At 43.7% G+C, this 126,081-nt stretch overlaps 5 protein-coding genes across 9 annotated transcripts; 1 reads left to right on the plus strand and 4 right to left on the minus strand.

Moving 5' to 3' along the window:
* Positions 1–5,909: 5,909 nt before the first annotated feature.
* Positions 5,910–35,383, minus strand: marc1 (mitochondrial amidoxime reducing component 1). 3 transcript variants are annotated; one of them, XM_041854457.2, is made up of 7 exons: positions 35,053–35,383; positions 23,935–24,105; positions 21,354–21,519; positions 12,464–12,604; positions 10,292–10,353; positions 8,958–9,029; positions 5,910–6,167 (listed from the first exon to the last, which is right to left on the minus strand). In XM_041854457.2, exons 1-7 carry the CDS (start codon positions 35,301–35,303, stop codon positions 6,041–6,043), a joined length of 990 nt encoding a protein of 329 aa, XP_041710391.1. In that variant the 5' UTR covers positions 35,304–35,383; the 3' UTR covers positions 5,910–6,040. The 3 variants fall into 3 exon arrangements, 1 of the variants encoding a protein (XP_041710391.1); XR_005996124.2 differs by lacking the exon at positions 5,910–6,167 and having other exon boundaries at positions 8,955–9,029; positions 9,948–10,353; XR_005996125.2 differs by lacking the exons at positions 5,910–6,167; positions 8,958–9,029 and adding an exon at positions 9,300–9,947 and having other exon boundaries at positions 9,991–10,353.
* Positions 35,384–51,083: 15,700 nt separating this feature from the next.
* Positions 51,084–57,180, minus strand: kcnk3b (potassium channel, subfamily K, member 3b). 2 transcript variants are annotated; one of them, XM_041854458.2, is made up of 3 exons: positions 56,734–57,180; positions 56,562–56,649; positions 51,084–54,110 (listed from the first exon to the last, which is right to left on the minus strand). In XM_041854458.2, the coding sequence occupies exons 2-3, from the start codon at positions 56,605–56,607 to the stop codon at positions 53,185–53,187; spliced, it is 972 nt and encodes a 323-aa protein (XP_041710392.1). In that variant the 5' UTR covers positions 56,608–56,649; positions 56,734–57,180; the 3' UTR covers positions 51,084–53,184. The 2 variants fall into 2 exon arrangements, with proteins under 2 accessions (XP_041710392.1, XP_041710393.1); XM_041854459.1 differs by lacking the exons at positions 56,562–56,649; positions 56,734–57,180 and adding an exon at positions 55,136–55,880.
* Positions 57,181–59,096: 1,916 nt separating this feature from the next.
* On the minus strand, positions 59,097–92,788 carry LOC121544524 (ezrin-like). The gene is made up of 14 exons (XM_041854460.1): positions 92,389–92,788; positions 86,163–86,246; positions 85,488–85,583; positions 83,632–83,754; positions 83,386–83,537; positions 82,878–82,961; positions 80,854–81,000; positions 69,908–70,004; positions 69,505–69,668; positions 68,161–68,291; positions 64,687–64,847; positions 61,852–61,944; positions 61,400–61,648; positions 59,097–59,334 (listed from the first exon to the last, which is right to left on the minus strand). Exons 1-14 carry the CDS (start codon positions 92,398–92,400, stop codon positions 59,170–59,172), a joined length of 1,758 nt encoding a protein of 585 aa, XP_041710394.1. The 5' UTR covers positions 92,401–92,788; the 3' UTR covers positions 59,097–59,169.
* A 1,496-nt stretch (positions 92,789–94,284) lies between these two features.
* On the minus strand, positions 94,285–99,844 carry nenf (neudesin neurotrophic factor). 2 transcript variants are annotated; one of them, XM_041854140.2, is made up of 4 exons: positions 99,767–99,844; positions 98,344–98,404; positions 96,144–96,247; positions 94,285–94,820 (listed from the first exon to the last, which is right to left on the minus strand). In XM_041854140.2, the coding sequence occupies exons 2-4, from the start codon at positions 98,384–98,386 to the stop codon at positions 94,644–94,646; spliced, it is 324 nt and encodes a 107-aa protein (XP_041710074.1). In that variant the 5' UTR covers positions 98,387–98,404; positions 99,767–99,844; the 3' UTR covers positions 94,285–94,643. The 2 variants fall into 2 exon arrangements, with proteins under 2 accessions (XP_041710074.1, XP_041710073.1); XM_041854139.2 differs by lacking the exon at positions 99,767–99,844 and adding an exon at positions 98,706–99,337.
* A 4,357-nt stretch (positions 99,845–104,201) lies between these two features.
* pacc1 (proton activated chloride channel 1) lies at positions 104,202–119,044 on the plus strand. Its single transcript, XM_041854461.2, has 8 exons — positions 104,202–104,427; positions 104,777–104,885; positions 105,120–105,329; positions 105,662–105,816; positions 106,183–106,325; positions 117,355–117,496; positions 117,754–117,864; positions 118,042–119,044. Exons 1-8 carry the CDS (start codon positions 104,392–104,394, stop codon positions 118,219–118,221), a joined length of 1,086 nt encoding a protein of 361 aa, XP_041710395.1. The 5' UTR covers positions 104,202–104,391; the 3' UTR covers positions 118,222–119,044.
* The last annotated feature ends 7,037 nt before the right edge of the window (positions 119,045–126,081 follow it).

Raw genomic sequence — 126,081 nt, forward strand, 5'->3', positions numbered from 1 at the left:
GGCTTTCCTGGATATAGCCACTATATGGTGATCACTGCATCCAATGGGTACAGATACATCTTTAGAACAAAGTTCTACAGTATTAGTAAAAATGTGATCAATACATGTGGATGATCTTGTTCCTGTAGTGTTTGTAAACACCCTGGTAGGTTGATTAATAACCTGAACCAGATTACAGGCACTGGTTACAGTAAGAAGCTTCCACTTGAGCGGACATCTTGATGAAAACCGGTCAATTTTCAGGTCCCCAAGAAAGTAGACCTCTCTGTTTACATCACATACACTATCAAGCATTTCACACATTGTTTAGATAGTCTGCTAGCACTTGGTGGCCTATAGCAACACCCCAAAAAGAAATGGCTTTAGATGTGCCAAGTGAACCTGCAACCACAACACTTCAATAACACTTGACATAAGATCTTCTCTAAGCATTACAGGGATATGGCTCTGAATATACACAGCAACACCTCCCCCATAAGCATTCCTGTCTTAAATGGCCATGTACTCTTATAATCTCCACCCAGCACAGCCAGAAGAGGACTGGCCACCCCTCAGAGCCTGGTTCCACTCCAGATTTCTTCCTAGGTTCCTGCCTTTCTAGGGAGTTTTTCCTAGCCACCGTGCTTCTACATCTGTATTGCTTGCTGTTTGGGGTTTTAGGCTGGGTTTCTGTAAAGCACTTTGTGACATCTGCTGATGTAAAAAGGGCTTTATAAATACATTTATTTTATTTTAGATATTCCAGATCGGGTGAACAAAAGGACTTGAGTTCCTGTATGTTACCACAATCACACCATGAGTTTTTAATCATGAAACAAAACCCCCCGCCTTTCTTTTCCCAGAGAGTTCTTTATTGTTGTCCGCGCTGGCTGAATGGACGGGGACAATATATCCAGAGAGAGCCATGATTCTGTAAAACAGAGTATGTTACAGTCCCTGATGTCTCTCTGGAAGGAGATCGTTGCCCTGAGCTCGTCTACTTTATTGTCCAGGGACTGAACATTAGCCAGTAATATACTCGGAAGCGGTGGATGGTAGGCACTTTGGTGCAGCCCCCGGGATGAATAGAGCTGCCTCGGGACGTTCAAACTGTGATGCGTGATTTGAAGGAGTTAATAAGTACATGGACAGGCCTAAATATATTGGCATTGAACGCAGAAGACCACCTTGATCATACAGTGTGTTGTGTATTTGTATATACTTGTAATTTTCTAGCACTTGCACAAATCTTGCAGCATCGAGCTTGATCCACTATATCTCCATGTAATTATGGAGAATAGCAACAGATTTGGTAGTACAGAAAAAAATCTAGGATGTATTAACATCTGAATACATTCTCAATGTCATCAGCAATATAGTGATGTTAAATTACTGACACCTTATCCAGAATCATCCAGGTACTCTGAAATTATAGAATTGATTGTGTTTCTTATACACATATGTGAATTAAAAATAAAAAAATTAGAAAATATATATTTTTAAATGGTAAAGTGGTTGTCCCACTGGCTATCATAAGGTGAATGCACCAATTTGTAAGTCGCTCTGGATAAGAGCGTCTGCTAAATGACGTAAATGTAATGTAAATGTATGTTATACTGATCACACTATAAGGCTCTATGTGTGTCACACCCTGGCTCTGGGGACTCTATATGTTGAGCCAGGGTGTGTAGATTCTATGTGTCCTAGTTCTGTGTTTTAGTTCTATGTGTTATATTTCTATGTTGGCCAGATTGGTTCCCAATCAGAGGCAACGAGTGTCAGCTGTTGCTGGTTGTCTCTGATTGGGAACCATATTTAAACAGTCTGTTTTCCCATAGTGTTTGTGGGATCTTGTTCCAGTTGGTTTGTTCCTTTTGGTCTGTACCGTAGGACTGCACGTATCGTTTGTTGTTTTGTTCGAGTGTTTACTCTCTTTAAATAAATATGTTTGCCTGCAACGCTGCGCCTTGGTCTACTCCGTCTAACGATCGTGACAATGTGATACTGATCACAATATCAGGCGCAGGAGGGTAAATCACTGAATACAGAGTTTATTCCGTAATCCAGCGTAACCAGTCCAGTGTGCAAAACGTCTGCTCTATATCCGCGTCCATCGCCCATACTACCGGCGCCACAATGCAGGAGGCTAGGAGTATAGGGGTGTTGTCTCTGGGCCTCTCCTCTGTGTCATACAGCCGTGACAATGCGTCTGCCTTCACGTTCTTCGTACCCGGGATGTATGATAGTGTGAAATCAAACCGGGTGAAGAATAGGGCCCACCTGGCCCGGCGAGGATTCAGCCTCCTCGCTGCCCGGATGTTACGGTGGTCCGTCCAGACGAGGAAAGGGTGTTTCGCCCCTTCGAGCCAATGCCTCCACACGGTCAGCGCTCGGACCACAGCCAACAGCTCCCGATCACCAACGTCGTAGTTCTGCTCCGCCCGGCTGAGCTTCTTAGAGAAGAAGGCACAGGGGCGGAGCTTGGGTGGCGTGCCCGAGGGTTGAGATAGGTAGGGATAGGAGTTGTCCTCGGACGCATCCACCTCCACTACGAACGGTAGTGATGGATCGTGGTGGGCCAGTACCGGGGCTCAGGTTACTGAAGGCCCTGTCAGCCTCAGCAGACCAGCGGAGCTGGGACGGCCCACCCGTCAACAGAGATGTAATGGGAGCTGCGACCTTGCCAAAGCCCCGGATAAACCTTCGATAGTAGTTGGCGAAGCCAAGAAAGCGCTGCACCTCCTTAACCGTGGTTGGAGTTGGCCAATTACGCACGGCTGAAATGCGATCTCCCTCCATCTCCACACCTGAGGTGGTAATCGGTATCCGAGGAAGGAGACGGACTGCTGGAAAAACAGACACTTCTCTGCCTTGATATAAAGGTCATTTTCCAACAGTCGGGCCAGCACTTTGCTCGGCACGCGTAGTGGAATACACCAGAATGTCATCGATGTAGACCACTACACCGCGACCAAGCATGTCCCGAAACACCTCGTTCACAAAGGACTGGAAGACGGATGGAGCATTCATCAAACCGTAAGGCATCACCAGGTATTCGTAATGCCCCGGGGGTTGTGCTGAATGCTGTCTTCCACTCGTCCCCCTCTCGGACACGCACCAGGTTGTACGCACTCCGGAGATCTAATTTGGTGAAGAAGCGCGCCCCCATGCATTGACTCGATCACTGACGGAAGGAGGGGGAGAGGATAACTAAATCGTATCGTCTTCTTGTTCAGTGATCGATAATCAATGCAAGGGCGCAGACCGCCGTCTTTCTTCTTCACAAAAAAGAAACTTGAGGAGGCGGGTGAAGTGGAGGGACGTATTTACCCCTGGTGCAGGGACTCGTTGACGTATGTTTCCATAGCCTCCGTTTCAGCCTGCGACAGGGGATACACATGACTCCTGGAAGGCACAGCGTCTAACCGGAGGTTTATAGCGCAATCCCCCGCCCGATGAGGTGGTAACTTGGTCACCTGTGTTTTGGAAAACGCGTGTGCCAAATCGAGGAATTCGGGGGGGAATGCGCACGGTGGAGGTACTGTCTGGACTTTCCACCGTGGTTGCACCAACGGAAACACTGTGGCCCAAGGAGGCTCCTCTCCCAGACTCTGCTGTGGCCCAAGGAGGCCTCCTCTCCCAGACTCTGCTGTGGCCCAAGGAGGCTCCTCTCCCAGACCCTGCTGTGGCCCAAGGAGGCTCCTCTCCCAGACCCTGCTGTGGCCCAAGGAGGCTCCTCTCCCAGACTCTGCTGTGGCCCAAGGAGGCTCCTCTCCCAGACTCTGCTGTGGCCCAAGGAGGCCTCCTCTCCCAGACTCTGCTGTGGCCCAAGGAGGCTCCTCTCCCAGACTCTGCTGTGGCCCAAGGAGGCTCCTCTCCCAGACCCTGCTGTGGCCCAAGGAGGCTCCTCTCCCAGACTCTGCTGTGGCCCAAGGAGGCTCCTCTCCCAGACTCTGCTGTGGCCCAAGGAGGCTCCTCTCCCAGACCCAATTGTGCGCCGCCCCATGGGGTCTCCCGGTCGCGGCCGGCTACGACAGAGCCTGGATTCGAACCAGGATCTCTAGTGGCACAGCCTTAGACCACTGCGCCACTCGCAGTGGTCTTAAAAGAGCTGATGTGAAAAAATATATAATGTGATTAATCAAAATAACAACTAGTGGAAACAATATGAGAATTGGGCCCAGAGGGTGTGTTTTGATCAGGCTACACACACCAAATGGAAGAAAACATACCTCAAGGCTGTTGAAGAATGCTGCAAAACCATCACTGAATGTAGCAAAACTTTTAATGAACTGAACGCACCATGGCAGACTTGCCCTCTCAGCACTAGCAGTGTTTGATTGGTTGTTTTCCTTTCCACGATAAATGTTACAAAAATCTTTAGCTTTTCAAGCTCATACAGAACACACATTAAAACCAACTCCAAATGTTCTCAATCATAAAAGGTGATTTTCACAAATTCCTCTTTTTCATATCAACATTCATATCATCTGATCATATACAGTTGAAGTCGGAAGATTACGTACACTTAGGTTGGAGTCATTAAAACTCGTTTTTCAACCACTCCACAAATTTCTTGTTAACAAACTATAGTTTTGGCAAGTCGGTTAGGACATCTACTTTGTGCATGACACAAGTAATTTTTCCAACAATTGTTTACAGACAGATTATTTCACTTATAATTCACTGTATCACATTTCCAGTGGGTCAGAAGTTTACGTACACTAAGTTGACTGTGCCTTTAAACAGCTTGGAAAATTCCAGAAAATGATGTCATGGCTTTAGAAGCTTCTGATAGGCTAATTGACATCATTTGAGTCAATTGGAGGTGTACCTGTGGATGTATTTCAAGGCCTACCTTCAAACTCAGTGCCTCTTTGCTTGACATCATGGGAAAATCAAAAGAAATCAGCCAATAACTCAGAAAAAAAATGAGTAGACCTCCACAAGTCTGGTTCATCCTTGGGAGCAATTTCCAAATGCCTGAAGGTACCACGTTCATCTGTACAAACAATAGTACGCAAGTATAAACACCATGGGACCACGCAGCCGTCATACCGCTCAGGAAGAAGACACGTTCTGTCTCCTAGAGATGAATGTACTTTGGTGTGAAAAGTGCAAATCAATCCCAGAACAACAGCAAAGGACCTTGTGAAGATGCTGGAGGAAACAGGTACAAAAGTATCTATATCCACAGTAAAACAAGTCCAATATCGACATAACCTGAAAGGCCACTCAGCAAAGAAGAAGCCACTGCTCCAAAACCGCCATTAAAAAGCCAGACTACGGTTTGCAACTGCACATGGGGACAAAGATCGTACTTTTTGGAGAAATGTCCTCTGGTCTGATGAAACAGAACTGTTTGGCCATAATGACCATTGTTTTGTTTGGAGGAAAAAGGGGGTTCTTGCAAGCCAAAGAACACCATCCCAACCGTGAAGCACGGGGGTGGCAGCATCATGCTGTGGGGGTGCTTTGCTGCAGGAGGGACTGGTGCACTTCACAAAATAGATGGCATCACGAGGAAGGAAAATTATGTGGATATATTGAAGCAAAATCTCAAGACATCAGTCAGGAAGTTAAAGCTTGGTCTCAAATGGGTCTTCCAAATGGACAATGACCCCAAGCATACTTCCAAAGTTGTGGCAAAATGGCTTAAGGACAACAAAGTCAAGGTATTGGAGTGGCCATCGCAAAGCCCTGACCTCAATCCTATAGAACATTTGTGGGCAGAACTGAAAAAGCGTGTGCGAGCAAGGAGGCCTACAAACCTGACTCAGTTACACCAGCTCTGTCAGGAGGAATGAGCCAAAATTCACCCAACTTATTGTGGGAAGCTTGTGGAAGGCTACCCGAAACGTTTGACCCAAGTTAAACAATTGAAAGGCAATGCTACCAAATACTAATTGAGTGTATGTAAACTTCTGACCCACTGGGAATGTGATGAAAGAAATAAAAGCTGAAATAAATCATTCTCTCTACTATTATTCTGACATTTCACATTCTGTTATTTTGTGACTTTCCAATCATCTATGCCACTATGACTAGTCCTCCACCCATCTCAGTGGCCGGTCTTGTACACCACATCTCCAACCTGGAGGATCCCTGTCTTGCTGACGATGTACATCTGTCCAAACAGTGGAGCTGCCTTATAGATGTTCTTCTGGGATGGGTCACACATTCGATAGCTGGAAAGCAAAGACGCCGGAGGAGTTAATAACTTTCTATTAGCTAGTTCTAGTTGTTCTATATCATAGAACTGTAGCTCAGCTACAGATAGATAGAAGCCCTGTGCAGACAGACAGTATGAGATAGAAGCCCTGTGCAGACAGACAGTATGAGATAGAAGCCCTGTGCAGACAGACAGTAGGAGACAGAAGCCCTGTGCAGACAGACAGTAGGAGACAGAAGCCCTGTGCAGACAGACAGTAGGAGACAGAAGCCCTGTGCAGACAGACAGTAGGAGACAGAAGCCCTGTGCAGACAGACAGTAGGAGATAGAAGCCCTGTGCAGACAGACAGTAGGAGACAGAAGCCCTGTGCAGACAGACAGTAGGAGTAGAAGCCCTGTGCAGACAGACAGTAGGAGTAGAAGCCCTGTGCAGACAGACAGTAGGAGATAGAAGCCCTGTGCAGACAGACAGTAGGAGTAGAAGCCCTGTGCAGACAGACAGTAGGAGATAGAAGCCCTGTGCAGACAGACAGTAGGAGACAGAAGCCCTGTGCAGACAGACAGTAGGAGACAGAAGCCCTGTGCAGACAGACAGTAGGAGACAGAAGCCCTGTGCAGACAGACAGTAGGAGTAGAAGCCCTGTGCAGACAGACAGTAGGAGACAGAAGCCCTGTGCAGACAGACAGTAGGAGATAGAAGCCCTGTGCAGACAGACAGTAGGAGAGAGAAGCCCTGTGCAGACATACAGTAGGAGATAGAAGCCCTGTGCAGACAGACAGTAGGAGACAGAAGCCCTGTGCAGACAGACAGTAGGAGACAGTAGGAGACAGAAGCCCTGTGCAGACAGACAGTAGGAGACAGAAGCCCTGTGCAGACAGACAGTAGGAGACAGCAGCCCTGTGCAGACAGACAGTAGGAGACAGAAGCCCTGTGCAGACAGACAGTAGGAGAGAGAAGCCCTGTGCAGACAGACAGTAGGAGTAGAAGCCCTGTGCAGACAGACAGTAGGAGATAGAAGCCCTGTGCAGACAGACAGTAGGAGATAGAAGCCCTGTGCAGACAGACAGTAAGAGTAGAAGCCTTGTGAAGACAGACAGTAGGAGACAGAAGCCCTGCTCAGTAATATCCACATTGGCTTCTTAGCCACATAGTACTTTATCATAGATGGCAGTTTAAGAGAATCAAATTTTGTAATGCATTGTGGGCAAATTGTGACTGACTGATCTTCAAATAATAATGAGTAGATATTTATGATGCAAAGTGATTTGTAGATCAGTCAGTAAGCAGTTACTTGCACTATCAAGCTGCAATATCGAACAAGCCCAATGACAGATAGTCTTTCTATCATAGACTTATATCCTACACTGAACAAAAATATAAACGCAACAAAGATTTTACTGAGTTCCAGTTCATATAACAAAATCAGTCCATTGAAATAAATTCATTAGGCCCTGATCTATGGATATCACATGACTGGGAATACAGATATGCATCTGTTGGTCACATATACCTTTTTTATAAAGGTAGGGGCGTTGATCAGAAAACCAGTCAGTATCTGGTGTGACCACCATTTGCCTCATGCAGCGCGACACATCTCCTTCACATAGAGTTGATCAGGCTGTTGATTGTGGCCTTTGGAATGTTCTCCCTCTCCTCTTCAGTGGCTGTGCGAAGTTGCTGGATATTGGCGTGAATTGGAACACGCTGTCGATCCAGAGCATCCCAAACATGCTCAATGGGTGACATGTCTGGTGAGTATGAAGGCCATGGAAGAACTGGGACATTTTCAGCTTCCAGGAATTGTGTACAGATCCTAGCGACATTATCATGCTGAAACATGAGGTGATGGCGGCGAATGAATGGCATGACAGTGGGTCTCAGGATCTCGTCACAGTACCTCTGTACATTCAAACTGCCATCGATAAAATGCAATTGTCTTTGTTGTCCGTAGCTTATGCCTGCCCATACCATAACCCCACCGCCACCATGGGGCACTCTGTTCACAACGTTGACATCAGCAAATTGCTCGCCCACACGTCTGCCATCTGCCCGGTACAGTTGAAATCGGGAATCATCCGTGAAGAGCACACTTCTCCAGCGTGCCAGTGGCCATCGAAGGTGACCATTTGCCCACTGAAGTCGGTTACAACGCCGACCTGCAGTCAGGTCAAGACCCTGGTGAGGACGACGAGCACGCAGGTGAGCTTCCCTGAGACGGTTTCTGACAGTTTGCTCTGAAATTCTTCGGTTGTGCAAACCCACCGTTTCATCAGCTGTCCGGGTGGCTAGTCTTAGACGATCCCACAGGTGAAGAAGCCAGATGTGGAGGTCCTGGGCTGGCGTGGTGGTTGTGAGGCCAGTTGGACATACTGCCAAATCCTCTAAAACGACATTGGAGGTGGCTTATGGTAGAGAAATTAACATTAAATTCTCTGGCATTCCTGCAGTCAGCATGCCAATTGCACGCTCCCTCAAAACTTGACATCTGTGGCATTGTGTTGTGTGAAAAAACAGCACATTTTAGAATGGCCTTTTATTGTCCCCAGCACAAGGTGCACCTGTGTAATGATCATGCTGTTTAATCAGCTTCTTGACATGCCACACCTGTCAGGTGGATGGATTATCTTGGCAAAGGAGAAATATTCACTAACAGGGATGTAAACAAATTTGTGCACAAAAGTTGAGAGAAATAAGCTTTTGGTGCGTGTGGAACATTTCGGGGATCTTTTATTTCAGCTCATGAAACACTTTACATGTTGCGTTTATATTTTTGTTCAGAATATATAGAGCAAGCTACTCTGTTACCTTTTGAGTGTATCCAGTGGCTGTTTCCTGGTGATGACTCCTGTTTCAGGGTCAACCGTGGTGGAGATGCATCTGATAATGATGACAAATAAGGATGATATCCTCTACTTAACACCTTAACAGTAGTTTAATATAATATAGTGACCCTGTGTTTATATAGTTGTATATAATATAGTGACCCTGTGTTTATATAGTTGTATATAATATAGTGACCCTGTGGTTATATAGTTGTATATAATCTAGTGACCCTGTGTTTATATAGTTGTATATAATCTAGTGACCCTGTGTTTATATAGTATATAAAAAAACTATATAAACACAGGGTCACTATATTATATACAACTATATAAACACGGGGTCACTATATTATATACAACTATATAACCACAGGGTCACTAGATTATATACAACTATATAAACACAGGGTCACTATATTATATACAACTATATAAACACAGGGTCACTAGATTATATACAACTATATAAACACAGGGTCACTAGATTATATACAACTATATAAACACAGGGTCACTATATTATATACAACTATATAAACACGGGGTCACTATATTATATACAACTATATAACCACAGGGTCACTAGATTATATACAACTATATAAACACAGGGTCACTATATTATATACAACTATATAAACACAGGGTCACTAGATTATATACAACTATATAAACACAGGGTCACTAGATTATATACAACTATATAACCACAGGGTCACTAGATTATATACAACTATATAACCACAGGGTCACTAGATTATATACAACTATATAACCACAGGGTCACTATATTATATACAACTATATAACCACAGGGTCGCTATATTATATACAACTATATAACCACAGGGTCACTAGATTATATACAACTATATAACCACAGGGTCGCGACAATAGTAAACCTTGCTAGTTCCCGTAGCAACTGGAGGAAGCTTGTGGTGATGATAATGATCAGTAGTTAAGACCACATTACCTTCCACACGCCATCACACGGTGCAGCCGTACAACCACATTACCTTCCACACGCCATCACACGGTGCAGCCGTACAACCACATTACCTTCCACACGCCATCACACGGTGCAGCCGTACAACCACATTACCTTCCACACGCCATCACACGGTGCAGCCGTACAACCACATTACCTTCCACACGCCATCACACGGTGCAGCCGTACAACCACATTACCTTCCACACGCCATCACACGGTGCAGCCGTACAACCACATTACCTTCCACACGCCATCACACGGTGCAGCCGTACAACCACATTACCTTCCACACGCCATCACACGGTGCAGCCGTACAACCACATTACCTTCCACACGCCATCACACGGTGCAGCCGTACATTGCCAATCTGGATATCTTCCCAAGAATCCTGACCAAGAGAAAGATCAAGTTAACGTATTGTATTATGGGAATAGGATTAGTATCCTCAACCCCGAACACACTGGAACAAAATTATGACTAAGTGCAATTACAAGAGTCCACTTTTAGCCTCACTTTTAGCCTCACTTCAGGACAAGTATCCGAAGACAAGGATATACCCATATAATTACATATAGAATTGAATAGGAACTCTGGATATACCAATATAACCTATGTCCTCAATTACAGAATAAACGAGACTTCACAAAAACTATATACAGTGCCTTCGGAAAGTATTCAGACCCCTTGACTTTTTCCACATTTTGTTACGTTACAGCCTTATTCTAAAAATGCATTACATTTTTTAAAAACCTCAGAAATCTACACACAATACCCCATAATGACAAAGTGATAACAGGTTTTTAGAAATGTTTGCAAATGTATAAGATCTTAAAATCAGAAATACCTTATTTACATAGGTATTCAGACCATTTGCTATGAGACTCGAAATTGCGCTCAGGTGCATCCTGTTTCCATTGATCATACTTGAGATGTTTCTACAACTTGATTGGTCATGATTTGGAAAGGCACACACCTGTCTATATAAGGTCCCACAGTTGACAGTGCATGTCAGAGCAAAAACCAAGCCATGAGGTCGAAGGAATTGTCCGTAGAGCTCTGAGACAGAATTGTGTTGAGGCACAGATCTGGGGAAAGGTACCAAAAAATGTCTGCAGCATTGAAGGTCCCCAAGAACACAGTGGCCTCCATCATTCTTAAAACGAAGAAGTTTGGAACCACCAAGACTCTTCCTAGAGTTGGCCACCCAGACAAACTGGGAGAATGGGAGAACCTTCCAGAAGGACAACCATCTCTGCAGCACTCCACCAATCAGGCCTTTATGGTAGAGTGGCCAGACGGAAACCACTCCTCAGAAAAAGGCTCATGACAGCCCGCTTGGTCTGATGAAACCAAGATTGAACTCTTTGGCCTGAATGTCAAGTGTCACGTCTGGAGGAAACCTGGTACCATCCCTATGGTGAAGCATGGTGGTGGCAGCATCATGCTGTGGGGGATGTTTTTCAGCGGCAGGGACTGGGAGACTAGTCAGGATCGAGGCCAAGATGAACGGAGCAAAGTACAGAGAGATTCTTAATGAAAACCTGCTCCAGAGCGCTCAGGACCTCAGACTGAGGTGAAGGTTCACCTTCCAACAGGACAACGACCCTAAGCACACAGCCAAAACAACGCAGGAGTGGCTTCGGGACAAGTCTCCGAATGTCCTTGAGTGGCCCAGCCAGAACCCGGACTTGAACCCGATCGAACATCTCTGGAGAGACCTGAAAATAGCTGTGCAGCAACGCTCCCCATCCAACCTGACAGAGCTTGAGAGGATCTGCAGAGAGGAATGGGAGAAACTCCCCAAATACAGCTGTGCCAAGCTTGTAGCGTCATACCCAAGAAAACTCGAGGATGTAATCGCTGCCAAAGGTGCTTCAACAATGTACAGAGTAAAGGGTCTGAATACTTATGTAAATGCGATATTTTTATTTTTTATACATTAGCAAAAATGTCTAAAAACCTGTTTTTGCTTAGTCATTATGGGGTATTGTGTGTAGATTGATGAGGAAAAAAACAATTTTAATCCATTTTAGAATAAGGCTGTAACCTACCAAGATGTGGAAAAAGTCAAAGGGTCTGAATACTTTCCGAATGGACTGTATCTGATGTTGTTTGATGTATACATGTTGATGTGTGTTGATGTTGTTTGATGTATACATGTTGATGTATGTTGATGTTGTTTGATGTATACATGTTGATGTATGTTGATGTTGTTTGATGTATACATGTTGATGTATGTTGATGTTGTTTGATGTATACATGTTGATGTATGTTGATGTTGTTTGATGTATACATGTTGATGTATGTTGATGTTGTTTGATGTGTGTTGATGTTGTTTGATGTATACATGTTGATGTGTGTTGATGTTGTTTGATGTGTGTTGATGTATGTTGATGTTGTTTGATGTGTGTTGATGTATACATGTTGATGTTGTTTGATGTATACATGTTGATGTGTGTTGATGCGTGTTGATAAAGTTGAAAACAACAAAACCGTACCTCATCAAAAGCGTCACAACCGCTGACAACGATGCTGGGTCGGAACCGTGCCACAGTGACCTCCTTCTCCAGCCTACTGCTCAAGTCCTTCACAGAGGCTTCAGACAGCAGCATGACAGGACCAATGTCAGGGTAGACCACCTAGACAGCAACATGACAGGACCAATGTCAGGGTAGACCACCTAGACAGCAATATGACAGGACCAATGTCAGGGTAGACCACCTAGACAGCAACATGACAGGACCAATGTCAGGGTAGACCACCTAGACAGCAACATGACAGGACCAATGTCAGGGTAGACCACCTAGACAGCAACATGACAGGACCAATGTCAGGGTAGACCACCTAGACAGCAACATGACAGGACCAATGTCAGGGTAGACCACCTAGACAGCAACATGACAGGACCAATGTCAGGGTAGACCACCTAGACAGCAACATGACAGGACCAATGTCAGGGTAGACCATCTAGACAGCAACATGACAGGACCAATGTCAGGGTAGACCACCTAGACAGCAACATGACAGGACCAATGTCAGGGTAGACCACCTAGACAGCAACATGACAGGACCAATGTCAGGGTAGACCACCTAGACAGCAACATGACAGGACCAATGTCAGGGTAGACCACCTAGACAGCAACATGACAGGACCAATGTCAGGGTAGACCACCTAGATAGCAACATGACAGGACCAATGTCAGGGTAGACCACCTAGACAGCAATATGACAGGACCAATGTCAGGGTAGACCACCTAGACAGCAACATGACAGGACCAATGTCAGGGTAGACCACCTAGACAGCAACATGACAGGACCAATGTCAGGGTAGACCACCTAGACAGCAACATGACAGGACCAATGTCAGGGTAGACCACCTAGACAGTGTAGTGTCTGAAGGTCTATTGATTTTGCTGATGTTTGCAAATGGTGTAATATATTAACTTTACTCTGCTTTGCTGAAGCATTTGGAAAAGCATTGCTACATAGGTTTCTTGGAATAGAGGACATTTGGAGATATGTGAAAGCCGGGGATTGGTTTATTAAAATCACGCCATATTATGTTACATAGGATATAAATACCAGGTTCTGAACAAAGGGAGGGGGAGAGACAACATATGGGATCAACAGATTGGCCGTTTCTCTCCAGATATACAGTGGGGAAAAAAAGTATTTAGTCAGCCACCAATTGTGCAAGTTCTCCCACTTAAAAAGATGAGAGAGGCCTGTAATTTTCCTCATAGGTACACGTCAACTATGACAGACAAAATGAGAAAAAAAATTCCAGAAAATCACATTGTAGGATTTTTAATGAATTTATTTGCAAATTATGGTGGAAAATAAGTATTTGGTCAATAACAAAAGTTTCTCAATACTTTGTTATATACCCTTTGTTGGCAATGACACAGGTCAAACGTTTTCTGTAAGTCTTCACAAGGTTTTCACACACTGTTGCTGGTATTTTGGCCCATTCCTCCATGCAGATCTCCTCTAGAGCAGTGATGTTTTGGGGCTGTCGCTGGGCAACACAGACTTTCAACTCCCTCCAAAGATTTTCTATGGGGTTGAGATCTGGAGGCCACTCCAGGACCTTGAAATGCTTCTTACGAAGCCACTCATTCGTTGCCCGGGCGGTGTGTTTGGGATCATTGTCATGCTGAAAGACCCAGCCACGTTTCATCTTCAATGCCCTTGCTGATGGAAGGAGGTTTTCACTCAAAATCTCACGATACATGGCCCCATTCATTCTTTCATTTACACGGATCAGTCGTCCTGGTCCCTTTGCAGAAAAAACAGCCCCAAAGCATGATGTTTCCACCCCCATGCATCACAGTAGGTATGGATGCAACTCAGCATTCTTTGTCCTCCAAACACGACGAGTTGAGTTTTTACCAAAAAGTTATATTTTGGTTTCATCTGACCATATGACATTCTCCCAATCATCTTCTGGATCATCAAAATGCACTCTAGCAAACTTCAGATGGGCCTGGACATGTCCTGGCTTAAGCAGGGGGACACGTCTGCACTGCAGGATTTGAGTCCCTGGCGGCGTAGTGTGTTACTGATGGTAGGCTTTGTTATTTTGGTCCCAGCTCTCTGCAGGTCATTCACTAGGTCCCCCCGTGTGGTTCTGGGATTTTTGCTCACCGTTCTTGTGATCATTTTGACCCCACGGGGTGAGATCTTGCGTGGCGCCCCAGATCGAGGGAGATTATCAGTGGTCTTGTATGTCTTCCATTTCCTAATAATTGCTCCCACAGTTGATTTATTCAAACCAAGCTGCTTACCTATTGCAGATTCAGTCTTCCCAGCCTGGTGCAGGTCTACAATTTTGTTTCTGGTGTTCTTTGACAGCTCTTTGGTCTTGGCCATAGTGGAGTTTGTAGTGTGACTGTTTGAGGTTGTGGACAGGTGTCTTTTATACTGATAACAAGTTCAAACAGGTGCCATTAATACAGGTAACGAGTGGAGGACAGAGGAGCCTCTTAAAGAAGAAGTTACAGGTCTGTGAGAGCCAGAAATCTTGCTTGTTTGTAGGTGACCAAATACTTATTTTCCACCATCATTTGCAATTAAATTCATTAAAAATCCTACAATGTGATTTTCTGGATTTTTTTTCCTCAATTTGTCTGTCATAGTTGACGTGTACCTATGATGAAAATTACAGGCCTCTCTCATCTTTTTAAGTGGGAGAACTTGCACAATTGGTGGCTGACTAAATACTTTTTTTCCCCACTGTAACTGCAGATATCTGTAAATTAATACTGTGAACTTTGATACAATAAATCTTTATAATCAAAGAACAGTGTAAGCGGACTTCTTATCATCACAGCATAATTAGCAACGTTGACTTGGACACCACAACAGCAGCATGACAGGACCAATGTCAGGGTAGACCACCTAGACAGCAACATGACAGGACCAATGTCAGGGTAGACCACCTAGACAGCAACATGACAGGACCAATGTCAGGGTAGACCACCTAGACAGCAACATGACAGGACCAATGTCAGGGTAGACCACCTAGACAGCAACATGACAGGACCAATGTCAGGGTAGACCACCTAGACAGCAACATGACAGGACCAATGTCAGGGTAGACCACCTAGACAGCAACATGACAGGACCAATGTCAGGGTAGACCACCTAGACAGCAACATGACAGAACCAATGTCAGGGTAGACCACCTAGACAGCAACATGACAGGACCAATGTCAGGGTAGACCACCTAGGGATGTGGTGGAGGTAAGTTGGATAAGCTCTCATGATGAGATAGCCCTGCATAAGACTTAAAATGCAGTGTCACCCTTGACCTGAAAGGGAATTTCCTCTTGGCCTAATGGTTACGTGGTTGGTTTCCTGACTGGGAGACCAGGGTTCAGATCCTACCTGTTACGGGCACAGATTTGCACAGCAACAACAATTACGACATGCTGCTCTTTGTGTTGTTGAACCCAGAGTCACATGGAGTGAAAACCTCCTGAAATCTGTCATTTGGCACACCATTTTTTTTTCCAAGATCAGAAAAAAATAATAACCCATCTCTTAAATAATTCACATTGGAACATATCAACTTCAAGTGCTAAAGGTAGTAGCATGCAATTATTTTAAAAAATGTAAACAAACAAACACAAAGGCTACTCTTTACTGGTACTGTGTATGTTTATACAGTGGGGAGAACAAGTATTTGATACACTGCCGATTTTGCAGGTTTTCCTACTTACAAAGCATGTAGAGGTCTGTAATTTTTATCATAGGGACACTTCAACTGTGAGAGACGGAATCTAAAACAAAAATCCAGAAAATCACATTGTATGATTTTTAAGTAATTCATTTGCATTTTATTGCATGACATAAGTATTTGATCACCTACCAACCAGTAAGAATTCAGTCTCTCACAGACCTGTTATTTTTTCTTTAAGAAGCCCTCCTGTTCTCCACTCATTACCTGTATTAACTGCACCTGTTTGAACTCGTTACCTGTATAAAAGACACCTGTCCACACACTCAATCAAACAGACTCCAACCTCTCCACAATGGCCAAGACCAGAGAGCTGTGTAAGGACATCAGGGATAAAATTGTAGACCTGCACAAGGCTTGGATGGGCTACAGGACAATAGGCAAGCAGCTTGGTGAGAAGGCAACAACTGTTGGCGCAATTATTAGAAAATGGAAGAAGTTCAAGATGACGGTCAATCACCCTCGGTCTGGGGCTCCATGCAAGATCTCACCTCGTGGGGCATCAATGATCATGAGGAAGGTGAGGGATCAGCCCAGAACTACACAGCAGGACCTGGTCAATGACCTGAAGAGAGCTCGGACCACAGTCTCAAAGAAAACCATTAGTAACACACTACGCCGTCATGGATTAAAATCCTGCAGTGCACGCAAGGTCCCCCTGCTCAAGCCAGCGCATGTCCAGGCCCGTCTGAAGTTTGCCAATGACCATCTGGATGATCCAGAGGAGGAATGGGAGAAGGTCATGTGGTCTGATGAGACAAAAATATAGCTTTTTGGTCTAAACTCCACTCGCCGTGTTTGGAGGAAGAAGAAGGATGAGTACAACCCCAAGAACACCATCCCAACCGTGAAGCATGGAGGTGGAAACATCATTCTTTGGGGATGCTTTTCTGCAAAGGGGACAGGACGACTGCATCGTATTGAGGGGAGGATGGATGGGGCCATGTATCGCGAGATCTTGGCCAACAACCTCCTTCCCTCAGTAAGAGCATTGAAGATGGGTCGTGGCTGGGTCTTCCAGCATGACAACGACCCGAAACACACAGCCAGGGCAACTAAGGAGTGGCTCCGTAAGAAGCATCTCAAGGTCCTGGAGTGGCCTAGCCAGTCTCCAGACCTGAACACAATAGAACATCTTAGGAGGGAGCTGAAAGTCCGTATTGCCCAGCGACAGCCCCGAAACCTGAAGGATCTGGAGAAGGTCTGTATGCAGGAGTGGGCCAAAATCCCTGCTGCAGTGTGTGCAAACCTGGTCAAGACCTACAGGAAACGTATGATCTCTGTAATTGCAAACAAAGGTTTCTGTACCAAATATTAAGTTCTGCTTTTCTGATGTATCAAATACTTATGTCATGCAATAAAATGCCAATTAATTACTTAAAAATCATACAATGTGATTTTCTGGATTTTTGTTTTAGATTCCGTCTCTCACAGTTTAAGTGTACCTATGATAAAAATTACAGACCTCTACATGCTTTGTAAGTAGGAAAACCTGCAAAATCGGCAGTGTATCAAATACTTGTTCTCCCCACTGTATATGTATATATACAAATGTATATATATATATATACACACAGTGGCTTGCGAAAGTATTCACCCCCCTTGGAATTTTCCTATTTTGTTGCCTTACAACCTGGAATTAAAATAAAAAAATTTGGGGGGTTGTATCATTTGATTTACACAACATGCCTACCACTTTGAAGATGCAATATATTTTTTATTGTGAAACAAACAAGAAATAAGACAAAAACAGCAAACTTGGGCGTGCATAACTATTCACCCCCATAGAGTCAATACTTTGTAGAGCCACCTTTTGCAGCAATTACAGCTGCAAGTCTCTTGGGGTATGTCTCTATAAGCTTGGCACATCTAGCCACTGGGATTTTTGCCCATTCTTCAAGGCAAAACTGCTCCAGCTCCTTCAAGTTGGATGGCTTCCACTGGTGTACAGCAATCTTTAAGTCATACCACAGATTCTCAATTGGATTGAGGTCTGGGCTTTGTCTAGGCCGTTCCAAGACATTTAAATGTTTCCCCTTAAACCACTCGAGGGTTGCTTTAGCAGTATACTTAGGGTAATTGTCCTGCTGGAAGGTGAACCTCCGTCCCAGTCTCAAATCTCTGGAAGACTGAAACAGATTTCCCTCAAGAATTTCCCTGTATTTAGCGCCATCCATCATTCCTTCAATTTTGACCAGTTACCCAGTCCCTGCCGATGAAAAACATCCCCACAGCATGATGCTGCCACCACCATGCTTCACTGTGGGGATGGTGTTCTCGGGGTGATGAGAGGTGTTGGGTTTGCGCCAGACATAGCGTTTTCCTTGATGGCCAAAAAGCTCAATTTTTGTCTCATCTGACCAGAGTACCTTCTTCCATATGTTTGGGGAGTCTCCCACATGCCTTTTGGCGAACACCAGACGTGTTTGCTTATTTTTTTCTTTAAGCAATGGCTTTTTTCTGGCCACTCTTCCGTAAAGCCCAGCTCTGTGGAGTGTACGGCTTAAAGTGGTCTTATGGACAGATACTCCAATCTCCGCTGTGGAGCTTTGCAGCTCCTTCAGGATTATCTTTGGTCTCTTTGTTGCCTCTTTGATTAATGCCGTCCTTGCCTGGTCCGTGAGTTTTGGTGGGCGGCCGTCTCTTGGCAGGTTTGTTGTGGTGCCATATTCTTTCAATTTTTTTCAAAGTTTCTGATATTTGTTTTATAACCCAACCCTGACCTGTACTTCTCCACAACTTTGTCCCTGACCTGTTTGGAGAGCTCCTAGGTCTTCATGGTGCCGCTTGCTTGGTGGTGCCCCTTGCTTAGTGTCGTTGCAGACTCTGGGGCCTTTCAGAACAGGTGTATATATACTGAGATCATGTGACAGATCATGTCACTTAGATTGCAAACAGGTGGACTTTATTGAACTAATTATGTGACTTCTGAAGGTAATTGGTTGCACCAGATCTTATTTAGGGGCTTCATAGCAAAGGGGTTGAATACATATGCACGCACCACTTTTCCGTTATTAAATTTTTTGAAACATGTTATTTTTTTCATTTCACTTCACCAATTTGGACTATTTTGTGTATGTCCATTACATGAAATCCAAATAAAAATCAATTTAAATTACAGGTTGTAATGCAGCAAAATAGGAAAAACGCCAAGGGGGATGAATACTTTTGCAAGGCACTGTATATATACAGTACCAGTCAAAAGTTTGGACACACCTACTCATTCTACATTGTAGAATAAGAGTGTGCAAAGCTGTCATCAAGGCAAAGAGTGGCAATTTGAAGAATCTCAAATTTAAAATATATTTTGATTTGTTTAAACACTTTTTTGGTTACTACATGATTCCATATGTGTTATTTCATAGTTTTGATGTCTTCACTATTATTCTACAATGTAGAAAAGAGTAAAAATAAATAAAAACCGAATGAGTTGGTGTTCTAAAACTTTTGACCGGTAGTGTGTAGGTAGGGGTATAGTTACTAGGCAACAGGATAGATAATAAGCAGTAGTTGCAGCAGCGTATGTGATGAGTCAAAAAAGTTAGTACAAATGCAGATAGTCAGGGTAGATATTTGGTTAACTATTCAGTCTTATGCCTTGGGGGTAGAAGCTGTTCAGGGTCCTGTTGGTTCCATACTTGGTGCATCGGTACCGCTTGCCGTGCGGTAGCAGAGAGAACACTCTATGGCTTAGGTGGCTGGAGTCTTTGACAATTTTTTTGGGCTTTCCTCAGACACCGCCTGGTATATTGGTCCTGGAAGGCAGGGAGCTCGGCCCCAGTGATGTACTGGGCCGTACGCACCACCCTCTGCAGCGCAATGAGGTCGGATGCCAAGCAGTTGCCATTCAAAGCGATGATGCAGCCAGTAAAGATGCTCTCAATGGTGCAGCTGTAAAACTTTGAGGATCTGAGGGCCCATGCCAAATCTTTTCAGCCTCCAGAGGGTGCCTTCTTCATGACTGTGTTGGAGTGTATGTTAATTCCTTAGTGATGTGGACACGCAGTCGTGGGTGAACAGGGAGTAGAGGAGGGGACTAAGCACGCACCTATGAGGTTCCCATATTGAGGGTCAGCGTGGCAGATGTGTTGTTGCCTACCCTCACCACCTGGGGGCGGCCCGTCAGAAAGTCCAGGATCCAGTTTCAGAGTGAGATGTTCAGGTCCTTAGCTTAGTGATGAGGCTTTGAGGGCACTATGGTGTTGAACGCTGAGCTGTTGTCAATTAACAGCATTCTCACATAGGTGTTCCTTTTGTCCAGGTGGGAAAGGGCATTGTGGAGTGCAATAGAGATTGCGTCATCTGTGGATCTGTTGGAGCGGTATATGAATTGGAGTCGGTCCTGGGTGTCTGGGAGGATTGATTGTGTAGATGTGAGCCATGACCAGCCTTTCAAAGCATTTCATGGCTACATATGTGAGTGCTACGGGGCGATAGCCATTTAGACAGGTTACCTTGGCGTTCTTGGGCACGGGGACTATGGTGGTCTGCTTGAAACATGAAGGTATTACAGACTCAGACAGGGAGAGGTTGAAAATGTCAGTGAAGACACTTGCCAGCTGGTCAGCGCATACTCGGAGTACGCGTCCTGGTAATCCGTCTGACCCTGCGGCCTTGTGAATGTTGACCTGCTTTAAAAGGTTTTACTCACATCGGCTACAGAGAGCGAGAGTACACAGTCGTCCGGAACAGCTGGTGCTCTCATGCATGATTCAGTGTTGCTTGCATCAAAGCGAGCATAGAAGGAATTTAGCTTGTCTGGTAGGCTCGCGTCACTTTGCAGCTCGCGGCTGGGTTTCCCTTTGTAATCCGTGATAGTTTGCAAGCCCTGCCACATCCGACGAGCATCAGAGCCGGTATAGTATTGATCTTAGTCCCGTATTGAAGTCCCACCGAGGTCAGAAGTCCTCTTTTAAAAAAGGGAGGAAATGCAGGTGTGGATTAAGCACAACCTTACTATGTTTATCGAACCCACCAACTAAGTCATAAGGTGATAACTAGGTGATAAGAGGACCACAATGGAAATAAACCTGTGTTTTTATCCTTGATCATTTTTAATGTACGCAATTTTCTCTCTGGCTGAAGCAGCCTTCTACTTTGAATGATCGAATATATTAAATCTATCCACCAACTGAACATGCTGTTACCTTTTCATTGCGAGGAAAGAGAGGCTCCGTATCCGCTGCTCTCCTGGGCGTCATGTGGGGTTCAAAGTGCACCAGGCGAAAGGTTTTACCTGCCGCCAGGTAGCGGGTCAGCCAGCTAGATGCCTCATCTCCACAGTCCCTTCCCTGGATGTCTGTGCTGAACACTCTGGGGCACAGACAGCAGAGTTAGACACTTTCCGCTTCCCAAATGGCAGCCTATTCCCCATTTAGAAGACTACTTTTGACCAAGGACCATAGCAAAATAAGTGCACTATCTAGGGAATGAGGTGCCATTTGGGACGGGGCCACTATGTGGATTGTATTAGACACTGTCTGTACGCAAGGCACTGTTGTAAAGAACTACACATTTGTTAAGACAGTTAAAGCAAAAAGACTGAATATAGGTATCATGCCAGTATATTTTTTAATCTCTCCGTCTCTCAGTTTCAAACCTCTCTTTCCAGTGTGGTGACTGCCAGTGTGGTGACTGGAGGATAAATGATCTAATTAACCTCAACAGGTTCCAGTGTGGTGACTGCCAGTGTGGTGACTGGAGGATAAATGATCTAATTAACCTCAACAGGTTCCAGTGTGGTGACTGCCAGTGTGGTGACTGGAGGGTAAATGATCTAATTAACCTCAACAGGTTCCAGTGTGGTGACTGCCAGTGTGGTGACTGGAGGGTAAATGATCTAATTAACCTCAACAGGTTCCAGTGTGGTGACTGGAGGATAAATGATCTAATTAACCTCAACAGGTTCCAGTGTGGTGACTGGAGGGTAAATGATCTAATTAACCTCAACAGGTTCCAGTGTGGTGACTGGAGGATAAATGATCTAATTAACCTCAACAGGTTCCAGTGTGGTGACTGGAGGATAAATGATCTAATTAACCTCAACAGGTTCCAGTGTGGTGACTGGAGGGTAAATGACACATTGACAGAAGTGGAAAGGAGAGAACGTAGGGAAATGGGTTCTGGAGGTGATGTCATCATGTAGAATGGATTTTAGGAGGCTCCAGGAGTGATTTTGTCCATTTCCAGCACTGTCTATCAACCAACCTGCAAATGATGGGGTTTTTGTATTTATTTGGATCCCCATTAGTTCCTGCCAAGGCAGCAGCTACTCTTCCTGGGGTTTATTATGGATCCCCGTTAGTTCCTGCCAAGGCAGCAGCTACTCTTCCTGGGGTTTATTATGGATCCCCATTAGTTCCTGCCAAGGCAGCAGCTACTCTTCCTGGGGTTTATTATGGATCCCCATTAGTTCCTGCCAAGGCAGCAGCTACTCTTCCTGGGGTTTATTATGGATCCCCATTAGTTCCTGCCAAGGCAGCAGCTACTCTTCCTGGGGTTTATTATGGATCCCCATTAGTTCCTGCCAAGGCAGCAGCTACTCTTCCTGGGGTTTATTATGGATCCCCATTAGTTCCTGCCAAGGCAGCAGCTACTCTTCCTGGGGTCCAGCAAAATGAAGGCAGTTATATACAATTTTAAAAACATGAGAATTAGGGCTGACCCCATTTAGTCGACTGGTCGATTGTTTGGTCGATGGGCTGCTGGTCGACCGACATTTCTTTAGTCAAGCAGTAGCAAAAAAATTAATATAAATATCATGGTGTACAAGACACCTGTCTGTTTGGCTCCTGTCTGAGTGGACTGATCCATTGTGGAGGCCTGTCTGATTGGCTCCTGTCTGAGTGGACTGATGCATTGTGGAGGCCTGTCTGATTGGCTCCTGTCTGAGTGGACTGATGCATTGTGGAGGTCTGTCTCATTGGCTCCTGTCTGAGTGGACTGATCCATTGTGGAGGCCTGTCTGATTTTAAATCTGATTCTACTGCTTGCATCAGTTACTTGATGTGGAATAGAGTTCCATGTAGTCATGGCTCTATGTAGTACTGTGCATCTCCCATAGTCTGTTCTGGACTTGGGGATTGTGAAGAGACGCCTGGTGGCATGTCTTGTGGTGTATGTATGGGTGTCTGAGCTGTGTGCTAGTAGTTTAAAACAGACAGCTCGGTGCATTCAACATGTCAACACTTCTCACAAATACAAGTAGTGATGAAGTCAGTCTCTGACATGCTCTACGTGTGCATTTAAGGGCCAGCCGTGCTGCCCTGTTCTGGGCCAATTGTAGTTTTCCTAAGTCCCTCTTTGTGGTACCTGACCACATGACTGAACAGTAGTCCAGGTGTGACAAAACTAGGGCCAGCGCTTTATTATGGACAGACTTCTCCCCATCCTAGCTACTGTTGTATCAATATGTTTTGACCATGACAGTTTACAATCCAGGGTTAATCTAAGCAGTTTAGTCTCCTCAACTTGTTCAATTTCCACATTTATTCATTACAAGTTTTAGTTTTAGGTTTAGGGTTTAGTGAATGATTTGTCCCAAAATACAATGCTTTTAGTTTTTTGGGGGAAATATTTAGAACTAACTTATTCCTTGCCACCCCATTCTGAAACTGCCTACAGCTCTTTGTTAAGTGTTGCAGTGATTTCACTCGCTGTGGTAGCTGACGTGTACAGTGTTGAGTCATCCGCGTACGTAGACACACAAGCTGCAGCTGCTCCTCACACCTGCAGTTGATGACAGGGTTGTTGGGCTGCATTAAGGGGAACCGGAGCTCCTCCATGCCTGGTCCGTTCAGACGCGTCCGACCCCCCTCACTGGTCAGAGAGACCAGAACAAGGCGGGGCTCCTGTCTGCCCGTCACGAAATGACCATCCTCAGTGATCACCAGCCAGTGTCTGCAGCAAAACAAAGCATTTTTTAGTCATTTAGCGGACACTCTTTATCTAGAGTGACTTACAGTTAGTTAGTTGGTTAGTTAGTGCATTCATCTTACAGTACGACAGGCACAATGCAGCGCAGCGCAGCGTTCTCCACTAGCGCCTTGAACGGCGGCATTTTAATTTACAGGACATTTGAGAAATTGAACCGGACCCATATGCATTGGGTGCTTTACATGATTAGGGCTTCAACCCACAGTGCTCAGAATGACAGTAATCACATTTACAGTGGGGAGAACAAGTATTTGATACACTGCCGATTTTGCAGGTTTTTTTTATACAGGTAACGAGTTCAAACAGGTGCAGTTTAATACAGGTAATGAGTGGAGAACAGGAGGGCTTCTTAAAGAAAAACTAACAGGTTTGTGAGAGCCGGAATTCTTACTGGTTGGTAGGTGATCAAATACTTATGTCATGCAATAAAATGCAAATTAATTACTTAAAAATCATACAATGTGATTTTCTGGATTTTTGTTTTAGATTCCGTCTCTCACAGTTGAAGTGTACCTATGATAAAAATTACAGACCTCTACTTGCTTTGTAAGTAGGAAAACCTGCAAAATCGGTAGTGTATCAAGTACTTGTTCTCCCCACTGTAGATTATGGTAATTCATTTTAACAGAACGTGCAAGTTTGAAGATGTTATAATAACTGTCCCCGGTGCCTCCCGAGTGGCGCAGCGGTCTAAGGCACTGCATCGCAGTGCTTGAGGCGTCACTACAGACCCGGGTTCAATCCTGGGCTGTGTCGCAGTCGGCCGCGACCGGGAGACCCATGAGGCGCCGCACAATTGGTCGTCCAGGTTAGGGGAGGGTTTGGCCGGCCGGGATGTCATTGTCCCATCGTGCTCTAGCGACTCCTTGTGGCGGTCGCCAGCCCTACAGCGTTTCCTCCGACACATTGGTGCGGCTTCCGGGTTAAACGAGCGGTGTGTCAAGAAGCAGTGAGGCTTGGCAGAGTTCGTGTTTCGGAGGACGCATGGCTCTCGACCTTCGCCTCTCCCGAGTCCGTACGGGAGTTGCAGCGGGACGGGACAAGACTGTAACTACCAATTGGGGAGAAAAAGGGGTAAAAAAATTAATAACTGTCCACATTTACTTCCTCAGCCAACAAGACGAGTGACGAACAGCAAAATCACTAACCTATGCATTTTCACCATAACAATTCACCTTTATAATACAGCATTCCATGCATCATCACACTTGCAGACTTATGTAAAATAGCCTTCTAGTCATAATGTGATGAGTAGATTGGATAGTCATAATGTAGGCTAATAATAACTGAATTCACTGTTCGCAAAAAAAATACCATTCAATGCATGGCTGAGTGTGTATGGTGTAGGCCTGGGTTATCAGATTTATTCTGTCTTTTCACGGGAAAAACACATTTCATGCAATTCTACAACACTTTATATGACTGGAGACATTAGCAGAATATGTTTTAATACAACAAATTACAGGGTAGCCTACTCTGCTGACGCTGTCAAACAGACCAATAAAAACGACGTCGTCCATATACACTGAACAAAAAACATAAACGCAACATGTAAAGTGTTGGTCTCGTGTTTCATGAGCTGAAATAAAAAGATCCCAGAAATGTTTCATACGCACAAAAAAAGCGTATTTCTCTCAAATTTTGTGCACAAATTTGTTTACATCCCTTTTAGTGAGCATTTCTCCTTTGCCAAAATAATTGATCCACCTGACAGTTGTGGCATATCAAGAAGCTTGTGGCCTGCCTTCCCACCACAGGGCGGAGACATGAGCATCTGTCATTATATTCAGATCTCTGGTGTAAATGTGAAGGTGCAGAACAAAACCTTGATTCTTGCGATACAGGCTTTTGGAATATCGCGCAAAAACATTAATTTGAATGAATTCGATATACAGTGCATTCGGACCCAAGTATTCAGACCCTTTTCCACATTTTGTTACGTTACAGCCTTATTCTGTCATGTTGCTGTCTAGGTGGTCTACCCTGACATTGGTCCTGTCATGTTGCTGTCTAGGTGGTCTACCCTGACATTGGTCCTGTCATGTTGCTGTCTAGGTGGTCTACCCTGACATTGGTCCTGTCATGTTGCTGTCTAGGTGGTCTACCCTGACATTGGTCCTGTCATGTTGCTGTCTAGGTGGTCTACCCTGACATAGGCTAATTGACAATATTTGAGTCAATTGGAGGTGTACCTGTGGATGTATTTCAAGGCCTACCTTCAAACTCAGTGCCTCTTTGCTTGACATCATGGGAAAATCAAAAGAAATCAGCCAATAACTCAGAAAAAAAATGAGTCTGGTTCATCCTTGGGAGTAATTTCCAAACGCCTGAAGGTACCACGTTCATCTGTACAAACAATAGTACGCAAGTATAAACACCATGGGACCACGCAGCCGTCATACCGCTCAGGAAGGAGACGCGTTCTGTCTCCTAGAGATGAACGTACTTTGGTGCGAAAAGTGCAAATCAATCCCAGAACAACAGCAAAGGACCTTGTGAAGAAAAAGGTACAAAAGTATCTATATCCACAGTAAAACAAGTCCTATATCGACATAACCTGAAATGCCGCTCAGCAAGGAAGAAGCCACTGCTCCAAAACGGCCATAAAAAAGCCACACTACGGTTTGCAACTGCACATGGGGACAAAGATCGTACTTTTTGGAGAAATGTCCTCTGGTCTGATGAAACAAAAATAGAACTGTTTGGCCATAATGACCATCGTTATGTTTGGAGGAAAAAAGGGGGTTCTTGCAAACCGAAGAACACCATCCCAACCGTGAAGCACGGGGGTGGCAGCATCATGCTGTGGGGGTGCTTTGCTGTAGGAGGGACTGGTGCATTTCACAAAATAGATGGCATCATGAGGAAGGAAAATGATGTGGATATATTGAAGCAACATCTCAAGACATCAGTCAGGAAGTTAAAGCTTGGTCTCAAATGGGTCTTCCAAATGGACAATGACCCCAAGCATACTTCCAAAGTTGTGGCAAAATGGCTTAAGGACAACAAAGTCAAGGTATTGAAGTGGCCATCACAAAGCCCTGACCTCAATCCTATAGAAAAGTTGTGGGGCAGAACTGAAAAAGCGGTGTGCGAGCAAGGAGGCCTACAAACCTGACTCAGTTACACCAGCTCTGTCAGGAGGAATGGGCCAAAATTCACCCAACTTATTGTGGGAAGCTTGTGGAAGGCTACCCGAAACGTTTGACCCAAATTAAACAATTTAAAGGCAATGCTACCAAATACTAATTGAGTGTATGTAAACTTCTGACCCACTGGGAATGTGATGAAAGAAATAAAAGCTGAAATAAATAATTCTCTCTACTATTTTTCTGACATTTCACATTCTTAAAGTAAAGTGGTGATCCTAACTGACCTAAGACAGGGCATTTTTACTAGGATTAAATGTCAGGAATTGTGAAAAACTGAGTTTAAATGTATTTGGCTAAGGTGAATGTAAACTTCCGACTTCAACTGTATATACTTCCATACTTCCATTGTTTAAACTGGTACCAGGGATCTTTAGATGAGTCTTGTGAGGCTTGTGGGCATCATGTTCATCAGAGTCCCATCTTTCAATAGAGTGGTATCAATAATAGTTTGTAGGCCAAACCGTTCGGACGCTACAGACGTTGTTGTGAGAAGACCGATTTTCGGGATGTCTCCTGGTCTGACAAACACCGCTCTAGCTCTGTCACCTTCCACTGCAGATGCGGAAGGGCGATATCGGTGGACGCATCCAATGCAAAAAATAAAACATATCTCTAACTTAAAACAGAGGGATTTTGATTGGGATTTTGGTATTATGTTAATTTGATTGTAGGCCAAGGGTTAATTCAAATGCTCGCCTTGCAAGCGGCTTGGTAGAGTTTGCAACTACTCTAAAGCTGTGTTCACATTGGCAGTTTGAAGTGATTCAAATCCTTTTATTTTATTTTTTTATATTCGATTAGAATCTTTTCTTTTTTTCTGCACTGAACAGCCAAAAAGCACATGGAATTGGATATTTCAAGCCACATGGTGGTTGGAAGTTAGATACAAAATCTGATTCCTGGCCATGTGATGTATCTGATTTATTCACTGATTTATTTATTCACTGAATCACTGATTTATTTGCCCTCAAGTGATTTTTAGACTGTTATTTGGCTAATCTTGTTGCTTGCTAGCTACTCTGTTGACAGTTTGACAAGAAAACATGTGGTAGCCAACTAGCTTGTTAATTTTTTACAAACAAATTAGTGAATGTGCTAGAAAGCTAAACAGCTACCAAGCTAGCTAGTTGACCGCTGTGGCTAGCCAAAAACGACTTGTTCTGAAAGTTGAATAATAATTTTATCCTTTGAGGCTTTAAAAGTGTCCTTCCACTATGATTTTGAGAATTCAAAGCAACTGGGAAACGTCCATGGCAGGCATTGTTGTCACCTCAGCTTGCTACATGACTTCCGAGTGATAGGAAAGCACGAGCGCCACCAATCAGCCTAAACCACTGCACACAGCCGTCGTTACTATGACAACTAGCCATGTCAGCAAATGACTGCTGTCTGAACACACACAAATCCGATTTGGTCACTTGCAATTGGACAGTTAGTATTCCAAAACGGATTAGAAAAACAAAAACAAAACGAGAGTCACTCACTTTAGCGTCCCTGTCTGATAAGACCCTAGCCTCTTCGCTCCGGGAGACCTGTACACAGATCTCCCGTTGCTGAAGGCGACATCCCGTACCCAGAAAAACATATTCATCAGCCCTCTGGTTGACCTATAGACGGGTTAGTTGATTAGCAACAAAAAAACGAGGCGTGCGCAACTATGGGGCAAAACAGACAGGGGTTGGTTTAGAATGTTGACAACGTGTAAGCTATATCTCGTGTCCAATGTTTATTGAAAACATAAATACTTTTGCATATACACTATATATACAAAAGTACGTGGGCACCCCTTCAAATTAGTGGATTCGGCTATTTCAGCCACACCCATTGCTGACAGCCATACAATCTCCATAGACAAACATTGGCAGTAGAATGGCCTTACTGAAGAGCTCAGTGACATTCAACGTGGCACCGTCATAGGATGCCACCTTTCCAACAAGTCAGTTCATCAAAATTCTGCCCTGCTAGAGCTGTCCTGGTCAACTGTAAGTGCTGTTATTGTGAAGTGGAAACGTCTAGGAGCAACAACGGCTCAGCCGTGAAGTGGTAGGCCACACAAAATCAGAGAACAGGACTGCCGAGTGCTTAAGCGTGTAAGAATTGTCTATCCTTGGTTGCAACACTCACTACCGAGTTCCAAACTGCCTCTGGAAGCAACGTCAGCACAAGAACTGTTCGTCGGGAGCTTCATGAAATGGGTTTCCATGGCCGAGCAGCCGCACACAAGCCTAAGATCACCATGCGCAATGCCAAGCGTCGGCTGGAGTGGTGTAAAGCTCGCCGCCATTGGACTCTGGAGCAGTGGAAATGCGTTCTCTGGAGTGATGAATCACGCTTCACCATCTGGCAATCCGACGGACGAATCTGTGTTTGGCGGATGCCAGGAGAACATTACCTGCCCCAGTGCATAGTGCCAACTGTAAAGTTTGGTGGAGGAGGAATAATGGTCTGGGGCTGTTTTTCATGGTTTCGGGCAATACAATGTGTGGACTATGGTAAAAATAAACATTTACATTTTCCGAAGCTCACTCCCTAGTCCCCATACTCTGTTGCCATGCGAGGTTACCGTGTGAACCCAGATAGCGGCACAACTTTTGGGAGATACGGTGTGAATTTGGTCAACTCTAGAAAAGTTGGATATAAAAAAATATTTTCACACATTGTATAGCCCCGGAACTACTGTTAAGGCATTCCAGATTATAGACTTGCCTTTGGTGACAGGAAACGTTTCTGGGAAACAGGTCAACCAGAGGGCTGGTAAATATGTTGTTTTCGGAGTATGGGATGTCACCTTCAGCGACAGGAGATCAATGTGTAAAATTACAGGTCTCCCGAAGCGAAGAGGTTAGCAAGCCCCGACATCCCAGGAAAGGAAACCTTTTTAAATCCTTTGGTTTACTTGTCCCGATGTGATCACATGGACATATAACCACATTGCATGATTTATGAATGACGAAAGGATATAGGAGATCGACTTTATTCAGTCAGTTTCGATACCTTTTATAAACTAGTCAACACTTGCTGTTCAGTTGTCAATCAACGCACAGTGAATAGCCTACTGTGTGCCACGACTCCACTTGTTTGGCTTTTGTGATACACTCAAAAATAAAATAAATGAATGTGTCCGAAAACAATCATGAGTCTAAGTCTTAGACTCATGGGAAATTCGTGAGCATCATCCTCCTCCCCCTCCTCCATGGAAAGACATTTGACTGTGTTGGATTCTAGCTTGAAATATACTTCTTCGTGTTACCATCCTAGAACTTATTGATTACTTTACATGTATAAGGAATGTATATGCTGGGGTCAATGAAGGCTAGATGGGGACTTGGTGTATGGAACGTTACTGAGTGAGATAAATGGGAAGTGCAGAAATATTCTGTTCCATGTTTCTGAGGAAGGCGAATGGCAATAGTTAGTCTCTGATAAGGCAGGCCAGCTGCGGGACTAGGGAGGAGCCAGGAATTCATCTCAAGGTCAAGTCAACAGATGACGTTTGAGAAGAAACCTCTGGGAGGGGGGGGCCAGAGGGGCCCATCACAACGATCGTCCTCCTATCTCACACACATACACTTCCACGTCCACCAAGGTTCTAGCATCAGGCAGGGCCATGACTACACCAGTGAGAGGAACCAATTAAGTTCCTGCCTAGCAACAGAGATGTATTGGCTATCTATCTGTGTAAGGAGTTGACCCCGCCTAGTAGGAGGTTATAAATATATGTGCTTGTGTAATCATGCCTTGTCTTTGCAGCTGTATGACCCAGTGGGTGAATAAACTTGGTTTGAGCGTTTTACTCTGTTTGTTCAGAACCTAACAACTGCAACCAGAGATCTGTAATGACAGATGATCATGTCTCCACCCTAACAATGGGAGTCGTTGTCCCGAGGGCGTGAAGGCAGGGACAAGCTTAGGTCCAAAGCGCATTGGGCTTATTTTGGACAGATTTTGTAATTGGCTTAGCCTCTTCCTCTCTGCTGGGTTTCCCTGTCATTGCTTGCTTTGCAACTGATATGACCTATGACCTATGCTATCTATAGATCGCTAGAAGATGCATTTCCTTCATTCTAGCAGGAGAGGGCTAGATGGACTGGCGAGTTGAAACTTCTAAATGAAAAGTAGCCAAGTTAATATGAAGTGGAAAATGCAGCAGGCGTTAATGGAAAACACCACTCAAGTAGACCGTCAAGTATATTATGACCCGAGAGCACACGTGACCACTGCATGGTGAGAAAACTGCATCACTAAACGAAGTAATGGAGGACAGAGCGAGAGCGCTCACCAAACCCAACATGCTACCCATGGCTACTATAATAAAGCTGAAATACACTGTGAGCATGACTCAGGGAAAGGGTAACTAGTGAGGCTAACTTAGCAATGACGTTTCCATTTCGCCGATGCGCTCTTATCCAGAGAGACCGCATTCATTTTTAAGCTTTTTATTTCTTCCTCATACTGGTCCCCCCGTGGGAATCGAAACCCGCAACCCTGGCGTTGCAAGCGCCACGCTCTACCAACTGAGCCACACGGGACAACGCACATAATTATCTTACAAAGTTCTATACAAACACCCACAAAACTTTATCCCCCTGACAGCGTGTAATATACATCAGGTATATAATACTCTCTTCTTATATGCACGCATTAACTACAGCTAAACAAAGACAGTGTAACTTGTCTTCTAAAGAGAACTCAAAACTTTTCACTTGTCTTCAACCACTGGCTGGAGGCGGGAACGAGCGAATGAAAGAGAATGTCTCTGATTGGTCAGAAACACATGGCCATTGCCTGAGGAGTGTGTCAGGCTTTCTAAATAAAAAAGGGACAAACCTAGGGGTGCACAGTGTCGCCATGTTCGTGATTTTCCTGTTCGTGGTTTTCCAGCAAGTTGGCCTAAATTGAAAACAATGTCACGGGTGAAAATGTATTGGTCCGGTTGCGGGTCTTTGGGCTATTTCTCTATATATTTCACTGTGACCTGCTTGACTGTCAGGCAGTGAGGCAGGCTGTTGCTGAGTGAGTGAGTTGGGGCAGGGCCGGAGGGGTGTGCGTATGCACTGCAGCTATTGGCTGAGTCATGTGTGTGTGAGAGAGAGAGAGAGAGAGAGAGAGAGAGAGAGAGAGAGAGAGAGAGAGAGAGAGAGAGAGAGAGAGAGAGAGAGAGAGAGAGAGAGAGAGAGAGAGAGAGAGAGAGAGAGAGAGAGAGAGAGAGAGAGAGAGAGAGAGAGAGAGAGAGAGAGAGAGAGAGAGAGAGAGAGAGAGAGAGAGAGAGAGAGAGAGAGAGAGAGAGAGAGAGAGAGAGAGAGAGAGAGAGAGAGAGAGAGAGAGAGAGAGAGAGAGAGAGAGAGAGAGAGAGAGAGAGAGAGAGAGAGAGAGAGAGAGAGAGAGAGAGAGAGAGAGAGAGAGAGAGAGAGAGAGAGAGAGAGAGAGAGAGAGAGAGAGAGAGAGAGAGAGAGAGAGAGAGAGAGAGAGAGAGAGAGAGAGAGAGAGAGAGAGAGAGAGAGAGAAGCATGTGGACGTTGTGACAACTTTTTACCAGTTGTAGGTAGGTTGTTTAGATTGTCGTTACGGAGACAACTACGGTATGTCCCCTGTAGCTCAGCTTGCAACGCCAGGGTTGTGGGTTCGTTTCCCACGGGGGGCCAGTATGAAAATGTATGCACTCGCTAACTGTAAGTCGCTCTGGATAAACAATCATAAACCCAGATTTGAGTCTGTAGTCTATGCCTATTGAAATGACAAGTCAATCTCGCAAACGGGCCGTTTATAACGGTTTGTAGTCTTAACATCTGGCACATAATAACAGCACAATTGCCAGAAAATAGCCTAACATTATTTTTGTATGTTCATCTAAGCGTTTCTTGCTCTGTGATTTCGAGATCCTCTGTCCAACTTTCATCACGCAAATTCTCCTGTCGGATGTATCTATAATTAGGCACATGCGAGACCTGAATGCTGATTGGCTGAAAGCTGTGGTACTTAAGTATATTTTAGCAATTACATTTACTTTTGATACTTAAATATATTTATAACCACATACTTTTAGACTTTTTACTCAAGTAGTATTTTAATGGGTGACTTTCACTTTTACTTGAGTCATTTTCTACGAAGGTATTTTTACTTTTACTCAAGTATGACAATTGGGTACTTTTTCCACCACTGGTATATGGCCAATATACCACGGCTAACGGCTGTATCCATGCTTAAGAACAGCCCTTAGCTGTGGTATATTGGCCATATACCATCCCCCTTGTGCCTTTTGGGCGGGTTTTGAGTGGTCACATTTTTTAAAATTTTAGCTTGACCTGGCAACCCTGGGGGTGCACATACCATAACTGACTGTGTGACCGTTTTTACAACCACCACAACCTTCCTGACAAGTTTGAATGATGACACTTGGGGCCTCCTGATTCAAAAACGGACGAACTTGCAATTTGTTGTTGTCCTGAACATGCAATTTGTTCAACATGATAATCACCAATGATAATAAACGCTGGATTGCTGATGCTCTATGTATTGGCCAATGAGAGGCTTTGAAGCCACTGGTCGGCCATATTGGCACTTCCCAGTAGAAGCAGTTCTCCATAGGAATTAATGGAATTCTACAGTATAAATTAAATGTTTCAAGGAGAAGATTACATGTATTTAAGGGCAGGGGGCTGGTGTCGTAGTAAATATATAATGTTATAGCTTGGTCTGACTAAAATCTTGTGCATGACCCATCTTGTGTTGGGCCTTTGTATTTAATACAATGCACAAAAGACTTCTATCTTGTCAGCCTTATCAGCAGGTGGCTATGGACAACACCCACGCCATAGGTCTCTCAGTTCTTCCAACTCACGAGTTCTTGCTCTGAGGACACACACACACATACACACACATCATCACTGATAAACACACACACACACACACACACACACACACACACACACACCACTGACACACACACACACACACACATCATCACTGATAAACACACACACACACACACACACACACACACACACACACACACACACCCACATGATAAACACACACACACACACACACACCACTGTTAAACACACACAAACACACACACACACAAAAACCCCCTTCTCTTAGGCTGAACATCTGAAGACAGAGAACCCGACTCAGAGCCAATGCAACAGTGACACTAGCCTGGAGGTGACCTCGCCCAACTCATCAGGACCAATCAGAAGATCAAAACGACTAGATTCAACCTACTTCATTTTATTGTATAAAATGTCAGCACACAATGTTTAGGGGCTCTCTCTCAGATATCTCCCTACGAGATTGACGAACGGGTCCGTGCACGCTATTTACAGATATCTTTACCTCTGAATAAACTGCCTTATATTATACAATTATCCACCTTGTCCGAGAGTCTCTACTTGGTCTCCGTTCTCCAGTAAACTTGTGATCATCAACACTGGGCACAGCATATCTGTTATATTGCTGGCATTGTTCGCTCTCTTTTCATGTCCTGACAGTGAGTGAGTCACCGTGATTGTTTTACCAGATGCTACGGTCAGACTGTGGAGTCAATAAACAGTCCGAGAACTGCAGTGACCATTCTCTCATTTCTGATCTATGTGGTCATTTCAGTGGGTAAAAGTAGTACTGACACCTATATAGAAATCATTAACCTTTTTTTTTTACACGAATCAACATTTGGCACCAATTCAAGCGGTGTGTCGGCCAACATTTGCCTAAACACAATTACATTCATTTATAGTTATGAAAATAAAATGCTACTGACCGATCTTGTAGTTCGCCGTACTTCAAACCAATCTGTTGACATTCTGCAAGGGCCACGGACACGGCTTTCCCCGACTTCAGCGGGTGAATGAGCAGCTGTGACACGATTCCCACACGGGTAACTTTCTCCGGCTTGAGGAAATACCTATACCCCAGCCCTAGTCCGACAACAGTAAGACCAGCACCCCCAGCCAACAGCAGGGCTTTCTTATTCTCCGTGAACGCATGAATAAACACTTCTTTAAAGTACATCTTTAATTTCCAAAGGCTCAAAGATGGACATTGAACCAGAGATTGTTGATCGATTGTCTCTTATTGACCTTGTCATTGAAGTGACGTCAGATATAAAGGACTAGTTCCTGGGTCCTGAATTTTATATAAGGACCATTGAAGGTGCTGAAGTTGGTAGACTATCGGGTTGTTATTATAACATTATTTCCAGGCCTATTTGTACACAAGTATTCGACATATACACAGTGGTGTAAAGTACTAAAGTAAAAAAATACTTTAAAGTACTACGTAACTAGTCTTTTGGGTTTATCTGTATTTTACTTTACTATTTATGTTTTTGACAACTTTCACTTTTACTTCACTACATTCCTAAAGAAAATAGTGTGCTTTTACTCCATACATTTTCCCTGACACCCAAAAGTAATCGCAGTGGTGGAAAAAGTATAAAATGATCATACTTTAGTAAAAGTAAAGATACCTTAATAGAGAATAACTCCAGTAAAAGTGAAAGTTACCCGGAAAAATACTACTTGAGTAAAAGTCTAAAAGTATTTGTTTTTTAAATATACTTAAGTATAATTTTATTTTCTTTAGGAATGTAGTGAAGTAAAAGTAAAAGTTGTCAAAAATATAAATAGTAAAGAAAAGTACAGATACCCCAAAAACCTACTTAAGTAGTACTTTAAAGTATTTTTACTGAAGTACTTTACACCCCTGAGTACTCGTTACATTTTGAATGCTTAGCAGGACAGGAAAGTGGTCAAATTCACACGCTTACCAAGAGAACATCCCTGGTCCTCCCTGCTGCCTCTGATCTGGGGGACTCACTAAACACACATGCTTCATTTGTAAATGCTGTCTGAGCATTGGAGTGTGCCCCTGGCTATCCGTAAATTTAAAAAAAACTAGAAAATGGCACCATCTGGATTGCTTAATATAAAGAATTTACAATTATTTGTACTTTTACTTTTGATACTTAAGTATATTTTAGCAATTACATTTACTTTTCATACTTAAATATATTTATAGCCAAATACTTTTAGACTTTTACTCAAGTAGTATTTTACTGGGTGACTTTCACTTTTACTTGAGTCATTTTCTGTTAAGGTATCTTTATTTTTACTAAAGTATGATAATTGGTTACTTTTTCCACCACTGCATATACAATGTATTTATACTTTAATACAAGCAGCAAAAAAATTCCTAATATGGTCAAGGCAGTGATGACTAGAAGACTTCCCGTGGTGATGTAATGTCATCTCTGACCTTCCAGGTGAAACTATTTCTGTCTTTGACATGAATACCGAAGTCTGTGTCCAAGCAGAAAACACCAGATGCTCTCTTCATAGGGAGGCAGTACAGGGATTTGTTGAATGGATCCTCCTTCTGTTGCTGTTTTGGTCAGGTGTTCATCCCAAATGGCACCCTATTCCATAGGACACTGCTTTTGACCAGAGCCCAATGGAAGCCTACGGGCCCTGGTCAAAATAGGTGCACTATATAGGGAATAGGGTGCCATTTGGGACCGCAACACTGATCTAATGGCTGAAGGCAGAGTGTAGGGCACACAGCCAGCTCTCTCTGCTTGGCGTGATGTTGAGATGGCAAGCAAACCTGATTACCAGGAAAAACCTAAACTGGTCAGTACTGTAACTCTGATTGTACCCATGTACTGTAACTCTGATTGTACCCATGTACTGTAACTCTGATTGTATCCATGTACTGTAACTCTGATTGTACCCATGTAGTGTAACTCTGATTGTACCCATGTACTGTAACTCTGATTGTACCCATGTACTGTAACTCTGATTGTACCCATGTACTGTAACTCTGATTGTATCCATGTACTGTAACTCTGATTGTACCCATGTACTGTAACTCTGATTGTACCCATGTACTGTAACTCTGATTGTACCCATGTACTGTAACTCTGATTGTACCCATGTACTGTAACTCTGATTGTACCCATGCACTGTAACTCTGATTGTATCCATGTAGTGTAACTCTGATTGTATCCATGTACTGTAACTCTGATTGTACCCATGTACTGTAACTCTGATTGTACCCATGTAGTGTAACTCTGATTGTACCCATGTAGTGTAACTCTGATTGTACCCATGTAGTGTAACTCTGATTGTATCCATGTACTGTAACTCTGATTGTACCCATGTACTGTAACTCTGATTGTACCCATGTACTGTAACTCTGATTGTACCCATGTAGTGTAACTCTGATTGTATCCATGTACTGTAACTCTGATTGTACCCATGTACTGTAACTCTGATTGTACCCATGTACTGTAACTCTGATTGTATACATGTACTGTAACTCTGATTGTACCCATGTAGTGTAACTCTGATTGTATCCATGTAGTGTAACTCTGATTGTACCCATGTAGTGTAACTCTGATTGTACCCATGTAGTGTAACTCTGATTGTATCCATGTACTGTAACTCTGATTGTACCCATGTACTGTAACTCTGATTGTACCCATGTACTGTAACTCTGATTGTACCCATGTAGTGTAACTCTGATTGTATCCATGTACTGTAACTCTGATTGTACCCATGTACTGTAACTCTGATTGTACCCATGTACTGTAACTCTGATTGTATACATGTACTGTAACTCTGATTGTACCCATGTAGTGTAACTCTGATTGTATCCATGTACTGTAACTCTGATTGTACCCATGTACTGTAACTCTGATTGTACCCATGTACTGTAACTCTGATTGTACCCATGTATTGTAACTCTGATTGTACCCATGTACTGTAACTCTGATTGTATCCATGTACTGTAACTCTGATTGTACCCATGTACTGTAACTCTGATTGTATCCATGTACTGTAACTAGTACAAAATACTTGACATTTCCTTGACATTACTAGTTCAGATAAAGCTCTATTTAAACGCTTCATACCATTTAAAGCACATAACATACCAGAATACCACAACACATACACTGTATTTCCAATGTTGTTTTAGTTCTGATTAGGGTTGCAAAATTACAAAAAAAATTACAAAATTTTTCAGTAATTCTGGTTGCAGGATTCCCTACAATTCAGGGAATTTTCCAACCAAGATTTCCAGAAAGATACTGTTAGTTGTGATGCGGTACATTGCCACCTCAGAAAGTATTTGTTCTTGTTGTGTGAATCTGTGCCCGTCACAGGTAGGATCTGAACCCTGGTGTCCCAGTCGGGAAACCAACCACGTAACCATTAGGCCAAGAGGAAATTCTCTTTCAGGTCAAGGGTGACACTGCATTTTAAGTCTTATGCAGGGCTATCTCATCATGAGAGCTTATCCAACTTACCTCCACCACATCCCTAGGTGGTCTACCCTGACATTGGTCCTGTCATGTTGCTATCTAGGTGGTCTACCCTGACATTGGTCCTGTCATGTTGCTGTCTAGGTGGTCTACCCTGACATTGGTCCTGTCATGTTGCTGTCTAGGTGGTCTACCCTGACATTGGTCCTGTCATGTTGCTGTCTAGGTGGTCTACCCTGACATTGGTCCTGTCATGTTGCTGTCTAGGTGGTCTACCCTGACATTGGTCCTGTCATGTTGCTGTCTAGGTGGTCTACCCTGACATTGGTCCTGTCATGTTGCTGTCTAGGTGGTCTACCCTGACATTGGTCCTGTCATGTTGCTGTCTAGGTGGTCTACCCTGACATTGGTCCTGTCATGTTGCTGTCTAGGTGGTCTACCCTGACATTGGTCCTGTCATGTTGCTGTCTAGGTGGTCTACCCTGACATTGGTCCTGTCATGTTGCTGTCTAGGTGGTCTACCCTGACATTGGTCCTGTCATGTTGCTGTCTAGGTGGTCTACCCTGACATTGGTCCTGTCATGTTGCTGTCTAGGTGGTCTACCCTGACATTGGTCCTGTCATGTTGCTGTCTAGGTGGTCTACCCTGACATTGGTCCTGTCATGTTGCTGTCTAGGTGGTCTACCCTGACATTGGTCCTGTCATGTTGCTGTCTAGGTGGTCTACCCTGACATTGGTCCTGTCATGTTGCTGTCTAGGTGGTCTACCCTGACATTGGTCCTGTCATGTTGCTGTCTAGGTGGTCTACCCTGACATTGGTCCTGTCATGTTGCTGTCTAGGTGGTCTACCCTGACATTGGTTCTGTCATGTTGCTGTCTAGGTGGTCTACCCTGACATTGGTCCTGTCATGTTGCTGTCTAGGTGGTCTACCCTGACATTGGTCCTGTCATGTTGCTGTCTAGGTGGTCTACCCTGACATTGGTCCTGTCATGTTGCTGTCTAGGTGGTCTACCCTGACATTGGTCCTGTCATGTTGCTGTCTAGGTGGTCTACCCTGACATTGGTCCTGTCATGTTGCTGTCTAGGTGGTCTACCCTGACATTGGTCCTGTCATGTTGCTGTCTAGGTGGTCTACCCTGACATTGGTTCTGTCATGTTGCTGTCTAGGTGGTCTACCCTGACATTGGTTCTGTCATGTTGCTGTCTAGGTGGTCTACCCTGACATTGGTCCTGTCATGTTGCTGTCTAGGTGGTCTACCCTGACATTGGTCCTGTCATGTTGCTGTCTAGGTGGTCTACCCTGACATTGGTCCTGTCATGTTGCTGTCTAGGTGGTCTACCCTGACATTGGTCCTGTCATGTTGCTGTCTAGGTGGTCTACCCTGACATTGGTCCTGTCATGTTGCTGTCTAGGTGGTCTACCCTGACATTTGTCCTGTCATGTTGCTGTCTAGGTGGTCTACCCTGACATTGGTCCTGTCATGTTGCTGTCTAGGTGGTCTACCCTGACATTGGTCCTGTCATGTTGCTATCTAGGTGGTCTACCCTGACATTGGTCCTGTCATGTTGCTGTCTAGGTGGTCTACCCTGACATTGGTCCTGTCATGTTGCTGTCTAGGTGGTCTACCCTGACATTGGTCCTGTCATGCTGCTGTCTAGGTGGTCTACCTGACATTGGTCCTGTCATGTTGCTGTCTAGGTGGTCTACCCTGACATTGGTCCTGTCATGTTGCTGTCTAGGTGGTCTACCCTGACATTGGTCCTGTCATGTTGCTGTCTAGGTGGTCTACCCTGACATTGGTCCTGTCATGCTGCTGTCTAGGTGGTCTACCCTGACATTGGTCCTGTCATGTTGCTGTCTAGGTGGTCTACCCTGACATTGGTCCTGTCATGTTGCTGTCTAGGTGGTCTACCCTGACATTGGTCCTGTCATGTTGCTGTCTAGGTGGTCTACCCTGACATTGGTCCTGTCATGTTGCTGTCTAGGTGGTCTACCCTGACATTGGTCCTGTCATGTTGCTATCTAGGTGGTCTACCCTGACATTGGTCCTGTCATGTTGCTGTCTAGGTGGTCTACCCTGACATTGGTCCTGTCATGTTGCTGTCTAGGTGGTCTACCCTGACATTGGTCCTGTCATGTTGCTGTCTAGGTGGTCTACCCTGACATTGGTCCTGTCATGTTGCTGTCTAGGTGGTCTACCCTGACATTGGTCCTGTCATGTTGCTGTCTAGGTGGTCTACCCTGACATTGGTTCTGTCATGTTGCTGTCTAGGTGGTCTACCCTGACATTGGTCCTGTCATGTTGCTGTCTAGGTGGTCTACCCTGACATTGGTCCTGTCATGTTGCTGTCTAGGTGGTCTACCCTGACATTGGTCCTGTCATGTTGCTATCTAGGTGGTCTACCCTGACATTGGTCCTGTCATGTTGCTGTCTAGGTGGTCTACCCTGACATTGGTCCTGTCATGTTGCTGTCTAGGTGGTCTACCCTGACATTGGTCCTGTCATGTTGCTGTCTAGGTGGTCTACCCTGACATTGGTCCTGTCATGTTGCTGTCTAGGTGGTCTACCCTGACATTGGTCCTGTCATGTTGCTGTCTAGGTGGTCTACCCTGACATTGGTCCTGTCATGTTGCTGTCTAGGTGGTCTACCCTGACATTGGTCCTGTCATGTTGCTGTCTAGGTGATCTACCCTGACATTGGTCCTGTCATGTTGCTGTCTAGGTGGTCTACCCTGACATTGGTCCTGTCATGTTGCTGTCTAGGTGGTCTACCCTGACATTGGTCCTGTCATGTTGCTGTCTAGGTGGTCTACCCTGACATTGGTCCTGTCATGTTGCTGTCTAGGTGGTCTACCCTGACATTGGTCCTGTCATGTTGCTGTCTAGGTGGTCTACCCTGACATTGGTCCTGTCATGTTGCTGTCTAGGTGGTCTACCCTGACATTGGTCCTGTCATGTTGCTGTCTAGGTGGTCTAACCTGACATTGGTCCTGTCATGTTGCTGTCTAGGTGGTCTACCCTGACATTGGTCCTGTCATGTTGCTGTCTAGGTGGTCTAACCTGACATTGGTTCTGTCATGTTGCTATCTAGGTGGTCTACCCTGACATTGGTCCTGTCATGTTGCTATCTAGGTGGTCTACCCTGACATTGGTCCTGTCATGTTGCTGTCTAGGTGGTCTACCCTGACATTGGTTCTGTCATGTTGCTATCTAGGTGGTCTACCCTGACATTGGTTCTGTCATGTTGCTATCTAGGTGGTCTACCCTGACATTGGTCCTGTCATGTTGCTATCTAGGTGGTCTACCCTGACATTGGTCCTGTCATATTGCTGTCTAGGTGGTCTACCCTGACATTGGTCCTGTCATGTTGCTGTCTAGGTGGTCTACCCTGACATTGGTCCTGTCATGTTGCTGTCTAGGTGGTCTAACCTGACATTGGTCCTGTCATGTTGCTATCTAGGTGGTCTACCCTGACATTGGTCCTGTCATGTTGCTGTCTAGGTGGTCTACCCTGACATTGGTCCTGTCATGTTGCTATCTAGGTGGTCTACCCTGACATTGGTCCTGTCATGTTGCTGTCTAGGTGGTCTACCCTGACATTGGTCCTGTCATGTTGCTGTCTAGGTGGTCTACCCTGACATTGGTCCTGTCATGTTGCTGTCTAGGTGGTCTACCCTGACATTGGTCCTGTCATGTTGCTGTCTAGGTGGTCTACCCTGACATTGGTCCTGTCATGTTGCTGTCTAGGTGGTCTACCCTGACATTGGTCCTGTCATGTTGCTGTCTAGGTGGTCTACCCTGACATTGGTCCTGTCATGTTGCTGTCTAGGTGGTCTACCCTGACATTGGTCCTGTCATGTTGCTGTCTAGGTGGTGTACCCTGACATTGGTCCTGTCATGTTGCTGTCTAGGTGGTCTACCCTGACATTGGTCCTGTCATGTTGCTATCTAGGTGGTCTACCCTGACATTGGTCCTGTCATGTTGCTGTCTAGGTGGTCTACCCTGACATTGGTCCTGTCATGTTGCTGTCTAGGTGGTCTACCCTGACATTGGTCCTGTCATGTTGCTGTCTAGGTGGTCTACCCTGACATTGGTCCTGTCATGTTGCTGTCTAGGTGGTCTACCCTGACATTGGTCCTGTCATGTTGCTGTCTAGGTGGTCTACCCTGACATTGGTCCTGTCATGTTGCTGTCTAGGTGGTCTACCCTGACATTGGTCCTGTCATGTTGCTGTCTAGGTGGTCTACCCTGACATTGGTCCTGTCATGTTGCTGTCTAGGTGGTCTTCCCTGACATTGGTCCTGTCATGTTGCTGTCTAGGTGGTCTACCCTGACATTGGTCCTGTCATGTTGCTGTCTAGGTGGTCTACCCTGACATTGGTCCTGTCATGTTGCTGTCTAGGTGGTCTACCCTGACATTGGTCCTGTCATGTTGCTGTCTAGGTGGTCTACCCTGACATTGGTCCTGTCATGTTGCTGTCTAGGTGGTCTACCCTGACATTGGTCCTGTCATGTTGCTGTCTAGGTGGTCTACCCTGACATTGGTCCTGTCATGTTGCTGTCTAGGTGGTCTACCCTGACATTGGTCCTGTCATGTTGCTGTCTAGGTGGTCTACCCTGACATTGGTCCTGTCATGTTGCTGTCTAGGTGGTCTACCCTGACATTGGTCCTGTCATGTTGCTGTCTAGGTGGTCTACCCTGACATTGGTTCTGTCATGTTGCTGTCTAGGTGGTCTACCCTGACATTGGTTCTGTCATGTTGCTGTCTAGGTGGTCTACCCTGACATTGGTCCTGTCATGTTGCTGTCTAGGTGGTCTACCCTGACATTGGTCCTGTCATGTTGCTGTCTAGGTGGTCTACCCTGACATTGGTCCTGTCATGTTGCTGTCTAGGTGGTCTACCCTGACATTGGTCCTGTCATGTTGCTGTCTAGGTGGTCTACCCTGACATTGGTCCTGTCATGTTGCTGTCTAGGTGGTCTACCCTGACATTGGTTCTGTCATGTTGCTGTCTAGGTGGTCTACCCTGACATTGGTTCTGTCATGTTGCTGTCTAGGTGGTCTACCCTGACATTGGTCCTGTCATGTTGCTGTCTAGGTGGTCTACCCTGACATTGGTCCTGTCATGTTGCTGTCTAGGTGGTCTACCCTGACATTGGTCCTGTCATGTTGCTGTCTAGGTGGTCTACCCTGACATTGGTCCTGTCATGTTGCTGTCTAGGTGGTCTACCCTGACATTGGTCCTGTCATGTTGCTGTCTAGGTGGTCTACCCTGACATTGGTCCTGTCATGTTGCTGTCTAGGTGGTCTACCCTGACATTGGTCCTGTCATGTTGCTGTCTAGGTGGTCTACCCTGACATTGGTCCTGTCATGTTGCTATCTAGGTGGTCTACCCTGACATTGGTCCTGTCATGTTGCTGTCTAGGTGGTCTACCCTGACATTGGTCCTGTCATGTTGCTGTCTAGGTGGTCTACCCTGACATTGGTCCTGTCATGCTGCTGTCTAGGTGGTCTACCCTGACATTGGTCCTGTCATGTTGCTGTCTAGGTGGTCTACCCTGACATTGGTCCTGTCATGTTGCTGTCTAGGTGGTCTACCCTGACATTGGTCCTGTCATGTTGCTGTCTAGGTGGTCTACCCTGACATTGGTCCTGTCATGCTGCTGTCTAGGTGGTCTACCCTGACATTGGTCCTGTCATGTTGCTGTCTAGGTGGTCTACCCTGACATTGGTCCTGTCATGTTGCTGTCTAGGTGGTCTACCCTGACATTGGTCCTGTCATGTTGCTGTCTAGGTGGTCTACCCTGACATTGGTCCTGTCATGTTGCTGTCTAGGTGGTCTACCCTGACATTGGTCCTGTCATGTTGCTATCTAGGTGGTCTACCCTGACATTGGTCCTGTCATGTTGCTGTCTAGGTGGTCTACCCTGACATTGGTCCTGTCATGTTGCTGTCTAGGTGGTCTACCCTGACATTGGTCCTGTCATGTTGCTGTCTAGGTGGTCTACCCTGACATTGGTCCTGTCATGTTGCTGTCTAGGTGGTCTACCCTGACATTGGTCCTGTCATGTTGCTGTCTAGGTGGTCTACCCTGACATTGGTTCTGTCATGTTGCTGTCTAGGTGGTCTACCCTGACATTGGTCCTGTCATGTTGCTGTCTAGGTGGTCTACCCTGACATTGGTCCTGTCATGTTGCTGTCTAGGTGGTCTACCCTGACATTGGTCCTGTCATGTTGCTATCTAGGTGGTCTACCCTGACATTGGTCCTGTCATGTTGCTGTCTAGGTGGTCTACCCTGACATTGGTCCTGTCATGTTGCTGTCTAGGTGGTCTACCCTGACATTGGTCCTGTCATGTTGCTGTCTAGGTGGTCTACCCTGACATTGGTCCTGTCATGTTGCTGTCTAGGTGGTCTACCCTGACATTGGTCCTGTCATGTTGCTGTCTAGGTGGTCTACCCTGACATTGGTCCTGTCATGTTGCTGTCTAGGTGGTCTACCCTGACATTGGTCCTGTCATGTTGCTGTCTAGGTGATCTACCCTGACATTGGTCCTGTCATGTTGCTGTCTAGGTGGTCTACCCTGACATTGGTCCTGTCATGTTGCTGTCTAGGTGGTCTACCCTGACATTGGTCCTGTCATGTTGCTGTCTAGGTGGTCTACCCTGACATTGGTCCTGTCATGTTGCTGTCTAGGTGGTCTACCCTGACATTGGTCCTGTCATGTTGCTGTCTAGGTGGTCTACCCTGACATTGGTCCTGTCATGTTGCTGTCTAGGTGGTCTACCCTGACATTGGTCCTGTCATGTTGCTGTCTAGGTGGTCTAACCTGACATTGGTCCTGTCATGTTGCTGTCTAGGTGGTCTACCCTGACATTGGTCCTGTCATGTTGCTGTCTAGGTGGTCTAACCTGACATTGGTTCTGTCATGTTGCTATCTAGGTGGTCTACCCTGACATTGGTCCTGTCATGTTGCTATCTAGGTGGTCTACCCTGACATTGGTCCTGTCATGTTGCTGTCTAGGTGGTCTACCCTGACATTGGTTCTGTCATGTTGCTATCTAGGTGGTCTACCCTGACATTGGTTCTGTCATGTTGCTATCTAGGTGGTCTACCCTGACATTGGTCCTGTCATGTTGCTATCTAGGTGGTCTACCCTGACATTGGTCCTGTCATATTGCTGTCTAGGTGGTCTACCCTGACATTGGTCCTGTCATGTTGCTGTCTAGGTGGTCTACCCTGACATTGGTCCTGTCATGTTGCTGTCTAGGTGGTCTAACCTGACATTGGTCCTGTCATGTTGCTATCTAGGTGGTCTACCCTGACATTGGTCCTGTCATGTTGCTGTCTAGGTGGTCTACCCCTGACATTGGTCCTGTCATGTTGCTATCTAGGTGGTCTACCCTGACATTGGTCCTGTCATGTTGCTGTCTAGGTGGTCTACCCTGACATTGGTCCTGTCATGTTGCTGTCTAGGTGGTCTACCCTGACATTGGTCCTGTCATGTTGCTGTCTAGGTGGTCTACCCTGACATTGGTCCTGTCATGTTGCTGTCTAGGTGGTCTACCCTGACATTGGTCCTGTCATGTTGCTGTCTAGGTGGTCTACCCTGACATTGGTCCTGTCATGTTGCTGTCTAGGTGGTCTACCCTGACATTGGTCCTGTCATGTTGCTGTCTAGGTGGTCTACCCTGACATTGGTCCTGTCATGTTGCTGTCTAGGTGGTGTACCCTGACATTGGTCCTGTCATGTTGCTGTCTAGGTGGTCTACCCTGACATTGGTCCTGTCATGTTGCTATCTAGGTGGTCTACCCTGACATTGGTCCTGTCATGTTGCTGTCTAGGTGGTCTACCCTGACATTGGTCCTGTCATGTTGCTGTCTAGGTGGTCTACCCTGACATTGGTCCTGTCATGTTGCTGTCTAGGTGGTCTACCCTGACATTGGTCCTGTCATGTTGCTGTCTAGGTGGTCTACCCTGACATTGGTCCTGTCATGTTGCTGTCTAGGTGGTCTACCCTGACATTGGTCCTGTCATGTTGCTGTCTAGGTGGTCTAACCTGACATTGGTTCTGTCATGTTGCTATCTAGGTGGTCTACCCTGACATTGGTCCTGTCATGTTGCTATCTAGGTGGTCTACCCTGACATTGGTCCTGTCATGTTGCTGTCTAGGTGGTCTACCCTGACATTGGTTCTGTCATGTTGCTATCTAGGTGGTCTACCCTGACATTGGTTCTGTCATGTTGCTATCTAGGTGGTCTACCCTGACATTGGTCCTGTCATGTTGCTATCTAGGTGGTCTACCCTGACATTGGTCCTGTCATGTTGCTGTCTAGGTGGTCTACCCTGACATTGGTCCTGTCATGTTGCTGTCTAGGTGGTCTACCCTGACATTGGTCCTGTCATGTTGCTGTCTAGGTGGTCTAACCTGACATTGGTCCTGTCATGTTGCTATCTAGGTGGTCTACCCTGACATTGGTCCTGTCATGTTGCTGTCTAGGTGGTCTACCCTGACATTGGTCCTGTCATGTTGCTATCTAGGTGGTCTACCCTGACATTGGTCCTGTCATGTTGCTGTCTAGGTGGTCTACCCTGACATTGGTCCTGTCATGTTGCTGTCTAGGTGGTCTACCCTGACATTGGTCCTGTCATGTTGCTGTCTAGGTGGTCTACCCTGACATTGGTCCTGTCATGTTGCTGTCTAGGTGGTCTACCCTGACATTGGTCCTGTCATGTTGCTGTCTAGGTGGTCTACCCTGACATTGGTCCTGTCATGTTGCTGTCTAGGTGGTCTACCCTGACATTGGTCCTGTCATGTTGCTGTCTAGGTGGTCTACCCTGACATTGGTCCTGTCATGTTGCTGTCTAGGTGGTGTACCCTGACATTGGTCCTGTCATGTTGCTGTCTAGGTGGTCTACCCTGACATTGGTCCTGTCATGTTGCTGTCTAGGTGGTGTACCCTGACATTAGTCCTGTCATGTTGCTGTCTAGGTGGTCTACCCTGACATTGGTCCTGTCATGTTGCTGTCTAGGTGGTCTACCCTGACATTGGTCCTGTCATGTTGCTGTCTAGGTGGTCTACCCTGACATTGGTCCTGTCATGTTGCTGTCTAGGTGGTCTACCCTGACATTGGTCCTGTCATGTTGCTGTCTAGGTGGTCTACCCTGACATTGGTCCTGTCATGTTGCTGTCTAGGTGGTCTACCCTGACATTGGTCCTGTCATGTTGCTGTCTAGGTGGTCTAACCTGACATTGGTCCTGTCATGTTGCTGTCTAGGTGGTCTAACCTGACATTGGTCCTGTCATGTTGCTATCTAGGTGGTCTACCCTGACATTGGTCCTGTCATGTTGCTGTCTAGGTGGTCTACCCTGACATTGGTCCTGTCATGTTGCTGTTTAGGTGGTCTACCCTGACATTGGTCCTGTCATGTTGCTGTCTAGGTGGTCTACCCTGACATTGGTCCTGTCATGTTGCTGTCTAGGTGGTCTACCCTGACATTGGTCCTGTCATGTTGCTGTCTAGGTGGTCTACCCTGACATTGGTCCTGTCATGTTGCTGTCTAGGTGGTCTACCCTGACATTGGTCCTGTCATGTTGCTGTCTAGGTGGTCTACCCTGACATTGGTCCTGTCATGTTGCTGTCTAGGTGGTCTACCCTGACATTGGTCCTGTCATGTTGCTGTCTAGGTGGTCTACCCTGACATTGGTCCTGTCATGTTGCTGTCTAGGTGGTCTACCCTGACATTGGTCCTGTCATGTTGCTGTCTAGGTGGTCTACCCTGACATTGGTCCTGTCATGTTGCTGTCTAGGTGGTCTACCCTGACATTGGTCCTGTCATGTTGCTGTCTAGGTGGTCTACCCTGACATTGGTCCTGTCATGTTGCTGTCTAGGTGGTCTACCCTGACATTGGTCCTGTCATGTTGCTGTCTAGGTGGTCTACCCTGACATTGGTTCGGAATTGGATGGATGGACCATTGACGGTTGTTGGTAGACTATCAGGTTGGTTCATGATCTTTTCCTGCTGAATTGATATGCATGTCTGTTGGATATGGACAGGCAGTTCAGTTTTTATTTGTAATATATTTGCTAAAACTTCTAAAAACCTGTTTTTGCTTTGTCATTATGGGGTATTGTGTATAGATTGATAAGGGGAAAAAACGATTTAATCCATTTTAGAATAAGGCTGTAACGTAACAAAATGTGGAAAAAGTCAAGGGGTCTGAATACTTTCCGAATGCACTGTAAACTCTTACAATCAGCAAAAAAAAGACTGTCCTAATATGGTCAAGGCAGAAGACTTCCTGTGATGATGTAATGACCTTCCCAGTAAAACTATTTCTGTCTTTGACATGAATACCGAAGTCTGTGTCCAAGCAGAAAACAGCAGATGCTCTCTTCATAGGGAGGCAGTACAGGGATTTGTTGAATGGATCCTCCTTCTGTTGCTGTTTTGGTCAGGTGTTCATCCCAAATGGCACCCCTATTCCATAGGACACTGCTTTTGACCAGAGCCCAATGGACGCCTACGGGCCCTAGTCAAAATAGGTGCACTATATAGGGAATAGGGTGCCATTTGGGACCGCAACACTGATCTAATGGCTGAAGGCAGAGTGTAGGGCACACAGCCAGCTCTCTCTGCTTGGCGTGATGTTGAGATGGCAAGCAAACCTGATTACCAGGAAAAACCTAAACTGGTCAGTACTGTAACTCTGATTGTACCCATGTACTGTAACTCTGATTGTACCCATGTACTGTAACTCTGATTGTACCCATGTACTGTAACTCTGATTGTACCCATGTACTGTAACTCTGATTGTACCCATGTACTGTAACTCTGATTGTATACATGTACTGTAACTCTGATTGTACCCATGTAGTGTAACTCTGATTGTATCCGTGTACTGTAACTCTGATTGTACCCATGTACTGTAACTCTGATTGTACCCATGTACTGTAACTCTGATTGTACCCATGTACTGTAACTCTGATTGTACCCATGTAGTGTAACTCTGATTGTACCCATGTACTGTAACTCTGATTGTACCCATGTACTGTAACTCTGATTGTATACATGTACTGTAACTCTGATTGTACCCATGTAGTGTAACTCTGATTGTACCCATGTACTGTAACTAGTACAAAATACTTAACATTTCCTTTACGTTACGAGTTCAGATAAAATACTATTTAAACGCCAGAATACCACAACACACACACTGTATGTCCAATCTTATTTTAGTTCTGATTAGAATAGCAAAATCTTCCAACTAAGATTCCTTGGAAAACCTGGACATTTTGGGAAAGTTACTGGAATTTTGCAACGCTAGTTGTGATGCAGTACATTGGCACAGGTTGATGACAGCATGATGACACCTCAGAGGGTGGTGCAGTAGGGATGATCTGTTGTACGGTAGCTGGAAAAAACAGAGCTGGACCTGGCCTGTCATCAGAGGTCCTGTGGTGAAACCACCTGTCTTGGCGCAGGACCTGTCACTGCTGTTGTTTCACATGATGCTGTTGTTTCTCGTGCATTTCTTTACATTCAGACCTGGTTTGTACTAATCTCTTGTCGACAGATTATGTAGTTTGCGGGATAGTTTAGGTTCTGGGTTGTCAAGATTAGGCTTGCACAAATCTGGTCAAATAAGCTTAAATTGGTGGTACTTGGTGAATGATCATTGAGATAAGCTAAAGTTGCTGGTACTTGGTGAATGATCATTGAGATAAGCTAAAGTTATTGGTACTTGGTGAATGATCATTGAGATAAGCTAAAGTTGCTGGTACTTGGTGAATGATCATTGAGAGAAGCTAAAGTTGCTGGTACTTGGTGAATGATCATTGAGATACGCTAAAGTTGCTGGTACTTGGTGAATGATCATTGAGATAAGCTAAAGTTGCTGGTACTTGGTGAATGATCATTGAGATAAGCTAAAGTTGCTGGTACTTGGTGAATGATCATTGAGATAAGCTAAAGTTGCTGGTACTTGGTGAATGATCATTGAGATAAGCTAAAGTTGCTGGTACTTGGTGAATGATCATTGAGATAAGCTAAAGTTGCTGGTACTTGGTGAATGATCATTGAGATACGATACGCTAAAGTTGCTGGTACTTGGTGAATGATCATTGAGATAAGCTAAAGTTGCTGGTACTTGGTGAATGATCATTGAGATAAGCTAAAGTTTCTGGTACTTGGTGAATGATCATTGAGATAAGCTAAAGTTGCTGGTACTTGGTGAATGATCATTGAGATAAGCTAAAGTTGCTGGTACTTGGTGAATGATCATTGAGATACGCTAAAGTTGCTGGTACTTGGTGAATGATCATTGAGATAAGCTAAAGTTGCTGGTACTTGGTGAATGATCATTGAGATAAGCTAAAGTTGCTGGTACTTGGTGAATGATCACTGAGATAAGCTAAAGTGAGGAGAAAAGGATGCAGAAAGTAACAACATAAACTGAAGTTATTTACATCTCTAATACTTGGAGAGTTCAAAGAAACATCATTTTTTCTTTAAATTGAAATGTATTAGATTATCAGAAATAAATGATTGCCACAGTGATAATCATTCATAGTGGCCGAGCAGAATTATACAGGAAATGTACAGTACATGATTGCAATATCATTAACAATAGATTAAATTCATTCAATTTCTGCACTACAACAGAGTAAACGTACAGTACATAGAACGGTCTATTGCTTGTCAGTTTGCTTAATGCTCTTCAGTGGACCACAGTGTTTATTGTGTACTAGATCGTATGGGTTGGAGTGTTTATTGTGTACTAGATCGTGTGGGTTGAAGTGTTTATTGTGTACTAGATCGTATGGGTTTAAGTGTTTATTGTGTACTAGAACGTATGGGTTGAAGTGTTTATTGTGTACTAGATCGTATGGGTTGAAAAGTGTTTATTGTGTACTAGATCAAATGGGTTGAAAAGTGTTTATTGTGTACTAGATCATATGGGTTGAAAAGTGTTTATTGTGTACTAGATCATATGGGTTGAAAAGTGTTTATTGTGTACTAGATCATATGGGTTGAAATGTTTATTGTGTACTAGATCTTATGGGTTGAAGTGTTTATTGTGTACTAGATCGTATGGGTTGAAGTGTTTATTGTGTACTAGATCGTATGGGTTGAAGTGTTTATTGTGTACTAGATCGTATGGGTTGAAGTGTTTATTGTGTACTAGATCGTATGGGTTGAAGTGATTATTGTGTACTAGATCGTATGGGTTGAAGTGTTTATTGTGTACTAGATCGTATGGGTTGAAGTGTTTATTGTGTACTAGATCGTATGGGTTGAAGTGTTTATTGTGTACTAGATCGTATGGGTTGAAAAGTGTTTATTGTGTACTAGATCATATGGGTTGAAAAGGGTTTATTGTGTACTAGATCATATGGGTTGAAAAGTGTTTATTGTGTACTAGATCATATGGGTTGAAATGTTTATTGTGTACTAGATCTTATGGGTTGAAATGTTTATTGTGTACTAGATCGTATGGGTTGAAGTGTTTATTGTGTACTAGATCGTATGGGTTGAAGTGTTTATTGTGTACTAGATCGTATGGGTTGAAATGTTTATTGTGTACTAGATCATATGGGTTGGAGTGTTTATTGTGTACTAGATCATATGGGTTGAAATGTTTATTGTGTACTAGATCGTATGGGTTGAAAAGTGTTTATTGTGTACTAGATCGTATGGGTTGAAAAGTGTTTATTGCTTGTCAGTGGACCACAGTGTAACTGACATCAGTGTGCTGCTAACAGCTTCGCTTCCTCCACTGTCCCTGTCTCTTTTCTGGGCTCGGACCTGTGGTGCTTGACAACGTACCAACCAGTTGTCCTATAGAAAAGGATCCGATTCGATAGCAGCATTGGTGACATTTCAAGCTGGCTGTGGAGCGAACTTAGCTTACGGAACGTTCTTACCTCAGTTACAACAGCTTAGTGTCTGTTTCTGTCAGTGCAAGAGGACTGCTGTGATTTTTACCTAAATAGCCTGAGATTAAAAAGATGGCTGGTCTTTAATCATAACATACCACTTAGCAGACACTTCTATCCAGTCCTTACAGTGAGAGCATACATTTTTAGTATGTGTATGTGATCTTCGCAGGAGTTGAACCGACAACTGAGCCACACCAGAACCGTGATCTTGTAAAACATAACAGAATGAGTCCTATGAGTCCAGAACTAAAAGCCAGTGTCAGTTCATGCCGAGCTGGACATCAGTGCAGGATATTGATCACAGTGTCTATGGAGATGCACCACAGTAGACTACTACTGGGACGTTCATTAGGGCACACTGTTGCAATAGGTTTTGCAACGTAAAACGCAAACAAGCATTTCTTATTGTACAAGTTCAAGGTAGTCCATCCCAGTTTCTAGGCTGATTTTCTTCTGTTTGGTGCTTAAATTAATATGGCCTGATCACTGAGTCTCGACCAGGGGATCTTCAAACCCCAGCCTGGAGGTCCGGAGTCCTGCTGGTTTTCTGTTCTACCTGATAATTAATTGCACCCACCTGGCGTCAAAGGTCTAAATCATTCCCTAATTAGAGGAGGAACAATTAAAAATCAGCAGTGGCACTGGCTTCGATGTCCAGATTTGAATTGGTCTGGTCTAGACGGAGCTGCGTCTCTTGGCGAAAGCCCTGAACGGGGTGAGAAAGTTTAAACCAGCAGCTATGGAACTGATGCTGGTGCACTGGTGAGGGCTGCAGACACATCCTGTATCACCTGTCTCGCAGTAGTGAGGGGACAGCACGTCACAATGAGGCGAGAGCATGGTGCAGCGCTCTATGTAGTGGTCAGAGAAGCCCAGGTCCTGGTTGATCATCATGGGGATGGATCCCTGCAGATTCTCCCTGCTGCGGTACCACAGACATGAACACACTGTCTGGAAGCCCAGCACCTCGCTGTACACATCCTTCAGGCCTCGCTTGGTGCTGCCGGCGGTAGCGGCCAGGGGAGTAGCGGAGGAAATGGAGACAGAAACAGCAGGCGGACCGCCGTCTGCGTTCCTCTTACCCCCCGTGGAGAGGAGGGCCTTCTGCTCGGCGTCCCGCCGCTCGTCCTCCGTGTTCATCATCAGGAACCTCAACACCACCAGGTTGAGGAAGGCTCCAATCACGGTGAGTCCAGTCAGGATGTATACGAAGCAGAAGGCCACATAACGTGGGTCGTTCTGCAGGGCGTGATCCTTCTGCAGCGCCACGTAGTCCCCGAACCCGATGGTGGTCAGGGTGATGAAACAGTAGTAGTAGGCGTGGAAGAAGCTCCAGCCCTCGTAGTGGGAGAAGGCCGCCGCCCCGACACACAGCGTGGACATGCAGGAAAAGAAGCCGATGGTCACCATGTTGGCCATGGACACCTCGGTGTGGCGCAGGCCCAGACACTGCTTGGTCCGGTGGAGGAGGAAGCGGACCAGGGTGTTGATGCGTTCTCCCATGCTCTGGAACATGACAAGGGTGAGGGGGATCCCCAGGAGGGCGTAGAACATGCAGAACACCTTCCCTGAGTCTGTGCTGGGGGCAGCATGGCCGTACCCTGGGAGAGGAGAGGAGAGGAGAGAGGAAAGGAGAAGAGGAGAGAGGGAGAGGAGAGGAGAGGAGAGGAGAGGAGAGGAGAGGAGAGGAGAGGAGAGGAGAGGAGAGGAGAGGAGAGGAGAGGAGAGGAGAGGAGAGGAGAGGAGAGGAGAGGAGAGGGAGAGGAGAGGAGAGGAGAGGAGAGGAGAGAGGAGAGGAGAGAGGAAAGGAGAAGAGGAGAGAGGAGAGGAGGAGAGAGGGAGAGGAGAGGAGAGGTGGAGAGAGGGAGAGGGAGAGGACAGGAGAGGAGGAGAGGACAGGAGAGGACAGGAGAGGACAGGAGAGGAGAGGAGAGGAGAGGAGAGGAGAGGAGAGGAGAGGAGAGGAGAGGAGAGGAGAGGAGAGGGAGAGGAGAGGGAGAGAGGAGAGGAGAGGAGAGAGGAGGAGAGAGGGAGAGGAGAGGAGAGGAAAGGAGAGGGAGAGGAGAGGAGAGGAGAGGAGAGGAGAGGAGAGGAGAGGAGAGGAGAGGAGAGGAGAGGAGAGGGAGAGGAGAGGAGAGGAGGAGAGGTGTATTAGAACATGCAGAACACCTTCCCTGAGTCCGAGCTGGGGGCAGCATGGCTCTACGCTGATCGGACACATCAGGTAGACAGGTAGAGGTCAATCATGACATCCTACATACGTCCCAAATGGCACCCTATTCCCTATATAGTGCACTACTTTAGACCTGACTCTGGTAGTACTGCACTATATAGGGAACAGGGTGCCATTTATGACGCCAACCAACTGTAAGCCACTATCATTGGGCCTTTTTCTGTTCTACCACTATTTATCATCAGAATGAGGGTACTGCTACCTGCATGAAGAATTATACACACACACACACATGCACACAAACACGCACACACACGCACACGCACGCACACGCACACACACACACACATACTAATCTCTAAAAATGTGTGTAAGGTAGAAATAAGCGGGTCTACTTTTTCTCAAATTAACTTGACCAAATAGAACCCCTGAACAGACACTAGCATAGCTTACCTATTGTAGTTATCACAGTGATAGCGAAATAAAAAGATCCGGCGAATTTCCACTGCACCCCGGCTTTGTGCGGTTTCAGTTGCAACATCACGACTTCAAGCTCGTCAAAGTTCACTTTGGTCAAGTTGTATTTGCGTATTAACTCCAATTTCCTCTCGTCCAGCTTTCTCTTTTGGCTTTTCTCCTGTTTAGATTCCAAGGTATCGAAGACGGCTGCCCCGACCAGCAGGTAGGTAAAGATGCTCATGATGAGAGCAAGGGTCCGTACGTTCTGCTTCTTCATGATGACTGGAGAGTTAGTTCCCTCTGAGACAGACAGCTCGTCTTATAAACATCTACTAGGTTTTAATTGAATCATGCCCTTTGTAACTCTCCTCATCCTAACGGACTCTGTGGTTATAGAAAACCTTCACGACCGGAGGTTCCAGTTGATTGAGAGCTGGGGAGCTGTGCTTTCAGCTCAACTCCGCGGGATATCTGTCCTTTCAGTACAACTCCCACGGCGGAGCGGGATATCTGTCCTTTCAGTACAACTCCCACGGCGGAACGGGATATCTGTTCTTTCAGCACCACCCCAAAGGCTCAATGGGATATCTCGCCCTATTTGGTCAACTCGTCAGGAGCATATGGATGTAGCTCTGGTCCCGGGTGTTACTGCGCGCAGAGCTGACGTGGATGGATGCTGCAACGTGGACAGTAGCTATAACATCAATTCAACAGCAATCTGTCTTTCCACTGACCAGGACCAGATATATTTTCTATATAGTCTGTCTTTCCACTGACCAGGACCAGATATATTCTCTATATAATCTGCCTTTCCACTGAACGGGGCCAGATATATTCTCTATATAATCTGGGCCATTGAAAATACACACGTTTATTTATTTATAGTCACACTTTACAATGTCTCCCTAGCCTATTTAATGTTAACTGGTAGTTACAATTAGGCTACACGGTTAGTATCCTACAGTTGTTACACCTGTTTGTGGGATGCACAATTGCAAGCATTTTGAGATGTATATATGTACATATAAAGACATTGATAGTGGTCCTCTGTAGCTCAGCTGGTAGAGCACGGCACTTGTAACGCCAAGGTAGTGGGTTCCATCCCCGGGACCACCCATACGTAAAAATTTATGCGCACATGACTGTACATCGCTTTGGATAAAAGCGTCTGCTAAATGGCATATTATTATTATTATATATCTGAGATTTCAGATATCTGAATGATCAGGTTCGTGTAGGCTATAGGCAGACTTAGCCTCGGGAACGATCTAGCGCATGTATACCCGTAGCAGCGCCACCTTTCATTCTGAAAACATAGCTCATCAGATTTGAAGTTAACTAAACAATTCATATTGTTATTTAATAAGAGTGTAATATCTTTCAATCTGTATGAATTTACAGAAGCTTATATCATTTTTACCTTTCAACAAGTAGTTGTAAGCGGTTTTCAAATCAGATTTGTTCATGTGTGCTTTTATCCATCCCGAGGCTCTGTGTTGTCCCTGCGTCTGTTTAAACAGAAAAGGTGTCCACGCTTCATAAATTGTCCAGCAACGTAATTTGCTAACCCTCTTGCCCCCCCTTGTAAATACCTGTTATCCTTTAACACAAGCAGCCACATCCTTTCCATGACAATTCACTGTTTAGCACCTGACTGTCCTTCAGCTCAGGTCAAATGAAGTATTGTTGTCCAGTTCATGAATAGGCTCTACCTCAAGAACAAACACGAAGAAATCAAACAAACTTGATTTATGTTTTTTAATTGTACAGTGTGAGGCCAAGACAATGTGTTCTTCTTCCGAGCACATGATGGGCACAAGACATCATAAATCATCATCATTACAATCTTTATAGTCAATTGATTATCTTAAATATACAGCTGCATCCCAGGCGAAATGCTGTTTAATGGACAAAATTTAATAAATAATACTACCGGCGTCCCCTTTTCCCTATTAAGTGCTCGGGTTCTGGTCTAAAGTAGTGCACTACATAGGGAATAGGGTGTCATTCTCTGGTCTAAAGTAGTGCACTACATAGGGAATAGGGTGTCATTCTCTGGTCTAAAGTAGTGCACTACATAGGGAATAGGGTGCCATTCTCTGGTCTAAAGTAGTGCACTATATAGGGAATAGGGTGCCATTCTCTGGTCTAAAGTAGTGCACTATATAGGGAATAGGGTGCCATTCTCTGGTCTAAAGTAGTGCACTATATAGGGAATAGGGTGCCATTCTCTGGTCTATAGTAGTGCACTACATAGGGAATAGGGTGCCATTCTCTGGTCTAAAGTAGTGCACTATATAGGGGAATAGGGTGCCATTCTCTGGTCTAAAGTAGTGCACTATATAGGGAATAGGGTGTCATTCTCTGGTCTAAAGTAGTGCACTATATAGGGAATAGGGTGCCATTCTCTGGTCTAAAGTAGTGCACTATATAGGGAATAGGGTGCCATTCTCTGGTCTAAAGTAGTGCACTATATAGGGAATAGGGTGTCATTCTCTGGTCTAAAGTAGTGCACTATATAGGGAATAGGGTGCCATTCTCTGGTCTAAAGTAGTGCACTATATAGGGAATAGGGTGCCATTCTCTGGTCTAAAGTAGTGCACTATATAGGGAATAGGGTGCCATTCTCTGGTCTAAAGTAGTGCACTATATAGGGAATAGGGTGCCATTCTCTGGTCTAAAGTAGTGCACTATATAGGGAATAGGGGGCCATTCTCTGGTCTAAAGTAGTGCACTATATAGGGAATAGGGTGCCATTCTCTGGTCTAAAGTAGTGCACTATATAGGGAATAGGGTGCCATTCTCTGGTCTAAAGTAGTGCACTATATAGGGAATAGGGTGCCATTCTCTGGTCTAAAGTAGTGCACTATATAGGGAATAGGGTGCCATCTGGGACACTATATTTTCCATGAGATGTCAAAGGAAGGAGGGACCCTCTGATCAACACAGCCTACTGAGTCATTTCTCAGTTAAGTCATTGCGTAATCACATATGATTGGTAATCAATATATTTATAACGTGCGTTCAATCATTCTTCTTTTGGTACCTGTAGATCGAGACAGGGTCTGCAAGACACCCGATTACTTAATAAGCTTCCATAGCTTTTCAAAATAGAAAATAGATAAAATGAACAGTATGGTGGTTCATTATCATCTGGAAATAATGACTCGCTCCCTTTCCCTCGCCCACCTGAATCCTTTGAAGAGACTAAATTATGTGTCATAAAATTAGGAAGCATTCATTTACTCTTTGAGAATTCCTTCTCATCAAAGCTTGGATTTAAAAAAAACACTAGATACTACTTTGTTTCATGATCAACTATTTTAAAGGGCAACAATATCATTGATCTAAAAAAAAACAACTAAGTTTTTCGTTTTTTTGAATGTTATAAACATGATCTCTATCAGTCAGTCTGAGACTGTGACTTTCCTCAATGAGATTACAGTTGGGTTGGAGTTGGAGATGTTTGGGTACTGGCTAAACAGCGAGCGGCGTTACTTCTAGCAAAGCTTCCTATGGACCAACAAGGAAGGTTTTTTTGTTTCATGTTTTCTCAAGGACCATCTCAATATATCTCTCTCTTTCTCTCTCTCTCTCTCTCTCTCTCTCTCTCTCTCTCTCTCTCTCTCTCTCTCTCTCTCTCTCTCTCTGTCTGTCTGTCTGTCTGTCTGTCTGTCTGTCTGTCTGTCTGTCTGTCTCTCTGTCTCTCTGTCTCTCTCTCTCTCTCTCTCTCTCTCTCTCTCTCTCTCTCTCTCTCTCTCTCTCTCTCTCTCTCTCTCTCTCTCTCTCTCCCCCTCTCCCCCCTCTTCTCTCTCTCTCTCTCTCTCTCTCTCTCTCTCCTCCCCCTCTCCCACCTTCTCTCTCTCTCTGTCTCTCTGTCTCTCTCTCTCTCTCTCTCTCTCTCTCTCTGTCTCTCTCTCTCTCTCTCTCTCTCTCTCTCTCTCTCTCTCTCTCTCTCTCTCTCTCTCTCTCTCTCTCTCTCTCTCTCTCTCTCTCTCTCTCTCTGTCTCTCTGTGTGTGTGTGTGGTCTACAAGGCTTCAAACTCGTCCACTCTCTGCTTGGTGTTGCCCATACGGATCTGCCGCAGGGTCTTGTACTTGTCTCGGCCAGCGCGGACGTTCTCCGTGTGTAGCAGGTCGTTCTGGGTCTTCATGGTGTCGTCTCTGGTCTGGGCCAGCTCAGCACTCAGGGACTACAGACAGACAGACAGACAGACAAGGTTAATAATGTCTCTGCTCTGGGCCAGCTCAGCACTCAGGGACTACAAGACCATGGTGCTTGCCTACGGAGCTGTGAGGGGAACGGCACCTCCGTACCTTCAGGCTCCCATTCAGTCCCTACACCCAAACGAGGGCATTGCGTTCATCCACCTCTGGCCTGCTGGCTCCCCTTCCTCTGCGGAAGCATAGTTCCCGCTCAGCCCAGTCAAAACTGTTCGCTGCTCTGGCACCCCAATGGTGGAACAAGCTCCCTCACGACGCCAGGACAGCGGAGTCACTCACCACCTTCCGGAGACATTTGAAACCCCACCTCTTTAAGGAATACCTGGGATAGGATAAAGTAATCCTTCTACCCCCCCCCCTTACCCCAACCCACCACCCCCCACCAAAAAATAATAATAATTATTGTAAAGTGGTTATCCCACTGGCTATAAGGTGAATGTACCTATTTGTAAGTCGCTCTGGATAAGAGCGTCTGCTAAATGACGTAAATGTAAATTTATAACGCTTGCTATTTCCTCATAGAACATGATGTCATCTCCCTGAGGAGGATGAGCTGGCCAATCAGCGGTCTACCTGCATGAATATTTTTAATGACCGGTATATGCCCACACCATACTGTTGTTGGGTTACGCCCACACCATTCCAACATAGAAACGCTGCTTTTTAACATACTTAGTTAACATTTTTTGTAAGGAAAACTATTTCACTCATATCGTAAGTAATTAGGTAATATTTTATAGAAATCTGGAAACACTGGGCAGTTACTTTAAAAGCCAGATTTAGACATAGGCTGCATCCCAAATGGCCACAGCCCACAGGACCCCAGAGACCACAGCCTACAGGGCTCCAGAGACTACAGCCTACAGGGCCCCAGAGACCACAGCCCACAGGACCCCAGAGACCACAGCCCACAGGACCCCAGAGACCACAGCCCACAGGGCCCCAGAGACCACATGAGCCCAGAGACCACAGCCCACAGGGCTCCAGAGACCACAGCCTACAGGGCCCCAGAGACCACAGGACCCCAGAGACCACAGCCCACAGGACCCCAGAGACCACAGCCCACAGGGCTCCAGAGACCACAGCCTACAGGGCCCCAGAGACCACATGACCCCAGAGACCACAGCCCACAGGGCCCCAGAGACCACAGCCCACAGGACCCCAGAGACCACAGCCCACAGCCCACAGGACCCCAGAGACCACAGCCCACAGGACCCCAGAGACCACAGCCCACAGGGCTCCAGAGACCACAGTCCACAGGGCCCCAGAGACGACAGCCCACAGGACCCCAGAGACTTCAGCCCACAGGGCCCCAGAGACCACAGCCCACAGGGCCCCAGAGACCTCAGTCCACAGGGCCCCAGAGACGACAGCCTACAGGGCCCCAGAGACCACAGGACCCCAGAGACCACAGCCCACAGGACCCCAGAGACCACAGCCCACAGGACCCCAGAGACAACAGCCCACAGGGCTCCAGAGACCACAGCCTACAGGGCCCCAGAGACCACAGCCCACAGGACCCCAGAGACCACAGCCCACAGGGCCCCAGAGACCACATGACCCCAGAGACCACAGCCCACAGGGCTCCAGAGACCACAGCCTACAGGGCCCCAGAGACCACAGGACCCCAGAGACCACAGCCCACAGGACCCCAGAGACCACAGCCCACAGGGCTCCAGAGACCACAGCCTACAGGGCCCCAGAGACCACATGACCCCAGAGACCACAGCCCACAGGGCCCCAGAGACCACAGCCCACAGGACCCCAGAGACCACAGCCCACAGGACCCCAGAGACCACAGCCCACAGGGCTCCAGAGACCACAGCCTACAGGGTCCCAGAGACCACATGACCCCAGAGACCACAGCCCACAGGACCCCAGAGACCACAGCCCACAGGACCCCAGAGACCACAGCCCACAGGACCCCAGAGACGACAGCCTACAGGGCCCCAGAGACCACAGGACCCCAGAGACCACAGCCCACAGGACCCCAGAGACCACAGCCCACAGAGCCCCAGATGGACTGAGACTCACCATTAGTTGTTCCTGGATGCGTCTGTTCTTCTCGGCCTCGGTGACGCGCTCCTCCTCCACCCATTGGTCGTTAACGTCCTGCTGCTGCAGCTCAGCGCTATAGGTGCTGTTCTCCTCACTTTCATCCTGGTCGCTGTGGCTGCTGTGGCTGCTGTCAGGTGAGGGAGGGGCCGGGATGGCAGCGGGGGCGGCCATTACCAGGTGAAGCTCCTCCCTAGTCTTCAGAAGATCCTCCTGCACCTCCTTAGCCTGGCAGGACAGAGAGAGAGAGAGACAAAGGTTCAAATCAATCAGTAATTCAATCAATTGAATTGATTCATGAAGCCCATTTTACATCAACAGTTGTCACTGGCTGGCAAGGATCACTATGGTTTGGCTTTCACATTCAGTTGATCCCTCAGAGATGAGGTGTATGAGGACATTGTGATGGTGCCCAAGGGAAGGAGACTCACCCTGTTCTGCCATGTTTCGGCCTCTTCCTCCTGGATCCTCTTGGCCTCCTCCAACAGGGCGATCTTAGCAGTGTACTCTGCCAACTCTGCAGCCTAAAGAGAGAAAGAGAGAGAGAGAGAGAGAGAGAGAGAGAGAGAGAGAGAGAGAGAGAGAGAGAGAGAGAGAGAGAGAGAGAGAGAGAGAGAGAGAGAGAGAGAGAGAGAGAGAGAGAGAGAGAGAGAGAGAGAGAGAGAGAGAAAATGTGTCAGATCTTAGCAGTGTATTGCGCCACCTTTGCAGAGAGATATTTATATATATATATATATATATATATATATATATATATATATATATATATATATGCGTCAACAGCAACCTTGGGAAAAATCCTCTGCGTTATTATTAACAGCAGACTCGTACATTTCCTCAGTGAAAACAATGTACTGAGCAAATGTCAAATTGGCTTTTTACCTAAATACCGTACGACAGACCACGTATTCACCCTGCACACCCTAATTGACAAACAAACAAACCAAATCAAAGGCAAAGTCTTCTCATGCTTTGTTGATTTCAAAAAAGCTTTTGACTCAATTTGGCATGAGGGTCTGCTATACAAATTGATGGAAAGTGGGGTTGGGGGAAAAACATACGACGTTGTAAAATCCATGTACACAAACAACAAGTGTGTGGTTAGAATTTGCAAAAAACACACACATTTATTTCTACAGGGCCGTGGGGTAAGACAGGGATGCAGCTTAAGCCCCACCCTCTTCAACATATACATCAACGAATTGGCGAGGGCACTAGAACAGTCTGCAGCACCCGGCCTCACCCTACTAGAATCTGAAGTCAAATTTCTACTGCTTGCTGATGATCTGGTGCTTCTGTCCCCAACCAAGAAGGGCCTACAGCAGCACCTAGATCTTCTGCACAGATTCTGTCAGACCTGGGCCCTGACAGTAAATCTCAGTAAGACAAAAATAATGGTGGACCACAAATACAAATTCCATCTAGATACCGTTGCCCTAGAGCACACAAAAACGATGCATACCTCGGCCTAAACATCAGCGCCACAGGTAACTTCCACAAAGCTGTGAACGATCTGAGAGACAAGGCAAAAAGGGCCTTCTATGCCATCAGAAGGAACATAAAATTCGACATACCAATTAGGATCTGGCTAAAAATACTTGAATCAGTTATAGAACCCATTGCCCTTTATGGTTGTGAGGTCTGGGGTCCGCTCACCAACCAAGAATTCACAATATGGGACAAACATCAAATTGAGACTCTGCATGCAGAATTCTGCAAAAATATCCCCTGTGTACAATGTAAAACACCAAATAATGCATGCAGAGCTGAATTAGGCCGATACCCGCTAATTATCAAAATCCAGAAAAGAGCCGTTACATTCTACAAACACCTAAAAGGAAGCGATTCTCAAACCTTCCATAACAAAGCCATCACCTACAGAGAGATGAACCTGGAGAAGAGTCCCCTAAGCAAGCTGGTCCTGGGGCTCTGTTCACAAACACAAACAGACCCCACAGAGCCCCAGGACAGCAAGACAATTAGACCCAACCAAATCATGAGAAAACAAAAAGATAATTACTTGACACATTGGAAAGAATTTACAAAAATACTGAGCAAACTAGAATGCTATTTGGCCCTAAACAGAGAGTACACAGTGGCAGAATACCTGACCACTGTGACTGACCCAAAATTAAGGAAATATTTGACTATGTACAGACTCATTGAGCATAGCCTTGCTATTGAGAAAGTAGGCAGACCTGGCTCTCAAGAGAAGACAGGCTATGTGCACACTGCCCACAAAATGAGGTGGAAACTGAGCTGCACTTCCTAACCTCCTGTCAAATGTATGACCACATTAGAGACACATATTTCCCTCAGATTACACAGACCCACAAAGAATTAGAAAACAAATCCAATTTTGATAAACCCTTATCTATTTTGTGACATATCACAGCAGCAAGATTTATGACCTGTTGCCACAAAAAAAGGGCAACCAGTGAAGAACAAACACCATTGTAAATACATATTTATGTTTATTTATTTTTCCATTTGTACTTTAACTATTTGCACATTGTTACAACACTGTATATAGACATAATATGACATTTGAAATGTCTTTATTTTTTTGGAACTTCTGAGTGTAATGTTTACTGTTAATATTTATTGTTTATTTCACTTTTGTTTATTATCTATTTAAACATGTAAACATATGTTTCCCATGCCAATAAAGACCTTTGAATTGAAATTGAATTGAGCGAGAGAGAGAGAGAAAGAGAGAGAGAGAGAAAGAGAGAGAAAGAGAGAGAGAAAGAGAGAGAGAGAGACAGACAGAGAAAGAGAAAGCGAGAGAGAGAGAGAGAGAGAGAGAGAGACAGAGAGAGAGAGAGAGAGAGAGAGACAGAGAGAGAGAGAGAGAGAGAGAGAGAGAGAGAGAGAGAGAGAGAGAGAGAGAGAGAGAGAGAGAGAGAGAGAGAGAGAGAGAGAGAGAGAGAGAGAGAGAGAGAAAGAGGAAGAATGTGTCAGATCTTAACAGTGTATTCTGCCAGCTCTGCAGCCTAGAGAGTCAAAGAAGAAGAAGAAGAAGAAGAAGAAGAAGAAGAAGAAGAAGAAGAAGAAGAAGAAGAAGAAGAAGAAGAGGAAGCGGAAGATGAAGGCTGAGAACAGGTGGGTCTGGGCAGGGTGATGTCGTTGATGTTTGTATGTGTGTGTTCAAGGAACCGGGAATCAATTACTTTGGGAATCGACTCCCAGCCCTAATTTACATTAAGACCAGAACAATCAAGCAGTTATAGAGAAGTCCTCTTGACTCATCCCACTGTACTTACCAGCTGTTCCTGATTTTCTAGCTGAATCTTGGCCTCCCTGGCCAGCTCCTCTTTGGCCAGGAGAGCAGTCTGCCTCTCAGCCTCCAGCCTGGCTGCATCCTTCTCCACCCTCCTCCTCTCCTCTTCCAGACGGATAGCTCTCTCCAGCTGCTCCTGCAGTTCTGTTACAGACAGACAGACAGACAGACAGAATATTCAAATACATATACTGTATCTACCTCAAATACCTTATTATTATCTATCCAGATGCCTAGTCACTTTACCCTGCCTTCATGTACATATCTACCTCAAATACCTTATTATTATCTATCCAGATGCCTAGTCACTTTACCCTGCCTTCATGTACATATCTACCTCAAATACCTTATTATTATCTATCCTGATGCCTAGTCACTTTACCCTGCCTTCATGTACATATCTACCTCAAATTCCTCGTACCTCTGCACATTGATCTGGTTCTGGTACTCCCTGTATATAGCTCCACATTGATCTGGTTCTGGTACTCCCTGTATATAGCTCCACATTGATCTGGTACTGGTACTCCCTGTATATAGCTCCACATTGATCTGGTACTGGTACTTCCTGTATATAGCTCCACATTGATCTGGTACTCCCTGTATATAGCTCCACATTGATATGGTACTGGTACTTCCTGTATATAGCTCCACACTGATCTGGTACTTCCTGTATATAGCTCCACATTGATCTGGTTCTGGTACTTCCTGTATATAGCTCCACATTGATCTGGTACTGGTACTCCCTGTATATAGCTCCACATTGATCTGATACTGGTACTCCCTGTATATAGCTCCACATTGATCTGGTACTGCCTGTATATAGCTCCACATTGATCTGGTACTGGTACTCCCTGTATATAGCTCCACATTGATCTGGTACTGGTACTCCCTGTATATAGCTCCACATTGATCTGGTACTGGTACTCCCTGTATATAGCTCCACATTGATCTGGTACTGGTACTCCCTGTATATAGCTCCACATTGATCTGGTACTGGTACTCCCTGTATATAGCTCCACATTGATCTGGTACTGGTACTCCCTGTATATAGCTGCACATTGATCTGGTACTGGTACTTCCTGTATATAGCTCCACATTGATCTAGTACTGGTACTCCCTGTATATAGCTCCACATTGATCTGGTACTCCCTGTATATAGCTCCACATTGATCTGGTACTGGTACTCCCTGTATATAGCTCCACATTGATCTGGTACTGGTACTCCCTGTATATAGCTCCACATTGATCTGGTACTGGTACTCCCTGTATATAGCTCCACATTGATCTGGTACTGGTACTCCCTGTATATAGCTCCACATTGATCTGGTACTGGTACTTCCTGTATATAGCTCCACATTGATCTGGTACTCCCTGTATATAGCTCCACATTGATCTGGTACTGGTACTTCCTGTATATAGCTCCACACTGATCTGGTACTTCCTGTATATAGCTCCACATTGATCTGGTTCTGGTACTTCCTGTATATAGCTCCACACTGAACCGGTTCTGGTACTCCCTGTATATAGCTCCACACTGATCTGGTACTTCCTGTATATAGCTCCACATTGATCTGGTTCTGGTACTTCCTGTATATAGCTCCACATTGATCTGGTACTGGTACTCCCTGTATATAGCTCCACACTGATCTGGTTCTGGTACTTCCTGTATATAGCTCCACATTGATCTGGTTCTGGTACTTCCTGTATATAGCTCCACACTGATCTGGTACTTCCTGTATATAGCTCCACATTGATCTGGTTCTGGTACTTCCTGTATATAGCTCCACATTGAACTGGTTCTGGTACTCCCTGTATATAGCTCCACACTGATCTGGTACTTCCTGTATATAGCTCCACATTGATCTGGTACTGGTACTCCCTGTATATAGCTCCACATTGATCTGGTACTGGTACTCCCTGTATATAGCTCCATATTGATCTGGTTCTGGTACTTCCTGTATATAGCTCCACACTGATCTGGTACTTCCTGTATATAGCTCCACTTTGATCTGGTACTGGTACTCCCTGTATATAGCTCCATATTGATCTGGTACTGGTAGTCCCTGTATATAGCTCCACATTGATCTGGTACTGGTACTCCCTGTATATAGCTCCACATTGATCTGGTACTGGTACTCCCTGTATATAGCTCCACATTGATCTGGTACTGGTACTTCCTGTATATAGCTCCACACTGATCTGGTACTTCCTGTATATAGCTCCACATTGATCTGGTTCTGGTACTTCCTGTATATAGCTCCACACTGAACTGGTTCTGGTACTCCCTGTATATAGCTCCACACTGATCTGGTACTTCCTGTATATAGCTCCACATTGATCTGGTTCTGGTACTTCCTGTATATAGCTCCACATTGATCTGGTACTTCCTGTATATAGCTCCACATTGATCTGGTACTTCCTGTATATAGCTCCACATTGATCTGGTACTTCCTGTATATAGCTCCACATTGATCTGGTACTTCCTGTATATAGCTTCATTCTTGTGTATTTTATTCCTCTTGTGTTACAATTGTTATTATAATTAGTTTAACTCTGCGTCGTTGGGAAGGGCTCGTAAGCAAGCATTTCACGGTAAAGTCTACACCCGTTGTATTCGGCGCATGTGATTTGATTTGGCATTGTATAGTCTGGGGGCAGCAGCAGCAGCACTGGCACTAGACCAGCCCAGACGACGCTCTACAGGCAGGCTGTCAGTAGGGGACACAGATACTCCGGTCCAGGGGTGGTCTTCTGTGGCTCAACTGGTAAAAGAGTGGCACTAGCAACACCAAAGGTTGTAGGTTCAATTCCCACTGGGATTATATAGCGAATAGTGTGTACTCACTTTATCCAGGGCAAGTGTAGGGGGATCAAGGAAAGCTATACTCCTAGTTAAAAGGGTATCTTGATTCTTTCTCTGTAATCAAAGATCTGACTAGATAATACATGAGTTTCAACTTCACTCGGCCTGATAAAGAGCAAGGCTATGTCCCAATTATCTCTCATTTATCCCAAGGTGTTCACTTCCCCTCTGATTTGATATTTGGTCTAAGGAATATGGTGGAAACTCCCACTAGTCCGTGCCTCCACCAATCCAATGACTTTATATGAGTGGAAAGTAGTGAATGACTGGAGGAAGGAGATACTATTGGCATGCAGCCCAGGTCTGAAGGGAAGCAAGTCAACAGTAGATGGCAGTATCTCTACAGACAGTCAAGTCTATGAATGATTAGACTATGAAGGATGGGGGTCTGTGGCGCGCCCTGCTTTCCTATGAATGATTAGACTATGAAGGATGGGGGTCTGTGGCGCGCCCTGCTTTCCTATGAATGATTAGACTATGAAGGATGGGGGTCTGTGGCGCGCCCTGCTTTCCTATGAATGATTAGACTATGAAGGATGGGGGTCTGTGGCGCACCCTGCTTTCCTTACCCATATTACATTTCTATATCCTTACCTTTCTCTGCCTTCTTGGTTGTCTCCTCAAACTGGTACAGCCTCAGCATCAAGTCCTGCTTCTCTCTCTCCATCTGATCCTTTTCTTTCTCCATGGCCTCCCGCTTCTTCTTCTCATTCTCCAGCTGGGCCCTGAAAACAGGAGTAGGGACTTGCTGATTTTTATATTGATATATCTTTGTCAGTTCACAGATAAGGTGAAGGTGGGTACAGGAGGGTGAAGATGGGATACAGGAGGGTGAAGGTGGGATACAGGAGGGTGAAGGTCAGTACAGGAGGGTGAAGATGGGGTACAGGAGGATGAATGTGGGGTACAGGAGGGTGAAGGTCAGTACAGGAGGGTGAAGAAGGGTACAGGAGGGTGAAGGTCAGTACAGGAGGGTGAAGGTGGGGTACAGGAGGGTGAAGGTCAGTACAGGAGGGTGAAGGTGGGGTACAGGAGGGTGAAGGTCAGTACAGGAGGGTGAAGAAGGGTACAGGAGGGTGAAGGTGGGGTACAGGAGGGTGAAGGTGGGGTACAGGAGGGTGAAGGTCAGTACAGGAGGGTGAAGGTCAGTACAGGAGGGTGAAGGTCAGTACAGGAGGGTGAAGAAGGGTACAGGAGGGTGAAGGTGGGGTACAGGAGGGTGAAGGTGGGGTACAGGAGGGTGAAGGTCAGTACAGGAGGGTGAAGGTGGGGTACAGGAGGGTGAAGGTCAGTACAGGAGGGTGAAGATGGGGTACAGGAGGGTGAAGGTCAGTACAGGAGGGTGAAGGTGGGGTACAGGAGGGTGAAGGTCAGTACAGGAGGGTGAAGGTCAGTACAGGAGGGTGAAGGTGGGGTACAGGAGGGTGAAGGTCAGTACAGGAGGGTGAAGAAGGGTACAGGAGGGTGAAGGTGGGGTACAGGAGGGTGAAGGTCAGTACAGGAGGGTGAAGGTGGGGTACAGGAGGGTGAAGGTCAGTACAGGAGGGTGAAGAAGGGGTACAGGAGGGTGAATTAAAAAGAAAATGTATTCACTAACTGTAAGTCGCTCTGGATAAGAGCGTCTGCTAAATGACTAAAATGTCAAATGTAAAAATGTAATGGATAATAAACTAGCAACACTTTTTGCTTGTTTGCTATAAATATTTTATATAAAGGTTATGCTATAAAGCTGAGTGATGGGGCTGGAGAAATATAACCACTCTCAAATTCATAGATGCAAGGACTGAGAGTCCATGAGGTGGTAAATGCTAGCTCTACATCAAATAACAGTGATATACGGATCCACCTACTGCAAATAGCATACAGATTTCAGTAAAGCAGTCTGTTTTGCTACTGCGTACAGGTGTGCACAGGTGAAGGTGTGGTCCTGTCTCTCACCTTTCCATCTGTTTCTGGTGTTTCTCCTCCCTGGCCTTAGTCTTCATCTGCTGCACCTCGATGGTGTCCGGCTTCCTGCGTCTCATGTATAGCTCATGGTTCCCCATGCACAGAGCCAGGATACGCTTATTCATGCCCAGCCGAGGAGCGTAGAACACAAAATCCTGAGAATATACATATGTTGGGTTTTATTAAACCTCTCTCTTAATCTCCATCTCTCTCTCTCTCTCTCTCTCTTTTTCTCTCAATCTCACTCTCCCTCTCTCACGCGCTCTCACTCGATCTCACGCACACACACACACACACACACACTTTTTTACACTCTCTCGGTCTCTGAAGTGCTGTACTAAAGAAGACCAGTAACTTGACTGACATTAAGGGAATATTCTACTACAGGACTTACGGGAGCTTTCTTATCAATGGGTTTGATGATGAACTTTTTATCATTGAATGAAATGTTCCTAATTTCACTCCAGGGAAAGCCGATCTTTGGAGTCAGTCTGGAAGAGAGAACAAACAAACAAAGCGTTGTGTGACTCCTTTAAGGTACTATTATATCATACTGTAATCAACACTGTATGGATGAGTCAGGAGAACTAGGGTAACGACGTCTCCATAACAACAACAACCAGCTGGTCATGGTTGATGTTAGCTGACAGTAGGCTAGAGACTGAAGGGAGAAGTAGATTACAGTTAGCAGGCATAGAGTAGAGGTAGAGTAGAGGTAGAGTAGAGTAGAGGTAGAGTAGAGGTAGAGTAGAGGTAGAGTAGAGGTAGAGTAGAGTAGAGGTAGAGTAGAGTAGAGTAGAGGTAGAGTAGAGGTAGAGTAGAGGTAGAGGTAGAGTAGAGGTAGAGTAGAGGTAGAGTAGAGGTAGAGTAGAGTAGAGGTAGAGTAGAGTAGAGGTAGAGTAGAGGTAGAGTAGAGGTAGAGGTAGAGTAGAGGTAGAGTAGAGGTAGAGGTAGAGTAGAGGTAGAGTAGAGGTAGAGTAGAGTAGAGGTAGAGTAGAGTAGAGGTAGAGTAGAGTAGAGGTAGAGTAGAGTAGAGTAGAGGTAGAGTAGAGGTAGAGTAGAGGTAGAGGTAGAGTAGAGGTAGAGTAGAGGTAGAGTAGAGGTAGAGGTAGAGGTAGAGTAGAGGTAGAAGTAGAGTAGAGGTAGAGTAGAGGTAGAGTAGAGGTAGAGTATAGTAGAGTAGAGGTAGAGTAGAGGTAGAGGTAGAGTAGAGGTAGAGTAGAGGTAGAGTATAGTAGAGTAGAGGTAGAGGTAGAGTAGAGTAGAGTAGAGGTAGAGTAGAGGTAGAGTAGAGGTAAAGTAGAGGTAGAGTAGAGGTAGAGGTAGAGTAGAGGTAGAGTAGAGGTAGAGTAGAGGTAGAGTATAGTAGAGTAGAGGTAGAGTAGAGGTAGAGGTAGAGGTAGAGTAGAGGTAGAGTATAGTAGAGTAGAGGTAGAGGTAGAGTAGAGTAGAGTAGAGGTAGAGTAGAGGTTGAGTAGAGGTAGAGGTAGAGTAGAGGTAGAGTAGAGGTAGAGTAGAGTAGAGTAGAGGTAGAGTAGAGTAGAGTATAGTAGAGTATAGTAGAGTAGAGGTAGAGTAGAGGTAGAGTAGAGGTAGAGTAGAGTAGAGGTAGAGTATAGAGTAGAGTACAGTTAGCAGGCATAGAGTAGAGTATAGAGTAGAGGTAGAGTAGAGGTAGAGTAGAGGTAGAGTAGAGTAGAGGTAGAGCAGAGTAGAGGTAGAGTAGAGTAGAGTAGAGGTAGAGTAGAGTAGAGGTAGAGTAGAGGTAGAGGTAGAGTAGAGTATAGTAGAGGTAGAGTAGAGTAGAGGTAGAGTAGAGGTAGAGGTAGAGGTAGAGTAGAGGTAGAGTATAGTAGAGTATAGTAGAGTATAGTAGAGTATAGTATAGTATAGTAGAGTATAGTAGAGTATAGTATATGTAGAGTATAGGTAGAGTATAGGTAGAGTAGAGGTAGAGTAGAGGTAGAGTAGAGGTAGAGGTAGAGTAGAGGTAGAGTAGAGGTAGAGTAGAGGTAGAGTAGAGTAGAGTAGAGGTAGAGTAGAGTAGAGTAGAGGTAGAGTAGAGGTAGAGTAGAGTAGAGTAGAGTGGAGAGGTAGAGTAGAGGTGGAGAGTAGAGTAGAGTAGAGGTAGAGTAGAGGTAGAGGTAGAGTAGAGGTAGAGTAGAGGTAGAGTAGAGTAGAGTAGAGTAGAGGTAGAGTAGAGTAGAGTATAGTAGAGTATAGTAGAGTAGAGGTAGAGTAGAGGTAGAGTAGAGGTAGAGTAGAGTAGAGGTAGAGTATAGAGTAGAGTACAGTTAGCAGGCATAGAGTAGAGTATAGAGTAGAGGTAGAGTAGAGGTAGAGTAGAGGTAGAGTAGAGTAGAGGTAGAGCAGAGTAGAGGTAGAGTAGAGTAGAGTAGAGGTAGAGTAGAGTAGAGGTAGAGGTAGAGTAGAGTATAGTAGAGGTAGAGTAGAGTAGAGGTAGAGTAGAGGTAGAGGTAGAGTAGAGGTAGAGTATAGTAGAGTATAGTAGAGTATAGTAGAGGTAGAGTATAGGTAGAGTATAGGTAGAGTAGAGGTAGAGGTAGAGTAGAGGTAGAGTAGAGGTAGAGGTAGAGTAGAGGTAGAGTAGAGGTAGAGGTAGAGTAGAGGTAGAGTAGAGGTAGAGTAGAGGTAGAGTAGAGGTAGAGTAGAGTAGAGGTAGAGTAGAGTAGAGGTAGAGTAGAGTAGAGTAGAGGTAGAGTAGAGGTAGAGTAGAGGTAGAGGTAGAGTAGAGGTAGAGTAGAGGTAGAGTAGAGTAGAGGTAGAGTATAGAGTATAGTACAGTTAGCAGGCATAGAGTAGAGTATAGAGTAGAGGTAGAGTAGAGGTAGAGTAGAGTAGAGGTAGAGCAGAGTAGAGGTAGAGTAGAGTAGAGGTAGAGTAGAGTAGAGGTAGAGTAGAGGTATAGTAGAGTAGAGTATAGTAGAGGTAGAGTATAGTAGAGGTAGAGTAGAGGTAGAGGTAGAGTAGATGTATAGTATAGTAGAGTATAGTAGAGTATAGTAGAGTATAGTAGAGGTAGAGTATAGGTAGAGTATAGGTAGAGTAAAGGTAGAGTAGAGGTAGAGTAGAGGTAGAGTATAGTAGAGGTATAGTAGAGGTAGAGTAGAGGTAGAGTAGAGTAAAGGTAGAGTATAGTAGAGGTAGAGTAGAGGTAGAGTATAGTAGAGGTAGAGTAGAGGTAGAGTAGAGTAGAGTAGAGGTAGAGTAGAGGTAGAGTAGAGGTAGAGGTAGAGTATAGTAGAGGTAGAGTAGAGTAGAGGTAGAGGTAGAGTAGAGGTAGAGTAGAGGTAGAGGTAGAGTATAGTAGAGGTAGAGGTAGAGTATAGTAGAGGTAGAGTATAGTAGAGGTAGAGTAGAGTAGAGGTAGAGTATAGTAGAGGTAGAGTAGAGGTAGAGTATAGTAGAGGTAGAGTAGAGTAGAGGTAGAGTAGAGGTAGAGTATAGTAGAGGTAGAGTAGAGGTAGAGTAGAGTAGAGTAGAGTAGAGGTAGAGTATAGTAGAGGTAGAGTAGAGGTAGAGTAGAGTAGAGTAGAGGTAGAGTAGAGGTAGAGTATAGTAGAGGTAGAGTATAGTAGAGGTAGAGTAGAGGTATAGTAGAGTAGAGTAGAGTAGAGGTAGAGTAGAGGTAGAGTAGAGGTAGAGTATAGTAGAGGTAGAGTATAGTAGAGGTAGAGTAGAGGTAGAGTATAGTAGAGTAGAGGTAGAGTAGAGTAGAGGTAGAGTAGAGTAGAGTAGAGGTAGAGTATAGTAGAGGTAGAGTATAGTAGAGGTAGAGTAGAGTAGAGTAGAGTAGAGGTAGAGTAGAGGTAGAGTAGAGTAGAGTAGAGGTAGAGTAGAGTAGAGTAGAGGTAGACTATAGTAGAGGTAGAGTAGAGTAGAGTAGAGTAGAGGTAGAGTAGAGGTAGAGTAGAGTAGAGTAGAGGTAGAGGTAGAGTAGAGGTAGAGTATAGTAGAGGTAGAGTATAGTAGAGGTAGAGTAGAGTAGAGGTAGAGTATAGTAGAGGTAGAGTAGAGTAGAGGTATAGTAGAGTAGAGTAGAGGTAGAGTATAGTAGAGGTAGAGTATAGTAGAGGTAGAGGTAGAGTAGAGTAGAGGTAGAGTAGAGGTAGAGTAGAGGTAGAGTAGAGTAGAGTAGAGTAGAGTAGAGTAGAGTAGAGGTAGAGTAGAGGTAGAGTAGAGGTAGAGTATAGTAGAGGTAGAGTATAGTAGAGGTAGAGTAGAGGTAGAGTATAGTAGAGGTAGAGTAGAGGTAGAGTAGAGTAGAGTAGAGTAGAGGTAGAGTAGAGGTAGAGTAGAGGTAGAGGTAGAGTAGAGGTAGAGTAGAGGTAGAGTAGAGGTAGAGTAGAGTAGAGTAGAGGTAGAGTAGAGTAGAGGTAGAGTAGAGTAGAGTAGAGGTAGAGTAGAGGTAGAGTAGAGGTAGAGTAGAGGTAGAGTAGAGGTAGAGTAGAGTAGAGGTAGAGTATAGAGTAGAGTTAGAGTAGAGGTAGAGTAGAGGTAGAGGTAGAGTAGAGGTAGAGTAGAGGTAGAGTAGAGTAGAGTAGAGGTAGAGTAGAGGTATAGTAGAGGTAGAGGTAGAGTAGAGGTAGAGTAGAGGTAGAGTAGAGGTAGAGTAGAGTAGAGTAGAGGTAGAGTAGAGTAGAGTATAGTAGAGTATAGTAGAGTAGAGGTAGAGTAGAGGTAGAGTAGAGGTAGAGTAGAGTAGAGGTAGAGTATAGAGTAGAGTACAGTTAGCAGGCATAGAGTAGAGTATAGAGTAGAGGTAGAGTAGAGGTAGAGTAGAGGTAGAGTAGAGTAGAGGTAGAGCAGAGTAGAGGTAGAGTAGAGTAGAGTAGAGGTAGAGTAGAGTAGAGGTAGAGGTAGAGTAGAGTATAGTAGAGGTAGAGTAGAGTAGAGGTAGAGTAGAGGTAGAGGTAGAGGTAGAGTAGAGGTAGAGTATAGTAGAGTATAGTAGAGTATAGTAGAGGTAGAGTATAGGTAGAGTATAGGTAGAGTAGAGGTAGAGTAGAGGTAGAGTAGAGGTAGAGGTAGAGTAGAGGTAGAGTAGAGGTAGAGGTAGAGTAGAGGTAGAGTAGAGGTAGAGTAGAGGTAGAGTAGAGTAGAGGTAGAGTAGAGTAGAGGTAGAGTAGAGTAGAGTAGAGTAGAGGTAGAGTAGAGTAGAGGTAGAGGTAGAGTAGAGGTAGAGTAGAGGTAGAGTAGAGGTAGAGTAGAGTAGAGGTAGAGTATAGAGTATAGTACAGTTAGCAGGCATAGAGTAGAGTATAGAGTAGAGGTAGAGTAGAGGTAGAGTAGAGGTAGAGTAGAGTAGAGGTAGAGCAGAGTAGAGGTAGAGTAGAGTAGAGGTAGAGTAGAGTAGAGGTAGAGTAGAGGTATAGTAGAGTAGAGGTAGAGTAGAGTAGAGTAGAGGTAGAGTAGAGGTAGAGTAGAGGTAGAGTAGAGGTAGAGTAGAGGTAGAGTAGAGTAGAGGTAGAGTATAGAGTAGAGGTAGAGTAGAGGTAGAGGTAGAGTAGAGGTAGAGTAGAGTAGAGTAGAGGTAGAGTAGAGGTATAGTAGAGGTAGAGGTAGAGTAGAGGTAGAGTAGAGGTAGAGTAGAGGTAGAGTAGAGTAGAGTAGAGGTAGAGTAGAGTAGAGTATAGTAGAGTATAGTAGAGTAGAGGTAGAGTAGAGGTAGAGTAGAGGTAGAGTAGAGTAGAGGTAGAGTATAGAGTAGAGTACAGTTAGCAGGCATAGAGTAGAGTATAGAGTAGAGGTAGAGTAGAGGTAGAGTAGAGGTAGAGTAGAGTAGAGGTAGAGCAGAGTAGAGGTAGAGTAGAGTAGAGTAGAGGTAGAGTAGAGTAGAGGGTAGAGGTAGAGTAGAGGTAGAGGTAGAGTAGAGTAGAGGTAGAGTAGAGGTAGAGGTAGAGGTAGAGTAGAGGTAGAGTATAGTAGAGTATAGTAGAGTATAGAGTAGAGGTAGAGTAGAGGTAGAGGTAGAGTAGAGGTAGAGTAGAGGTAGAGTAGAGGTAGAGTAGAGGTAGAGTAGAGGTAGAGGTAGAGTAGAGGTAGAGTAGAGGTAGAGTAGAGGTAGAGGTAGAGTAGAGTAGAGTAGAGGTAGAGGTAGAGTAGAGGTAGAGTAGAGGTAGAGTAGAGGTAGAGTAGAGGTAGAGTAGAGTAGAGGTAGAGTATAGAGTATAGTACAGTTAGCAGGCATAGAGTAGAGTATAGAGTAGAGGTAGAGTAGAGGTAGAGTAGAGGTAGAGTAGAGTAGAGGTAGAGCAGAGTAGAGGTAGAGTAGAGTAGAGGTAGAGTAGAGTAGAGGTAGAGTAGAGGTATAGTAGAGTAGAGTATAGTAGAGGTAGAGTATAGTAGAGGTAGAGTAGAGGTAGAGGTAGAGGTAGAGTAGATGTATAGTATAGTAGAGTATAGTAGAGTATAGTAGAGGTAGAGTAGAGGTAGAGTAGAGGTAGAGTAGAGGTAGAGTAGAGGTAGAGTAGAGGTAGAGGTAGAGTAGAGGTAGAGGTAGAGTAGAGGTAGAGTAGAGTAGAGGTAGAGTAGAGGTAGAGTAGAGGTAGAGTAGAGTAGAGGTAGAGTAGAGGTAGAGTAGAGGTAGAGTAGAGGTAGAGTAGAGGTAGAGTAGAGGTAGAGTAGAGTAGAGGTAGAGTGTAGAGTAGAGTACAGTTAGAGGTAGAGGTAGAGTATAGAGTAGAGGTAGAGTAGAGGTAGAGTAGAGGTAGAGTAGAGTAGAGGTAGAGTAGAGTAGAGGTAGAGTATAGTAGAGGTAGAGTGGAGTAGAGGTAGAGTAGAGGTAGAGTAGAGTAGAGGTAGAGGTAGAGTATAGTAGAGGTAGAGTATAGTAGAGGTAGAGTAGAGGTAGAGGTAGAGGTAGAGTAGAGGTAGAGTAGAGTAGAGTAGAGTAGAGGTAGAGTAGAGGTAGAGTAGAGGTAGAGTAGAGTAGAGTAGAGGTAGAGTAGAGTAGAGGTAGAGTAGAGGTAGAGGTATAGTAGAGGTAGAGTAGAGGTAGAGGTAGAGTATAGTAGAGGTAGAGTAGAGGGAGTAGAGGTAGAGGTAGAGTAGAGGTAGAGTAGAGTAGAGGTAGAGGTAGAGTAGAGGTAGAGTAGAGGTGGAGGTAGAGTATAGTAGAGGTAGAGTAGAGGTAGAGTAGAGGTAGAGGTAGAGTATAGTAGAGGTAGAGGTAGAGTATAGTAGAGGTAGAGTATAGTAGAGGTAGAGTAGAGTAGAGGTAGAGGTAGAGTAGAGGTAGAGTAGAGGTAGAGGTAGAGTAAGTAGAGGTAGAGTATAGTAGAGGTAGAGGTAGTAGAGGTAGAGTAGAGTAGAGGTAGAGTAGAGTAGAGTGTAGAGTGAGTATAGTAGAGGTAGAGTAGAGTAGAGGTAGGGTAGAGTAGAGGTAGAGGTAGAGTAGAGTAGAGGTAGAGTAGAGGTAGAGTATAGTAGAGGTAGAGTATAGTAGAGGTAGAGTAGAGGTAGAGTAGAGTAGAGTAGAGTAGAGTAGAGGTAGAGTATAGTAGTGGTAGAGTAGAGGTAGAGTAGAGTAGAGTAGAGTAGAGGTAGAGTAGAGGTAGAGTATAGTAGAGGTAGAGTATAGTAGAGGTAGAGTAGAGGTATAGTAGAGTAGAGTAGAGTAGAGGTAGAGTAGAGATAGAGTAGAGGTAGAGTATAGTAGAGGTAGAGTATAGTAGAGGTAGAGTAGAGGTAGAGTATAGTAGAGGTAGAGTAGAGGTAGAGTAGAGGTAGAGTAGAGTAGAGTAGAGTAGAGTAGAGGTAGAGTAGAGTAGAGGTAGAGTAGAGTAGAGTAGAGGTAGAGTATAGTAGAGGTAGAGTAGAGTAGAGGTAGAGTAGAGTAGAGTAGAGTAGAGTAGAGTAGAGTAGAGGTAGAGTAGAGGTAGAGTTAGAGTAGAGGTAGAGTAGAGTAGAGTAGAGGTAGAGTATAGTAGAGGTAGAGTATAGTAGAGGTAGAGTAGAGTAGAGTAGAGTAGAGGTAGAGTAGAGGTAGAGTAGAGTAGAGTAGAGTAGAGTAGAGGTAGAGTAGAGGTAGAGTAGAGGTAGAGTATAGTAGAGGTAGAGTATAGTAGAGGTAGAGTATAGTAGAGGTAGAGTAGAGTAGAGGTAGAGTATAGTAGAGGTAGAGTAGAGTAGAGGTAGAGTATAGTAGAGTAGAGGTAGAGTAGAGGTTGAGTAGAGGTAGAGTAGAGGTATAGTAGAGGTAGAGTATAGTAGAGGTAGAGTATAGTAGAGGTAGAGTAGAGGTAGAGTAGAGTAGAGTAGAGTAGAGGTAGAGTAGAGGTAGAGTATAGTAGAGGTAGAGTATAGTAGAGGTAGAGTAGAGGTAGAGTAGAGGTAGAGTAGAGGTAGAGTAGAGTAGAGGTAGAGGTAGAGTAGAGGTAGAGTAGAGGTAGAGTAGAGTAGAGGTAGAGTAGAGGTAGAGTAGAGGTAGAGGTAGAGGTAGAGTATAGTAGAGGTAGAGTATAGTAGAGGTAGAGTATAGTAGAGGTAGAGTAGAGGTAGAGTAGAGGTAGAGGTAGAGTAGAGTAGAGGTAGAGTAGAGGTAGAGGTAGAGTAGAGTAGAGGTAGAGTAGAGGTAGAGGTAGAGTATAGTAGAGGTAGAGTAGAGGTAGAGGTAGAGTATAGTAGAGTAGAGGTAGAGTATAGTAGAGGTAGAGTAGAGGTAGAGTAGAGGTAGAGGTAGAGTAGAGTAGAGGTAGAGTAGAGGTAGAGTATAGTAGAGGTAGAGTATAGTAGAGGTAGAGTATAGTAGAGGTAGAGTAGAGTAGAGGTAGAGTATAGTAGAGTAGAGGTAGAGTAGAGGTTGAGTAGAGGTAGAGTAGAGGTATAGTAGAGGTAGAGTATAGTAGAGGTAGAGTATAGTAGAGGTAGAGTAGAGGTAGAGTAGAGTAGAGTAGAGTAGAGGTAGAGTAGAGGTAGAGTATAGTAGAGGTAGAGTATAGTAGAGGTAGAGTAGAGGTAGAGTAGAGGTAGAGTAGAGGTAGAGTAGAGTAGAGGTAGAGGTAGAGTAGAGGTAGAGTAGAGGTAGAGTAGAGTAGAGGTAGAGTAGAGGTAGAGTAGAGGTAGAGTAGAGGTAGAGGTAGAGGTAGAGTATAGTAGAGGTAGAGTATAGTAGAGGTAGAGTATAGTAGAGGTAGAGTAGAGGTAGAGTAGAGGTAGAGGTAGAGTAGAGTAGAGGTAGAGTAGAGGTAGAGGTAGAGTAGAGTAGAGGTAGAGTAGAGGTAGAGGTAGAGTATAGTAGAGGTAGAGTAGAGGTAGAGGTAGAGTATAGTAGAGTAGAGGTAGAGTATAGTAGAGGTAGAGTAGAGGTAGAGTAGAGGTAGAGGTAGAGTAGAGTAGAGGTAGAGTAGAGGTAGAGTATAGTAGAGGTAGAGTAGAGGTAGAGGTAGAGTATAGCAGAGGTAGAATAGAGGTAGAGGTAGAGTATAGTAGAGTAGAGGTAGAGTATAGTAGAGGTAGAGTAGAGGTAGAGGTAGAGTATAGTAGAGTAGAGGTAGAGTATAGTAGAGGTAGAGTAGAGGTAGAGGTAGAGTATAGTAGAGGTAGAATAGAGGTAGAGGTAGAGTATAGTAGAGTAGAGGTAGAGTATAGTAGAGGTAGAGTAGAGGTAGAGGTAGAGTATAGTAGAGTAGAGGTAGAGTATAGTAGAGGTAGAGTAGAGTAGAGGTAGAGTAGAGGTAGAGGTAGAGGTAGAGTAGAGGTAGAGTATAGTAGAGTATAGTAGAGTATAGTATAGTAGAGGTAGAGTATAGGTAGAGTATAGGTAGAGTAGAGGTAGAGTAGAGGTAGAGTAGAGGTAGAGGTAGAGTAGAGGTAGAGTAGAGGTAGAGGTAGAGTAGAGGTAGAGTAGAGGTAGAGTAGAGGTAGAGTAGAGTAGAGGTAGAGTAGAGTAGAGTAGAGGTAGAGTAGAGTAGAGTAGAGGTAGAGTAGAGGTAGAGTAGAGGTAGAGGTAGAGTAGAGGTAGAGTAGAGGTAGAGTAGAGGTAGAGTAGAGTAGAGGTATAGTATAGAGTAGAGTTAGAGTAGAGGTAGAGTAGAGGTAGAGGTAGAGTAGAGGTAGAGTAGAGGTAGAGTAGAGTAGAGTAGAGGTAGAGTAGAGGTAGAGTAGAGGTAGAGTAGAGTAGAGGTAGAGGTAGAGTAGAGGTAGAGTAGAGGTAGAGTAGAGTAGAGGTAGAGTAGAGGTAGAGTAGAGGTAGAGGTAGAGGTAGAGTATAGTAGAGGTAGAGTATAGTAGAGGTAGAGTATAGTAGAGGTAGAGTAGAGGTAGAGTAGAGGTAGAGGTAGAGTAGAGTAGAGGTAGAGTAGAAGTAGAGGTAGAGTAGAGTAGAGGTAGAGTAGAGGTAGAGGTAGAGTATAGTAGAGGTAGAGTAGAGGTAGAGGTAGAGTATAGTAGAGTAGAGGTAGAGTATAGTAGAGGTAGAGTAGTGGTAGAGTAGAGGTAGAGGTAGAGTAGAGTAGAGTAGAGGTAGAGTAGAGGTAGAGTATAGTAGAGGTAGAGTAGAGGTAGAGGTAGAGTATAGTAGAGGTAGAATAGAGGTAGAGGTAGAGTATAGTAGAGTAGAGGTAGAGTATAGTAGAGGTAGAGTAGAGGTAGAGGTAGAGTATAGTAGAGTAGAGGTAGAGTATAGTAGAGGTAGAGGTAGAGGTAGAGGTAGAGGTAGAGTTAGAGTAGAGGTAGAGATAGAGTAGAGGTAGAGGTAGAGTAGAGTAGAGGTAGAGTAGAGGTAGAGGTAGAGTATAGTAGAGGTAGAGTAGAGGTAGAGGTAGAGTATAGTAGAGGTAGAGTAGAGGTAGGGGTAGAGTAGAGTAGAGGTAGAGTAGAGGTAGAGGTAGAGTATAGTAGAGGTAGAGTAGAGGTAGAGGTAGAGTAGAGTATAGTAGAGGTAGAGTATAGTAGAGGTAGAGTATAGTAGAGTAGAGGTAGAGTATAGTAGAGGTAGAGTATAGTATAGTAGAGGTAGAGGTAGAGTAGAGGTAGAGTATAGTAGAGTAGAGGTAGAGTAGAGGTAGAGTAGAGGTAGAGTATAGTAGAGGTAGAGTAGAGGTAGAGTATAGTAGAGTAGAGGTAGAGGTAGAGTAGAGGTATAGTAGAGGTAGAGTAGAGGTAGAGGTAGAGTAGAGTAGAGGTAGAGTAGAGGTAGAGTAGAGGTAGAGGTAGAGTAGAGTAGAGGTAGAGTAGAGGTAGAGTAGAGTAGAGTAGAGTAGAGGTAGAGTAGAGTAGAGGTAGAGTAGAGTAGAGGTAGAGTAGAGTAGAGGTAGAGTAGAGGTAGAGGTAGTCAGTCATCCAGCCAGTCATTCAGTCAGTTAGTCAGATGTTTACTTGTTGTCCTTCTCGTAGATGTTGAGTCCCAGGGCGTCTACCCCCATCCACAGCTCTGTCCCCTTCTTGTTCTTAATGTCAAAGAAGTTGACTCCATACATCTCCAGGTCCTGGGCTATCTTCAGATACTCCAGCATAGAATCCTCCCTGTTCACAAAGTATCAATGGATTCCAAACTGTAAGTGGGGGAAAGTTCTGATTCCTAACTATAGATAAAGAAGTTATCAGTACATACAGTACTCAACATCTACAGTGAGGGAAAATATTATTTGATCCCCTGCTGATTTTGTACATTTGCCCACTGACAAAGACATGATCAGTCTATAATTTTAATGGTAGGTTTATTTGAACAGTGAGAGACAGAATAACAACAACAAAATCCAGAAAAACGCATGTCAAAAGTTTTATAAATTGATTTGCATTTTAATGAGGGAAATAAGTATTAGACCCCTCTGCAAAACATGACTTAGTACTTGGTGGCAAAACCCTTGTTGGCAATCACAGAGGTCAGACGTTTCTTATAGTTGGCCACCAGGTTTGCACACATCTCAGGAGGGATTTTGTTCCACTCCTCTTTGTAGATCTTCTCCAAGTCATTAAGGTTTCGAGGCTGACTTTTGGCAACTCGAACCTTCAGCTCCCTCCACAGATCTTCTATGGGATTAAGGTCTGGAGACTGGCTAGGCCACTCCAGGACCTTAATGTGCTTCTTCTTGAGCCACTCCTTTGTTGCCTTGGCCGTGTGTTTTGGGTCATTGTCATGCTGGAATACCCATCCACGACCCATTTTCAATGCCCTGGCTGAGGGAAGGAGGTTCTCACCCAATATTTGACGGTACATGGCCCCGTCCATCGTCCCTTTGATGCGGTGAAGTTGTCCTGTCCCCTTAGCAGAAAAACACCCCCAAAGCATAATGTTTCCACCTCCATGTTTGACGGTGGGGATGGTGTTCTTGGGGTCATAGGCAGCATTCCTCCTCCTCCAAACACGGCGAGTTGAGTTGATGCCAAAGAGCTCGATTTTGGTTTCATCTGACCACAACACTTTCACCCAGTTCTCCTCTGAATCATTCAGATGTTCATTGGCAAACTTCAGACGGGCATGTATATGTGCTGTCTTGAGCAGGGGGACCTTGCGGGCGCTGCAGGATTTCAGTCCTTCACGGCGTAGTGTGTTACCAATTGTTTTCTTGGTGACTATGGTCCCAGCTGCCTTGAGATCATTGACAAGATCCTCCCGTGTAGTTCTGGGCTGATTCCTCACTGTTCTCATGATCACTGCAACTCCACAAGGTGAGATCTTGCATGGAGCCCCAGGCCGAGGGAGATTGACAGTTCTTTCGTGTTTCTTCCATTTGGAAATAATCGCACCAACTGTTATCACCTTCTCACCAAGCTGCTTGGCGATGGTCTTGTAGCCCATTCCAGCCTTGTGTAGGTCTACAATCTTGTACCTGACAGCCTTGGAGAGCTCTTTGGTCTTGGCCATGGTGGAGAGTTTGGAATCTGATTGATTGATTGCTTCTGTGGACAGGTGTCTTTTATACAGGTAACAAGCTGAGATTAGGAGCACTCCCTTTAAGAGTGTGCTCCTAATCTCAGCTCGTTACCAGTATAAAAGACTCCTGAGAGCCAGAAATTTTTCTGATTGACAGGGGGTCAAATACTTATTTCCCTCATTAAAATGCAAATCAATTTATAACATTTTCAACATGTGTTTTTCAGGATTTTTTTGTTGTTATTCTGTCTCTCAATGTTCAAATAAACCTACCATTAAAATTATAGACTGATCATTTCTTTGTCAGTCTATACAAAATCAGCAGGGGATCAAATACTTTTTTCCCTCACTGTATTTGCTTCTTAGGACAAATGCACCTATACAGTATACACTATTTCACTAATCTGTTAGTGTTTTTTTGTTTTTGTGTGTGTGTGTGTGTGTGTGTGTGTGTGTGTGTGTGTGTGTGTGTGTGTGTGTGTGTGTGTGTGTGTGTGTGTGTGTGTGTGTAAATGTTCACACTCACTTGAGCATAGCTCTGTGTTCCTCGTGCCAGGTCTGGATCCGCTGTCCCCACTGTTCTTTAGACAGCTTGTGTTGATCCAGCACTCTGAGCGAAGAAGAAGAGGAAGAAGAAGAAGAAGAAGAAGAAGAAGATGAAGAAGAAGAAGAAGAAGAAGAAGATGAAGAATACTTTATTAGTCCATATTTATTTTCAAGGAAATGTGTCTTCTGTTTATCCCAACCCCTCCGAAAGACACACAAACACACACATAGGTTTTACGAGGCTGTGTAAACACACACACCTTACCTCAAGCACAGACAGCATGTCATAAATATAACACACCATACACTTGTTGCTCTGGACGCTAATTTGGCCATAAAATAACAGGCTATGAGAACACTTGAGTTAGAAGTTGGGGTGTCTTGGTATTAGATATATATTAGATATATGGGTATTACTTCTGTAGTGAACAAGTAATGCAGCCGTCATCTGGAAGGTTCATCCACCCCCCTGCTACACACTGACTCACCTCTTGGGCAGCAGGCGTTCATTGGCCAGGTAACCATTCTGGTGTGTCTCCTTATTGAAGTCTCCAAACTTGGCCTGTACTGAGTAGGAGGCTAGCAGAACAGCAGACTCTGGAGGGCAGTACACCTCATCAGTTAGGATGTCCTCCTTCACCTGGAGGGGTTAGAGGTAGAGTAGAGTAGAGGATACAAACGTCTGGGTCGTGTGGGGGAGTGGGGGTCTGTGTGTGTGTGTGTGTGTGTGTTACCTGCAGGAAGAACAGTTTCTGGGTGGTCTCCTGGATCAGCTCCTCAGCGACGTCCTCTGGGTAGAACTTGGCCCGGAGACGGAACTGGAGAGGAACCTCTTTCTTTACCTCCTGGGCTGTCACCTGGGGGGCAGAGAGGAGAGGAGAGGAGAGGAGAGGAGAGGATGGGGGCAGAGAGGAGAGGAGAGGAGAGGAGAGGAGAGGAGAGGAGAGGAGAGGAGAGGAGAGGAGAGGAGAGGAGAGGAGAGGAGAGGAGAGGAGGGGAGGGAGGGGAGAGGGAGAGGAGAGGAGAGGAGAGGAGAGGAGAGGAGAGGAGAGGAGAGGAGAGGAGAGGGAGAGGAGAGGAGAGGAGAGGAGAGGAGAGGAGAGGAGAGGAGAGGAGAGGGAGAGAGAGGAGAGGAGAGGAGAGGAGAGGAGAGGAGAGGAGAGGAGAGGAGAGGAGAGGAGAGGAGAGGAGAGGAGAGGAGAGGAGAGGAGAGGAGAGGATGGGGGGCAGAGAGGAGAGGAGAGGAGAGGAGAGGGAGGAGAGGATGGGGGGCAGAGAGGAGAGGAGAGGAGAGGAGAGGAGAGGAGAGGAGAGGAGAGGAGAGGAGAGGAGAGGAGAGGAGAGGAGAGGAGAGGAGGGGAGAGAGAGGAGAGGAGAGGAGAGGAGAGGAGAGGAGAGGAGAGGAGAGGAGAGGAGAGAGAGGAGAGGAGAGGAGAGAGAGGAGAGGAGGGAGAGGAGAGGGAGAGGAGAGGAGAGGAGAGGAGAGGAGAGGAGAGGAGAGGAGAGGAGAGGAGAGGAGAGGAGAGAGAGGAGAGGAGAGGGAGAGGAGAGGAGAGGAGAGGAGAGGAGAGGAGAGGAGAGGAGAGGAGAGGAGAGGAGAGGAGAGGAGAGGAGAGGAGAGGAGAGGAGAGAATGGAGGGGGGCGGGGGGAATGGGTGTAGTTATGACATGAGTAACCCCTATAAAGTCGGGGGAAATTGCACTGGGGTCGCCAAAATATGTATTTAATTATTTTAGGAATAAAAAATGAAGAGTACAGATGAATGAATGGGACAATATACAAACATTTTTGAGAGAGATCATTTGAAAAATATTTTATTGAGTAAATGTATTGGATTTTTTATCAAAAATGAACATGCAATGAATTGAAGGTTATTTGTTGATGTAAAAATCGAAATTTACAGATTTGAAGTTTGTGTCATTAGATTTGGGGTGGGGTCACAAGAAATTCTTAGGGAAAAAATGGGGTCCACATATATTCTGGCAGAAACAAATGGGGTCCCCATAAATTCTGGCAGAAACAAATGGGGTCCCCAAAATTCTGGCAGAAACAAATGGGGTCCCCATAAATTCTGGCAGAAACAAATGGGGTCCCCATAAATTCTGGCAGAAACAAATGGGGTCCCCACTGAAAAGGTTTGAATACCACTGCCCTACACAATACATCAGAGGACGGTTTCATTGTTATGTCTAGAATGGAATAAATGGAACCATAGTGTTTCAAACCATTCCATTCCAGCCATAACATTGAGCCCGTCCTCCGATTTCTCCGCCCACCAGCCTCCACTGCAATACCATACAATCCAATACAATACTTGTATTGTACAAAATCAAATAAACATTGTTTGTGGCCTTAGGGCAGTTCCTAACATTACAGTGTTCTTATACAGTACATAACTGTGACCTATCTCTGGCAGAAACTCAGGACATGTCAGATGGCACTACGTATCGACGGCTCTGTGTTCATTCATCATTTAGGTGTAACTGTGCAGCTTTAAGGTGTAAGATAGGAAGAGTGTAAGTCCAAGAGCAGTGGGCCGGATTCCAACCCATGCCAACTGTAACCGCTGGATCACACATGACCACTTACCTTTTTATCAAACTTCAGCCATGTTTGGAACCCTTTGTTGTTGACGAACAGCAGGCCGAAGTACCAGAGCTCCCGCAGACCGACCGTTCTGGACACCTGGAATACACCGGGGAGACGGGGAGAACACAGAGACACTGGAGAGACGTGACACTGACAAACATCCATTTTAGAAAACCTTGTCCTACTCTATGGTCATTATAATGAGATGGGTTAGTTAGTGAGGGTTAGGGTTAGTTAGTGAGGGTTAGGGTTAGTTAGTGAGGGTTAGGGTTAGCTAGTGAGGGTGAGGGTTAGGGTTAGTTAGTGAGGGTTAGGGTTAGTTAGTGAGGGCTAGGGTTAGTTAGTGAGGGTTAGGGTTAGCTAGTGAGTGTTAGGGTTAGTTAGTGAGGGTTAGGGTTAGGGTTAGGGTTAGTTAGTGAGGGTTATAGTTAGTTAGTGAGGGTTAGGGTTAGTTAGTGAGGGTTAGGTAGTGAGGGTTAGTTAGTGAGGGTTAGTTAGTGAGGGATTGTGTGTGTGTGTGTGTGTGTGTGAGAGAGAGAGAGAGAGAGAGAGAGAGAGAGAGAGAGAGAGAGAGAGAGAGAGAGAGACAGAGAGAGAGAGAGAGAGAGAGAGAGAGAGAGAGAGAGAGAGAGATAATTAGTTAGTTAGTTAATTAGTTAGTGAATGTGAGCTGACCTGTTCGAACAGCTGTTTGCCGGTGGTGCTGGGATGAATGGAGAACTCCAGCTCAGCATCCATGGTGGTAACCCGGACATTGACCTGGAGAAAGACAACCGAAGATTCAGAATCAGAAACGGACATTTCCATGTACCAGGAATTGGACCTGGTGAAGTAGTGCTGACATCACTTTACGACCTGGTGAAGTAGTGCTGACATCACCTTACGACCTGGTGAAGTAGTGCTGACATCACCTTACATTAAACAGAATACACAGACAGAGGTTGTCTGTAGGTTACAAGCTTCCTTCTCCAAAATACTTTGTTGAATGATACAACCCCTTTCAACTTCAAAAGGTACTGTCCAACTCAGTGACTTGATTTGAAGTTACTTTGAGGTGATCTGGGGATGAGATTCATTGAGGTTCATTCATTCTCTCATAGTTGATTTGGCTAATAGTGACTATAGCTGTGTATACAGAGCCAGAATATAGATCACAATCTATTCTGGTCCATACACTACTTTCAAGGTAAGGAAACATAAATCATTTCTTGTTTGAGATGAACTATCCCTTTAAGGTGCTGCTGTGAAGTGCTTTGCTCATAAACCATGTCTAATTGCTAACTACTATCTCGGTAGACTTTGGACTAGCATGGTTAACATAACAAAGCGTTCAACGCTTGCCAAAGTACAGATGTCTCTCTGTGGAGAATAACATCAATCTCAACGTCTAGGGGTGGGCAAGTTTTATGAGGTGGTAGAAGCCAAATATGCTCTTACACTGAGGGACTACCACTGAGGGACTACCACTGAGGGACTACCACTGAGGGACTACCCCTGAGGGACTACCACTGAGGGACTACCACTGAGGGACTAACCCTGAGGGACTACCACTGAGGGACTAACCCTGAGGGACTACCACTGAGGGACTACCACTGAGGGACTACCACTGAGGGACTACCCCTGAGGGACTACCCCTGAGGGACTACCACTGAGGGACTACCACTGAGGGACTACCCCTGAGGGACTACCACTGAGGGACTACCACTGAGGGACTACCACTGAGGGACTACCCCTGAGGGACTACCACTGAGGGACTACCCCTGAGGGACTACCCCTGAGGGACTACCCCTGAGGGACTACCACTGAGGGACTACCACTGAGGGACTAACCCTGAGGGACTACCACTGAGGGACTAACCCTGAGGGACTACCACTGAGGGACTACCACTGAGGGACTACCACTGAGGGACTACCCCTGAGGGACTACCCCTGAGGGACTACCACTGAGGGACTACCACTGAGGGACTACCCCTGAGGGACTACCACTGAGGGACTACCACTGAGGGACTACCACTGAGGGACTACCCCTGAGGGACTACCACTGAGGGACTACCACTGAGGGACTAACCCTGAGGGACTACCACTGAGGGACTACCACTGAGGGACTACCACTGAGGGACTACCCCTGAGGGACTACCACTGAGGGACTACCCCTGAGGGACTACCCCTGAGGGACTACCACTGAGGGACTACCCCTGAGGGACTACCCCTGAGGGACTACCACTGAGGGACTACCCCTGAGGGACTACCCCTGAGGGACTACCACTGAGGGACTACCCCTGAGGGACTACCACTGAGGGACTACCCCTGAGGGACTACCACTGAGGGACTACCCCTGAGGGACTACCACTGAGGGACTACCACTGAGGGACTACCCCTGACTACCCCTGAGGGACTACCACTGAGGGACTACCCCTGAGGGACTACCACTGAGGGACTACCCCTGAGGGACTACCACTGAGGGACTACCCCTGAGGGACTACCCCTGAGGGACTACCACTGAGGGACTACCCCTGAGGGACTACCACTGAGGGACTACCACTGAGGGACTACCACTGAGGGACTACCACTGAGGGACTACCCCTGAGGGACTACCACTGAGGGACTACCCCTGAGGGACTACCCCTGAGGGACTACCACTGAGGGACTACCCCTGAGGGACTACCACTGAGGGACTACCACTGAGGGACTACCCCTGACTACCCCTGAGGGACTACCACTGAGGGACTACCCCTGAGGGACTACCACTGAGGGACTACCCCTGAGGGACTACCCCCGAGGGACTACCACTGAGGGACTACCCCTGAGGGACTACCCCTGAGGGACTACCACTGAGGGACTACTCCTGATGGACTACCCCTGAGGGACTACCACTGAGGGACTACCCCTGAGGGACTACCACTGAGGGACTACCCCTGAGGGACTACCACTGAGGGACTACCACTGAGGGACTACCCCTGAGGGACTACCACTGAGGGACTACCCCTGAGGGACTACCACTGAGGGACTACCCCTGAGGGACTACCACTGAGGGACTACCCCTGAGGGACTACCACTGAGGGACTACCACTGAGGGACTACCACTGAGGGACTACCCCTGAGGGACTACCCCTGAGGGACTACCCCTGAGGGACTACCACTGAGGGACTACCCCTGAGGGACTACCCCGTACTCTGTTACTGAGGAGGGAAAGATAGATATCACTATCACTTAAAGCTGCAATTTGTAACTTTTGGGGCGACCCGACCGAATTGACATAGAAATGGGAGTTATAGATCTGTCATTCTCATGGAAAAGCAAATCTAAGAAGCGGTAGATCTGTTCTATGTGCGCTATTTCTATGCTTCCCGTTCTTAAATTTCATTTTTGCGTATTTTACTTGTGGTTTTGTACACCAGCTTCAAACAGATGAAAATACAATATTTGGGGGTAAAATATATTTCACAGCGGTTTAGAAATAAGCAAAGAGTCTGACAAAGGATGGGTGTTGCAACAGGCTGCTTCTTCAATTCAGACAAGATATCAAAATCAGATTTCTTAACATGGAAAACTTTTGTGGCGAGAGAGATTGTGCATTGTTTAAAATCCTTGGCTATTTTCAGCCAAGAGAGTCAAGTCACAATCTCTTTAAAGTGCATTTAACAAAGTCTCAAGGCATCTTTTAAGGTATATAACATTGATATGTTACAGATGCCGTATCTTAATTTGACCCTGTTTCAAGTCTGATATTTTAAAGTGGAAATTACACATTTTAGAAGTATTTTAAACCTTGCATACCCTACAAGTTTGCATTTCCTGCACAGCAGGAATATATTTTGCAACAACAGGGTGATCAAATTAAGATATGGCATCTGTATATAAAGAGGTGCAGGGCCAGGCAGTATAGCGACACACAGACCCAATCTCTCTCTCTCTCTCTCTCTCTCTCTCTCTCTCTCTCTCTCTCTCTCTCTATCTCTCTCTTCTATTCTGTTTTCTCTCTTCCCTCCTCTCTCTCTTCTCTCCTCTCTCTCTCTTCTATTCTGTTCTCTGTCTCCTCTCTCTCTCTCTCTCTCTCTCTCTCTCTCTCTCTCTCTCTCTCTCTCTCTCTCTCTGTCTCTCTCTCTCTCCTGTCTCTCTCTCTCTCTCTCTCTCTCTCCTCGTCTCTGTCTCTCTCTCTCTCTCTCTCTCTCTCTCTCTCTCTCTCTCTCTCTCTCTCTCTCTCTCTCTCTCTCTCTCTCTCTCTCTCTCTCTCTCTCTCTCTCCCCATCTCTCTCCGTCTCTCTCCGTCTCTCTCTCTATCTCTCTCTCTCCATCTCTCTCTCTCTTTCATCTCTATTTCTATCTCTCTCTCTCTCCATCTCTCTTTCTCTTTCCATCTCTCTTTCTCTTTCCATCTCTCTCTCTCTCCATCTCTCTCTCTCTCTCTCTCTCTCTCTCTCTCTCTCTCTCTCTCTCTCTCTCTCTCTCTCTCTCTCTCTCTCTCTCTCTCTCTCTCTCTCTCTCTCTCTCTCTCTCTCTCTCTCTCTCTCTCTCTCTCATAACTGTTCCCTGAACCTTGACAGAGAATTGAAGCGTTGGCTTTCTGCTGCGTTACACAACCTCTTTATGAACTTACCCTCCAGCACGCCCCAGCGTCATAAAGATAAACCCACCTGAACATGTGCAGCAATAACTGGAACATTGGCCTCCACCACCTACATGTCTCCTTACACATCACCATGAGCAGATATATACACAATCTGTATGCTGCACTTTCCAGTCTGATCATATATGTCCATTACAACGGCTATGTTTCTTAGCAAATCACCATATACTCACCATGAGCATACTGTATATGGCCCCGATCTATATGCTACACTTTCTATGCTACACTTTCTATGCAGGCACAACATTTTTTATTATTTCATTGATCAAGAAGATTTGTGATTAGAGATGAGATTACAATCCTCCTGACTGATTGATTATCTAGACAGCGACACAGGACCAGTTGATCAGATGTGGATTTAGTTCCATTGGATTTGGAGAACAACAACAACCATCATGGCTGCCCCCGTTCTATCCACTCCCCCAGCATCTCCCTGGGTAACCCTAGAACCCTAGGTCCCAGCATCTCCCTGGGTAACCCTAGAACCCTAGGTCCCGTTCTATCCACTCCCCCAGCATCTCCCTGGGTAACCCTAGAACCCTAGGTCCCGTTCTATCCACTCCCCCAGCATCTCCCTGGGTAACCCTAGAACCCTAGGTCCCGTTCTACCCACTCCCCCAGCATCTCCCTGGGTAACCCTAGAACCCTAGGTCCCGTTCTATCCACTCCCCCAGCATCTCCCTGGGTAACCCTAGAACCCTAGGTCCCGTTCTACCCACTCCCCCAGCATCTCCCTGGGTAACCCTAGAACCCTAGGTCCCGTTCTACCCACTCCCCCAGCATCTCCCTGGGTAACCCTAGAACCCTAGGTCCCGTTCTACCCACTCCCCCAGCATCTCCCTGGGTAACCCTAGAACCCTAGGTCTCGTCTCAAATTGCACCCTACTCCCATTATAGCGCACTCCTTTTGACTAGGGCCCGTAGTGCTTTGGTCAAACGTGGTGCACTATATAGGGTATACAGTAGGGTGCCATTTGGGCTGCGGCCTTGGAGTATTACCCATAGTGTTGAAAGCTTCATCTACTCTGACTCTCCAGAGAAGAATGTCACAGAAACTACGTCAGATTGATGTTGGACTGAGCCCTGCGGTCGGACTCTCTCAAGGAGCGCTGTTTGCTGTGCCCCAAGTGAAACTCCATCAACAGAATACCTTCCTGTGGTTATTGCTATTGTAGTGTTTGTTTAAAACACAGTACCTTTATGGAACCAAGACTGAGCCGAGTAAACTAACCACCCACCACTGATAAAATGTAAATTTGCTATGTTATCAAAATGACATCATAGGATTCCAACAGAGAATCTTTATGATTCCAGAACTGCTGTTCAAAAGCCCAAGGCCCAGCACAGAGAGAGAGAGAGAGAGAGAGAGAGCGAGAGCTAATCTATGGTTAGCCAGTAACGCCTGCCTTAGCAGTCATGAGACAGAGACCTGTGGGTCAAACTCTGGGTTTAGTTAATAAGTAAGGCCGGGTAGGCGTCACACTGGAGTTTCCTACAACAGAAGATGGCTTCCTTCCTATACTGTTAACTACACAAGACAACACTCATCCATTGCAGGCTTGGCCTACAGCTCTTTTACAATGGTGCATCTCAGTCGCCATGAGAACATTGCTGAAATTCTGGGAGAGGAATATTATAGAAAAAAATTCTGGGAGAGGAATATAGTCCTTCAGTAAAACTATGTTAATGCTCTAAAGGAAGATCATCCATTGTAGAGAAACCGAACACTGTTACAGAATTATTAGTGAATTATAACTTTGTAAAGGAACTGGGTTATATATTAACTAATTATTATATATTAAATAATTATTATATATTCTATAATTATTATATATTAAGTAAAACCAAAGCATATTCCTAAAGATTGTTTCACATTAAAGCAAATACCCTCGGACTCGGGTTTTGGTTCATATTGATAAAATTGAAACTTTTTTGAGACAAACGTAACTCGGTAGCCACATGACATTACATTACCAAACAAGTAAAACCGTAACAAATAATCAGGGAAACTTCAGTGATTGTCATCATCAAATCATTAGTGTTAGGGCTATATCACCTTTAGACAACATTGGATATTTAATTGAAGACAGACATTATTCTGGTAATATTGTTCAGCGAAATGACATGATCGTCCGGTTGACCTTTGCTTTGTATTACAGGCTAGTTCGGTCTAGGTTCTGTTACATGTATCCAGATAGAAAGTAGCCTATTAAACATTACGTGTAGTAAATGACACATTACATAGTGGGACAAATACAACGTATATAAAACGCACCGTTTTAGGCATCTTTGTTCTGGACGGCGTATCAGGTTTAGTGACAGAACGAGGGCTCCGAAGTTCCAGAGAGAGAAATCGTAGTGGCCAACTTCCCCGGGGAACTCTCAGTCCTGCTCTGCTCGGGGACACTCTCTGAAAGGGTTGGGCATCCACCTGTCCTCTGAACTTGGCTGTGAAGATTACTTATACTGACGTGGTAGGCTGCTCATGTCTGACTCGTAATCAGATACATAAAAATGCCAGAGCAGAGGAAAGCCTCACCTTGTTCGATGACAGCGACAACCTGCCTGAGACGAGTGTCATTGAAAGCTCCACCCTACAGAACGGAACGGGCTGCTGACCACTACTGCCGTGCCATCCTCTACGCACCGTGGCTGTTGGGTCCTTTCAGCTGCAGCCTTGAACTTATGACTAGTGTCTCTATGGGGACCTTTGGTCGTTCAGACGACAGCTACAGCCTTAAACTTATAACTAGTGTCTATGGGGGACCTTTGGTCGTTCAGACGACAGCTACAGCCTTGAACTTATAACTAGTGTCTATGGGGGACCTTTGGTCGTTCAGACGACAGCTACAGCCTTGAACTTATAACTAGTGTCTATGGGGGACCTTTGGTCGTTCAGACGACAGCTACAGCCTTGAACTTATAACTAGTGTCTATGGGGGACCTTTGGTCGTTCAGACGACAGCTACAGCCTTGAACTTATAACTAGTGTCTATGGGGGACCTTTGGTCGTTCAGACGACAGCTACAGCCTTGAACTTATAACTAGTGTCTATGGGGGACCTTTGGTCGTTCAGACGACAGCTACAGCCTTGAACTTATAACTAGTGTCTATGGGGGACCTTTGGTCGTTCAGACGACAGCTACAGCCTTAAACTTATAACTAGTGTCTATGGGGGACCTTTGGTCGTTCAGACGACAGCTACAGCCTTGAACTTATAACTAGTGTCTATGGGGGACCTTTGGTCGTTCAGACGACAGCTACAGCCTTGAACTTATAACTAGTGTCTATGGGGGACCTTTGGTCGTTCAGACGACAGCTACAGCCTTGAACTTATAACTAGTGTCTATGGGGGACCTTTGGTCGTTCAGACGACAGCTACAGCCTTGAACTTATAACTAGTGTCTATGGGGGACCTTTGGTCGTTCAGACGACAGCTACAGCCTTGAACTTATAACTAGTGTCTATGGGGGACCTTTGGTCGTTCAGACGACAGCTACAGCCTTGAACTTATAACTAGTGTCTATGGGGGACCTTTGGTCGTTCAGACGACAGCTACAGCCTTAAACTTATAACTAGTGTCTATGGGGGACCTTTGGTCGTTCAGACGACAGCTACAGCCTTAAACTTATAACTAGTGTCTATGGGGGACCTTTGGTCGTTCAGACGACAGCTACAGCCTTAAACGTATAACTAGTGTCTATGGGGGACCTTTGGTCGTTCAGACGACAGCTACAGCCTTAAACTTATAACTAGTGTCTATGGGGGACCTTTGGTCGTTCAGACAACAGCTACAGCCTTGAAGTTATGACTAGTGATTGATTTATACTTTTCGCAGTCAGAAAATATACTACCACTAAGACTTTTTTTTTAAAACATACCACTGCCCTCATTTCCAGGTGGAAATGTTTCTATGTGACATATTCTACTAGGGAGCAATACCTGTCCTATCCAGGTGGAAATGCAAAAACGAGGCAACAAACTTTTCCCTTCTACTATTTTAATATCACCATAATCATGTTTTAAACTACTTAGACATTAAATTAATGGTAAAGGGTCTGTGCAGCTTCATAGCTCATTTAACCAATTCAAATGATTTAAATGATCAATGGAAAACATTCAGTCCTAAAATCTAAATGCATTTTATAAAGTGTGTATTTGACTAACAACATAGTTACAAACATTCCATGTTTTTATTGGAGTCCACATAAAATGATATCTTACAGTACATTTTTAAAGATGTATATGGTCTTCAAATAAGGTAAAGAAAATACAGCTGAAACACATTGCTGCCCATCTCTTGGTAGGCTACCCTTATGGGCTTCATCAGAGAACCTCCAGAGATGCAGTACTATCCATTCATCTGACTGGGAATTCATAAATAATCATTTTTCCAATCATGAGCTTAATGTATGTAATCATGAGCAAATTGAGGATCTCACTGTGTCTTGAATCTTCATGTCTCCAGTTCTGCGTACCAAAACATATCCTTGCAAAAAAAAAAAAAAAGTGCCAAAAACTCCTTTTGGATTAGAACTCGTCTCTGATGTTGAAGTGAGGTTGGTCTTCAGGTTTGAAGTCCTTATTGGGGCTGCCATCCTGGTTGAGGATGCCCGTCGTGGTGTAGCCTACAATGGGGTACTTTGTCTTGTACGTGCCCTCAAATACACTCTCCAGGGATTGGAGCTGCTCTTCAGTAAGGCCTGTCTGAAAGAAGAGGGGAAGAGGACAAGAGAACCCATTTCATTACTAAGAGAACACTAGAAAAAAAAGGTTTTCTATTGGTTCTTTGTGGAACCTTTTAGGAAGATCATGGAACCTTTTCTGAAGAACCCTTTATAATTTAGTTCTTCAAAAAGGGTGCGATGGAAGTTAAACATCTACACAAGTTCCTTGCAGACCAGAACAGTGGTCCTCTGTAGCTCAGCTGGTAGAGCACGGCGCTTGTAACGCCAAGGTAGTGGGTTCGATCCCCGGGACCACCCATACACAAAAATGTATGCACGCATGACTGTAAGTCGCTTTGGATAAAAGCGTCTGCTAAATGGCATATTATTATTATTATTATTAACAGGGGCATCATTTCAGCTATAAAATTGAAGCTCATTTACTGCATTTCTACACAATTTAAAAAGGCAATTTGTGACTTGTTTCAGGTAACTAGGCGTATGTCACAGGAGAGCCATTTCAACGTAAACTTTTTTTTATCAAAATGCGTTTTTTTGTTAGAAATGCCTTCTGGAACATGTGAACTTTCATGTGCCTTAATAACAAACTTGTATACCATCTGTAAATACGAATAAAATTGTTAAATTACGAGCCTAGTTGGTTAAGCCACAGAAAAAGACAGCAACCTTCCCACTAGCCATGATTGGCTGAGATAATGAGTGGGCTGGACATGCCGAGATAGGTGTTCGGATTGGTCTGCCATATAGCACGCTTCTGTCTATTTGAGCTGGTCAGTATGTGTAGGTAATCCTGTCTAACGCTGCTTTTTAAAAATGTATCGTGTAGTGGAGCTGCATTAGTGTTGCTCTCCACTTTCTGGAGGATCGAGTTTTGAAATCAGTGGAATTAGAGTATGATAGCTAAAGAGAAAACACCTGTCTCCGGATTACATCTTCAAACTAAGGGCAACCATAGCATCCGACAGGGAGACACGTCCATCATGCATGATCTATACGGGTAAGATAGTCTAGCTAGCTACATTTTCTGATATTACACGTTTCTAATTTTGACAGAAAGTGGTTTCATTTCAAGTTAAAAGTGTACTGTTAGCTAGCTAACGTTAGCTGGCTGGCTCGTCTAGCTAACGTTACGTGTATTTGTCTTATTATTCGTATCTCAGAGCCATTTGCTTGCTAACATTGAACCTGGTTGGTTAGCTACCTGCAGATTCATGCAGGGTAGTAACGTCATGAGTTAGGATTATGACTGCACCCCTTCATGACGCTGCACCCCTTTAAGCTGCACCCCTTTATGACGCCGCACCCCTTTATGACGCCCTTTGTTTTGTTTTTCTTTACTCACAGTGTCAGATGTCAGGTCAACTGGCTCCAGGGACATTTTGGCCACAGCCCTTGTGCAGTCCTTTCCAACCAAGGCATTGTATGGTCCATCTTTCCCATAGAACTCTACAATAATAAACTATATTAGTCCCACTGTAATAATACATCCTTAGTACTTACAGCTGTTACATATTTGCAGTTTGTGTGACCCTCACATCGAAACCCCCTTACCCTATTTCCCTGCTATCTGTCTATCTACAGTACCAGTCAAAAGGTTTGGACACACCTACTCATTCAAGGGTTTTTCTTTCTTTTTACTATTTTCTACATTTTAGAATAATAGTGAAGACATCAAAACTTATTTATGAAATAGCACATATGGAATCATGTAGTAACCAAAAAAAAGTGTTAAGCAAATCAAAATATATTTCAGATTTTAGATTCTTCAAAGTAGCCACCCTTTGCCTTGATGACAGCTTTGCACACTCTCTTGGCATTCTCTCAACCAGCTTCATGAGGTAGTCACATGGAATGCATTTCAATTAACAGGTGTGCCTTCTTAAAAGTTAATTTGTGGAATTTCTTTCCTTCTTAATGCGTTTGAGTCAATCAGTTGTGTTGTGACAAGGTAGGGGGGGTATACAGAAGATAGCCCTATTTGGTAAAAGACCAAGTCCATATTATGGCAAGAACAGCTCAAATAAGCAAAGAGAAACCACAGTCCATCATTACTTTGACATGAAGGTCAGTCAATACAGAACATTTCAAGAACTTTGAAAGTTTCTTCAAGCACAGTCGCAAAAACCATCAAGCGCTATAATGAAACTGGCTCTCATGAGGACCGCCACAGGAAAGGAAGACCCAGAGTTACCTCTGCTGCAAAGGATAAGTTCATTAGAGTTAACTGCACCTCAGAAATTGCAGCCCAAATAAGTGCTTCACAGTGCTTCACAGAGTTCAAGTAACAGAAACATCAACTGTTCAGAGGAGACTGTGTGAATCAGGCCTTCATGGTCGAATTGCTGCAAAGAAACCACTACTAAAGGACACCAATAATAAGAAAAGACTTGCTTGGGCCAAGAAACACGAGCAATGGACATTAGACTGGTGGAAATCTGTTCTTTGGTCTGATGAGTCCAAATTTGAGATTTTTGGTTCCAACCGCTGTGTCTTTGTGAGACGCAGAGTAGGTGAACGGATGATGTCCGCATGTGTGGTTCCCACCATGAAGCATGGAGGAGGAGGTGTGATCGTGCTTTGCTGGTGACACTGTTTGTGATTTATTTAGAATTCAAGGCACACTTAACCAGCATGGCTACCACAGCATTCTGCAGCAATACGCCATCCCATCTGGTTTGGGCGTAGTGGGACTATCATTTGTTTTTCAACAGGACAATGACCCAACACACCTCCAGGCTGTGTAAGGGCTATTTGACCCAGAAGGAGAGTGATGGAGTGCTGCATCAGATGACCTGGCCTCCACAATCACCCGACCTCAACCCAATTGAGATGGTTTGGGATGAGTTGGACCGCAGAGTGAAGGAAAAGCAGCCAACAAGTGCTCAGCATATGTGGGAACTCCCTCAAGACTGTTGGAAAATCATTTCTCATGAAGCTGGTTAAGAGAATGCCAAGAGTGTGCAAAGCTGTCATCAAGGCAAAGGGTGGCTACTTTGAAGAAGTATAAAATATATTTTGATTTGTTTCACACTTTTTTGGTTACTACATGATTCCATAGTTTTGATGTCTTCACTACTATTCTACAATGTAGAAAATAGTAAAAAATAAAGAAAAACCATTGAATGAGTAGGTGTGTCCAAACTTTTGACTGGTACCCTATCTATCATGTTATTTCCAATGTAATTACCAGGGTTGGGGGTCAATTCCATTTAAATTCTAGTCAATTCAGGAAGTACACGGAAATTCAAACTCGAATTCCAATTCTCTTCAATGCTTTTCAAGTAGGAACATGTGAAATTGGAATTTGGTTTACTTTATGAATTGACTGCAATTGAAATGGAATCGACCCCAACCCTGGTCATTACACAGCTTCCTATGTAATTCTGCATTGACACATAACTTTATCTTGTCTCTTTACTGGCCTGAACTATGGTGATATCATTGGTGACATCAACATCACGCCACACCGGCAGTGATAAGCTATCACCCCCGCCTTTCCTGAGGTGGGGACGACCCCAACACTGTGTGTGTGTGATATTTACCTTTTCCCATGGTAACATCAAACACCACTCCTTTTATGGCCATGTAAATGGGATGCCCCTCCTTAAAACACAGGCACAGTGACTTTAGAACAATTAGCATTATCAGTGATAAAGAAATCGATGTCATTGTGTTGGCTGATCCCACCTTCACGGTTATAATCCATTGCATTCACCTATATAAACAAGAGGAGCATTTCATACTTCCATTAGCCAATTGAAGGCTAGGCCTAATCTACACCCATAGCTCTGGTCCAGGTCGTTAGCGCGTGTTCCTCCACTACTCATACTAGCGAAGGAACGCGACCTAACGCCATGGACCAGAGCTAGCCAACCCCATAGACACATCATAACAAGTACCTAACCTCACTCCCGTCGTGCCTTTTTAAATCTTCGTCGGTGAACAGTCGGACAGGTTTTGAGGACGGTTTGTGTTTAAGTTTAACATCGTCTGCCAAACTCAACACGAGAAGCACACATGTGATACAAAGTTGCACTGGTGTTACCATGGTTGCCTGGCTTTTTGGACAAGCCTCGAACAACATTCATAAATAATTCCGATGTCCTCTTCTTAGTAGATCCTTTGCTTCCTGGTTCCTGCTCTAATTGGCCTAACAACCCAAGAACATGTGTAATTTAATAATAATAATATAATAATAATAGCCCAAGATATGAGCCCGCGAACACAAGTAGGCTACTAGAGAAGAAAGTGGAATTAAAGTTAGAAGTAAACTTGATCCACGTTCCCCGATAAATATTGGATTTGCCCCTAACGTTCACTAGATGGTCATGTGGTTTCTGATCATGTGGTTTCTGATCACGTCCTACGAATCATTTGCCGCCAGCGGCCAAAAGTGCTGCGCCGTGCATATAATAGGCGGGTCAAATTGGATGCCTCTCTTAAAACCGTTCTGGGACAAGTTTACACTCCCACACAATCCAACAACAGTTACCGAGAGGGACAAGATAAAACCGCCCTGTCATCATCAGTTAAGGGCAACGCATACACTCCTCTACCAACGGACTACAATATAGATTACCGTTCTCCTGGCAGTAGGATGTTATGCTGGCAGCACGTTCGCGGATCCACCCCCCCCCTCCTCAAAATAAGAGTCCCATACAAAGACTTCCTAAACATTGGGAATATCGATATTATTTTGCAATCTAGTGCAGTGGTTGTTATAGTAGACTGCACAAGGTAGCGCATCAGTTCCTCCTCTTGTCATGTTAGCCATTGCATTCCTTAGAGAGATATTTATAATCTATCCCGAAATGTCCAGATGAACTAGCCCATGTCAGCTAACGTTTTTTTTTTATGTCGTTTTTTTTTTAGCCCATGAGATATTGTTGTAATTTTTTTGTCAATCAAATATCACATGAATACATATTAGACATGGCAAAATGTATATAATTGCAAGAACGTTACCTTTAAAACTGTAAAACTCTCTCCACCAACAAGAGGGGTGTGAACAGTGCTTGTGCCTATAGAAATAGACGTGGCGGGTGCAAGGGATGTTCCCCAACGCCGGAAGGGGTTAGGGGGGCCCTACTCTAGTGCAGTACAACTATGTTTCACAACATTGCAACCAGTCAATATATATTATTATATAATAATTATTAATTATATATTATTATTATATATATATATATTAATAATAATTAAAGATAATTTACTTAAATGAAATAATTGTTTTGTTTGTTTTTGTTTACAAATAAGTAACTTAAAAAATCTATATATTGTATTATTTATACCAGCATTTATTTAGAATTTAGAATTTCCACTGCATATTTTCATTGTTCCCCTCTAATCAGGGAATGATTCAGACCTGGGACACCAGGGGGGTTATTCCCCTCTAATCAGGGACACCAGGGGGGTGATTCCCCTCTAATCAGGGACACCAGGGGGGGTGATTCCCCTCTAATCAGGGACACCAGGGGGGTGATTCCCCTCTAATCAGGGACACCAGGGGGGTGATTCCCCTCTAATCAGGGAATGATTCAGACCTGGGACACCAGGGGGGGTGATTCCCCTCTAAATCAGGGACACCAGGGGGGTGATTCCCCTCTAATCAGGGACACCAGGGGGGTGATTCCCCTCTAATCAGGGAATGATTTAGACCTGGGACACCAGGGGGGTGATTCCCCTCTAATCAGGGACACCAGGGGGGTGATTCCCCTCTAATTAGGGAATGATTCAGACCTGGGACACCAGGGGGGTGATTCCCCTCTAATCAGGGACACCAGGGGGGTAATTCCCCTCTAATTAGGGAATGATTCAGACCTGGGACACCAGGGGGGTGATTCCCCTCTAATCAGGGACACCAGGGGGGTGATTCCCCTCTAATTAGGGAATGATTTAGACCTGGGACACCAGGGGGGTGATTCCCCTCTAATCAGGGACACCAGGGGGGTGATTCCCCTCTAATTAGGGAATGATTCAGACCTGGGACACCAGGGGGTGATTCCCCCTCTAATCAGGGACACCAGGGGGTGATTCCCCTCTAATTAGGGAATGATTCAGACCTGGGACACCAGGGGGGTGATTCCCCTCTAAATCAGGGACACCAGGGGGGTGATTCCCCTCTAATCAGGGACACCAGGGGGGTGATTCCCCTCTAATCAGGGAATGATTTAGACCTGGGACACCAGGTGGGTGCAATTAATTATCAGGTAGAACAGAAAACCAGCAGGCTCCGAACTTTTTTCCTCATCAATCTACACATAAATACCCCATAATGACAAAGCAAAATACGGTTTTTAGACAATTTTGCTAATTTATTAAAAATAAAAACTGAAATATTACATTTACATAATTATTCAGACCCTCTACTCAGTACTTTGTTGAAGCACCTTTGGCAGCGATTACAGCATCGAGTCTTCTTGGGTATGATGCTACAAGCTTGGCACACCTGTATTTGGGGAGTTTCTCCCATTCCTCTCTGCAGATCCTCTCAAGCTCTGTCAGGTTGGATGGGGAGCGTTGCTGCACAGGACCAAAGAGTTTAATGTTGGTTTCATCAGACCAGAGAATCTTGTTTCTCGTGGTCTGAGAGTCTTTAGGTGCCTTTTGGCAAACTCCAAGCGGCCTGTCATGTGCCTTTTACTGAGGAGTGGCTTCCGTCTGGCCACTCTACCATAAAGGCCTGATTGGTGGAGTGCTGCAGAGATGGTTGTCCTTCTGGAATCTACCTAGAAGAACTCTAAAGCTCTGTCAGAGTGACTATCGGGTTCTTGGTCACCTCCCTGACCAAGGCCCTTCTCCCCAGATTGCTCAGTTTGGCCGGGCGGCCAGCTCTAGGAAGAGTCTTGGTGGTTCCAAACTTCTTCCATTTAAGAGTGATGGAAGCCACTGTGTTCTTGGGGACTTTCAATGCTGCAGAAATGTTTTGGTACCCTTCCCCAGTTCTGTGCCTCAACACAATCCTGTCTCGGAGCTGTATGGAGTAAAAACGCTCTTATCCAGAGCGACTTACAGTTAGTGAATACATATATATTTTTTTATACTGGCCCCCCGTGGGAATCGAACCCACAACCCTGGCGTTGCAAACGCCATGCTCTATCAACTGAGCTACATCCCTGCCGGCCATTCCCTCCCCTACCCTGGACCAATTGTGCGCCGCCCATGAGTCTCCCGGTCGTGGCCGGCTGCGACAGAGCCTGGATTCGAACCAGGATCTCTAGTGGCACAGTTAGCACTGCGATGCAGTGCCTTAGACCACTGCGCCACTCAGGAGCTCGGATCCCACTTTTACATCAGCGCAAAGAAACGTTTTTCACTATAAGCAAAATATTGTCAACATACCAGTCTGAATATTGTATTTTTCAATAGTGGTCTTAAAATATGTATATATATATACAGTGGGGAAAAAAGTATTTAGTCAGCCACCAATTGTGCAAGTTCTCCCACTTAAAAAGATGAGAGAGGACTGTAATTTTCATCATAGGTACACGTCAACTATGACAGACAAAATTAGAAGAAAAAAAATCCAGAAAATCACATTGTAGGATTTTAAATGAATTTATTTGCAAATTATGGTGGAAAACAAGTATTTGGTCAATAACAAAAGTTACTCAATACTTTGTTATATACCCCTTGTTGGCAATGACACAGGTCAAACGTTTTCTGTAAGTCTTCACAAGGTTTTCACACACTGTTGCTGGTATTTTGGCCCATTCCTCCATGCAGATCTCCTCTAGAGCAGTGATGTTTTGGGGCTGTCGCTGGGCAACACGGACTTTCAACTTCCTCCAAAGATTTTCTATGGGTTTGAGATCTGGAGACTGGCTAGGCCACTCCAGGACCTTGAAATGCTTCTTACGAAGCCACTCCTTCGTTGCTCGGGCGGTGTGTTTGGGATCATTGTCATGCTGAAAGACCCAGCCACGTTTCATCTTCAATGCCCTTGCTGATGGAAGGAGGTTTTCACTCAAAATCTCACGATACATGGCCCCATTCATTCTTTCCTTTACACCAGGGTTCTTCAATTCCGGTCCTGGAGGGCCGAAACACTTCTGTTTTTTATTTCTACCTGGTAGTTAATTGCACTCACCTGGTGTCCCAGGTCTGAATTAGCCCCTGATTAGAAGGAGAGGATGAAAAACAGAGGTGTTTCGGCCCTCCAGGACCGGAATTGAAGAACCCTGCTTTACACGGATCAGTCGTCCTGGTCCCTTTGCAGAAAAACAGTCCCAAAGCATGATGTTTCCACCCCCATGCTTCACAGTAGGTATGGTGTTCTTTGGATGCAACTCAGCATTCTTTGTCCTCCAAACACGACGAGTTGAGTTTTTACCAAAAAGTTCTATTTTGGTTTCATCTGACCATATGACATTCTCCCAATCCTCTTCTGGATCATCCAAATGCACTCTAGCAAACTTCAGACGGGCCTGGACATGTACTGGCTTAAGCAGGGGGACACGTCTGGCACTGCAGGATTTGAGTCCCTGGCGGCATAGTGTGTTACTGATGGTAGACTTTGTTACTTTGGTCCCAGCTCTCTGCAGGTCATTCACTAGGTCCCCCCCGTGTGGTTCTGGGATTTTGCTCACCGTTCTTGTGATCATTTTGACCCCACGGGTGAGATCTTGCGTGGAGCCCCAGATCGAGGGAGATTATCAGTGGTCTTGTATGTCTTCCATTTCCTAATAATTGCTCCCACAGTTGATTTCTTCAAACCAAGCTGCTTACCTATTGCAGATTCAGTCTTCCCAGCCTGGTGCAGGTCTACAATTTTGTTTCTGGTGTCCTTTGACAGCTCTTTGGTCTTGGCCATAGTGGAGTTTGGAGTGTGACTGTTTGAGGTTGTGGACAGGTGTCTTTTATACTGATAACAAGTTCAAACAGGTGCCATTAATACAGGTAACGAGTGGAGGACAGAGGAGCCTCTTAAATAAGAAGTTACAGGTCTGTGAGAGCCAGAAATCTTGCTTGTTTGTAGGTGACCAAATACTTATTTTCCACCATAATTTGCAAATAAATTCATTAAAAATCCTACAATGTAATTTTCTGGATTTTTTCTTCTCAATTTGTCTGTCATAGTTGACGTGTACCTATGATGAAAATTACAGGCCTCTCTCATCTTTTTAAGTGGGAGAACTTGCACAATTGGTGGCTGACTAAATACTTTTTTCCCCCACTGTATATATATATATATATATACTTTTTTTATTTATTTTTTTATTTCATAAATTCCTTCTTGCATTTGTTTATAAGCACAATAAAAATCGACATAGATTAAAATGTAATATCTTTTTAATGAGTTATCCACCTTGCAATGTTTTGAAATGCGGGCTTTTATTTTGAATGTTCCCTCATTACCATAGGAAAGTGACGTCATCGTTAGTGCTAGCAGAGAGGTTGTATAATTAGGTGTAGGCTACTGCTTAACTACGCACGAACGTGACCAAATCCGCCTGTTAAATATCTCTACCTGCGTGAGAGCCACATGAGGATATTTTTTTTATTATTAATAAAAATGGATCATTTATAATATCCGGAGTTTTAATGAACTATATATAGTAAGTCCAAGTATTCTTTGAAGACGAGTCGGAATGCTTAGGAAGGAGACCTCCCGTTCATACCAAGAAGTAAGTTCTGTTATGGCCACTGACGGATTTTAATTGATTATTGATTTCATGTCATTATCAATGACTTTACAATTGTATCTATCTGTATTGATCGATGACTTTTCAGGAAGTTGGGGGGAAATATTGGGACTAACCTCTAGGAGCGGATCCTTGTATAGAAACAAGATCATGTGACTTACAGCTGATTTAAGACTTTTCCTTTACCATTATAGTAGTGGACTTGAAAGTCTACAGACCCACCTGGCTGCTTTTGGATCTGGAAGTGGAAGACACTGTACTTTATGTGCACTAACACTTTGTGTTAAATCAACCATTAATAGTACAAATCTGTACCTTTTATTTGATACAGTTCAATGACGAGGAGGAAGAACTACAAACCCCAGACTTCTACCAAGACAATGGCAGTGCCAACGGTGGCCCGGAGGAGCCAGAAGAATCCATTGCCAGTGTTCTACCAGGTTCTGACTATAATTTTTTACTATATTCAATTGTGTTATTTTCTATTCTAGTCAATTCTATTCTAGTCTATTCCCAAAAAATAATATTGTAAAGACTACTGTAATATTCATATTATCTCTATTTTATTACCTATAATATGTCATTCATGTCCCTCTCTAGTATCGATTAACAATCTTTCCTTTCCATTTAATTATTTAATAATTTGTACCTTTTTATTGACATTATTATTCCAGAGGAAGACACAGTGAACGGCAACACGTTTACGTTATTCAACAAGGCCTGTCTGAAGAACGTGTTCACCGTCCTGCTACTGTTCATCTACCTGGTGTTGACTGCTGTGGCTGTGTTCCTGGCCTACCAAACCATCACCGACTTCATGGAGAAGCTCAGTCACCCTGTCATGTCCGTCACATACAAGGAGGTGGATGTCTTCTCTCCCCCAGGTTGGTGCAACTGCTCCAACGTACAGATCAAGGATCACCTCCCCCCCCAAATCCTAACCTTAACCATTAGGGGGGTAACTTTACAATACACCAACAGATGTGTTTAATAAAGGTCTCTATTTAGCTGGATTTAAGATGTTGGTTTAGTGTGAATGCTGATCAGAGAGAATATGAAGCTTTTGGGGAGAGACAATATAATTATTAAACATTATTTATTTTTTTACAAAATGTCAAGCTTATATTTATTATTTTTTTGAGAGAACATTAAGCTAATTTTGATTTAAATCTTCGTTTTCTTGATGGAACTTTATTTTCTGTCCTTTTGTGAGCAGGCATCGCCCTGTACCCTGGGACGGCTCAGCTGTTGAGCTGTCAGCACCACCACCATGCCCATATCCCCCCGCTGGTCACCCCAGGGAAGCCCCAGCCAGGAGACTGTGTCATGGAGGAGGTGACCTACACTGGCCCCTTCACCAACCACACCGTGGTGAGAACCATACTACTATAGACCACTTATGCACATTAATTTGTTTATTGGTTGGTTGGTTGGTTGGTTTATTGGTTGGTTTATTGGTTGGTTGGTTAATTTGTGAGAACAACACATCTATAGATAGAACACTGCAACATTTGTTCTAAGCATTTTCGTTCATTCATTGGTCGCTTGCTTGGTTGCTTGGTTGGTTGGTTGGTTGGTTGGTTGCTTAGTAATCTCTCATGGACAGGCTACATAACATAAATGGTATTTGACGCAATGATGCAAGATTTTAGTTCTGGGTTTCTGAGATTAGTTGTTCGTTCAGTCAGTCAGTCATTCAGCCATTTAATAAATGAATTCCTTTCCTGGTTGTTGTAGAAGCAAGCCTTGGTGGTCAGCGGTCCAACAGATGTCAGAAACAGGGAGTTAATCTTCCTGCAGTTCAGTAAGAACGAGACAGAAGAAGATTTCAGTGCCATCACATACATGCTCTTCGACAAATACAACGACCTGTCCAGAAGGTAAAATACTGGCCCAGTTTAATACAACGACCTGTCCAGAAGGTAAAATACTGGCCCAGTTTAATACAACGACCTGTCCAGAAGGTAAAATACTGGCCCAGTTTAATACAACGACCTGTCCAGAAGGTAAAATACTGGCCCAGTTTAATACAACGACCTGTCCAGAAGGTAAAATACTGGCCCAGTTTAATACAACGACCTGTCCAGAAGGTAAAATACTGGCCCAGTTTAATACAACGACCTGTCCAGAAGGTAAAATACTGGCCCAGTTTAATACAACGACCTGTCCAGAAGGTAAAATACTGGCCCAGTTTATTACAACGACCTGTCCAGAAGGTAAAATACTGGCCCAGTTTATTACAACGACCTGTCCAGAAGGTAAAGCACTGGCCCAGTTTGTTCGTTTAGAGCACAGGTGTCAAACTTAATTCCTGGAGGGCCGAGTGTCTGCAGGTTTTCACTCCCCCTTATACTTTAAAATCCCTGGATTAGAGTGTAATAGACTTTAAAATCCCTGGTTTAGAGTGTAATAGAGTTAAAAATCCCTGGATTAGAGTGTTCTAGACTTTAAAATCCCTGGTTTAGAGTGTAATAGAGTTTAAAATCCCTGATTTAGAGTGTAGTAGAGTATAAAATCCCTGGTTTAGAGTGTAGTAGAGTTTAAAATCCCAGAATTAGAGTGTAATAGACTTTAAAATCCCTGGTTAATAGTGTTCTATACTTTAAAATCCCTGGTTTAGAGTGTAATAGAGTTTAAAATCCCTGATTTAGAGTGTAGTAGAGTATAAAATCCCTGATTTAGAGTGTAGTAGACTTTAAAATCCCTGGTTTAGAGTGTAGTAGAGTTTAAAATCCCTGGTTTAGAGTGTAGTAGAGTATAAAACTTTAAAATCCCTGATTTAGAGTGTAGTAGAGTTTAAAATCCCTGTATTAGAGTGTAATAGAGTTTAAAATCCATGGTTTAGAGTTTTTAATAGAGTTTGGAATCCCTGGATTAGAGTGTAAAATAGTTTAAAATCCCTGGTTAATAGTGTTCTAGAGTTTAAAATCCCTGGTTTAGAGTGTAATAGAGTTTAATATCCCTGGTTTAGAGTGTAATAGAGTTTAAAATCCCTGGATTAGAGTGTAATAGAGTTTAAAATCCCTGGTTTAGAGTGTAGTAGAGTTTAAAATCCCTGGATTAGAGTGTAGTAGAGTTTAAAATCCCTGGATTAGAGTGTAGTAGAGTTTAAAATCCCTGGATTAGAGTGTAGTAGAGTTTAAAATCCCTGGATTAGAGTGTAGTAAAGTTTAAAATCCCCAGATTAGAGTGTAGTAGAGTTTAAAATCCCTGGTTTAGAGTGTAGTAGAGTATAAAATCCCTGGTTTAGAGTGTAATAGACTTTAAAATCCCTGGTTAATAGTGTTCTAGACTTTAAAATCCCTGGTTTAGAGTGTAATAGAGTTTAAAATCCCTGGTTTAGAGTGTAATAGAGTTTAAAAATCCCTGATTTAGAGTGTAGTAGAGTTTAAAATCCCTGTATTAGATAATAGAGTTTAAAATCCATGGTTTAGAGTTTTTAATAGAGTTTGGAATCCCTGGATTAGAGTGTAAAATAGTTTAAAATCCCTGGTTAATAGTGTTCTAGAGTTTAAAATCCCTGGTTTAGAGTGTAATAGAGTTTAAAATCCCTGGATTAGAGTGTAATAGAGTTTAAAATCCCTGGATTAGAGTGTAGTAGAGTTTAAAATCCCAGAATTAGAGTGTAATAGACTTTAAAATCCCTGGTTAATAGTGTTCTATACTTTAAAATCCCTGGTTTAGAGTGTAATAGAGTTTAAAATCCCTGATTTAGAGTGTAGTAGAGTATAAAATCCCTGATTTAGAGTGTAGTAGAGTTTAAAATCCCTGGTTTAGAGTGTTCTAGACTTTAAAATCCCTGGTTTAGAGTGTAGTAGAGTTTAAAATCCCTGGTTTAGAGTGTAGTAGAGTATAAAATCCCTGGTTTAGAGTGTAATAGACTTTAAAATCCCTGGTTAATAGTGTTCTAGACTTTAAAATCCCTGGTTTAGAGTGTAATAGAGTTTAAAATCCCTGGTTTAGAGTGTAATAGAGTTTAAAATCCCTGATTTAGAGTGTAGTAGAGTTTAAAATCCCTGTATTAGAGTGTAATAGAGTTTAAAATCCATGGTTTAGAGTTTTTAATAGAGTTTGGAATCCCTGGATTAGAGTGTAAAATAGTTTAAAATCCCTGGTTAATAGTGTTCTAGAGTTTAAAATCCCTGGTTTCGAGTGTAATAGAGTTTAATATCCCTGGTTTAGAGTGTAATAGAGTTTAAAATCCCTGGATTAGAGTGTAATAGAGTTTAAAATCCCTGGTTTAGAGTGTAGTAGAGTTTAAAATCCCTGGATTAGAGTGTAGTAGAGTTTAAAATCCCTGGATTAGAGTGTAGTAGAGTTTAAAATCCCTGGATTAGAGTGTAGTAGAGTTTAAAATCCCTGGATTAGAGTGTAGTAAAGTTTAAAATCCCCGGATTAGAGTGTAGTAGAGTTTAAAATCCCTGGTTTAGAGTGTAGTAGAGTATAAAATCCCTGGTTTAGAGTGTAATAGACTTTAAAATCCCTGGTTAATAGTGTTCTAGACTTTAAAATCCCTGGTTTAGAGTGTAATAGAGTTTAAAATCCCTGGTTTAGAGTGTAATAGAGTTTAAAATCCCTGATTTAGAGTGTAGTAGAGTTTAAAATCCCTGTATTAGAGTGTAATAGAGTTTAAAATCCATGGTTTAGAGTTTTTAATAGAGTTTGGAATCCCTGGATTAGAGTGTAAAATAGTTTAAAATCCCTGGTTAATAGTGTTCTAGAGTTTAAAATCCCTGGTTTAGAGTGTAATAGAGTTTAAAATCCCTGGATTAGAGTGTAATAGAGTTTAAAATCCCTGGTTTAGAGTGTAGTAGAGTTTAAAATCCCTGGATTAGAGTGTAGTAGAGTTTAAAATCCCTGGATTAGAGTGTAGTAGAGTTTAAAATCCCTGGATTAGAGTGTAGTAGAGTTTAAAATCCCTGGATTAGAGTGTAGTAGAGTTTAAAATCCCTGGATTAGAGTGTAGTAAAGTTTAAAATCCCCGGATTAGAGTGTAGTAGAGTTTAAAATCCCCTGGTTTAGAGTGTAGTAGAGTTTAAAATCCCTGGTTGAGAGTGTAGTAGAGTTTAAAATCCCTGGTTGAGAGTGTAGTAGAGTTTAAAATCCCTGGTTTAGAGTGTAGTAGAGTATAAAATCCCTGGTTTAGAGTGTAGTAGAGTTTAAAATCCCTGGTTTAGAGTGTAGTAGAGTTTAAAATCCCTGAATTAGAGTGTAATAGACTTTAAAATCCCTGGTTAATAGTGTTCTAGACTTTAAAATCCCTGGTTTAGAGTGTAATAGAGTTTAAAATCCCTGGTTTAGAGTGTAATAGAGTTTAAAATCCATGGTTTAGAGTTTTTAATAGAGTTTGGAATCCCTGGATTAGAGTGTAAAATAGTTAAAAATCCCTGGTTAATAGTGTTCTAGAGTTTAAAATCCCTGGTTTAGAGTGTAATAGAGTTTAATATCCCTGGTTTAGAGTGTAGTAGAGTTTAAAATCCCTGGATTAGAGTGTAATAGAGTTTAAAATCCCTGGATTAGAGTGTAATAGAGTTTAAAATCCCTGGTTTAGAGTGTAGTAGAGTTTAAAATCCCTGGTTTAGAGTGTAGTAGAGTTTAAAATCCCTGGATTAGAGTGTAGTAGAGTTTAAATCCCTGGATTAGAGTGTAGTAGAGTTTAAAATCCCTGGATTAGAGTGTAGTAGAGTTTAAAATCCCTGGATTAGAGTGTAGTAAAGTTTAAAATCCCCAGATTAGAGTGTAGTAGAGTTTAAAATCCCTGGTTTAGAGTGTAGTAGAGTATAAAATCCCTGGTTTAGAGTGTAATAGACTTTAAAATCCCTGGTTAATAGTGTTCTAGACTTTAAAATCCCTGGTTTAGAGTGTAATAGAGTTTAAAATCCCTGGTTTAGAGTGTAATAGAGTTTAAAATCCCTGATTTAGAGTGTAGTAGAGTTTAAAATCCCTGTATTAGAGTGTAATAGAGTTTAAAATCCATGGTTTAGAGTTTTTAATAGAGTTTGGAATCCCTGGATTAGAGTGTAAAATAGTTTAAAATCCCTGGTTAATAGTGTTCTAGAGTTTAAAATCCCTGGTTTAGAGTGTAATAGAGTTTAAAATCCCTGGATTAGAGTGTAATAGAGTTTAAAATCCCTGGATTAGAGTGTAGTAGAGTTTAAAATCCCAGAATTAGAGTGTAATAGACTTTAAAATCCCTGGTTAATAGTGTTCTATACTTTAAAATCCCTGGTTTAGAGTGTAATAGAGTTTAAAATCCCTGATTTAGAGTGTAGTAGAGTATAAAATCCCTGATTTAGAGTGTAGTAGAGTTTAAAATCCCTGGTTTAGAGTGTTCTAGACTTTAAAATCCCTGGTTTAGAGTGTAGTAGAGTTTAAAATCCCTGGTTTAGAGTGTAGTAGAGTATAAAATCCCTGGTTTAGAGTGTAATAGACTTTAAAATCCCTGGTTAATAGTGTTCTAGACTTTAAAATCCCTGGTTTAGAGTGTAATAGAGTTTAAAATCCCTGGTTTAGAGTGTAATAGAGTTTAAAATCCCTGATTTAGAGTGTAGTAGAGTTTAAAATCCCTGTATTAGAGTGTAATAGAGTTTAAAATCCATGGTTTAGAGTTTTTAATAGAGTTTGGAATCCCTGGATTAGAGTGTAAAATAGTTTAAAATCCCTGGTTAATAGTGTTCTAGAGTTTAAAATCCCTGGTTTCGAGTGTAATAGAGTTTAATATCCCTGGTTTAGAGTGTAATAGAGTTTAAAATCCCTGGATTAGAGTGTAATAGAGTTTAAAATCCCTGGTTTAGAGTGTAGTAGAGTTTAAAATCCCTGGATTAGAGTGTAGTAGAGTTTAAAATCCCTGGATTAGAGTGTAGTAGAGTTTAAAATCCCTGGATTAGAGTGTAGTAGAGTTTAAAATCCCTGGATTAGAGTGTAGTAAAGTTTAAAATCCCCAGATTAGAGTGTAGTAGAGTTTAAAATCCCTGGTTTAGAGTGTAGTAGAGTATAAAATCCCTGGTTTAGAGTGTAATAGACTTTAAAATCCCTGGTTAATAGTGTTCTAGACTTTAAAATCCCTGGTTTAGAGTGTAATAGAGTTTAAAATCCCTGGTTTAGAGTGTAATAGAGTTTAAAATCCCTGATTTAGAGTGTAGTAGAGTTTAAAATCCCTGTATTAGAGTGTAATAGAGTTTAAAATCCATGGTTTAGAGTTTTTAATAGAGTTTGGAATCCCTGGATTAGAGTGTAAAATAGTTAAAAATCCCTGGTTAATAGTGTTCTAGAGTTTAAAATCCCTGGTTTAGAGTGTAATAGAGTTTAAAATCCCTGGATTAGAGTGTAATAGAGTTTAAAATCCCTGGTTTAGAGTGTAGTAGAGTTTAAAATCCCTGGATTAGAGTGTAGTAGAGTTTAAAATCCCTGGATTAGAGTGTAGTAGAGTTTAAAATCCCTGGATTAGAGTGTAGTAGAGTTTAAAATCCCTGGATTAGAGTGTAGTAGAGTTTAAAATCCCTGGATTAGAGTGTAGTAAAGTTTAAAATCCCCGGATTAGAGTGTAGTAGAGTTTAAAATCCCTGGTTTAGAGTGTAGTAGAGTTTAAAATCCCTGGTTGAGAGTGTAGTAGAGTTTAAAATCCCTGGTTGAGAGTGTAGTAGAGTTTAAAATCCCTGGTTTAGAGTGTAGTAGAGTATAAAATCCCTGGTTTAGAGTGTAGTAGAGTTTAAAATCCCTGGTTTAGAGTGTAGTAGAGTTTAAAATCCCTGAATTAGAGTGTAATAGACTTTAAAATCCCTGGTTAATAGTGTTCTAGACTTTAAAATCCCTGGTTTAGAGTGTAATAGAGTTTAAAATCCCTGGTTTAGAGTGTAATAGAGTTTAAAATCCCTGATTTAGAGTGTAGTAGAGTTTAAAATCCCTGTATTAGAGTGTAATAGAGTTTAAAATCCATGGTTTAGAGTTTTTAATAGAGTTTGGAATCCCTGGATTAGAGTGTAAAATAGTTAAAAATCCCTGGTTAATAGTGTTCTAGAGTTTAAAATCCCTGGTTTAGAGTGTAATAGAGTTTAATATCCCTGGTTTAGAGTGTAGTAGAGTTTAAAATCCCTGGATTAGAGTGTAATAGAGTTTAAAATCCCTGGATTAGAGTGTAATAGAGTTTAAAATCCCTGGTTTAGAGTGTAGTAGAGTTTAAAATCCCTGGATTAGAGTGTAGTAGAGTTTAAATCCCTGGATTAGAGTGTAGTAGAGTTTAAAATCCCCGGATTAGAGTGTAGTAGAGTTTAAAATCCCTGGTTTAGAGTGTTCTAGACTTTAAAATCCCTGGTTTAGAGTGTAATAGAGTTTAAAATCCCTGGTTTAGAGTGTAGTAGAGTATAAAATCCCTGGTTGAGAGTGTAGTAGAGTTTAAAATCCCTGGTTTAGAGTGTTCTAGACTTTAAAATCCCTGGTTTAGAGTGTAGTAGAGTTTAAAATCCCTGGTTGAGAGTGTAGTAGAGTTTAAAATCCCTGGTTGAGAGTGTAGTAGAGTTTAAAATCCCTGGTTTAGAGTGTAGTAGAGTATAACATCCCAGGTTTAGAGTGTAGTAGAGTTTAAAATCCCTGGTTTAGAGTGTAGTAGAGTATAAAATCCCTGGTTTAGAGTGTAGTAGAGTTTAAAATCCCTGAATTAGAGTGTAATAGACTTTAAAATCCCTGGTTAATAGTGTTCTAGACTTTAAAATCCCTGGTTTAGAGTGTAGTAGAGTTTAAAATCCCTGTATTAGAGTGTAATAGAGTTTAAAATCCATGGTTTAGAGTTTTTAATAGAGTTTGGAATCCCTGGATTAGAGTGTAAAATAGTTTAAAATCCCTGGTTAATAGTGTTCTAGAGTTTAAAATCCCAGGTTTAGAGTGTAGTAGAGTTTTAAATCCCTGGATTAGAGTGTAGTAGAGTTTAAAATCCCTGGATTAGAGTGTAGTAGAGTTTAAAATCCCTGGTTTAGAGTGTAGTAGAGTTTAAAATCCCTGGTTTAGAGTGTAATATAGTTTAAAAGCCCTGGTTTAGAGTGTAGTAGAGTTTAAAATCCCTGGTTTAGAGTGTAATAGAGTTTAAAATCCCTGGTTTAGAGTGTAGTAGAGTTTACAATCCCTGGTTTAGAGTGTAGTAGAGTTTAAAATCCCTGGATTAGAGTGTAGTAGAGTTTAAAATCCTTGGATTAGAGTGTAGTAGAGTTTAAAATCCCTGGATTAGAGTGTAGTAGAGTTTAAAATCCCTGGTTTAGAGTGTAGTAGAGTTTATAATCCCTGGTTGAGTGTGTAGTAGAGTTTAAAATCCCTGGTTGAGAGTGTAGTAGAGTTTAAAATCCCTGGTTTAGAGTGTAGTAGAGTATAAAATCCCTGGTTTAGAGTGTAGTAGGGTTTAAAATCCCTGGTTTAGAGTGTAGTAGAGTATAAAATCCCTGGTTTAGAGTGTAGTAGAGTTTAAAATCCCTGAATTAGAGAGTGTAGTAGAGTTTAAAATCCCTGAATTAGAGTGTAATAGACTTTAAAATCCCTGGTTAATAGTGTTCTAGACTTTAAAATCCCTGGTTTAGAGTGTAATAGAGTTTAAAATCCCTGGTTTAGAGTGTAGTAGAGTTTAAAATCCCTGGTTTAGAGTGTAGTAGAGTTTAAAATCCCTGGTTTAGAGTGTAATAGAGTTTTAAATCCCAGGTTTAGAGTGTAATAGAGTTTAAAATCCCTGGTTTAGAGTGTAATAGAGTTTAAAATCCCTGGTTTAGAGTGTAATAAAGTTTAAAATCCCAGGTTTAGAGTGTAATAGAGTTTAAAATCCCTGGATTAGAGTGTAATAGAGTTTAAAATCCCTGGTTTAGAGTGTAATAGAGTTTAAAATCCCTGGTTTAGAGTGTAATAGAGTTTTAAATCCCAGGTTTAGAGTGTAATAGAGTTTAAAATCCCTGGTTTAGAGTGTAATAGAGTTTAAAATCCCTGGTTTAGAGTGTAATAGAGTTTAAAATCCCAGGTTTAGAGTGTAATAGAGTTTAAAATCCCTGGATTAGAGTGTAATAGAGTTTAAAATCCCTGGTTTAGAGTGTAATAGAGTTTAAAATCCCTGGTTTAGAGTGTAGTAGAGTATAACATCCCTGGTTTAGAGTGTAGTAGAGTTTAAAATCCCTGGTTTAGAGTGTAGTAGAGTATAAAATCCCTGGTTTAGAGTGTAGTAGAGTTTAAAATCCCTGAATTAGAGTGTAATAGACTTTAAAATCCCTGGTTAATAGTGTTCTAGACTTTAAAATCCCTGGTTTAGAGTGTAGTAGAGTTTAAAATCCCTGTATTAGAGTGTAATAGAGTTTAAAATCCATGGTTTAGAGTTTTTAATAGAGTTTGGAATCCCTGGATTAGAGTGTAAAATAGTTTAAAATCCCTGGTTAATAGTGTTCTAGAGTTTAAAATCCCTGGTTTAGAGTGTAGTAGAGTTTAAAATCCCTGGTTTAGAGTGTAGTAGAGTTTAAAATCCCTGGTTTAGAGTGTAATATAGTTTAAAAGCCCTGGTTTAGAGTGTAGTAGAGTTTAAAATCCCTGGTTTAGAGTGTAATAGAGTTTAAAATCCCTGGTTTAGAGTGTAGTAGAGTTTACAATCCCTGGTTTAGAGTGTAGTAGAGTTTAAAATCCCTGGATTAGAGTGTAGTAGAGTTTAAAATCCCTTGGATTAGAGTGTAGTAGAGTTTAAAATCCCTGGATTAGAGTGTAGTAGAGTTTAAAATCCCTGGTTTAGAGTGTAGTAGAGTTTATAATCCCTGGTTGAGTGTGTAGTAGAGTTTAAAATCCCTGGTTGAGAGTGTAGTAGAGTTTAAAATCCCTGGTTTAGAGTGTAGTAGAGTATAAAATCCCTGGTTTAGAGTGTAGTAGGGTTTAAAATCCCTGGTTTAGAGTGTAGTAGAGTATAAAATCCCTGGTTTAGAGTGTAGTAGAGTTTAAAATCCCTGAATTAGAGAGTGTAGTAGAGTTTAAAATCCCTGAATTAGAGTGTAATAGACTTTAAAATCCCTGGTTAATAGTGTTCTAGACTTTAAAATCCCTGGTTTAGAGTGTAATAGAGTTTAAAATCCCTGGTTTAGAGTGTAGTAGAGTTTAAAATCCCTGGTTTAGAGTGTAATAGAGTTTAAAATCCCTGGTTTAGAGTGTAATAGAGTTTAAAATCCCAGGTTTAGAGTGTAATAGAGTTTAAAATCCCTGGATTAGAGTGTAATAGAGTTTAAAATCCCTGGTTTAGAGTGTAATAGAGTTTAAAATCCCTGGTTTAGAGTGTAGTAGAGTATAACATCCCTGGTTTAGAGTGTAGTAGAGTTTAAAATCCCTGGTTTAGGAGTGTAGTAGAGTATAAAATCCCTGGTTTAGAGTGTAGTAGAGTTTAAAATCCCTGAATTAGAGTGTAATAGACTTTAAAATCCCTGGTTAATAGTGTTCTAGACTTTAAAATCCCTGGTTTAGAGTGTAGTAGAGTTTAAAATCCCTGTATTAGAGTGTAATAAAGTTTAAAATCCATGGTTTAGAGTTTTAATAGAGTTTGGAATCCCTGGATTAGAGTGTAAAATAGTTTAAAATCCCTGGTTAATAGTGTTCTAGAGTTTAAAATCCCTGGTTTAGAGTGTAGTAGAGTTTAAAATCCCTGGTTTAGAGTGTAGTAGAGTTTAAAATCCCTGGTTTAGAGTGTAATATAGTTTAAAAGCCCTGGTTTAGAGTGTAGTAGAGTTTAAAATCCCTGGTTTAGAGTGTAATAGAGTTTAAAATCCCTGGTTTAGAGTGTAGTAGAGTTTACAATCCCTGGTTTAGAGTGTAGTAGAGTTTAAAATCCCTGGATTAGAGTGTAGTAGAGTTTAAAATCCTTGGATTAGAGTGTAGTAGAGTTTAAAATCCCTGGATTAGAGTGTAGTAGAGTTTAAAATCCCTGGTTTAGAGTGTAGTAGAGTTTATAATCCCTGGTTGAGTGTGTAGTAGAGTTTAAAATCCCTGGTTGAGAGTGTAGTAGAGTTTAAAATCCCTGGTTTAGAGTGTAGTAGAGTATAAAATCCCTGGTTTAGAGTGTAGTAGGGTTTAAAATCCCTGGTTTAGAGTGTAGTAGAGTATAAAATCCCTGGTTTAGAGTGTAGTAGAGTTTAAAATCCCTGAATTAGAGAGTGTAGTAGAGTTTAAAATCCCTGAATTAGAGTGTAATAGACTTTAAAATCCCTGGTTAATAGTGTTCTAGACTTTAAAATCCCTGGTTTAGAGTGTAATAGAGTTTAAAATCCCTGGTTTAGAGTGTAGTAGAGTTTAAAATCCCTGGTTTAGAGTGTAATAGAGTTTAAAATCCCTGGTTTAGAGTGTAATAGAGTTTTAAATCCCAGGTTTAGAGTGTAATAGAGTTTAAAATCCCTGGTTTAGAGTGTAATAGAGTTTAAAATCCCTGGTTTAGAGTGTAATAGAGTTTAAAATCCCAGGTTTAGAGTGTAATAGAGTTTAAAATCCCTGGATTAGAGTGTAATAGAGTTTAAAATCCCTGGTTTAGAGTGTAATAGAGTTTAAAATCCCTGGTTTAGAGTGTAATAGAGTTTAAAATCCCTGGTTTAGAGTGTAATAGAGTTTAAAATCCCTGGTTTAGAGTGTAATAGAGTTTAAAATCCCAGGTTTAGAGTGTAATAGAGTTTTTAAAATCCCTGGTTTAGAGTGTAATAGAGTTTAAAATCCCTGGTTTAGAGTGTAATAGAGTTTAAAATCCCTGGATTAGAGTGTAATAGAGTTTAAAATCCCTGGTTTAGAGTGTAATAGAGTTTAAAATCCCTGGTTTAGAGTGTAATAGAGTTTAAAATCCCAGGTTTAACGAGTAATATAGTGTAACCGAAGTGTATTGAGATGTGCGTATAACGACAACCATTTTTTTCTGCCCTCCACCTCCTGTTATAGCGTGGATAAATCAGCGTTCATGCAGGCCTGTGAGAGGAACTACTCCATGAGGACGTTCTCTGGAGGCTTCAGGACCTGGGTCAAGATGTCACTGGTCAAGACCTCTGGGAAGAAGAACGAGTCCATGGAGTTCCGGCAAGAGGTCAGTAATGTTCCTAAACATTCAGGTTTCCTTAAATGTTGTCTATTTTTATTTATTTCACCTTTTAATTTTGATAAGATTAGCTAAATGATTAATTTTAGCATCTACTGTGGCAGAAAACATGCGACATGTTGCAAAGAACACATTTTCCCTTTACATGTTCCTGTTGTAGCTGTCACATTTTTTTTTTTGTCCCTATTGAGTACAAAAGGTTTTCTACATCATGATGAGAACATTACAGCTGTCTGTTCTTCCAGTCTAGTGTGGTCAAATATAATGACAAGAGACCTGTATCAGAGCAAGAAGCCATTCAGCTTTTCTTTGTTGCGTTTGAATGGAGGGATCCCTTTGTACAAGAAGTCAGAGATGTAAGCGAACATATTTTTATTGCATTATTAGAATAGCATCTATTCTATTTTTCTATATTCTGTTTTATTCCATTATATCCTATTCTACTGGTGTAGTTTTTTAAAAATCCTATCCCTGCTCTGAGGAATAGGCGTATAACTAACAATGAAATATTTTTTACCCATGTTTCTCCACAGATCGTGACAGCCAATCCGTGGAATACAGTTGCAATTCTGTGTGGCGTGTTCATGGCTCTGTTCAAGGCTGCTAACTTTGCCAGTTTCAGTGTGAAATGGGTCATCAAGATTCGTAAGAGGCACCTGAGAAACAGAAACAAGGAACTGAACCACATCGGCTCAGAGAGACATAGTAGCTAATACTCATATTAATAGAATAGAATAATCACTTTATTTTTCCCGTGAAGGAACTTCTTTCAACCAATCACCGAGGCACTTGCTTTTAATGGCAAATATTGCCCAGGTTTTAAAATGTTGTTTTGGGATCATCACATCAGATTTTGTACGTATAAATATTGATGAGATGGTAACGTGTATACGATTTTAGACAACTCAACCAAAGGTCAAATTCACAATGATTTTTGTTGTTGTCAGACTTACGTTTCTTTATACATAAGTCATATGTAGCATTCCAAAATGTTACTGGGAAATATGATTGGAAAATGTATTTATGAATGTTATGAAACTGTTGCTGAGGAAAACTTGTTTCTGAACCATCAAAAACTGACATGAACTGTAGGCCTATCAAGATAAATTCCTCAGTTTACCTGCCATAACATTCTTAAATCTGAGTTTAAATTGAGCAGTGAGATGTTTTAAAACGTGTATTCTTTTTAGAATAACTTAAATTGTTAAGTATCTTATCGCCTCTGGATATTTTATGTATATAAAAAAAAAAAGGGAACAGTGAGTAGTGCTTACCAAATGTGGACCATGATGCAATTGCTTATTTGTTTGTTTTTCCGTGGTTTGTTTCCCTTTTACAAAGAATGAATGTATATAGAATGAAGGAGTCAGTTTTAACTTTATATCTCACTGGATTACTCATACGACTGAACAACTGACTCATACGACTGAACAACAGACTCGTACGACTGAACGACAGACTCGTACGACTGAACGACAGACTCATACGACTGAACGACAGACTCGTACGACTGAACGACAGACTCGTACGACTGAACGACAGACTGCACGACTGAACGACAGACTCGTGCGACTGAACGACAGACTCGCATTCGACTGAACGACAGACTCGTAAGACTGAACGACAGACTCGCATCGACTGAACGACAGACTCATACGACTGAACGACAGACTCGCATCGACTGAACGACAGACCGTGCGACTGAACGACAGACTCGCATCGACTGAACGACAGACTGCATCGACTGAACGACAGACTCGCATCGACTGAACGACAGACTCGTAAGACCGAACGACAGACTCATACGACTGAACGACAGACTCGTACGACTGAACGACAGACTCATACGACTGAACGACAGACTCGTACGACTGAACGACAGACTCGTACGACTGAACGACAGACTCGTACGACTGAACGACAGACTCGTACGACTGAACGACAGACTCGTACGACTGAACGACAGACTCATACGACTGAACGACAGACTCATACGACTGAACGACAGACTCATACGACTGAACGACAGACTCATACGACTGAACGACAGACTCATACGACTGAACGACAGACTCATACGACTGAACGGCAGACTCATACGACTGAACGACAGACTCATACGACTGAACGACAGACTCATACGACTGAACGGCAGACTCATACGACTGAACGGCAGACTCATACGACTGAACGACAGACTCATACGACTGAATGACAGACTGTTACGGAACCCAGAGTAATAGTCTACTACTGTTTTCTTTGCTTCTACACACTATGCAAATATTTACGAATACGACCTCAACACTTTACACATCTTGGAAAAACTGGACTGATCAACAATTACCTGGAATTTACTTGAAATTGTGTAGAGTTTTTACTGTGAAATAAAACCTTTTTGCTGTTGCAATTAATTGTGTTTAGTCACTGTCTATGAACATGTGCCCCTAAATCCCCAATAATAATCTGCAACACCACTTGCAACTGTACCTACATCAATGTAATGGCCTTCATTCATAAGCAGTCAGTTGTTGGTTAACCAATGATTTGTATACGGGTATATACTAGATGACCGATAGGGGGCGCTGTGTTGAAGCCACCGTGCCGGTATATACTAGATGACCGATAGGGGGCGCTGTGTTGAAGCCACCGTGCCGGTATATACTAGATGACCGATAGGGGGCGCTGTGTTGAAGCCACCGTGCCGGTATATACTAGATGGCCGATAGGGGGCGCTGTGTTGAAGCCACCGTGCCGGTATATACTAGATGACCGATAGGGGGCGCTGTGTTGAAGCCACCGTGCCGGTATATACTAGATGGCCGATAGGGGGCGCTGTGTTGAAGCCACCGTGCCTCCATCTTGGCGCTCCCCGACAAATGTAAAAAATATTTATGAAGATATAGAAATGCATTTATTAATGTTTACATTCGTTTTTTGCCACATTTATTCTATTACAAACACCTTAATGCATACTTTTAAATTATATTATGTGAGCTAAACATAATTACATTTAAAATAAACATTTTCCGTACTAAAATATATACTTAAATACATGTAATTTTGTCCTTGAAACATTTAATTGAAATACTTCAGAATTCCATTTATTCCTATGGACGACTGCTCCTACTGGGAAGTGCCAATATGGCCGACCAGTGGCTTCAATCCCATCAATACCAATATGGCCTCTCAATCCCATCAGCAATCCAGGTTTTATATATGGTACATCATCGTGGTTAACACTTGGTTACGCCAAAGATAGTTTATTATATTGACAAGCTAGTCAAGTGACCGCTCTAACAATGGAAATACATGTTCTCAAAGATGGATGGTGCGTGGGAGGAGGCAAGATCAGGTGGGACCATTCTAGCCAATGAGAGGGCAGATATGCGTGTGAACAACAGGCCATGAAAATAGATAAGCGGACTCATCTTTGTATCTGTGTACCATTATAGCATCTGTGACAGTATGGGTAGCGCCATTGAGGCTATCTCCATTTTAAAGTAGTCAATTTTCTTCTTCTTCTTCATTGGCTGATTGCTCCCAATTGATAGGAATCCCCGCCCAGTTGACTACTTTAAAATGGTGGAAGCCCTCAATGGCTATAGAGTACCACAGTATGAGTCAAAATACCCATAAATCCTAGTGGTCGAACAGGGAAATGGTTCCAATCGTTTTCCCACCATTCATTTTACCCGTAGGGGATTTTAGATAAGGGCTGTGTTTCGTGTAGGTTTACCCTGGCGTTACGTTTTGATAACCGTGTCAATCTCTCTCGGACAAGGCGACTTTTATCAATACATTAGGCTCTATTTACCCCCCAACAAATGAAACGCTAATTAGCTGCTAATGTGGCTATCATAAAGAACTACAAATGCCATTATGATCTGAACGAGACTGCGAAATCGAGGAAAAATTAAGAATCCCTGGATTAACTATCTAATGTTAGCTAAATGCAGTAATGAATACATTGGCAACATTTCTTAAAATGTACCTGTTAGCAAAGGTGCCAGCGAGAGATGACGTGTAGGAGCTTGTAGGGATTTGTAGTCTTGCATGATGTCTACTTTGACGCTAATTAGCATTTTCGAATCGGAGACTAAATAGAGCCGAATAAATTGATAAAAGTCACCTTGTCCCGGATAGCACGGACCATGCTAAAACGGGTGGGGAGAACGACTACCCCCTCTCATTGAAACCATGGGAGTTCCAAGGCCGACTGCAGCACTGAAGGCATCGACCACGTTTACATGAGCACAGTATTCCGGACAGTAGCTCGTATCCAGTTTAAGGTCTTAGTCGGGGAAAGATGTTTACATCCACCTTTGATATCGCGCTCACGAATATCCCTGTACCCATGAATAAACAGAATATTCCTAATTTAAATTCATACGGGTGGCGCAGTGGTCTAAGGCATCGCCACTAGAGATCCTGGTTCGAATCCAGGCTCTGTCGCAGCCGGCCGCGACCGGGAGACTCATGGGCGGCGCACAATTGGCCTAGCGTTGTCCAGGGTAGGGGAGGGAATGGCCGGCAGGGATGTAGCTCAGTTGATAGAGCATGGTGTTTGCAACGCCAGGGTTGTGGGTTCGATTCCCACGGGGGGCCAGTATAAAAAAAATATGTATTCACTAACTGTAAGTTGCTCTGGATAAGAGCGTCTGCTAAATGACTAAAATGTAAAATGTAAATGATTGTATTATAATTATTAGATGTTTACATGCACCTTGGATATCACGCTCACGAATATACCTGTACCCATGAATAAACAGAATATTCTGTAGTATCTGAAGAATTTATGACTTTGTTAATGTTTGCAAATGGTAGCTTAGAGAATGTTGATTTGGCCCAGGGAGACATCTGGAGAGCAGTTCTATAGGAGTACCCTAAAGCAGAGGAAGTCTGTTAGGTGACCTCCTGGGAGTGGTCTGTAGGGAAAACACCCATATCAGATTACATAGGATATATACTATGGTTTGGGACAAAGGACGGGGAGAATAGCATATTTGAATTTAGGTCGGCTGTTCTCCGGGTGTCTGCAGACATCCATAAATTGAAGCTGGAATACTCTGATATAATAAACCTTTATGATCAAAGTACAGCGTCAGCGGATTTCCTTGGTCTCACAGCATAATTAGCAACGTTTTCTCGACACAACAATTCCTCATTTAAATTCATACGGGTTAAATGGAATAGTAACTGAAATATGGACACTGATTGTAGACCGATAATAACTCCTGCAGAATTATGCATTTCTTGCAACAAATGTTAATTTTATCTCGGGAACAGAAGTGGAGAAATATGATCTGTTTCTTTCAGCATCTCTTGAGAAAATGCAACTGCGCGTGTAATGTGTTCTCTTTGACACTTCTTATGCAAGCAGACAGTATTTCAACCACATAAAATATGCACCCAAGATGAACTGAAGGCTTATCATTAACACGTTTCATTGTTTTCTCAGCTTTTCATTTCCTTAAACGCTGGTCAAACTGATGACATTTTGACATTTTGCACAGGACCAATCTTTCCACTGTTTTGGAGTGATTGCGTTTTCTCCACGGTCCCTAGACGAAACAGAATCGATGTAAGACATTATTCTGGTGAGCACTACTTTATTCAGTCTTCTGGGTCAACGAGTTATGACAGAAGAGAAGATGCATGTAAAAATGGCCTACCAAACGTCGGAAATTATAAGCAGAAAGTTGTCTAAATTAGGGGTGAATGTAGCCAGTAGGCTATACGGTCCAGTATGGATTTAGTATCAGCTAAATAAATTAGTATGGAATTATGGTAGATCGAACTGCGCAGGTAGCCTACTTTTTGAAGTGATTTGTTTGACAATCAGATGAAGAAAAAAAAATCACACAACATCCACGATATGTGAAACTGAGCCTGCGCAGACCGCGAAAAAACGGGACAAGATGTTTACGTGCCACAGTATCCCGTCTAAGATCAGCATATCCCATGCATTTTATCCAGGTTTCTCATAACTGGGATACAAGCTTTTTCTGGTTATTTTAAACGGGATATGATGTTTATACAGAGGGGGAAAAAAGTATTTAGTCAGCCACCAATTGTGCAAGTTCTCCCACTTAAAAAGATGAGAGAGGCCTGTAATTTTCATCATAGGTACACGTCAACTATGACAGACAAATTGAGAGAGAAAAAATCCTGAAAATCACATTGTAGGATTTTTAATGAATTTATTTGCAAATTATGGTGGAAAATAAGTATTTGGTCACCTACAAACAAGCAAGATTTCTGGCTCTAACAGACCTGTAACTTCTTCTTTAAGAGGCTCCTCTGTCCTCCACCCGTTACCTGTATTAATGGCACCTGTTTGAACTTATCAGTATAAAAGACACCTGTCCACAACCTCAAACAGTCACACTCCAAACTCCACTATGGCCAAGACCAAAGAGCTGTCAAAGGACACCAGAAACAAAATTGTAGACCTGCACCAGGCTGGGAACACTGAATCTGCAATAGGTAAGCAGCTTGGTTTGAAGAAATCAACTGTGGGAGCAATTATTAGGAAATGGAAGACATAGAAGACCACTGATAATCTCCCTCGATCTGGGGCTCCACGCAAGATCTCACCCCGTGGGGTCAAAATGATCACAAGAACGGTGAGCAAAAATCCCAGAACCACACGGGGGGACCTAGTGAATGACCTGCAGAGAGCTGGGACCAAAGTAACAAAGCCTACCATCAGTAACACACTACGCCGCCAGGGACTCAAATCCTGCAGTGCCAGACGTGTCCCCCTGCTTAAGCCAGTACATGTCCAGGCCCGTCTGAAGTTTGCTAGAGTGCATTTGGATGATCCAGAAGAGGATTGGGAGAATGTCATATGGTCAGATGAAACCAAAATAGAACTTTTTGGTAAAAACTCAACTCGTCGTGTTTGGAGGACAAAGAATGCTGAGTTGCATCCAAAGAACACCATACCTACTGTGAAGCATGGGGGTGGAAACATCATGCTTTGGGGCTGTTTTTCTGCAAAGGGACCAGGACGACTGATCCGTGTAAAGGAAAGAATGAATGGGGCCATGTATCGTGAGATTTTGAGTGAAAACCTCCTTCCATCAGCAAGGGCATTGAAGATGAAAAGTGGCTGGGTCTTTCAGCATGACAATGATCCCAAACACACCGCCCGGGCAACGAAGGAGTGGCTTCGTAAGAAGCATTTCAAGGTCCTGGAGTGGCCTAGCCAGTCTCCAGATCTCAACCCCATAGAAAATCTTTGGAGGGAGTTGAAAGTCCGTGTTGCCCAGCGACAGCCCCAAAACATCACTGCTCTAGAGGAGATCTGCATGGAGGAATGGACCAAAATACCAGCAACAGTGTGTGAAAACCTTGTGAAGACATACAGAAAACGTTTGACCTGTGTCATTGCCAACAAAGGGTATATAACAAAGTATTGAGAAACTTTTGGTATTGACCAAATACTTATTTTCCACCATAATTTGCAAATAAATTCATTAAAAATCCTACAATGTGATTTTCTGGATTTTGTCTGTCATAGTTGACGTGTACCTATGATAAATTACAGGCCTCTCTCATCTTTTTAAGTGGGAGAACTTGCACAATTGGTGGCTGACTAAATACTTTTTTCCCCCACTGTATATCCTGAATAATAACGGGATATTGGTGTGCATGTAAACGTGGTCACTGTTAGCAGAAAACAGGATCCCCCATTATAGTGATTGGAAAAATGACGATCTTCGTGGTCAATCTTTGTGTAAATAAAAATATGTTTCGAAAAAATCATGGTACCAATAATTGCTTCTAATACACCAGATGTACAGTGCATTTGGAAAGTATTCAGACCCCTTGAATTTTTCCACATTTTGTTATCTTACAGCCTTATTCTAAAATGGATTAAATTGTTTTTCCCCCCTCATCAATCTAATGGCTGGGACGGTGGTCTGGTAGCACCCATCTTGATCAGCGTTCTGATGTCAAGTCTCGTACATCCAAATACCTCTCATCAGCTGCCACCACAACCTCTATTTTCTGCTACTTACGTTCCATCCCTGCAGTACAATTGACAACCATCGCTATAAATGCCAAAAATCCAATCTTACTGAAACATATATCACTTGTTGGTCCTATCCCTCTGTACTGGTACAGATCTACTACTCACACCACTCCCCCTCCCCCTTGACCCATCTTCCTCTACTTTCTTCCCTGCCTCAGCATATGACAACTTCTTCTCTACTCTTACCCTGGAAACCTCAACCTACCTCTCTCGCACGGGACATGTCTGATCCCCAGCCCCCTGGGCACCCCTACAATTAACACACACCACTACTTTCCCCACTGCTACACACTCCTTTGTCTCATGCCCTTCTGCACACTTCAACAAACCATCTTCCTTTTCCCCGCCATTTCTTACCGACTCAATCTCACCCTCTTCCTCTCTCTCTTAGATCTCCTCTGCCTCTCCTTTTTCCCTCCATTCCTCCTCCATATTCCAAGTATACGTCTCCTTATGATAATACTGCACTTCTCCTGACACAATCTCCTTACAATCAGCACGAACCCCTCGGGATGTAGCCCCCAGCAGCGCA

The sequence above is a fragment of the Coregonus clupeaformis genome, chromosome 29 (genome assembly GCF_020615455.1).
Source record: "Coregonus clupeaformis isolate EN_2021a chromosome 29, ASM2061545v1, whole genome shotgun sequence".
Lineage (NCBI taxonomy): Eukaryota > Metazoa > Chordata > Actinopteri > Salmoniformes > Salmonidae > Coregonus > Coregonus clupeaformis.

What these genes read in the sequence shown, in the direction of transcription:
- marc1 (XM_041854457.2), bottom strand. Translation starts at nt 35,303, where the DNA reads ATGTACTTTAAAGAAGTGTTTATTCATGCGTTCACGGAGAATAAGAAA. An exon ending in TACGGCGAACTACAAGATCG is followed by an intron (nt 24,106 to 35,052) that starts GTCAGTAGCATT and finishes GTTTTGCTGCAG; the next exon opens with ACACTGGCTGGTGATCACTG. An exon ending in GTTGTGACGCTTTTGATGAG is followed by an intron (nt 10,354 to 12,463) that starts GTACGGTTTTGT and finishes TCTCTTGGTCAG; the next exon opens with GATTCTTGGGAAGATATCCA.
- nenf (XM_041854139.2), bottom strand. Translation starts at nt 98,885, where the DNA reads ATGTTGTTCGAGGCTTGTCCAAAAAGCCAGGCAACCATGGTAACACCA. An exon ending in TGATGTTACCATGGGAAAAG is followed by an intron (nt 96,248 to 98,343) that starts GTAAATATCACA and finishes TTATTATTGTAG; the next exon opens with AGTTCTATGGGAAAGATGGA. An exon ending in TTGACCTGACATCTGACACT is followed by an intron (nt 94,821 to 96,143) that starts GTGAGTAAAGAA and finishes CTCTTCTTTCAG; the next exon opens with ACAGGCCTTACTGAAGAGCA.
- pacc1 (XM_041854461.2), top strand. Translation starts at nt 104,392, where the DNA reads ATGCTTAGGAAGGAGACCTCCCGTTCATACCAAGAA. An exon ending in TACAACGACCTGTCCAGAAG is followed by an intron (nt 106,326 to 117,354) that starts GTAAAATACTGG and finishes CTCCTGTTATAG; the next exon opens with CGTGGATAAATCAGCGTTCA. An exon ending in CCATGGAGTTCCGGCAAGAG is followed by an intron (nt 117,497 to 117,753) that starts GTCAGTAATGTT and finishes CTGTTCTTCCAG; the next exon opens with TCTAGTGTGGTCAAATATAA.
- kcnk3b (XM_041854459.1), bottom strand. Translation starts at nt 55,418, where the DNA reads ATGAAGAAGCAGAACGTACGGACCCTTGCTCTCATCATGAGCATCTTT. An exon ending in CACTGTGATAACTACAATAG is followed by an intron (nt 54,111 to 55,135) that starts GTAAGCTATGCT and finishes CTCCTCTCCCAG; the next exon opens with GGTACGGCCATGCTGCCCCC.
- LOC121544524 (XM_041854460.1), bottom strand. An exon ending in GGCTGAAGTTTGATAAAAAG is followed by an intron (nt 83,755 to 85,487) that starts GTAAGTGGTCAT and finishes TCTGCCCCCCAG; the next exon opens with GTGACAGCCCAGGAGGTAAA. An exon ending in AGAAACTGTTCTTCCTGCAG is followed by an intron (nt 83,538 to 83,631) that starts GTAACACACACA and finishes TAACCCCTCCAG; the next exon opens with GTGAAGGAGGACATCCTAAC.